The 144179-nt window shown below is 42.7% G+C and overlaps 1 protein-coding gene and 1 long non-coding RNA gene across 3 annotated transcripts in view; both read right to left on the bottom strand.

The window, feature by feature from the left end:
* LOC149524643 (uncharacterized) overlaps positions 1-8021 on the bottom strand; it is a 14538-nt gene extending 6517 nt beyond the window's left edge. Inside the window, exon 1 of the long non-coding RNA XR_016349135.1 lies at positions 1-8021. This exon is cut by the window's left edge and continues 864 nt beyond it. This is a non-coding gene — a long non-coding RNA (uncharacterized LOC149524643).
* Positions 8022-36208: 28187 nt separating this feature from the next.
* SACK1B (scaffolding CK1 anchoring protein B) lies at positions 36209-96727 on the bottom strand. 2 transcript variants are annotated; one of them, XM_075923631.2, is made up of 5 exons: positions 96518-96727; positions 87428-87931; positions 48051-48215; positions 42235-42359; positions 36209-38796 (listed from the first exon to the last, which is right to left on the bottom strand). In XM_075923631.2, the coding sequence occupies exons 2-5, from the start codon at positions 87869-87871 to the stop codon at positions 36381-36383; spliced, it is 3150 nt and encodes a 1049-aa protein (XP_075779746.1). In that variant the 5' UTR covers positions 87872-87931; positions 96518-96727; the 3' UTR covers positions 36209-36380. The 2 variants fall into 2 exon arrangements, with proteins under 2 accessions (XP_075779746.1, XP_089633212.1); XM_089777086.1 differs by lacking the exons at positions 87428-87931; positions 96518-96727 and adding an exon at positions 71918-72053.
* Between the last annotated feature and the right edge of the window lie 47452 nt (positions 96728-144179).

Genomic DNA, 144179 nt, shown 5'->3' with positions numbered 1-144179 from the left:
TGTATATAAAACACTGGCTTTCTACAATGTGTCAGTCAGCCTGGGTTAGTTCCACCTGCTGGTTCAGTAAAGGAAGCTCCCTCGCCTTAAAGATCCAGGACTCTGTTTCACTTTGATTTTTCAAAAAAGGGATCGGGGCCTTGTTTCAGATAAATATGTCTCAGATTTTTTTAAAAAATACATTTTAAAAAACCACAAGTTCTAGACCACAATTCATACTTTGGAGTACAGGTAGTCCCCGAGTTACGCGGATCCGACTTACGTCGGATCTGCAGTTACGAACGGGGATTTTCTTGCCCCAGAGGACTCGAGATGCCAGTTCCGACTTACATACAGATTCAACTTAAGAACAAACCTACAGTCCCTATCTTGTACGTAACCCGGGGACTGCCTGTATTAAAATGGAAATGAAAAAGAAACCAAGTAGTTGCAGATTTTTAGAAATGCAACATACACCCTGGCCCACACAATTAGCCTGGTGGTGCACACTGTACTCACTTGTTTAGGCAATTTGTGGAACTGTGCTTGTGTAGTTCTGAAACTTGGGCTCCAATTTACTTTTCACTGTTTTGTGCATTATTTTGAATTGGGACAATGAAAGTAGCTTGCGTTTATCAGGGGCCAGATTGTTGCACCGAGTCTTTGGCCCACACTGAGGTACTTTTCAGCAGGAGTTTGGCTCGGGAGTCATACTCCCTCTTTGGACATACTAGAGTAAAGCAGGGGCATACAGACTGCACTTTCCCTTTGCAGGGGACAGCTCACTCTCTTATCTACAAGCTGGTGAAGGAGGCATGGTCTGAGCTCATTCCTTCCCCTTTGTAGCAATGTGCAGTTTTGCAAAGATTTAAAATTCAGAAAGAACCACTATGGTCACCTAGTCTGATCTCCTGCATAACACAGGGCATAGAATTGTACCAGGTAGATCCTGCAACAAGCCTGAACATTCTGGGGGAGCTACAACTTAGAAAGAAATCTAGCCAGTCCTGACTAAGCAACAGAGGTTCCATCCTATAGCTATATAAACTGTTCAAACAGTTAATCCACTGAAGGAGCATTTTCTGCACTTTCCTGAATCTGAGGACTGCAGCTGGCTGATACATGGAGGGCTCAAAGTGGTTGTAAAGAAGAATGGAGTTTGGGTCCAATTTTTAAAGGTGTTTAGGTACCAAAAGCATGTAGTGAGATTTGCAAAAGCATCCAGTCACCTCATTCTCCATTATTTCAATGAGTTAGGTAACTAGGTCCTTTTGAAAATCCCACTGTCTCAGGGATGGGCAAACTACGGCCCACGAGAAACACCTGGCCCATCAGACCTTTAACTCCAACCCTCAAGTTCCTGCCATGGAGCAGAGTTGGGGGTTTGCCTCACTTTGGTGCTCCAGCCAATGAACAGGGTCAGGGGCTTGTCCTGCTTTTTACATGTCATGTTTCCTCATGAGTCCTGGAAGCAGGGGCAGCCAGGGGACTCCACGTGGTGTCCCTCTCTCTCAGACACTGACTCTGCAGTTCCCATTGGCTGGGAACCACAACCAATGGGAGCTGCAGGTATGGTGCCTGCAGACAGGGCAACCCACAGAGTTGCCTGGCTACGCCTCTGCATAGGAGTCTGAATGGGGGCATGCCATAGATTTGGGTGCTGCTTGCAGTCAGTACCACCTGAAGCCTGTAGCCCTGAGCCCCTCCACCACATCCCAACCCTTGCCTCAGCCCTGACTCCCCTCCTGCTATCTGAACCCTTCAATCCCAGCCCAGAACTCTCTCCTATAGCCCAAGCTCCTCATATCTGGTTCCATCCAAGACAGCATGTCGGGTGGCCCTCAGACCAAAAAGTTTTCCGACCCCTCCCATTGATGCTTATCTGCATCTTAAGGCACCTAAATACCTTTGTAAATCTGGCCCTTTGTGCGCTTCTCCCACCTACATGAAGATTAGCAGTGCTGACAAGTCTCCTACTTTTGTCCAATTCTTACCAGATGCAGCTGCCAACTTACATTGTTTTTTCCAACATGACGTGCTGCAACTGTATTTGCCACCACACTTTTCATGTAAGCCTCGTACAGAAATGTCATGGCACCTTGCAGCACACAGTGACACAATTACAAACATAAATCATAACAAGGGGACCAGAGCTGTAGTGGCAGGAAAGAAGTTGTCTTTTCAGGGAAGAACTGATATGAGATGAAAGCCTGAGGAGGCAGAGATGCCAAGCCCTGGTCTACGCTAGGGAGTTATTTCTAAATAACAAGCGGAGCATCCATGCTACCAAGCCCATTATTTCAAAATAACAGGCTAGTTGTTTTCAAATCTAAACTCCTGCTGTCCTCTGGGAACAATGCTTATTTTGAAATTGTTATTTTGAAATAGCGTTAGTGTAGAGACTCCAGTAATGCTAATTCAAAATAATTGGTGACCAGAGGCCTCTCACAGCTGAACTTGTGGCTCTGGGCACACCTCTCAACTCTACTGCTCCCCTTCTCCTGCAGAGCTTAAAACAGCAGGCTGCAGGAGAAGGGTGTGTGGCACATAGACAGCTTGGCAAGCCCTGGGCTATATAGTAGGAGCTGACAGAGCCATGGCAGACCCCAACGCTCACTCTGAGCCTCTCACAGCTGCCAGCCATCCTGCAGCACCCTCAACTGCCACAGGCCAGGGATGCAGGAGAGCTCCAGCCTGGAATAGTGTGGAGATCAACCTCATTAAGGTTTGGGGAGAGACCAACCTCCAGCATCTCCACACCAGAAAGCAGAATGCTGACATCTACAGCCAGATGGCTGACAGCCTGGTTAACAAAGGCCACAACCAGGTCTGGATGAAGATAAAAGAGCTCCAGCAGGCCTACAACAAGGCCAGGGAGAAGAGCAGATGCTCTGGGGTGGCACCACACATGTGTTGCTAATACAAACAGTTCAATGACATCCTGGGAAGGGGGCCGGTCACCACCCTCCACCCCCATCATCGAGTCGGGCCAGGACACTCCCAGACTCAGCCTCTACAAGACCAGGGTTGCAGACGAGGATGAGGAGGCGGATAGCCAGGTGACCACGCCCACAATTCAGGACCTGCTCTTCACCCTGGAGCCAGTCTCCCTTCTCAGGAGAACCTAGGGAAGGCACTTCAGATGAGTTCTAGAACCGCCTCTCTACATGTGGAGGAAGTCGGTGGACTGTGAGGGGCTGCACAGTCCTCTCTCAGCCTACTCATCCTGGGATGCACAACAGCCTGTGCCCATGGTTGCACATGGAGCACCAGTCCAGAGCACTAAGACCCAAGATGCTTTCACACGGGAACCCCTCAGTCCTTCTCACAAGGCTCCTGGAGAGGCCCACCTGACTCCGGATTCTGTGGTGGGACACCTTCCCATGACAAGACACCACTAAGGTTTGAAATGCCATGCTGGAACCAGAGATCAGCTGGGAAATCCCCAGCTGATCGTGGTCTCCACGCGGCACTGCTACTTTGAAATGTCGTGGTGGCATTTCAAAGGGACAGTGCCACACGGAGCTCGGTATGGGTTCTGTGTGGTGCTGCCACTTTGAACTACCCTATCTTCCCCCACCCTTTGCTGCCTCTATCTGACAAAGGTAGCAAGAAGTGGGATGAATTGAGTAGTTGACTCGACTGTCCGATAAGCATTTGCTTATTGGATAGTCAACTAGTCCTTAACAGCCTTAAGCTGGAATGTCAGCATGAGATTATGTGCTCCTCCCTCACCTTGGTGGTGGAGCACATGGCCTGTGCATGGCATGAGCCACCAGCCACCTTCCCCCCCCCATGGCTTCCTAGCCTAACCCCCCCAGGGGCACTGGGGTCCCAGAACATGTGGCAGTAGACCCTCTCAGGAACCCTTCTGAGCTACCTGAGACAGGCACCAGTCCCAGCTCCATCCCTGAGGCCTCTTCTTTCCTCTTTCCCCATTCCAGGTTCTTCCCCCAGTCCCTCCCCGTTGTGTATCTCCCAAATGAAGAGTCCTGTTTTTTCAACAAAAAAGACTTTTTTATTTACTGTACAGGAGAGGGGGAGAAGGTGGGAAGGGAAGGCATATGAAGGGAGGGGTGGGGGAGGGAATGCACATAGAGGGAATGCAGGGGCCCCTCGTGGAGAGGCCTTGATCTGCGCATAGAATGTCACTAGTACCCATCTGCTCAAATGCCCTAGCCAGATATTCAGCCTCTGCCCCCCAACCTAGCAGGAAAGTTGCTCCCTTGCTCTCACAGAGGTTGTGGAGCACACAGCAGGCCACTATGAAGGGGATGTTGCACTTGCTGAGGTCTAGGCAAGCTGGAAATTCCTGAAACTCCTTTTGCAGTGGCCGAAGGCACACTCCACCACCATAAGGCACTGCTCAGCCTGTTGTTGAAGTGCTCCTTGGTGGGACCAGACTGCTCCTGTAGGGCTTCATTAGCCAGGTGAGCAAGGGGTAGGCTGCATCGCCCAGGATGCAGATGGGTATGCCCACATCCCTGCCTTTCTGACCAACTGACATTGATATCCGTGAAGCATCTCTTGTGATCCATGAGGGCCTGCAGCACTATGGAGAACTACCCCTTCCTATTGATGTAGTCAGAGGCACGATGGCAGGGGACCAGGATGGAAATGTGAGTGCCATCTATGCCCCCTGTCTCCCATCAACCCGCAGTTGGGGAAGCCCAGGGTGGCAAACTCATCAACAAAGGCACATTTTGGGAAGGTTGGGGGGTAGCAGCTGTGCACTCCAGGATGAGGCTTACTTTTCATCCTGTTCCTCAGATGCTAAGAGAAAGGGGGTGAGGGGAAAGTGATTGCATTCCATGCATGCCTCTCACACCAGGCTGGTGAGCCTGAACTCCTGACTGGTTATCATCCTGCTGAAGCAGATTGCAGGCAGTCTGGATGAACTATGCCATGATGTGCAGCATGAGGCCCATGAGCTTGGCGCTGCTTTGCAGCAGCTCTGGGTCCCTGTTGTGAGTGCTCTGGCATCCCACAAGGGCAACCAGAGCACACTGTTTTGTGTCCCACAAGCGGTGGGGAGGCAGTGAAGGAGTGGCATGTGAGATGTGGCTGTAAAGAGGAGCCCCAAAAAGTGCTCATCACAGCTTGCCTGACCAAGCAGCCACAGGAAGTGTCTACACTCCTGGTACCCTCCCTGGAGTGCTTCTGGGGGATCTAAGTACGAGGCAGGCTCCGATCAGTGTGGACGTCCTATTTAAAAATAATTCTGATTATTTTTGATGCTCCTCAATTGTGTGCTATTTCAATTTTGTTTTTTGGGGAGTTATTTCAGTTTTAGTAATTTCAAAATAATTTCCTAGTGTAGACATGCCCCAAGTCTGTTCTAGACAGCAGAAGCAGCTGAAGAGAAAGTTCTAGAAGGACAATAGAAAGACTGCATGAAGAAGAGAAAGGAAGGAGATTGGTGCATATTGAGAGATATTAGAGGGGCTCGAACAGTATGGTAGTGAAACAGGGTAATATAAATAGATACAGGTTCTATGAAGTGGTCTCTTGGTCTTAAATGTTGCTGTGGTCTAGGTGCCACTGCATGGTAACCACACTAGGTGTGTAGGTTACATTAGTACATGTTAGGTAAGTGCTCATGAAAACGCGTGTGAATCTGCATGTAGGCGTGGGAGTCACTTTCTACAGATTTATTTATATAGGTATCAGGACAAAAATATCATAGCTGCAAAGAGTCTATTGAAGGGCCACTCCTGAAGCCCAGATGCAAATTCACAGAGAAACAACCCCAGAAATGCGCACCTGTCGGGAGAGCCAAAGGCTAATCTGCTTTTCCAACATCTCCTGCAGTCATCTCAGTTCCTAACGTACTGGCTCTTGTCTTTCCTTTGGATCTAACTGGGGCGACCAAGAGGGGGATAGGGCCACTTGGGCAATGCACTTTTCTCAAACACTAGCCCAGGAAATGTAGCATGCAGGAAGATACACTTACCCACACACAGCTGTACACAGCTACTACAGATGATACAATAAACAAACTTGCCTCCAACTTTGGTAGCTGGAATGTGTGGACAATATGTCCTGGACTTGAACCTGTTCATGAACTTACAAACACGGATTCAATACGTAATACAGCAGTCATAGATCAACAGTTACATAAATTGAATGTTGACATTGTTGCTCTCCAGGAGACCAGACTGGAAGATGCTAGATTCGTAAAAGAAACCATCTACACCTTCTTCTGGAAGGGTTTGAGTTCAGAGAAACGCCATCTTTACGGAGTTTGCTTTGCTGTTCAGAACAATCTGATTAACTTTATCAATACACCCATAGCTGAATCAGAACGCGTTATATCCCTAAAGCTCAGCACCAAGTCAGGATATGTTAACATCATAAGTACTTATGCACCCACACTAACATCGTGCACTGAAGACAAGGACGGCTTCAGAAAGTTGTCGATTCCTGTTCATCCGGTGAACAACTGTACATCATTGGTGATTTTAATGCAAGAGTGGGAAGCAATCACCAGTCCTGGCCCATTTGCCTAGGTCATCACGGGATTGGGAAAATGAATGAAAATGGTCAAAGGCTTCTTGAATTCAGTTCTCAGAAACATCTCTCCATCACGAATACTTTTTTCAACTTAAAAGACTGCCACAAGGTCTCATGGCACCACCCCAGATCTGGTCACTGGCATTAACTTAACCTTGTACTGGTCTGCAGAAAACATCTCAACGCCGTTAAATTTACACGTGTGTATCACAGTGGAATTCAAAAAGCATTTTTGATATGGACGACCTGAAAACCTATATATTGGACTAAAGAAAGCACTTGGACCAAACATTACCAAAGTTGCTCCATTGAAACATCTAAATGGACAGGTGATCACAGATAAAAACCAACAGATGTCCTGATGGGTGGAACACTACTCAAGTCTTTACTCCCATCAGCATACAATACATCCTGAACTTGATAACCTCATTCCAACTCTTCCAGAAATGTTAGAGCTAGATGTAGAGCCTATGGTGGAAGAGTTTTCCCGAATACTTGATGCTCTCTCCAGTGGAAAAGCACCAGGTAACAATGGGATTCCAGCTGAAGTCCTGAAGGCTAACAAGGCTGTTCTCATCCCCTTCCTCTATGGCTTACTTACAAAGTGTTGGCGAGTGGGAGAGGTCCCAAACATCATTACTCTCTATAAAAACAAAGGCAATAAGGGGGACTGTAACAACTACAGAGGCATCATTTTGCTAAACATTACGGGTAAAGTATTTGCCCGTGTCATTTTTAATCGCCTGCAAAAACTCATAGATTGAGTCTATCCAGAAACACAGTGTGGCTTCAGGGCTGGCAGATCAACAATGGACATGATTTTTTCTCTTCGACAACTACAAGAAAAATGCAGAGAGCAAGGAAAGCCACTGTTTATAGCATTTCTGGACTTAGCAAAGGTATTCTATACAGTCAGTAGATCAGGACTGTACAAAATATTAACTAAGACTGGACGTCCACCAACTCTACTTAAGTTCATAATATCTTTTCATGAAGCTATGAAAGCATCAGTGTACTATGATGGATCTACATCTGAACCCTTTGTGGTGAAGAGTGGAGTCAAACAGGGATGTGTCCTTGCTCCTACCCTCTTTGGTATATTCTTCTCAGTCCTATTAAATTGTGCATTTCTAAACTCACACAGGGTGTGTCTAGACTACATGCCTCCTTCGACGGAGGCATGGGGTATGTCTACACTACAAAGTTAGTTCGAACTAACTTAGTTCGAATTAGTTAATTCGAACTAAGCTAGTTCGAACTAACGCGTCTAGAACTAAAAACTAGTTCGAACTAGCGTTTTGCTAGTTCGAACTAGCAAGTCCACATTGAGTGGACTCTGAACAGGGCTTAAGGATGGCCGGAAGCAGTGCCGGCAGGGCATAAAAGGAGGACTTAGAGCATGGAGATGCTGTCTCAGGCTAGCCGAGGGCTGCGCTTAAAGGGTCCCGACCCCCACCCCGGACACACAGTTCTAAGGGGTGCCCCGCTTGCAAAGAAGTTCTGGCTTGGAGTGCCCTGAGTGCCCACACTGGGCACATCACACCACTCGGCCATCAGCCCAGCTGCACTTGCCGCAGGCTGCCATCTGGGGAGAGGGAGTAATTGGGGGGCTGCAGGAGAGCTTCCACCCCCAGAAGCCCGCAGAGCCAGCCCAGTCCTCCCCATCGGGGGCTCATACCCCATTCCTCCCTCACCTCCCTCCACTTACCCTTCCTTAGCCCCCCTTCTTATTGATGTACAAAATAAAGATAACGTTTCTTCCAACATTGACTCTGTCTTTATTGAAAAAAAACTGGGGGAGACTGGGAAAAGGAGGTGGGAGAGGGGAAGAGAAAGGCTGGGAGAGGGGAGGGCAACTAACATGATCAGGGGTTGGGAACAGGTCCCAGATGAAGAGAGGCTACAGAGACTGGGACTGTTCAGCTTAGAAAAGAGGAGACGGAGGGGGGACAGGATAGAGGTCTCTAAAAGCAGGGGTTGGGTGGAGAGGGTGCATTCAGAAAAGTTCTTCCTGAGTTCCCATAAAGAAGGACTAGAGGACACCAAAGGAAAGGAATGGGTAGCAGGCTTCAAAGTAGTAAGAGAAAGTTGTTCTTCTTGACAAAGCAAATAGTTAACCTGTGGAACTCCTTGCTGCAGGAGGCTGTGAAGGCTACAACTAGAACAGAGTTTAAAGGGAAGTGAGATCAAGTCATGGAGGTTGGGTCCATGGAGTCCTATTAGCCAGAGGGTAGGAGTGGTGTCCCTGCCCAAAGTTTGTGGAAGGCTGGAGAGGGATGGCACGAGACAAATGGCTTGGTCATTGTCTTCGGTCCATCCCCTCCAGGGTCCCTAGGGTTGGCCTCTGTCGGCAGACAGGCTACTGGGCTAGATGGACCTTTGGTCTGACCCAGTTCGGCCATTGTAAGCTCAGGGCTCAGTGTCGGGGGTCTCAGTGGACCCCCTTGATTTTCATGCACACCTGGTCCTGGGTGGCCAGGCTGGCAGCTCTCCTGCCCTAGACGGCCACTTTCCTGTGCCTAGTGCGGAGATCGTGGACAAGGTCCACGATGTCCGCACTAGCCCAGGAAGGTGCCTGCCTCTTGCGGTCCAGGGCAAGCTCCCGGGAGCCGCCAGCCTGGTCCCGGCAAGAGGGGGTGGGCTGGGGGGCATCGGGTGGGTGGCTCTGTGCCGTGCCAGGTGCAGGGTCTGCTAGCTGGGTGCTGGCAGGCTTGCACCTGGCACGGGCACCGTAGCCAGCCCGTGCCCCTTTAAGGGGTCCGGGGCCGGGAGGGGGGCATAGAGTTTCCCTGGTGTTGGCCAGAGTGGCCACCAGGGAAACCTGGGGAGGGCTAGCCTCCCACTAGTTCGAACTAAAGGGCTACACAGCCCTTAGTTCGAACTAGCTAGTTCGAACTAGGCGTTAGTCCTCGTAAAATGAGGTTTTCCTAGTTCGAACTAAGCGCTCCGCTAGTTCGATTCAAATTCGAACTAGCGGAGCGCTAGTGTAGCACCTATTAAAGTTAGTTCGAACTAACGTCCGTTAGTTCGAACTAACTTTGTAGTGTAGACATACCCATGTAGATTAGCCAGATCGGAAGAGGGAAATGAAGCCGCGATTAAAATAATCGCGGCTTCATTTAAATTTAAATGGCTGCCCCGATCTGCCGATCAGCTGTTTGTCGGCAGATCGGGGGAGTCTGGACGCGATGCCCTGACAAAGAAGCCTTTCTTCATCGACACAGGTAAACCTGGTTTCACGAGGCTTACCTGTGTCGATGAAGAAAGGCTTCTTTGTCGGGGCATCGCGTCCAGACTCCCCCGATCTGCCGACAAACAGCTGATCGGCAGATCGGGGCAGCCATTTAAATTTAAATGAAGCCGCGATTATTTTAATCGCGGCTTCATTTCCCTCTTCCGATCTGGCTAATCTACATGCCTCCGTCGAAGGAGGCATGTAGTCTAGACACACCCACAGTGATGTATTTCTCCACACAAGGTTAGATGGTTCTCTTTACAATCTAACATGACTCAAAGCTAAAACTAAGGTCAAGAAAGTCCTCATTAGAGAACTCCTAATCACAGACGATGTTGCACTTGTCACACATAATGAAGACATGCTACAGGTACTGATGGATTCTCTGTCCAGAGTTAGTAAACTGTTCTCTCTCGACATAAGCGTGAAAAAAACTGTTGTGTTTGCTCAAGATGTATCTCAATCACCCAAGGTCATTCTGAATGACAGTCTTAGAGGTGGTTCAACAATTCTGTTACCTTGGGTCTACTGTCACCTCAAATCTCTCCATGGTCGAAGAACTGAACATCAGAATTAGGAAGGCAGCCACAACATTTGGCAGACTTACGAAATGAGCATGGAATAATTCCAAACTGACATTGAAAACAAAGATACTGATATACCAAGCATGCGTATTAAGTGTCTTGCTTTATGGCTCTACCTGGACTACCTACCCATGCCAAGAAAAAAAAATTGAGCAGTTTCTGCCTTCGCTGCCTTCACAGAATCTTGAATATTAAGTGGCAAGACAAAGTTTCAAATGTAGATGACCTATCAAAAACCGGCATACCCAGTCTTATAGCGATCCTTAACAACAGAAGACTCTGGTGGCTTGGCCATGTGAGGAGAATGAGTGATAAACGCCTTTCCAAAGAAATCCTCTTTGGTGAACTAAAAAGTGGAGCAAGGGCAAGAGGAAGGCCAAAGTTAAGATTCAAGGATATATGTGAAAACACTATGAAAAGGTTTAACATCAATCCAAGCTCTTGGGAATCTAAGTCATCAGATCGCAACACCTGGAGACAATAATTATAACAGGGCACATCATTTTTCGATAGGACCAGTGCAAGACATGCAAAAGAACTCTGCCTCAGAAGGAAAAATTCTGAGATTCATGTAAACGGAAGTAGACTGGCATGTAGCTATTGCAATTGAGTATGCAAATCCAATATTGGATGCATAAGCCATGAAAAAAATTGCCGATCCAGACACAACTCATAGATTGTCACTGCCTCTGCTTACCACTGTCTCTTGAGATATTTGGGCCATATAAATATATAGTGAACATAAACAAGGAGCTGGTTACAAAAAATGGGATGAGGGTGGGAAAAATCATCAAAATCTCTGAGAAGTTTTGTTTTTTAAAAATTACCCATGTTGACTGTTTTGCTGCCAGCATTAGAGTCTTTAACAGATAAAACCTTTATCATAATATAGCTGTCAAAACAATACATATGCCTGTGATGAGCATGTGAGAGAGGGTGAAGAAGGGCAAAAGATGGGGAATGGAGTGAGTGGAGAAGGGGTTTGGGAAGGGCCTTAGGGAAAGGACAGGCAGTGGGTAGAGCAAGGGTACTTGGCTTTCTGGAATTAGAAAGTGGGCAACTCTAAGACCTTACATAGAAAACTTACATAGAAAAATATTGATCAAATCAATAGCGTTCTAGCCCAATATCCTGTCCTGTCCCAGTGGGCAGATGCTTCAGAAGAAAGTGCAAAGACCTTGTACAGTGAACAGTTGTGGAATAACTTGCTCGCAGAGAAAGTTTCTTCTCAGCACCCTCAGAAGTTGGCTTATGCCCTTCCACTTAAGGATTTAGAATAATAGAATCATTGGGTTGGAAGAGATCTCAGAAAGTCGTCAAATCCAACCCACTCCAAAAGTAGGACCAATCCCAAAGAAATCATCCCAGCCAGAGCTTTGTCAAGCTGGGACTTAAAAACCTCTAGGGATGGAGATTCCACCACCTCCCTGTAACCCATTCCAGTGCTTCATCACCCTCCTAGTTAAATAGTTTTTCCTAATATCCAATCTAGACCTCCCCCACTGCAACTTGAGACTATTGCTCTTTGTTCTGTCCTCTGTCACCACTAAGAACAGCCTCTCTCCATTTTCTTTGGAACGTCCCTTCGGGAAGGTAAAGGATGCTTTCAAATCCCCCCCCCCCCTCCACTCTTCCTTTCTGTAGGCTAAATAAGCCCAAATCCCTCAACCACTTCTCTTAAGTCATGTGCTTCAGCTCCCTAATCATTTTCTCTCCAGTGCATCCACACCCTTTCTGTAATGGGAGGCCCAGAATTGGACACAATACTCCAGATGTGGCCTCACTAGTGCCAAATAAAGGGGAATAACTACTTCCCTAGAGCATTGCTGGCAATGCTCCTCCTAATGCACCTCAATATGCCATTAGCCTTCTTGGCGACCAGGGCACACTGTTGACTCATGTCCAACTTCACATCCACTGTAATCCACAATCTTTTTCTGCCAAACTGCTGCTTAGCCAGTCAGTCCCTAAACTAATCTTAATGTCCCATCCTAATTCAGGGTTTAAAATAAATTCTATCTGACATAATCATGGATGTTCTCATTTTGTACTACAAATACTGATTACCATATTAATGCAAAACCTACATACCAGTTGTAATTGCCCTTTCTTACAGGTGACAGTGACTCCTATTTTCTTGTCACTAAACTCCAAAAGGAAGAACTTAAATGCTGCTCACACAGCTATGAGATCCACCAATAAAAATGCAATTCCCATGTTGAGATTAGAAAGAGGCAGTGGCCTCTTATTATATTGCCACAGAACTGTCTGGGAGATATGCCTGACTTTCAGCATATTGCACAACATCTTTATCAGCTTTGGAATATTTTTATTGGAGAAGGGTGAGAGAAGCCTAAAATGATAAGTGATTGCAGACTGGAGAGGCACTTGCAAACTGACTCAAATCCTAAGGCTAAGGAAATACAACTTCAGCATGAAACTAACTGACCAGAATTTTTGAAGTAAGTGAGAATTACACACATAAAAGTATTTTATTATGAGCCATATTGAGGAGTTTACAGGACAGCACAGCTTGGCATCATGTACATAACACAGTGCCCTGAAAATTTCATGAAGAAAAATGAATGTGACATTCTCTCTCAAGAGATGTCATGTAGTCAAACATTTAATGACAGATTTGTTCCACCACAATCTAAATAATAAGTATTTCAACAGCAGAGAGCAACATCCACAACACCACTTTGCCAAAGTGTAGTGGTTTCACACTCATATTGGTATGTCAGTGGATCTGCGCCTTAATGAGTGCTCACATATACAAATATCCAATAGTTATCCTTTTATGGTGTTCCTTGGTCATTTAGAGCCATGTGTACAGGCGATTGTGACCTCTAGAATAGGATCTACTAACATTCTATCTAGACATGATACAATAACGTAGATGCTTGGAACGTACTGAATGTTTCATACATTGATGTGCTCTAAGGAGAACCAGTCTGTACATTATCACGTCAGACATGGATAATCATGTACTCAGATATATATAGTGCATTGTAGGAGCAACTGAATGATGTAGCCACAACTGCAGGACTGCACTCCTTTGTTTAAATTAATCAGCATCATAAAAGGCAAGAGACATAAAGACAATAAGAAGAGGTTTTATAAGTACATTAGGAGCAAGAGAAAGATAAAAGAATAGAATATGTAGGTCCACTACTGTGGAAGAAAGGAAAGCTAACAAAGGGTGACATCCTGAGGTGTTTACTTCTTATTCTGTTTCCCCCTTCACTAAAATGGTAAATTGTGACCAGATACTTATTCCAGTTAATATTAAGAACAAGTGGGGAGGAACACAAGCAATAATAGGGAAAGAACAGATTAAAGAACATTTACATAGGCTAGATATAGTCATAGCATGGCTTGATAAAATAAGCATGGCTTGATAAAATACATCCTCCATGCCTAGTTGAAAATCTTGAACCATTATTAAAAACGTGTAGTCCTATGGCACCTTAGAGATTCAGCTCATGATTATATATTTATTAGTCTCTAAGGTGCCACAGGATTACTCATTGTTCTTACAGACTAACACAGCTCCCCCTCTGAGATCTTGAACCATTAATGCTTATCTTTGTGAACTCCTGGAGGGCAGAGGTAATCTCTACTCCCAAAGAGTTTACATGCTAAATAAACCAGACAGATAAAGGGTGGGAAGAGAAACTTGAAGATAACTTAAAGCTTTTCTCCTCTAGTAAAGCCTATGATGGTATACAGCTGTATCCTCTGAAGCAGGTAAGAATATACTCCTGCTTCTGTAACTTCCAGTCTATTTCATCTGATGAAGTGGGTTTTACCCATGAAAGCATATGCCCTAACAAATCTGTTAGGATATGTCTACACTAGCCCCCTAGTTCAAACTAGGAAGGCTAATGTAGGCATTCGAACTTGCAAATGAAGCCCGGGATTTAAATATCCCGGGCTTTATTTGCATGTTCCCGTCTGGTCGCCATTTTTAAATGCCACTAGTCCGGACTAACTGCTACACGCAGCAGTAAAACAGTAATTCAAACTAAGTCCTTAGTTCGAATTACCTGTTACTCCTCCTGGAATTACCGTTTAACTGCCGCGTGTAGCCGCGGGCAGTTAGTCCAAACTAGTGGCATTTAAAAATGGTGACCCAAAGGGAACATGCAAATAAAGCCTGGGATTTTTAAATCTAGAACTTGGGAGCTAGTGCAGACATACCCTTAGTCTCTAAGGTGCCACAGGACTCCTTGTTGTTTCTTCAGCACATTTACCTTGTTGTCATGGGTATGTGCATACACCTTCAAGGATGAGTAAGACCTAAGAATGTCGCACAAGTATAACTGAGGTCAGGGTTCATGCCTAATATCTTAATGGAAGGTCTGTTCTTTGTTCTGTTCTAATCTTCTATCTCCATGGAGATACATGTTTTCACTGATTTGTCTTCATGCAGGCATGAGACATGAAGGCTAACAAGCTCAGAGAAGTTTTGCACATTGACATTGTTCCAATTAATACAAGCATTTCATGATATTTTGTAAGCTATAGCTTCAAATGAGTCAGCAGGGAGTATCCTTAAATTGTACAGTAATACCTATAAACAAGAGGTCTGATTTCCACATATCCTAGCCAGGGTGTGGTATCACTAAAGTAATTCTAAAGACTAGAACATACTGGTGAGTGTATAATTCTATGAAAAGCTATTCTCAGATGTTTATTTTCTGTCTGAAGGCTTTAGTCAACTGTGTCAACAATATGAACTCATTATTCTTGGTTTTTTCCCCCTCTCAGAGTCAAGTAGTTTTATACTGAAAAGGCCTAAGGTCCTACTTTTCATTTGACATCTTCATAAACATTTTGCTTGGTTCTTTATGGGGGAGATAAAAGATAGTTTAGCTTTGCAAGAGAGTTTTCCTGTTATACTTCAGCACAATTTACACTTATTTAATATTTTATCCTGCACATTTTTAATGTTTCAATGGGCCTTTCCTCAAATATTAAATAAGTGTAATTTGTGCTGACGTATAACAGGAAAAATCTCTTTCAAAGCTAAACCATCTTCTGAAAGGAGATCTGCTCATGGTCCCTGAAAAAGAACAATTGGTTGACTTTACATGAACCTCTATCTCACTTATATAAAAGGAGCTGTATCTAGAAACCTTAATATGGCACTATATAATGATGGTAAAACTTTCCAGGCCTCAAGTGAACCAATGAACAGATCGTGATACATTCTAATATATAGGGGGCCTTATACTTTTATGTGCCAAAATGGAGATGGAGCAGAGGAGATATCTACTGTAATTTACCACAGCAGGTTGACTCCTTGAGGATCACGTCAGCTGAAAAGGGGCACAGTGGAGCAGCTCTTACTACATTTAAAAGGCAGAGCCTCAGTGTCTGGGACCCAATGTGAGCTGGAACTACAGTGTCCTGGCTTGTACCAGGTCCTCCAGTGCTGCTCTGCCTTTTTAGAACTCATTCATAAATTGACCCCTCCTCTTCACAGTGTTTTTTTCCCAAAAAAAAGTTGGCTTATGAACGAGAATACATGGTAGATAGTATCATGAGCTTTTGTGGGCAGAACCCACTTCTTCAGATGATAAATATGGAGAAAGAGGCACAGAGCTACAAATAAAAAGTAGAAAAAGAGGGGAGAGGATGAAGGAAAAAAACCTTTCAATTAAAGTGTCCATGCCAAATGAGGCTAATAGAATGGGCTGTAAGTGCCTGATACTTAGCTTTATAAGTCATTTCAATATGGCATCTCTTTGTTCAAGCCATGAAAGATAGTGTCAATTTTGCATATGAAGGACAATTCCACAGACTCTTTTTAGTTGATTCCTGAAATTACTTTGTAAGGATATGACCACACAGCAAAGTTATTTTGAAATAACAGTTGTTATTTCAAAATAACTTTCCTAGCATCTACACAAGCCAACTGCTATTTCAAAATTAATTTGAAATAGCGGAGGGCTTATTTTGAAATTGGTAAATCTCATTCCACGAAAAATAGTGCCAATTTCGAAATTGCTATTTCAAAATAAGCCCTATGTAGATGCTTATTTCAAAATAGGGGGCCTCCAGCCCTTCCCAGGATGTCCTGCTGGCTGCCCTGGCCATAAGGTAACTTCTGACCTGAGGCCCTGCCAGAGTCAGTTCTGGTTGGCCTTAAATGCAATTCAGTATCCAATCAGTGTGGACATGCTATTTCGAAATAGCAAAAAGCTATTTCAAAATGCATTTTGTGTGTAGATGCATTATTTCGAAATAAGATATTTTGAAATAACTATTTCAAAATTAGATATTTTGAAATAACACGGTAGCGTAGACATACCTTAAGAGAATAGCCACCTTTAAATCCATTAATGAGTGCCCAGACAAACTGAAATGTTCTCCAACAGATTTATGTGCATTACCATTTTGAATATCTGATTTGTGTCCATTAATCCTTTGTTGTAGAGACTGTCCAGGTGGACCAATATACATGGCAGAGGAGCATTGCTGGCACTTGATGGCATAGATCACATTAGTGGATGTGCAGTTGTATGAGCATCTTATGTGGTGGCTTATGTGGCTAAGTTCTGTGATGACATTGCATCTACTGAGGGAATTCTCACTTGACCACTTGTAGCCTAATTACCTGGATGGGACTGGAGTTGAAAATCTGCTCCATTGTCTCTCCTAATCCTTGAAGCTACTAGTTAATTTTACCAGAATCTTTCAGGCTTCAATTTGGTTTCTATTCATATAAAACCCTCATCCCTGTCCATCTGACAAATAGTCATGGAAAATATTTGCCAGGCAGTATTTTAATTATGGATTAATTCTACATCCCCGCAAGATCATTTCTGTCATAACTAGATATTTTAACGGCTAATATGATACAGTGTTTTTAGCATCCGAATGCCTTGCTCATTTTGACAATTACATGTATGTAGCTGGTATGTTGCTTATCTCTGAAAATGGATGCATGATATTGCTGTGATTTTATTCAATAAGCCATTCCCATAGGGTACCTTTAATTCAGAGTACTAAACAGCTCTACAATCTCCTCTTTATTTTAGATGAACATTTTATACAGCTACAACATCACAGCTGGACAACTGGCATTTATTAGGGACTCTACATGGGTGGATTGATTTGTGTGTATCTGTACTCCACATGTTCATGGAAATGCTGGCGAATGGAATGGTTAGCATTAGCAAAATATATCTTTGAAACATGAAATGGTTAGAAATGTCAAGCCCCTAAATTGATAGTCCAGTTGTGGCTAGTAAATCAGCAAAGTATTAAAAAACTTCTCATACCATCTAAGCAAAGGCAGCTTAAATCTAGCAAAATAAGACACCATCTCAAACTAAGCACCTGCAGACATGCATTCTTACATTAATAAAGAAATAAAACCAAGTAATAAATGGCATTTTATACATTGCACCTTAAACTCAAGTTACCATAAATAAATATTGTTTTTCTCTTAGGTTTGCTATATTGAATTTGTAGGTGAAGACAAATCAGCATAAATGACAAGAAGTACCAAGGCAAACCTAGCGTGCTCTCTTGGGCTATGTCTACGGCTATGTCTATGGCTATGTCTCTTGGGCTATGTCTTGGGCTATGTCTATGGCTTTTGGAGGAAGAGGCAATGCAAATGAAGTACAGATTAGTATGTTCTCACGCTTCATTTGCATGATCTCTTCCGGTCCTTTTTTGCACAAGGGGTTTTTGTGAAAAAACAAGCAGTGTGGCCATGTCCGTTTTGCACAAAAAACCCTTTTTGCACAAGATCTTATAAGAATCCTTATAGGATCTTGCGCAAAAAGGACATGGCCACACTGCTTGTTTTTGTGCAAAAATCCCTTGTGCAAAAATGGACTGGAAGAGATTATGCAAATGAAGTGCGAGAAAATGCTAATCCACATTTTATTTGTATTGCCTCTTCTGCCAAAAGTCATAGTCTAGACATAGCCTTAGAGAAGAGAGATCTCCATGTAAGAAGAATATTAAACTAATAGAAAGCACTTTGCTAGATGTGCTAATTAATAAATAGGCTATAATGTCTTCTATCAATGACAGTGATAGAATAGCTGGACTTCATTTTGCACCTGCATACAGAATCAAAATAAAAACTACTGCAGATGGGCAGTGTGACTTCCAATTGGTCTTTGGATGCTTTTTTGGTTTTTTAAATAGGCTGAAAACTTTTCTAAAAATGGTTACCGCAGTGCTATGCATATTAAAAGCTTTAGCTATTCAGTGCTGCACCATCAAATATACAGCTGCTAAAACTCCATGAGAACAGGCTGTGCTGGAATATGGGTCTGATACAGTGAGCAGCAGAATAGAATCAAATAGCAAAGTGTAATAAGTGCAATTCAAGATGTCTACAAAAACTGGTGATTTGGGGGTGCCTCACTATTTAGGCACTCAGCCTAGAATACTTTAAACCAGAGCTGGGCAAACTTTCGGCCTGAGAGTCACATCTGGGTATGAAAGATTTATGGTGGGACATGAATGCTTACAGCAGTCCCTCGATTCTGCTTTCTGGCTAGAGCACTGGACTGGTAGAATGGAACAAGCCCTCGACCTCATACCCCAACCAATATGGGGCAAGCCCCTGATCCCAAACCCCAGACAGAATGCCGGGTGGGCAGAGTGAGGCAAATGCCTGTCCCCAATCCCCAGTCAGAGCATATGAGCAGGGCAATGAGCTCGAGGACTGAATTTAAAGCTCAGATGGGCTGAACACATTTCTGCCCATTACTGCTTTAAAGAGCTTTATTTGCACCATTTACTCTTCCGCCCCTTCTGAAAATCATTTCCTCTTGTGGTGTTTTTCATTGAGTTCCCAAATATTGACATACCCCAAATCACTAGTCAGTTTTGAAAGCATTGGTTACAGTAAGCAAAACTACAACAAGAAAGAAATGTTTCACTGAAGAAAGAAAAGGAGGAGGGGTGAAGGAGGGGAGGAGTTTATGTTATCGAAACAAGTGTTCTTATTTCTTTACTTGGAACCAGCTGCACATTTGCTATATCTCTGTGCACACCTCCTTAGTTAGCATGTGTAATATGCATTATGCTGTCAAGTTTTGCCTTTGACCTAGAATAAGTATTTCAACTGCCTGTTCAGCAGCCACTCCCTGAGTGGAGTAAAACAGAAGGCTGCTTCTAATGTGCAGGGAGGGGAAATGTTCATTTGTTTTATAAGGGAGGCATTTTTGTGCAAACATAATGTTTGCACACCTGCCAGGTGCACAGCCCTGGAGAGCAAATCCTTCATCTACATTGTGGATACAGCATGGGGAATCCTATGCCAATTCACAAGTCTGACTCAAATAGCTTCTCTTGGGGAGTAACACTCTCTCTGGGGATAATTCAGAGTCGATAACCATTTACTTATTGGCCTCTCAACTAAGATAGCCAATGAGGATGTCTTGCACTAGGGCCCATTATATTGCTACTTGTTATTTGGAAGCCTCAATGTTGGAAAATGGACCAACAGCAATTATATATTGTGTAATTTACCATCTGGCTGGCTGAAATGGATGAGACTCAATCCATTCCCAGCTGTGCAGAGGAGTTTATATGCTATACCATCCCTCCAGATGGTACAGCCTGCTGCCCTCCACCACTCCTAAATCAGCTCCATTGGCTGAGCCTCATGTGAAGGCTTGGGGGGACCAGGGCTCTATTTTCTGACTGTGCTCTTTGAGGTGCCATGCTACCTCAGTGATGCTTGGTGGGCACATCCTTATGCTCGCTAAACATTTTTCTATTCATTTTAAAATAAAATAAAGGAAATTGAAGACAAATATCAAATAACTCATTGAATCAGAGCTAAACCATCAAAAGTCAAGTTCGTCAAGGTAACTTTTTAAAAATGCATTTCTATAGCAGTTTTTTATAGCAATACAACATAATTAAATGATCTAACTGAAGGGCAAACTCAAATGCTGTCACACTTCTATTCCATTCACCTAATCATACACTCGCCTCCTCAGCTTAGACTCTTAAAATGCATGTCCTAATGCTACCACTATATATTATCATTACTCATTTTGGAAGAGATCTGTATAGCACACATGCTTACTTCTGACTGGTGAGCCTTTGAAGATAGGCCCAACCTATTCAAGTAAGTCCTGGTGAAAGTTTCATAAGCAGTTCAATCAAGTGTCTAAGTAGGATAATTAAATTTATTTTCACTTTAACTGGAAGCTGTTCTTTGTTTTTATTTTTCTATCTCCTGCACAGACATGAGAAGGTGCCATTTCTGTAGATAAAGATATGGAAAATGAGAAGAAAAATACAAGAGTGCTTACCAGCTATCAGGGAAGAGAATTCAGCTTGCATAAACTATGTGCAAAATGGCCACCTTTACCTGCTGCTGCTTGGCTCTGCAAAATTTAAAGGGCCAAGCTGCAGAAAGGCATGTGCGGGAGAGAGAAAGAAGTCCCTATAAGATGGTTACCATCTACTGGGGAGAGTTAGATGGGGCTAGGTAGTTACAAAAGAAGGTGCTGTGTTTTGCATTTTTCCACTGTAGGCAATAAACAAAAGAGTAGGGTACATCTAGACAGCTCAGCCAAAGTTGAATTAAGCTGTGCAACTTCAGCTACGACAATTGTGTAGTAGCTTAATTCGGCTTTTGGTGCTATCTACACAGCAGGAAGTGGAAGGAAGAACACGCTTCCTTTGACTTCCCTTATTCCTTGTGAAATGAGGGTTACCATGAGTCAGAGTAACAAGTCCTCCAGATCAACATTATTTCAAAATTCTGCACACTATGTTATTTCGGAATAACACCAGTTATTCTAAAATAATGCTGCTGTGGAGATGTACTCTTAGGCTGTGTCTAGAATGGCCAGTTTTTCCGGAAAATCAGCTGCTTTTCCGGAAAAACTTGCCAGCTGTCTACACTGGCCGCTTGAATTTCTGCAAAAGCACTGACTTCCTACTGTGAGAAATCAGTGCTTTTTGCGGAAATACTATGCTGCTCCCATTCGGGCAAAAGTCCCTTTTGCACAAAACTTTTGCACAAAAGGGCCAGTGTAGACAGCTGAGATTTGTTTTCTGCAAAAAAGCCCCGATCGCGAAAATGGCGATCAGGGCTTTTTTGCGGAAAAGCGCATCTAGATTGGCCCGGACGCTTTTCCGCAAAAAGTGCTTTTGTGGAAAAGTGTCTGTGCCAATCTAGACGCTCTTTTCTGAAAATGCTTTTAATGGAAAATCATTCCATGTCTAGATCATGTCTAGACATAGCCTTAGAGTTTAATGTCAAGAGGTACTGCCCTCAACTGCCATTTGAACATGTTCAGGAACTTAGAGTATGTCTACACAACAGGACAAAGTTGAGTTAAGATACGCAACTTCAGCTACATTACTTGCATTGCTGAAGTCGAAGTACCTTAACCCAATTTTTGGCTCTGTCTGCACTGCAGGAAGTTGAAGAAGAACACTCTTCCTTTGACTTCCCTTACTCCTTGTGAAAGCAGGGTTACCGGCACCGACCAGAGTGCCCTTCTCACTTCAACTTATCTGTCTTATCTAGATTGAACCCTGGAAGATTGACAGTGGCAGCTTCGATCTTCCTGTGTAGTGTAGATGTATCCACAGTTATGGCACATAACATTGAGGCAATCTGAGCAATATTTGTGGATTAAACCATGAGTTGGCCTAAAAAATACACTAGAAGAAGCACTTCCGTGAGTACATTTATTGCACGATGGGGATTTCCTTCAGCTGAACCTGCTCATTTGAAATGGAAGATTAATAAAACTTGAAATACCCTGACATGATCTCCTTTCTCAGGGGGCAGCAAAGGAAAGACAAGATTTGTAAGAATAGCATAAGTGACATATATTGATCTCACATTACACAGTAGCTGAAGAGTTTCTGAGCTGCATCGTGGTCTTTGACATAAGGTTTATCAATTTTTCTGTATACTACAAGCAAAACCTTCATGGAACAAACAAGAGCAAGGTTATTTCTGTAGTGCACAGGGACATGAAAAAGCTAAGTAACTGAGCCAGATTCTCTCATTAATCATATCCTTAGATGTTCTCATATGTAGTGGACCAATGAGAGTTTTTCCACTGACCTCAATGAAAGTATTTATTAATGATTAATTATCATTATTATGTTTTATATCACAATAGTACCAAGAGAACTCAACAAAGATTGGGACTCCATGATGTACTGTACAAATACAGACAAAGGTCTCTGCCCCAAACAGTTTACAGTCTGAATAGATGGTGGGGCACAAAGAGGATTCATGGATCAGATTTAAAAATAATATTTGACTGCCAGAACCTGCAGATAGGGTTCTAGTGGTATTTTCAATAGCACCTAGGCACCTAACTCTTATTGAATCAATGGGCTAGGCAAGAGGCATTTGAAAACCTCCCTAAGCACCTATTTGTAGCTTTAGGAAATAAAATACCTTCTTGTTTCACAGGAAGTCTGTGGCAGAACTGGGAACTGAACCCAAATCTCCTGAGTGCCAGTCCTTAATGAAAATATTATTCCTCCTGAGGAGCAGAGTTAGGCTTTGCTGTGTGTAACTCAGGATGAAATTTATCTCTAAACTATTTCAATTCGCATCAGTGCAGCAGCTGGCAGCTCTAATATTAGCTGAAACCAGTGAATATGTTGTTAATTGCACTTCATGGGAAGTAGAATCAAGGTCCTTCAGAGAATATTGCTTTTACTTCAGTATTCAGCCATAATTATCTCCATCGTGAAAGGCAATGTGCATCAGCATCATGAAAAAACACAGTGACTTGAAAGACAACATAATCAGGTTCCTATTTTCTATAGCTATGTCTATGATAATTGCCTGTATCATAATCACATCAAAAACATATAATTAATTTGCTTTTAATGTTACATTTTATACAATTGATTGCTTGAGGGATTAAACTTCAAAGCAAACTTCACACACTGAAGTTAGCTGAAAAAGGGATATATGAAAACCCTGAACTGTTTAATCATGGGTGTTTAATCCCAGGACATTGCTAGGTCTTTCATAAGCAGAAGGTCTCGTACATATTGTAAATTATGTTTGTATCTTGTAACAGCTTAAGGATCAGTAACAGCCTGTAAATCTCAAACATTTACATCTCATTGCTAATCACTGCATAGAGTTGTTTGTTGTAGTTTCCTGAAAACTGCCATTATGTTAAAATACCAATATGAGTATGCAAAAAGTGGTGCTGGTCATAGTGGCTATGTCTATACTCCATCCCTCTTGCACAAAAGCCAATGGAAATGAAGCATGGATTAGCATATTGCCAGACTTAATTTGCATAATTAATTAGGGACTGTTTTTGCACAAGAGGCTTTTGCGCAAAAAGGAGCCATCTACACAGCTCCTTTTTGCGCAAAACCCTCCTCTTGTGCAAGAGCCGTTCTTCCTCATTTTTTCAGGTAGAATGGCTCTTGTGCAAGAGGGGGTTTTGAGAAAAAAGAAGCTGTGTAGATGGCTCCTTTTTGCGCAAAAGCCTGTAGTCCAAAAACGGCCCCTAATTAATTGTGCAGATGAAGCACGGCAATATGTTATCCACGCTTCATTTGCATAGGCTTTTGTGCAAGAGGGATGCAGTGTAGATGTAGCCAGAGTCAATAGAGTTATCTTGTCTGAGTTACAACTGAAGTAGTGCCCGAGCATAGAAATGTGTTGTTGTAGAGCATTTCTTTAGGAACTGCAAAACTAAACTCTTGGTCATAATCTACCCTGGTTGTGTGTGCAGACCTTCCACTGGACAGGGAAACGTCATAGATAAAAATTGTTAAAGAATCCACAGAGCTCTAAGCAAGTATAAGGCTATTAATTAACCTAGCTGTCAAGACCAAAGTTTTCAGAAATTACATTCTAGCCACGAAAAACTCTACTCCAGTTTCACAAGGATATTAATCTCTCTTCTTCCTGAAAATGTGCAGTTACTCTAAAAAGTAACTCATCAAGGTAGTAATTTGTATTTCTTTCTGTGACTTTCAGTAACAAACTGCATTTACAAGAAGCTGTTTATCTGCTATAAGAGATATTGTCCTTTGACTCTGAAAATCAAGCTGTGTTCTTTCGGGCTCATGATAGCTAAGATTTTGGAACTGGAATTGTCCAACTATTTTGCTTGAGTATTCATCAGACTGAAGAAGGTTCATCTCAATCAAAGCTCCATTTGGTCTTCCATGCAGGCCAGGAGCAGATTGAACTGTTAAGGGGCTAACATACTTACAAAGCTTTCTGGGTGTAACTGTACTTAAGGTTTATACAGATTGGTGCTCTGCATCAGTGAAGTTAACTCACAAGCACCTTATATTTTAAAGAATTGGGAGTTTCTGTTTTCTCAGAATAATCTCTTTTGTAAACATCTAAGCTTAGAGGGTGTTTCCTTTAAAATAAAAATAAACAAACCAACATTCATGACAAAATATCTATACTTTGAAATAATGTCATCTGTAATCTTATTTAGCTGTATCAAACTGCTACAAATTTGGTCTCTTGCTCAAAGCAAATTAAAAATGATACTTTGGTTGCCATAGGCAACTGTAGAAACTAATATTTTTCTCCTCTGATTTTTCCCCTTTAATTAAGAGATCTACAGAAGACTGTTAAATTAGACACTCTGACCCATATATTTTCCTCAAATTATACTCTCAATATTTCAAAGGGATTTGTGGTTTTCAGCACTCTATTGAGAAGGGAAAAGTATTTAATTATTCAGGAAAAGAGTGACATATGTTTTACAGGCCACTTAAACCCCTGAAGCTCTAAAGTAGATGAGGTTTGTTGTATCTTTTGTGCATCATATAATTTTTGAATCTAAGTGTGGTAGTAGAGGTAATGAATGGCATTACCATTTAAAATTCAAAAGAATAGATTTTATTAATTAATAGATGGCAGTTCAATCTTGGGGAAGAAATCATAGTGAGACTGGAGATCTATTTTGAGAAAGTGTAATCTTTGTCTCCTATCCTAATTAAGCTATTTGTTAAATATTTATTACTCATACTTTTAACTAAAATCAAACACATCAATGATGCAACTCTGTATTTACATCAGAAAATAATGTGGGCCAAGAGTTGTCTTTATGACCAAAATATTACATGTAACTAGCTTCTAGAGGGAAGCAAAATATAAAGTAAGCTCCATACATTTTTGATTTTGGCTCTAATCTTTCTTGTGATTGTGTGACCTGGAAAATGTAAATCAGCTGACTAGACTGGATTATACTACTAAAGACCAACTTAATTTACTACTAATCTCTCAAGATCATTAGATCTAAATTGTTAAAACAATTGTGTGTAGTGGTACAAACTTTGTTTGTTTTAAATGAGTTAGAAGATGGCTGTAAGCAGTCTATAAGTGGTATAGCTTATAATCAGCCTATAATTCCCCCCGCTCCCATTTTTTTCCTCTTTTCCCTCTTCCCTCCCTTCTTCCTTCATTTATTTGCTTCTGGACATCCAACACTTCGGTCATCTGACGAAGTGGGCTTTGCCCACAAAAGCTCATGATACCTGCTACATGTTTTGTTAGTCTTTAAAGTGCTACCAGACTATTGGTTGTTTTTTAAGTTTTTCCTGTTATAGACTAACTCGGCTATCCCTCTGAAGCTTTTGGTATAGTAAAGTAATTTACAATATGTGGCTTTCCAAGGGTGGGTAAAAGAAGTGTGTGAAACAGGAGAGAGGGTAGCAGGGAAAGCAATGACAGGAATGTGTAAGATACAGCACTCCCTTTTACCTTATCTTTTACTCTGCTGTTTATTGCTTTTTCTGTTACAGTATCACCTTCTGCTCTCTTCTCGTCTGTGAAATTACATACAGGGAAAGAAGGGCCTAGGCAAAGCAGAAAGTCTGTCAGTAATCCCACACAGACTTTATATTTCATTGCTTGAAGTGGTGTTATTGCTCTGAATCTGTACATTGTGGGTGAAAATACTTTACCATCATGGAGTTAAAAAAATAGGTCACGCTGTAGTATCCATAGCACTTCATTTAGCATCCATACTTCTGTCATATAAAGTTTAATCTGTCCCAACAAACTGAACAGAATATTTCTCTGGATCCAAGATTTGTTACTTTGGTCCTGCCTGGTGACCTCATGTTTTCAAAGGACAATGACAGAGATACTGTGGACAGGTGGTATGGAACCTGGGACCTCTGCAGCCTACAACATGAGCCTCTGTCTACTGCATGAGCTAAAAGCCAGCTGGCTGTCAGCTAGGGAGTCATTATTCTCTCTGTAAGTCGTCACAATGTCACTAGATCAGATAGAACACTGCCCCCAGTAGGTGTGTGGGTTAAAATTGCTCCATTCCAAATCACTTGACTGAATTTTACTCAGAATTTTCTGTCCCTAGAAAAATCATGCTTAATTTTCTGATGAGAACTGGAGACATCAGTGCAAAGTGTCCAGTAATTTTAACTCACTGAAACAGAATAGGAAAAAATAGAATTTGTATTTTTGTTTAATATATTGTTCAGTGACTGCATTCAATTGTTGTTGCATGAAAAATTCTAGTTTATCCATATTCATATATACCAAAATTAGCATTAATGGGCTGGATCCTTAGCTCTTATAAATCACTCTAGTTTTATTAGCATTAGTGAAGCCACCTTGAATTACACTAGCTGAAAACTAGCCCTTGTCAGGTGCATGTATTGACCTTGGGAAAGGACAATGAAGAATGATTAATGAAAACAGGGCCTGTTTCTGATACGCTTAAAACAGGTTGTTGTATAAAAATTGCAAAGATTACCCAATATTGTTACTGAATATTCAACATGTAAAGGCAGCTGCCACAGTGTGGTACCTCTGACTGCACTACTCTTGAAAGGAAAATAATTGGGTATTTCAAATACAGAGTATGGTAAGTGTCAATGATTTTTTGAGTCTTTTATGGAAACATTGTTATATACATGTACAGAAGTCCACATTTTCAAAATGGACTTGTGATTTTGGAGGGTCCATTTTGATTCTCCTTAAAAGGGCCTGATTTTCAGAGGGACAGATTTCAGCAATTTCTGAAAATCTGGTTCCAGTTTGGGCAGTCAAAAATGTAGGCAACCCCTTTCACTGGTAATCTTTCACTGACAGAAGACTTAAGGATGGGAGTCAGGAGACCTTAGTTAGATCCTCAGCTTTACTATTAGCTCACGATGAGATCCTGGGTGAGTGATGTAAAACTTCTTATCTTCAATTCCCACATTTGCCAAATGGAAGTAAAGATGCATATTCATCTATGCAGAGTTCCCAGAGATCCAGCAGATTTTATCCTATGTATTATTATTTTAACAGTGCATATTGGCACATTACACTTTTTGCTGATAAATAATATCTTGATGCTTAGTCTCAAACAAAACCATCATTTTGATCATGAATTAAATCTCAATATTTGTTTAGTTATATAGGCAAGTCTTGTTCTTTAAGTCAGTTGAGACTTTAATAGGATTAATTATAATTTACACTAATTTTCGAGAGCCTAAATACATGTTAGGCATTTTAGAGAAAAGTTAAAAATGGTCCCTGCCCTAAAGTACTTATGTCAAGTCTAAATTTAGATTGTTAAGTGAGAGAAATGTACAAAAGGGGGGGGGGGAGAAGAACTGGGTCCATGGAATATAATCCTCACATCAGGTAGTTTTTCAGGGCAGGACTAAGCTATGGCTACATCTACATTGGCATGATCTTGCGCAAATACTCTTTAACGCAAGAGTTCTTGCATTAAAGTATTTGCACAAGAGAGCGTCTACACTGGCATGTGCCTTTGCGCAAGAGATGTGCTTTTGCGCAAGAGCATCCCTGCCAGTGTATATGCTCTCTTGCGCAAGAAAGCTCTGATGGCCATTTTAGCCATCAGGCTTTCTTGCGCAAGAAATTCATGTTGCCTATCTACACTGGCCTCTTGCGCAAGAACAGTTGTGCAAGAGGGCTTATTCCTGAGCGGGAGCATCACAATTCTTGCACAATAAGCACTGATTTCACACATTAGAACGTCAGTGTTCTTACGCAAGAACTTGCAGACAGTGTAGACAGGCAGCATGTTTTAGCACAAAAGCAGTCGCTTTTGCGCAAAATCAGGCCAATGTACACACAGCCTATGGGTGCAACTACAAAGCACCTTAAACTCAAAATAAGATATTTTGAATCTATTTTGAAATAGCTTATTTTGAAATTTGGTGCGTCTATACAGCACCAAATTTGAAATAATGTGCCATTTCGAGACATCCCTTAGCCCTTGTTTCACGAGCGTTACCAGGATGCTGAAAAAGTGCGCCTGTTATTTCAAAAAATATTTTGAAATAACGAGAGGCTTGTGTAGATGCAGGGTACCTCTGGTATCCCGAAATAGCCATACAGTGTAGATGTACCCTATGAGAATCATTTAACTGATATTATGCAATTCCAGGTATGCAAGTAATGTAGCTGCAGTCAACATAACTTTGGTCAACTTATTGCAGTGTTTACACCATGCTGAGTCAATGGAAAAAAACTCTCCTGTTGACTTCCTCTGTGCCTCTTGTTCTGGTGGAGTACTGGAGTCGACAGGAGAGTGATCTGCGTTAAATTCTGTGGTGGATTGATCACTGCAGCAGCCATCTCCTAGTCTTGGAGAAAAGTCCTTAGTTACAGCATGAGAACACCTTACTGAGCAAGTTAAACCTTTATGCTAATTTATTTATATTTCTCTATGTGTGTTATTTTATGTATATATATTTATCTAAGCATGTGCATAGCACATGTGCATGTACATACACAAAACACACATTTTGTAACCAAATAACCGTCCAATCTTATTCCAATAATTTTTGTCCTCTCTTTTCCTTTCCTCGCCTTTTGTTCATTTCCTTATTAGGTCTAAATGTAGACTGTATGTTAAGACTTCTTTCCTGTACTCATTTCTTCAAAGTACCAAGCATTTAGTGGGATATTCAGAATCAGTTTTCATGAGATATTAAATTGGAAGTCTACGCTTATTCAGAGAGGGGTGTGTGAAGACCCCTTTGTCTTTTAAGCAATCTGATAGAAGTGAGTTTTTAGGAAGCATTTACATGGTGAGAGGTTAGATGCTGGGCAAACAGATTTTTAAAGGGCCTATTCCACACATATTGTCATCCTGAAATAGGCCCAGTGGTGACTGTGTTAGAAGGAAGCAAAGAAGATATTAATTAGCATTAATGAAGCAGAGTTAACATGAAAGAAAACAAATCTGAAGATGTTTATAGAAACAGTGACAAAAGACCTTGAAATTAAGCACAGAAAACTGACACAATTGATCAGATGCTGGTTACCTTATTATTTCCTTTATTGGTCCATATATTTTACTATTGATACAAGAAAATTATTTAAGTTTTCAACCCAGTCAAGGGATAGACTGCTGATCCTGTGGGAGGCATCATGGAAATCAGTGTAGCTATATGAGGGCAAAATATGCATTAAATTGCAGGGCTGGAGATAAAATTATCAACATTTGTTGCTTTTTTTATCAGTACACTTTTTAAAATTAAAAAATATTAATGAAAGTATTTAAAACTAGAAATACTAATATTGCCATGAAATCAATGTAAATAAAGATGTTAGAAAAAACAAAGCTTTAAAAGAAACATTTTATTTGGTAAAAAATAATAAAAGTAATAAATTATTCATGACAAATTTTGCTTTGCATTGTACATATATAGTATATGCATGGCATAACTACCGTTTCATTTAATAATTTCCACTGAGAAACCAGAGTTTACATAATGAGTAACACAGTGTAAAATTGAATCCAGAATAGGAACAGGCATACTAATCTGGCATGTCCAAAACCAAGCTTAATGGAATTTCTGGTGCTTTCAAAACCTTAGTAATTTCTGTTTACTCCTTTGCAGTCAAGCATACCAATTCTGAGGCTTATGCATGTATATAATATCCTATCTATTTTCATTGCATCATGTAATGTACAAACATCAGAAGCAATAGCTACCATTTACATGAGATTTACATGGGATTAAGTGACAATAAAATCCAGATCTGGCTATCCCCTGGGTGTGTGATAGCTAGACATTGTTCCATGAAAACAAAAATACCATATATTTAGATCAGCGTTTTTTTGGAATATGTTATTTGATGCCCAAGTAGTATGATGAGTCTTAGACTATGACAAAGGCAAGCACTTAAGCATATGCTTAACTTTATATTTTAACTTTATGCTAGGATTACTCAGGGTTTAAAGATAAGCACCTGGTTAAATGAATTTTTAAACTGGGTCCTAAGAGCTGGTTACAAATACCGTTAAAATAAGTGGAAAACAATTCGTTTTTTGAGCTCTTTGGTAGAACAGGCAAGAACAGGCATTGTGAAACAGATACATAAATGCACTATGTTCATAGACAAATATCCAGTGTTTTGCATCCACAATAACATCAGTAAAGGAAGAAAATGTTGCTAGTGGTGTCCTACCACTACTGTAATAAGAGACTCCCACAGGAAATATCATCCTTGGCCTGTTACACCCTGCATACTCTACTTTAAAGAAAGATTGTCAGGTGAGCAGTCCCCCCCCACCTCCATTTTCTCAACCATGCTCATGTAGAGAGGCAACACCAAATGACAATAAATTTTTATTACGTGTATTTTACTGGAAATTTTTATATGTTCTTCTTGAAAAATATACTGACATTACCCATAGAATATGACTGCATTCAGTGAGGGTATGTCCACACTGTAATTGTGTTCTTCTGCACGAATTTCGAAAGAAGAGTGGGGTTTTTCCAGCATTGGTAATCCTCATTCTACAAGGAAGAAGCCTTTTTGTGAAAGAGCTCTTTTGAAAAAAGGTGTGTATGGATGGAGAAGAGGGAATTCTTTTGGAAGAAGAAGAAAGAGGAAAAAGCACAGGTGTCCTGTGGCCATTCCGTCCATAGCAAGAACAGCTTATATGTGAGAGAGCGTCCATTCAGTCTGGATGCTCTCTTTCGAAAAAGCAGATTGCTTTTTTGATGCATTTTTGCAGTCTGGACACTCTCTTTCGGAAGATATCTTCTAAAAAAAGCTTCTTCCAAAAAAAGCCTGTAGTCTAGATATAGCCTGAGTGTAATATCATAGAATCATAGAATAATAGGACTGGAAGGGACCTCGAGAGGTCATCGAGTCCAGCCCCCCGCCCTCAAGGCAGGACCAAGCTCCGTCTACACCATCCTTGACAGATGTCTATCTAACCTGTTCTTAAATATCTCCAGAGAGGGAGATTTCACCACCTCCCTTGGCAATTTATTCCAATATTTGACCACCCTGACAGTTAGGAATTTCTTCCTAATGTCCAATCTAAAACTCCCCTGCTGCACTTTAAGCCCATTACTCCTTGTCCTGTCCTCAGAAACCAAGAAGAACAAATTTTCTCCTTCCTCCTTGTGACACCCTTTTAGATATTTGAAAACCGCTATCATGTCCCCCTTAATCTTCTTTTTTCAAAACTAAACAAGCCCAGTTCATGAAGCCTGGCTTCATAGGTCATGTTCTCTAAACCTTTAATCATTCTTGTCGCTCTTCTCTGTACCCTTTCCAATTTCTCCACATCTTTCTTGAAATATGGCGCCCAGAACTGGACACATTACTCCAGCTGAGGCCTAACTAGTGCAGAGTAGAGCGGCAGAATGACTTCACGAGTTTTGCTTACAACACACCTGTTGATATAACCTAGAATCATATTTGCTTTTTTTGCAACAGCATCACACTGTTGACTCATATTCAACTTGTGGTCCACTATGACCCCTAGATCCTTTTCCGCCATGCTCCTTCCTAGACAGTCGCTTCCCATCTTGTATGTATGGAACTGATTGTTCCTTCCTAAGTGGAGCACTTTGCATTTCTCTTTATTAAACCTCATCGGCTACGTCTACACTGGCCCCTATTCCGGAAGGGGCATGTTAATTTCAGCTATCGTAATAGGGAAATGCACGGGGGATTTAAATATCCCCCGTGGCATTTAAATAAAAATGTCCGCTGCTTTTTTCCGGCTTTTAGAAAAGCCGGAAAAGAGCGTCTACACTGGCCCCGATCCTCCGGAAAAAAAGCCCTTTTCCGGAGGTTCTTATTCCTACTTTGAAGTAGGACATTTTTATTTAAATGCTGCGGGGGATATTTAAATCCCCCGCGCATTTCCCTATTACGATAGCTGAAATTAACATGCCCCTTCCGGAAAAGGGGCCAGTGTAGATGTAGCCATCCTGTTTACCTCTGACCATTTCTCTAACTTGCTAAGGTCATTTTGAATTATGTCCCTATCCTCCAAAGAAGTCGCAACCCCACCCAGTTTCGTATCATCTGCAAACTTAATAAGTGTACTCTCTATCCCAATATCTACATCATTGATGAAGATATTGAACAGTATGGGTCCCAAAACAGACCCTTGAGGAACTCCACTTGTTATCCCTTTCCAGCAGGATTTAGAACCGTTAACAACAACTCTCTGACTACGGTTATCCAGCCAATTATGCACCCACCTTATCGTGGCCCTACCTAAGTTATATTTGCCTAGTTTATCAATAAGAATATCATGCGAGATCGTATCAAATGCCTTACTAAAGTCTAGGTATATGACATCCACCGCTTCTCCCTTATCCACAAGGCTCGTTACCCTATCAAAGAAAGCTATCAGATTAGTTTGGCATGACTTGTTCTTCACAAACCCATGCTGGCTATTCCCTATCACTTTATTACCTTCCAAGTGTTTGCATATGATTTCCTTAATTACCTGCTCCATTATCTTCCCTGGGACAGACGTTAAACTGACCAGTCTGTAGTTTCCTGGGTTGTTCTTATTCCCCTTTTTATAGATGGGCACAATATTTGCCCTTTTCCAGTCTTCTGGAATCTCCCCTGTCTGCCATGATTTTTCAAAAATCATAGCTAAAGGCTCAGATACTTCCTCTATCAGCTCCTTGAGTATCCTGGGATGCATTTCATCAGGACCTGGTGACTTGCTGACATCTAACTTTCCTAAGTGATTTTTAACTTGTTCTTTGTGTATCCTATCTTCTAAACTTACCCTCTCTCTGCTTGTATTCACTACGTTAGGCACACCTCCAGACTTCTCGGTGAAGGCCGAAACAAAGAAGTCATTGAGCATCTCTGCCATTTCCAAGTTTCCTGTTACTGCTTCTCCCTCCTCACTAAGCAGTGGGCCTACCCTGTCCTTGGTCTTCCTCTTGCTTTTAATGTATTTATAAAAGGTCTTCTTGTTTCCCTTTATGCTTGTAGCTAGTTTGATCTCATTTTGTGCCTTTGCCTTTCTAATCTTGCCCCTGCATTCCCGTAGGAAGCGGGGAGAGACAGTAAGTCTTCATAGAGAGTTCAGAGGTTTCTTCCCAAGGGATTTTCAAGCAATTATTTTAGGCTAGATTCCATCCCTTGATACACTTGGGTAAAATTTTCAAAGGTGCCTTAGGCCCAGAATCTCAAACATTTTTAGGCAACAAATGGAAATTAGGTGCTTTAATACTTTGGGAGAGTAGGTCCCATTTTCAGAAGTGGCTTACATACATTTGATTTTCAATAAGATTGAGTTAAGGCTTGTTTTAAATGTATTTAGGCATTATTCTGATTGTGTTGGAACATCTAACCAATTTACAAATCTAAATCTTACTTTAAAATGGGACTGAGGCTCTCTAGGCCAAATCCAATTCTACTGTGAAGCCTTTTTGAAGCTAATTGAGGACTACCAACAAGCTCTCATGTTGATGGAAATCTCACATTTGAGATGTAAAACCAATGTACAGGAAAATTATAAACATCTTAGGCCTGCTAAATCAAGTCACCTTTCTACTGAGGATTGTACTTTTCCCTCTTGATTTAGCAATCTATCTTTGTCAGAAGAAATAGTAATTTTCCATGAAATGTTACAAACTATGTATCATAAGCTTTACTACAAAAATGTACACACAAACCTACATGCCATTTTTAACACCTGCCATGGAAGTAGGGATGTTAAATTTCGATTCATTGGCTAATTGAATAGTTGGTGCAATTTGCACCGACTATTTGATTAGCCGATAACAACTGCCATTCTCATTTCAACAATCAATTTGGGTACTGACTTTAAAAATAAATGTTTGTGAACAAATTAATATTAAATTAATTGTCAGTGACATACTGAAATAGTGCTGTAACCACATTGGCATAGGATACTAGAGAGATGAGGTTTCCCAGACCCAAAGAAGAGCTTAAATCTTCTGAATAGGTTCAATTTTATATAAGCTCAAAATCTTGTCTCTATCACCAACAGAAGTTGGTGCAATAAAAGATTTTCTTCATCAACTGTTGTTTCTCTCATACTTTTCTTATATTTGCTATGCACACTAGTGAGGTCCTGATTATCTTACTGCTTGATACAAGTAACTCTTATTATCTTCAGTGGAAATTACTCGTCTTAGTTAAATAAAATGGCTGTGCCCTGATCCAATGTCCATTGAAGTCTCTGGCAGAACACTCTAATTTTGCAAAGAGATTATCCTGATTAGACAAATACTTAAATTATGACTGATTCAAATGAAAACAGTTCAAGAATGTTTCCATACTTAAAAAAATATATTTGAATGCAAGCTGTTAAAGCATGGCCCTTTGGCCCATATGTAACAAAGAAGAAATTAGAAACTGGAGTTTATAAACAAATTAGGTAAAATCACATTCCATTAATGTCAATTGGTATGTTGCCACTAACTCCAATTGAAGCAAGATTTCCTGCAGAATAGCTAAAAGGAACTCTCTTGTTGTTTGCATTACTTTAGTCTTTGGATATACCTGACGTTTTTAGTGAAATAAGTGTCTACAAGTTTTCTTAACTGGATATTTGCATTAAAATTGTAAATATATCTGCTAACATTTAAAACTAAGTACTGTATGGGGAGCTTACAAACTTACCTGGGAAACGACAATCCACACTAATTTTGTTCCTTGCTGCTCCAAATTTAAAAATTTGTGAAAACACATGTTTTTAAGGATACATTATGGAATATTGGCCTGTATGATAACAAGTTAACTGTATACTGCAGGTTTAACTGCAATTGCAGCCTACTTTCAATAAATCTTGATGCAGCAATAGTTTTTAAATGTTACCCTACACAGTTACAATCATTTCACATTGTAAACAAGTACACCACACCCTGGTTTGAGGGTTACTTTGAGGATTGTTGTGTCAAATACTTTACAAAGATATGTATTTATATACAATATTCAATACTGTAAGTGAGAGTCTCTATTTGTTACCCTCAGAGTTCAATCTAGTCTACAGGGACAATCCATAATATATTAAGCTATGTCTAGACTGCAGAGCTTTTCCAAAGGTATCCCGGAAAAGCTCTGCTGCATCCAAGGAATGTGTCAGCTTTTTTGAAACAGTTTCCAAAAAAGTGGACATGGTCTTTTGGCATCCCTGTATTCCTCTCGGTGAGAGGAATAAGGCATGTTCTGAAAGAGGAGTTTTTTCCAAAATTTGGCTCCTTGTAGATGAGCCGAATTTCAGAAAAGCCCGTCAGAAGAAAAGCAGAAAAAGATACTCAAATTGTGATTTGCAATTTGCGTAACTTTTTCTGACTTTTTTCTGCAGTGTAGACATAGCCTCAAAGTCTGTAAGAGACTTTCAAAAATTAGTTTACACGACTAAATAACATATAAAAATTACCATTTGCTTTTATCACTTTCAAGAGTATATGAATGCTGAAAACACAAAGCAGACCACTTATCCCAGTATTAGTCTATTTTTAAACAGATTTTTAAAACATTATTAATTTTATTTTGAAAAGCATCCTCCCTCTTTTTACTTATAACATACTTTCTGCATGACGGAAGTATCTCAAATTAATCTTACCATATAAACATTATAAACATCTCACATAATACATCTTTTAGATACAGAACTCGTGTAATGACTGAAGTATAACTACTCTATGTTTATTACATAAAAGCATATACATAAATTCCAAAGTTTTAATCCCTGCAAAAACCCTTCTAAATTTTACAGGCCTGCCCAACAAGTTAAATATTTAAGCCTTGCTCTCTTTGCTATTTTTTTTTTTTACACAGTCCTCAGACAATATAGGTTTTATTTATTTTTATATAGTAAATTTCCAAACTTTTGCATAAATCCTCGAAGCTTGTTGTCATTTGGCTGTAATGGATGGTATATGGTTGAGTTGTAATGAACCATCTGATTGCCCCTTGCATAGTTATTCCCTAAGGTTTTGCTTTTTGTTTCTGGGAGAGGCATACTGTTCTTTAGTGCATTTTTTGATGATTCACCACCAGAGCTTTCCACTTTTAAGAATGGTTCAAAGCGACTATAAACACGTCTTTCATTCAAATGAGATCTTAAGAACTCCTCTTTGTGCTTTGAGTTTCCAGGTTGGGATGTCATTGTGCTTGCTCTTTGTGGACAACTAGAAACAGGTGCAGTTTCATGAGTAGCATTAATTATAGCTTCTTTCACTTCTTGATACTGGATCTGTTCAGTATTAAATCTTGGAGTGGATGCATCTCCTATAGTTTCTAAGAATGTTTCTCTGGGGCATAAAGTTTGACACTTATTACTGCTTTCATCAAATGCTGGTTTTGGAGACTTAGGTGGCTTGGGAGACTTAGGTGGCTTGGGAGACTTTGGTGGCTTGGGAGACTTTGGTGGCTTGGGAGACTTTGGGGGGCTCAGAGTGACATCCTCTTTACTTTTATGCAAGCTGCCTTGTGAATTGGACGATGTGTTCCTCTTTCTTCTTGGAGAAGTATCATCCTTAGTTTCAGATATTTTAGGCTTTTGGTTCTCTTCCCCTTCCGAAATCAAGGTGTCAGAACTGCTACACAGTCTATAAAATGCAGGAGCTTTGTTTTTTGACAAGTTTTCCTTCTTCTCTGGCATGAGATTCAGAAGTGACCTCAGTTTCTGGGATCCTTTTTTCAGAAAACTTGGAGAATTCTTATTTTCTTTTTTTGAAGTACATTCTTTGCTAGGTTCCTCTCTGCTATCTTCAGCTAGAGCAGCTACAGAGCTTTCCTTTGTGGCAATGGGCCCATTTGATTCTCCTGTGAGATTTGTATCCTCATGTTCTAAGTGGTTGGTAACACTATGAAAGCTTTTAGGGATTTTTATTGTATCCTCTGGGGGCTTTAGGTTTTCTGGCCGCTTAATTCTATGTCTAGTCAATGTGCTGTACACATAGCTGGATGTCTCTTTGTTGACATCATGATTCAAAGTGGACTTGGAGTTGTCAAATATAGGGAAACTTCGCCTTTTTAGTATATTTTCATTTTGCTGGTTCTTAACATTTTCTGCCTGTCGTTTTACAAAGAAGGCTGTGTTTATGTAGATAGATGAGTCTCTTGTGGCAACTGGATATAAATTAGATTTTTTGTTTTCTGCAACCTGCATTCCAGGCTTTTCCAGTTTCTCTGAGTCTGGTGGGACATTATTGCTGACCTCTGTTGATTCTTTGTCAATAACAATTTTCACCACTGGGATGTGATTGGGTGTTCCTTTAGGTGTTTCACTTCCCTCTGAACCAACAATAGTTGAATTTGAAGAACTTGCACAGCTGCTTACTTCCTGCTGTTCTGGCAAAGTTGGCTTAAACACTAATGATGACCTCAGGCGAGAATGAGAATAAAGGGCATGAGCTTTAATATTTTCAGTGGTGTCATAGCCCTCAAACCTGTCACTGATTGCTGATCCATTGCAATTTGTAGCAGCATCCGATTGATCATTTAAGTATGACTCAATCCGCCAGTTACGTAGAAAGGATTTTGTAGTGTGTTCAAGGGTCGGCATCCTCTGTTGGAGATGACGGATATGACTATCTGTTCCATTAAAAGACCTCCTCACAATTGAATTTCTTTCTGCAATATTTATCTTTGGCTGTGTAAACCGATCAGCAAAACTTTGCTGGGGTGTATTGCAGTTGTTTGTATAGCCTCCCTTTAATGAAGATACAATACTAATGCTATCCGATGGCATCTTCCAAGTATTTGATGGATTATTAGCCCGATTAACAGCTCTGTTTAGCAAAAAGTAAGGAGTCCTTTCTGGGTTTTCGCCAGCATAACTATGTCTTTTCCAGTGCTCATTTTTGTCACTGGGTTGATACTGCTGAATTTTATTTTGCCTGTTAAAACCTGGATGAAAAGGTAGTTTGTTGTAGGTTTGATTTCTCAAACCATATTTATCTATTTCATTTACTGCATATCTTCCTCTATTTTTCAAGTAAATGGGATCTAGTTTGTGAATCTTGTCTTGTCTACCAAAAAGATTTCGTTGGCTAGAAACTGACGCCAAAGAAGACTGTGAATGCTGATATGTACCATTCTCCCAGAGGCTCCTGTGACTATTTACCCTAATTAATTCTGGGGCAAATGAACTAGGAACAGAGGAACGGGCATACAGTGTCCTAAACTCTTCATCAAAGGATTCAACCAGTTGTCCTGTGATAATTTGAACCATGCTGAGATTGTTTTTTTCAAATGACCACATAAAGCTGAAAGCAGAACAAATCACAATTAGCAATACTCTAAAACTTTTGTACAAATGCTTCATACCCCCCCCCCCCCACTCTTATTATGAAGGTCTCCACCCAATTTCTGATTTAGGAGGCACATTTTCTCATGCATAAATACTTATTCTTGCAATTAACTGAGGGCACAATTTATGGCACTTAGGTATGGAGAGTCTGACTCAAGTCCATTTGACTTCAGTGAGAGACTTACCATTGATTTCAGCGGGAACTGCATGAAGCACCTAACTATCTAATTGTACTTACAAATACTATGCATTTCAAATTGTTTCATTGCAAGAGTTGGATAGTTAGGAGTATGCGTGCAAATAATTTCGCTAGCAATTAATAGCGTAGGTAAAACTGTAGGTACAATTATTTTGGGATGCAAAATTAGCCCTGAAATTCATTGGTCACATACAAAAATTAAGACAATTGTATGCACTTTTTAATCAAGAAAAGTAATTTGTGCTGTGATATGAAAATAGTAAATTAGGAGTATATATGCAAAAGCCTTTCCATAGTTTTGAATAAACTAAGAGATTGTTTAAAGAAACATTTAGCTTGCTGCAAGCTCAGATGTGAATATATTCTGAACTAGTCTGCTGTGGACTGTTATCCCTGCTGCTACACATTAGAAGTTTTTTAATGCACATCAGTGTAGCCCACTTTAAAAGACGACTAGATCAAAGCAAGTTAAACTTTGAATGTGATTTAGCAGGACACAGGCAGACAGTTAGCATCAGGTAAATCACACCCCAGCTTGCCAATAACTAATTATTGCTGATGAGAAGCTCTAATTAATCCTCAAAAATATGAACACTGTAATTGTTAAGTAAACTCTTTCAGTGAACCCTAAGATTTGGGTCATGAAATCTTTTCATAACACACATAATATTTTGATATTGGAAATCTAGCTCTCCTGTAGTGTGTTCAAAATGACAGAAGGATGTGCCAAACAGCATCTGCAAAAAATGCAACTCCCTCCCACTATAACTATTGTGTCATGTGGCTGTATTAATGCCAATGGAATTAAAAAGTGCTACTCCAGATGGAATCCTATGTCACTGCAAAATTCATTACCCGGCAGATTTCTTTACTTCCCCACACTAATATAACTTTTAACAGGAAGCAAAGGGAAGCCACAGTGCAGACAGGTTGGTGCAGGCTCCCGGAGCAGCTGGTAGAGATATGAATCACTGCTAGAAAGATGCATAGAGCAGTTTTACGTATGTGAGAGAGAATTGTGTGAGAGAATGAGAGACACTGTCCTTCTTGTTCACCTTTGCAACATGCTCATTATGGAGGGGCTGGGCTTTGGTGTGTTTCTGAGGAGGTAGGAGTGGGCAGGCTCTGTCCTGTCAGACAGAGGACAATGGAGTAGCTAGCCTGCTCAGTGAAATGTTCTCACTGTCTTTGTGGAATTCCCAAGTGCAAAAGTTTTAAGTCTCCTTTACACTACCAGAGTAGTATAAAGAACAGCATTGGCCTTTTAAATGCTTATGGAGTTTTAATGAATAGAACCAGTGTACATTTTTGAACTGAAAAAGAAATTCCTATCAAAATGTGCTCCCTGAACTGATTGCTACTGACCCTTTTTGGAGATGGTAAGTAGCCAATACAATATATGAGTTTGATTCCCTGGCTGTCACTTGCTCTTCAGTTGCCTGTGTAACATTGAGCATATGGCTGCGTATATTTCTTGACTAATAACCATAAATAAAGGGTCAAACCTAGCCATATTATTTCCTTCAATGATTTCCTTCAATGCTCCCCACTCCCAATGTCTATTCCCTGTATTGTAACTTAAATACACTATTGAAATAATTGAAGCCAGAGTAATTATATGTTATTTTGACAAATAAAATACACAGAATCTTGTTAAATTTTAAAATATTGAGTGCAGAATTGTTACGTTTTTGGCACAGAATTTCCCCAGGAGTAAAATGTGACACCATGATGTCTTTATTAAAACCAATATTATGTAGATTACATTTGTAACAGATATATGTTTATCTTATGATCCCACGTTTGGTCTTCCTTGTGTTAAAATAATAAACAAAAACTTAAAATAAAGGTATTAAGCAATATGTTAGTGTCTGTTTGTCATGATTGTTCAGTTAATTTGAAAGTCTCTTATTTGTTCAATTAGTTTTGTATTTTTCAGGAAAGATACAAGAAAATGAAAATATAATATAATTACATTAAAAGGTTAACTTAGTGAGCCACATAAAACAGGTTCTATTTCTCATTCATTTTCAATGAAGTTAATAAATGAGCACTTTGTACTTTTGGTTTAAAAAGTCTTTAATTTTAACTAATTTTTAGAAGACAAATTCAAACATAATAATCTTTGTTGCCACAATAGTTACCAACATTTTTTTTAATGGAAGCTTAATTTCAGCAGAAATGGATGATTTAGGCCCCAAAGTGCCAGGTCTTGAAGACTGCTATTTTCCAAAATGCTTTTCTTTGAAACATAGTAATTTTCAAAGTCACATACACACAGACACTATCATCTGAAAGGTATTATCTGCGAAAGATGTCAGATCAGTCAGATTCCCCCTGCACCTTCTTATATCCATTCACTTATGAACCTGTCACTTCTCTCACCACCTTTTACTCATCACATTTGAATTTGATTAGCTGAGTATTACAAAGCATAGAAAACCAGATTGTCAGCTGGTGTACACAGGTAGAACTCTATCAGTCACCAGCTGAGGCTCTAGCCCCATACTGTATTTGAGAGGCTCAGAGAGAGAAATGTTGCAAGAAAAGCAAATAAAAATGTCCAATAAGATGTAAGACAAAGTTAGCCATCCTCTTTTTATCTTACCTTATTTTTACAGTCCTTTTCCAGTTCCTCGTTATGTAAGTTATGCCAATTTATGCTCCTTTGCACATATTCACTTATTTTTATATTGTTAAGTAGGTATAAGTTGGTCTAAGGGAATCTAACCAAGTATAACAGAGTCCAATTTACCTTACCTTATACATCATCATCTCTGAATTTGGACCACAGTGTAGAACACAAAACAGGAAAGAATAAATTAACGATGCATGTATCTGGAGAACTATTACAGATAGAAGTTTAACAGCAGAGCTTATGAAATATACCTTTGTGGCATTTTCTAACATGAATATTAAGATTAATTTAATGGTATGGCAAAATACTGAGTTTCTCATTCCGTTTTTACTTATCTCTTTGAACAAAAGCCAAATTGAGTCAAAATTTGGTCCTATACTATGTTAATTATCCACAAAACTTCTATGTCAGACTTATTAAATGATATGCAATATAAATAATACCAAAGTTAACATACAGTAAACTGACAATGTTCAGAAATAGCAAAATTACTTAGAGACATATTCTGATTACCATCAAGAAAACGTTCTGTTCGCAGCCTTGTATATTGAACTTACCTGTAAGTACCATACATGACTTTTTTACAGTCAACCAGAAGAAATTTCTGTTCCATTTTTCCATAGAATTTTGCCCCTGTCTTGGAATAATAATCTTGTCCTTTTACTGTCCGCACCCTCATATTCTGAAAAAGATTACAGAAGAACTTTAAAATGAGCAAAATGACTTTTGAAATCTATATTTAAGATTCTAAGGCCTGGTACTACAATTTTAAGTATCTGGAAAGTGGTGGGGGGAGGAAGAAAAGATGATTACTGCACAGGGAAACCCCATGCATCATGGATAGTAAGTCCTGACCTAACTTCTCACCTGGGAGCCCTTTCTAGACTTTAAAAGGGTTAACTGTACTTTTATGTCTCTGAGGGTTTGTCTACACTACCACCCTAGTTCGAACTAGGGTGGTAATGTAGGCATACCGCACTTGCAAATGAAGCCCGGGATTTGAATTTCCCGGGCTTCATTTGCATAAGCCGGCCGGCGCCATTTTTAAATGCCGGCTTGTTTGAACCCCGTGCCGCGCGGCTACACGCGGCACGGGCTAGATAGTTCGAACTAGCAAGCCATTCCGCACTATCTGTACACCTCGTTCCACGTTCCATTTAAAAATGGTGCCGGCCGGCTTATGCAAATGAGTCCTCCGGGGCAAGAAAATCCCCGTTCGTAACTCGGGGACTACCTGTACATTCTAGAGTGAGAAGAACATTTCACTTTAAAAACAAACACTACAGGATTCATCTCCTAAGCTGCCACTACATTTACAATTTCCTACATCTTAAACTTGCCAAAATCTTGTATCTTGTAAGAGTTCCTTTAGGTAATATATATTTACCAAATCATACAAATTACAGTAAAGTGTGATTATTTTAATACATTGAAGAACATTTCTGGGAAAACAGAAGTTCACTAAAAATTTTAGAAAAATACCCTAGAGTATTTTTACTCTTTATTCTTTTAAACTATCTCAAGAAATCAGACAGTTCAAGGAGCCTAATGCAGGGGTGTACAATAAGTGGCCCACAGGCCAGACACAGTTCGCCAGGGTTAGTCTCTGGTGGGCCGCTGGTGCTTTATTGACCTGCATGTCTGCAGTTATGGCTTCTTGCAGCTCCTATTGGTCGTAGATTGCCATTGCCGCACCACTTGTTGCAGCTACCATTGGCCAGGAATGGCAATATGCAGCCAATGGGAGCTGCAAGTGGACATACCTGTAGATGCACAGGTAAGTAAAGCACCATCGACCAGTTACCGGCTTATTGCATACCCCTGACCTAATAGCATCTGAAATCATAGAATCATAGAACACTAGAACTGGAAGAGACCTTGAGAGGTCATTGAGTCCAGTCCCCTGCCCTCATGGCAGGACCCAGTACCGTCTAGACCATCCCTGGTAGATGTCTATCTAACCTGCTCTTAAATATCTCCAGAGATAGAGACTCTACAATCAAAACTAGAGGCAACTGCTACCCACAATCAAAATTAGAGACAACTGCTAATGGACAAAGGTATGCTAAATTACCAATTGCTGCTGCTGGCAAGTTATTCCACACTGTGGCTCATTAGCTTGTGTGATACTGCATTATTAAAATATAGCTATGCACAATTGCAACAAATCTTATACAAAGTATGTCAGGTAAGATATAAGAAGTTACAATCTATCAAATATGAGTATTCCGTTTTATATGCATATAGCATTTTTGTGTCTGAAGTTATGAATACTGACTATATACCTGTATTTCAAATGTATGTGCTCATGGGAATACATCCACATGGTAGTTTGCATCTGGTCTAGGCAGCACATTGTGAATGGACTAATCAAGTTGATGGTCCATAAAAAAGTCACTTAGCTTGCACAATACATGATGGAAGAAGCCTGTTTCTGCACAAAGAGCCTTCATAGCAATATTTTAGTCAAAGAATGGGTAATAGTTGCTCCAATGAACCATCAAATAATGCATGGGCATGTGACCCTGTACTCCATTTTATGCCTATAGTTTCTCACAAACACTGAGAACAGTGTTTATACCTTCTCTACATGGAAGAAGGTATAAAAACCCTGAAACCATCTCCATTTTGTCACTTTCCTGCTCTGATTTTTGGACTATGGACTTACACTAACAGAAACATTTCAACCAATGGTCTGAGGACCTTCTAATCGCCTGGAAGTTACCCAAGACTTAGCAAGATAATGGTTTATTCCATCCCAGGTACAAACATGATTCAATAACTTTGCAATGAGTGTATTTAATTGTTTTCCTTGACCATTATAACTCTCTGCTTCTTCTCTTCCCTTCAAAAAACCTGAAAACGAAAGGACTGGCAGGATCTGAATTATATATTGAACTGGTTAAATAGATGATCTCTTTGGATTAAAAGAACCCTTTGATTAAATTGGCTTTAAAAACAACTCATCATTAAGTCTAGTGGTTGGGGGCTCAAACAATTGTTGTGATGTCTAAGGAGACCACATTTCGGACTTATTGTTAATCAGTGTGCTGAGACAAAAGTTTACTTTTTGTTATTGATTTGGTATATTTATGGAAGAATAACAACTGGTGTGGGGTGGATCTGCCTCATTTCCCAGCGATTTGTCTTGAAACTATTACTCTTAGCTATGACCTACTAAGGCATGGTGACAGCTTGCTGTGTATGTGCATTTATCTGCCCACTGAAAGAACGGCTAGAAATCTAGTATAGTAATTGTCATTCTGTAATGAGCACCTGCATAGCACTTTCATCTTCAAAGATCTTTATTAACATTAATTAATCCTCACAATCCTTAACATTAATTAAGCCCCGCTTCTGCTGCTGGCTGCCCTGCTGCTGCCCCATCTGGCCAGGGATCCCTGGGGATGGTGCTCACCCATGCCACTGGACCACAGATTTTGCTGGACAACAAAGAATCTGAGATTTCGGAGGTTCAACCTGTACACTAATTGTTTCATAACAAGCAGCACTGAGCTAAGGTATAGGACACTTTCAAAAGTGCTTTTTCCTTCTCACGGTGTTTTTTTCTTTTACTGTATTAAATGTTTACTGTCAGCAGAGTTATTATAACCATGTTGGTGTGAGGACATTAGACAGACAAGGTTGGTGAAGTAATATCTTTTATGGTATCAACTTCTACTTGTCAATGGGAGAAGTTTTGAAGCTACAAAGAGCTTGAAGTACTAAATAATATTGTCATACTATCATGCTTTTTCACTCAAGACAACTTAGTGGGGCTAAAAAGAAGACTTGGACCTGTAGAAAAGAAGCAAAGGTTTGGGAACTTGAACTTTTTTTTTCTGTCAGGCAGGAAAACACTCTAAGTGAGTTTATTTAGTAACAGTGAATTGACAGTGTATTTTCCTTATACCCTTAGTTCTATTATCTCATCCCCTCCATTCATTACTTTGTACTGATTGTTTCCTCCTTACTGAAAAAACAAAATTAATGAAATAATGGAACTGTAAAGATTAATGCCAGTCATTACCCTGACCAGTTCGACTATTCAGTGTATCCTTTCCCAAACATCACCTGGTAATTTTAATCTTTATTAGACTATGATTTTTCTGGCCAAAAATTGTCTTCTTATATTTCTCTAGGACCTGAAGGCATTTTGAATAATACTATATTATAAATGCTAATAAATAAGAAAATAAATTATAACTTCAGTTCTTAAATATGACTGAATAACTCTAAATTCAATGGAATGTGTGCTCACCTATCTAAGTGAATAGTTTGACATCCTATTTTTATCAGCAGCAAGTCTCCAAGGTGATAGAAAAATATAATGAAAAGAATTTTTCCAAAAAATGTTTCATTTCAGTAGATTATATTTGTGGGGTCTATTTTCATCATACTTTATTTGCTCCCAAGGTGTTTACAAATTATAAAATGTATGTTTAATATTTTACCTAAATAATTTTTTTAAAAGAAAAAATCTGCATTTCAAACATTTTTTATTATTAATCATATTATTGTGGACCTTCTGTAATATCAAGGTATGTGATCTGTGCAATGGCTTTTGAATTAGTTTCTGTTCTGCTATTATGGCCTGGTCTAATGTCCTTTAAAATGAATGGAGAGATTCTTAATGACTTCATGGGACAATAGATCAGATCCTTACTTCTTAGTTTGTAAACAGATGTAATCCCCAGTGAAATTAAGGAGATCTGTGTGCTCCTATCTGATGGCAAAAGTAATACTATATTTTACAAGCACAGCAAAGCATCTATTGAAATATAGCATTGACAAAATATAGTGGATCAGATTCAGCTCTCAAGTTCACATATGCAACTTTCATTGTGGGCATCTGAGGACAGATTTTGCTTAAAGGAAATAAACATAATTCTTTATCATGCAGTATAACAGAAATGTCATCATTTTCTCATCCTTCCATTTCAGTGAAAACATAAAGGGTGTATCAGGAGATAAATATTCCCTGGCAAATTTGTTTTCTCAACAAGCAGCAGCAAGTCTGTTTCTTATTTCTTACATGAGAAGTAAATACAAGTGTTTGCAAACTACGAAGTCTATCACATACCCCACCTTTTATCTAATAAAGCATGATGGTCTGACATCAGCTGAACAAGTTGAATCACTTCTCAGGAATTATAAAACATGTTCAAGCTGTTTAATTTATTTATTATTTTATAATAAGAACTATGTACTTAAATTTAAAAGGAGACAGATTCCAGAGATGCAGTACAGTAATATTAAGTGCTTTATTCTTGGATATTCTGGTTCAATTTTTATTATTCATCTTATTACTTACTTATTACCTGTCAATCACTCAGGAAAAAAAGAAGGCTACACTTGATTCTAGTAAGTTTTTTAAATAATTTGCCTCGACAGTTTTCATTAGATAGATAGCCCTCATCAGCTGAAGGGTCCACACTAGTGTGAACAGAACACATCCATCCCCTGTTGTCCATTCCCAGCTTCTGGCAGACAGGGACTAGAGATACCTTATCTCTGTTCCTCGATAGCCATTGATGGACCTATTCTGCATAAATCTATCTAAATCTTTTTAAAATTCTGTTTAAAAGTCTTGGTCTTCATAGAATCCTCTAGCGAGGAGTTCCACAGGTTGACTGTCCACTGTGTAAAAAAATATTTCCTTTCATTTGTTTGTTTTGCTGCCTATTAATTTCATTTGGTGACCCCTAGTTCTTATTTTATGAGAAGGAGTAAATAACACTTCCTTATTTACTTTCTCCACACCAGTCATAATTTTATAGACCCTATCGTACCCCTCCTCAGTCATCTCTTTTCCAAGCTGAAAAGTCTGAATCTTATTAATATCTCCTCATATGGCAGCTAAAATATTTAGATTCTATCCCTCTACATATGTTTCTTAATGTAGAAAGACAAATATTTCATAAATAAAAGTGAATATAATCATACTGAATATTCACAAGGACAAATATACGGTAAAGCAGTTTATAGGAAAACACTGACAAAACGGAATCCAGTGTCTTTTGGCATAATTTTAAAATAAAATCCAATGAAAGGAAATAACTGTTTGTTTCTTTAAAAAAAGGAAGGCCAATATTTTGGTTTTGTCAGCAATTTGTATTTTCTTTATGCTTATATTTTGCAGGCTAATTTACAAACAAACACAAAAAAACAGATTAAGTCCTCCCAACCTATAATATTCAAAAAAGAATAGCATTATTCATAAAATAAATTACATATTTTATTACATAAAATAAATCATTATTAGCTGTTTCCTTTCCTTTCTAAAAAAAAAAAAAAACTATCGTTGAAGAGTACTACATAAGAGTTAGGTATTGTAGAAAATATGAATTTTACTGTAAAACATGAGCCTTACCCTTAATCTCTGAACTTGAACTCCCTGTTTTTCTGTCATTTTAAGAAAGTGACTGAAGTTGAACTCATCAAGCAGAATATACACAGCAATCCCTCTGGTAGATGCCTCTACAATTTCTCTGAAGATATCAACATCTGTAAACATATCCATAACTATGGCAATGACCTGTTTAAAATAAAAAGGAGAAACTACTATAGTAATTTTGTAAGTGTATAAGATCAAAATGCATGTATTTCTAAGCTCAAAATACATAATATTTTGCATAGTGTACAGTATATAATGAATCAGTATTCTTTAAATGGCAAAAAGGTGTACATTTTTCCCCATCTAAGATAGTTAACATGGAATCGTTTTAAGACAATTTGATCTTATATTTTAAGAAAGTACACTAGTGGTTTACATGCTTATGTTTTATTAGCCGAGTACCACTTGTATGACACGTTTACATATATCAAAGTTTGCCAAAATCTGATCCAATGGTTGTCCAGAAAAACATACCAAAACAAAGAACAGTGAAACCATTACTGTAGTTTGGCTATAGAAAGAGAGAAGTAGGCATTGTTACTGTACAAGGCTCTCAGTCTTCATTTGAAATACTGTTTTCATTTTTGACCACCTGATATAGGACATATGCCCCCACCCAGAAGTGTGGGAGGCAAAAAGAACAATTCCAGCTTTCATCAGATGGGCCTATCCAGCACTTTTAGCAGATGAAACATCCACATAAGTCAGTCAGGGTTTGGTTCAGTAAGAATTGAGAAAGAAATGCTGAATAGAGACCCTTGTTAGGCTTAGCTTACCAAAAACAAACAGATACATCTGAATAAGAAAATAAAATACCTATCTTTGCTCTACTTTGCGCTGGTTAGGCCTCAGTTGGAGTATTGTGACCAGTTCTGGGCACCGCATTTCAAGAAAGATGTGGAAAAATTGGAGAGGGTCCAGAGAAGAGCAACAAGAATGATTAAAGGTCTAGAGAACATGACCTATAAGGGAAGATTGAAGGAATTGGGTTTGTTTAGTTTAGAAAAGAGGAGATTGACGGGAGACATGATAGCAGTTTACAGATATCTAAACGGGTGTCATAAGGAGGAGGGAGAAAACTTGTTTATCTTGGCCTCTGGGGATAGAACAAGAAGCAATGGGCTTAAACTGCAGCAAGGAAGTTTTAGGTTGGACATTAGGAAAAAGTTCCTAACTGTCAGGGTAGTCAAACACTGGAATAAATTGCTCAAGGCTGTTGTGGAATCTCCATCTCTGGAGTTATTTAAGAGTAGGTTAGATAAATGTCTATCAGGGATGGTCTAGACAGTATTTGGTCCTGCCATGAGGGCAGGGGACTGGACTCGATGACCTCTCGAGGTCTCTTCCAGTCCTAGTATTCTATGATTCTATGATCTTTTTGAAAGAAACTTAAAAAACAACAAATAGTCCGGGTGGGAAGCTGGCTGGTAAGTCTCCTGGCCAGAATCTGCCTCTGGCACCCCAGCTCTTCCCTTTCCCAAACCTCTGCCCCCCACTCATCATACCCTCTGCCCGCTTCCTGCACCCATACATCCTCCCAGATATAGAACCCCAATCCCCTGCCCCAGATCACAATGCCCTCCTACTCTAGGTCACAACCCAAACTCCTGCACCCCAGACCTCTCCCCTGGGAGGCAAGCTCCTAATACTTTTTAAAAGTAGAGGCATAGCAATTGGGATTGGGCGTGAGCCAGGAATCAGCTAATCCCCTGCCTCCCCTGTCCCCCACAGAGATAGTACTGAGGGGAACCGGCTTTTAACCCAGCTCCTCCCAGCACCGGCTCCTGCTTCCCCCACCCCCACTTGCTGCCTCTGACAGAAGCAGCAAGCGGGTGAGGAGGAAGTGACTAGTTGAGGCATTAGTCCACTATGCAATAAGCTTTTGCTTATCAGATAATCGTCTAGTTGCTTACATCCCTATTATAGACGGTGATCAAGACTCCTTCCTAAGATAAACTGATTGAATTCCTTGAATCTGTCACTATAAATCATCTTTCTAATCCTTTAATCATTTTCATGCCTCTTTGGTTTATCAAAATCCACCTAGGACCATATTAGCCTTTTTGACCACAGGTTGACTGGGAGCTGATGTTTGATTAATTATCTGCCACAACCCCTAAATTTTTTTCAGAATCACTGCTATTCTGGACAGAGTATTCCATCCTCTAAGTATGGCCTATTTTCTTTGGTCCTATATGTATACATTTACATTTGGTTGTTAAATTTGAATACATTAAAATGCATATTGTTTGCTTACCAAGTAAACTACATTTCTTTATCCCAGTGATCTCACCTCTTAGTGATTTACCACTCCTCCAGTTTTTGTGTTATCTGCAAACTATCAGAGACGATTTTGGATTTTTTTCTTTTTGCAGGTCACTGATAAAAATGTTAGCTACAATAGGATCAGGAATCAATCCCTGAGCCACTCCACAAGAAACACACCTGCTTGATGATGATTCCCTGCTTACAATTGTATTCTGAGATCATTACATAATTTTTTTTCTGGTTTCAAATCTATTAACATCCCTTGCACTTTTGGTTCTTTGCACGCATGTGTCCTGTTTGCACTGCACAGTGGAAGACAGCACTGATTTGAGAAAGTGGAGAAAAGAGGTGCAGTTTTGTTATTTAATTAGAGGTCAAGTCTTGACATAAACACAGAGGATTAACATTTAATTACATATGTTAATTTGTTTAAAGCTCTAGTTGATAGCATTAGCAGCTGTACTTATATTCTGCATCAGCTTCAAAATATTGCATTTATGTTGTGTTTAAAATTGTTTATAAAAGCTGTGACAGACAGGGTATGTCTACACTACCACCCTAGTTCGAACTAGGGTGGTTAATGTAGGCAACCGGAGTTGCAATTGAAGCCCGCGATTTGAATTTCCCGGGCTTCATTTGCATATTGCCGGGCGCCGCCATTTTTAAATGTCTGCTAGTTCGGACTCTGTGCCCAAGGCTACACGCAGCACGAACTAGGTAGTTCAGATTAGGCTTCCTATTCCCAACTACCGGTACACCTCATTCCACGAGGAGTAACGGTAATTCGGAATAGGAAGCCTAATCCGAACTACCTAGTTCATGCCGTGTGTAGCCGCAGGCAATATGCAATATGCAAAGGAAGCCCGTGAAATTCAAATCCTGGGCTTCATTTGCAACTCCGGTTGCTTACATTAACCACCCTAGTTCGAACTAGGGTGGTAGTGTAGACATACCCACACAGACTAGTTGGCGACCATAGTCAGATCCCATTGGGGTCCATGAGGTGGGTGGGCATGAGCCTACCCACATTTAAAGGACCCTCTCCTAACCTATAGGGAGTATCCACGGAGCTCTAAACACCAACTAACTCCAGGGGGACAAAGAAAGAAAAAACAGGGATGGGTGTGAAGGTCAAAGGGCTAACACAAGGTAACTGGATGGGAAAGCGTCTCATTGCCCCTCAAAGGCATTAAGAGAGCCAGCGGATGCCGTCCAGTGGAACTCTGCCCAGGTACATGAACGGACGCAGGAACAGAAGTACGGCAGGTCTCTCCCTCAGCCAACCTCTACTCCATGGTCTTATAAATGGATGCTTTGGTCATAGCCTGGAGGAGATTGACAAAGAGGTTCTGCAACTTGTGGGGCCACATATGGAGTGTGCAACAATTAATATAGAAGGTAGATATGCTGGCCTCTGGGTAAACAGTTTTCCGTTCTTTGAGTAACCAGGGCAAGGGCTGCTACAGCAGGATAAGGAAGATCCTGGGGCCTATTAAGAGCTTGCCAGAAGCAGCAGCCCATTAAGAACCTGCTGGGGCTAATTTGAGAGGCTTCCATTCAGGGAGTAGGGTTGCCAGGTGTCCGGTTTTCGCCTGGACAGTCTGGTATTTGTGGCTCTGTCTGGTAAAAAAAACCCAGAAAATAATAAATATGTAAAATGCGAGGAGCGTGTGGGATAGGGTTGCCAGGTGTCCGGTATTGAATTGGACAGTTTGTTATTTTCGCCTTCTGTCTGGTAAAAAAATTCAGAAAATACCGGACACCTAAAATGTCTGGTACTTTCTGATTTTTTCCTGTCCAGGAGGTGAAAATCTTGGGCTGTCCAGCTCATTACGGAGGAAGCCTGGCAACCCTAGTGCTTACTGGGTTCTGCAGGGGAGCTGTGCAGCCTGGCGCAGGGAAGCAAGATGGCGTGTGGCTGTTGGCAGCCTGTTAGGGACAAAAAGCCTCATCATGCATTTCTTAAAGGGGCCACACTGTGGGTTTTTTTGGTTTTGTTTGGGTTTTGTTTGTTTGTTTGTTTTTTTGCTTAATACTCTCGGGGTACTTATTTTTTTTTGTTCAGTATTTTTTCTGAAACCACCTGGCAACCCTAGAGGGGATTTAAAGGCAGAGTGATTCCCCCCCCCCTTTCTTTTGCTCAACAACTTTGGCCCTATCCCCCATTTTATTTTTGCTCAACCCATTTTTTCCCCCGCAATGTTTGGGATTTTTTGTGAAAGTATCTGGCAACCCTCTCAGGGAGGGCCAAGGACTGGGACTGAAACTGAAGAACTGTGTTGTGGAAAAGTGAAAGAACATGGTCAGGTACTGGGAAGAGTTGGTTGGGGAAGTGGCTCAGGGAAAACCTGCTGCCATTAGGGGTCCCTGGGCTGGAACCTAAAGCAGAGGGTGGGCCTGGGTTCCCACCAACCCTCCTTGCACCACTACAGAGGCCACCCTTGAAGGGGGAGTTTGGGACTACAGAGGATTCACCCAAAACTTGTTTGACCTATGATGCAGATGGCTCAGCAGGCTGTGACCTCGCCTGCAGTAAACGGTGAGTGGCCATAGAGAGCCAATAAGGCAAATATTTGTATAGAAATGAAGAACCCCGAGGCAAGGCAGGAGCCCTGCCACAAATCTCGTCTGCAGAATCTGTGCTAATAGTAGTGAAGCAAGTGGCAAGAAGTCTCAAAACAGTGAGCTCTAGCAAATCATGACATTTTCTGTTGCACAAATGCTGTACAGAATAATGTTATTTTGTGTTAACTGATACATATACTGCTGTAAAGAACTTCTCCATAATCTGAGTAGTACTTAAAAGTATACTGCAGTGTTTACCTATAAACGGTCATTGTAACTTCTGATAAACTTTATAATCCTTGAAAAGAGAAGTCTCTTCTAAAACAAAGAGTTATATTCATTTTGTAAGATGTTCAAAGGTTATTCAAATTTAACAACTGATACTGAATGATTTAAATGGTACTTTCCAGCCAAACACAGCCAGAAGCTTATTACTCCACCTGAAATCTTTACACACTTTTCAAAATTGTTATCACACAACAATAAAAGGTGACCTTGAAGTGAAACAACTAAGCATTTTTCACTGTCAGGGGAGGAAGGCAGTTGGCTGGGTAAGCAAAATTGCTTAAATAAGATAATGTAACTGCTCTCATGGACTCAGACATTTATTGCTATCATTTATGTAGTTCCTCAGTTAGTACTCAAATTAAGAAGCTTGTAATTGTTATAGATTAGGTATACAAATTTACCCACTCCCACACATTTGCTACTGTCTTCTGTATTTTTAATTGGTGTATTGGTTTTCAATAGGTAAGGTCAAAATGACTCTCAGTTAAATCATTATCGACTTATAATTCCACTGAAGTCAATAGTCTCATAATTGTTCCCATTTAAATTAATACTATCATTGACTTTACAGAAGGTATTATCAGACTCATGTATTATAATCTATATTTACACAAGTGAAAGAAACAAAGTGGAATTAGGCTCACAGTACATGAGTTAAACGTCACATTACTTTAAAAAATTACATACATTGAAACAAGTTTGGAATGATAATGAAAAACATTTTCACTGAATAGTGCTTTGGTTTTAGGAAATGAAATACATCATTGTAAAGCAAACTTCTGGTCACTGAATACATTTAAAACTGAGGTCTGTTCTACACAACACATCAACCTAACTTCATAAGTGTCTACACTATAATGTTGCTTCTGCTTATGTATGTCACCCACTACACCAACCTACTAACGTGGGGGGGGGCATTAATTTTTGCAGGGGGTCCACATTATAAATTCTGATAGATGGTTGTAAGCCAGCTCCATACCCGGAAGGGTGGGGCCTCAGGCAGAAGAGGCAGGCATCAGGTAGAAAGATGAGGTTTACTCTAGGCCCACATGCCCCTAGAGAGGGGAGGAAGCTACCAGACGCTTTGAACAGCAATTGACTTCGTGCAATCCCCCAGACCTAGGTCTCGATTACTCTGGGGGTGGGGGAGCAGTAGGGTGGGCTGCAGACAGTATCAAATGGCTTGGGTGGACCAGATTTGGCCCAAGAGCCATATCTTGCCCATCTCTGTACTGCACCTCCACAAGAGATGTAGTGCAAACATTGATATAGTTAGGACAATGCAGTGTGTGTCCCCCCCCCCCCCAGGGTTGATAGCGCAAGCTGTCATTCCCACATGGGGCTAACTGTTGGAGTCCGCCTGCACCACTGGACAGAAACTCTCAGTATGATAAAAGTACCAGAATATATTAATAAATGATTCACAGCTCTCTCCATTAAAAACCAAAATGTATTTCTTTGGTAATGATTTGAATATGGGAAATAATAAAAATAATATACACTTCCATTTAAAAATGAGGAATCCTGTGTCACCGTAAGGACTAACAGATTCATTAGAGGATCAAACTTGTGAGAAAAACCCACTTTGGAATAAATTGGAATGGAAGTTACAGAAGTAGGGGAATATATAAAGAAGTAGCTTGTGTTAATGAAGCTAATCAAGTCAGGGTGGAAGTAGGTCACCAAATACTGTGTGCAATATATTATAGCAATAACCCATGCCAGTGTGTATATGCGCGCTATCGGGTACTGCATGGGTGCCTATTAGACTGTGCATTTTGAGGTAATGCCTATTAATGCCAAGCCTGGAGTGCCTTATTGCTAGAAATTGCCCTTGGGCAAGGGGAAGGGGCTCTGATCCATGCTCCTGGATCTAGGGCAATGTCCTTCCTATGAACTGATGAGGCACAGGTCTTACAGAAAGAATGTGATTATGCAATTAAAGAATATCCTAATGCACAAGTGGCAAGAGGGCCAAATTAAGGTTGCATAGGCAATAGTAAATATATTTCCTAAATTTTGAGTGCTTGACTGTGCAAGCTAAATAAAATTATCTCAATGTAGTAGGATGTTTATGTATTTTTTTAGGAAAAAATAAAAAACAAATGTATTATGTCCAATTATAACAGCCTCCCCTGCCCACCCCCCATCCATTCTGAATCCTCAGCAAGGTCTGAACCTTAGCTTTTGGCACCACAGCAAAATGCTGCTGTTGGAGGTACAGGACTACCCACACAAATGTACAGCACAGATAGGCTGCTATTCCAGAGGGAACATGGGCCACTGGGACCATGTGCTCAGTGTGGAGGATGGTCAAGAAAAGTCTGGCACGAGTATCTTTGCCCCCAGGAGTCAAGGAAACTCCTATCCCACGTGGCAGTTTCAGAAGGGTAGATGGGATGCTGAGGTCCTATGCTAGTGTAAGGGGACTGTTAGCCCCTTACTAAGGGTGTGTCTAGACTACCTAGTTTTGTCGACAAAAGTCCACTTTTGTCGACAAAACAATACCAGTGTCTACACTACCGCGGAGTTCTGTCGACATAACGTCGACAGAACTCCGCGGTTTTGTCGACCCTGGTATACCTCATTTTACGAGGCATAACACTTTCTGTCGACAGAACTCTGTCGACAGAAGGTGTTATTGCCTGTAACACTGCGTCCAGACTACGGAGTTCTGTCGACAAAGCGGCTTGCTTTGTTGACAGAACTCCATGTGTCTGGACGCAAATTGTCGACGGAAGTTTAGTCGACAGTATCTGTCGACAAAACTTCCGTCGACAAAACGCGGTAGTCTAGACGTACCCTATAACTCTGTGGGAGTTTTTGGTTCACCAGCTCCCAGTATCAAAAGAGGAAGGGTCCATGAGACTGACAGACGCCAGAGACAATGGAAAGCATCCAACACTCCAGCTTGGCCTGATTGACAGGTTGGACAGGCCAGTGAGGAAAGTAAGAGGCCAGGTCCCGTCCTACCTGTGAGCTGTGAATTTTCTGGGTCTCTGGGAGAAGAGAGAGCCCAAGGAGTGCAAGCTGTGTGGAGAGGCAGTCCTGCAGCAACAGAGCAAGGCACACACAGCCCAAGGAGTGCAAGCTGTGTGGAGAGGCAGTCCTGCAGCAACAGAGCAAGGCACACACAGCCCAAGGAGTGAAAGCTGTGTGGAGAGGCAGTCCTGCAGCAACAGAGCCAGGCACACACAGCCCAAGGAGCGCAGGCCCTGTGTTGAGGAGCAGACTGGCAGTGATCAGAGAGCCAAAGGGGACAGAGAAACAACACAAGGAGCTGGAGACTGGCAAAGCAGCACAGCCTGCAGCTGGATGTGGTGAGCTGCTGGGACCAGCAAAGTGGGGGGAGAGGCTCTGGGCAGAGACACACCACCAGCCAAGAGGCCCTGCAGGCCAGACTGGGAGAGGGGTCCTGCCACCTAGAGCCTGAGGCCATGTGGTCACTGCCAGAGCAAGTGTGTCCAGCCTGCAGCCCCCCTGCAGCACAGCCAGGAACTATAAGGGACCTATAAGGAACACTGTGAACTGTCCTTACACTCTGCAGACTGCTGTTCAGATGATCCCATGCTACAGAGCAGGGCTGTGTGTTCTCATTTAACCATTCTCATTTTTTTCTTATTCTTTTCTCTTTAACCAGTTGAAGTTTAATACATTGTATTTGCTTTGAACTTTATGAAATGATCACTGGGCCAAGAAAGCATGCAGTGTGAAGAGAGCACTCCAGAGTGGGGAGACCCTATCCCCTGCCCCAAGTGACTACAAGGTTGGGGATTAAGCCCCAGGAAACCTGGGCCTTGTTGGGGTTTCGAGGACTCTGATACTCAGGAGAATGGAAGGGGAGCCCTCAGGATCAGGGACGCCATGGAGTAAAGGAAGTGGGAGCGGGGACTCAGATCCTTTTGCTGGTCCATTTCACCGGGGTAGCTTAGAAGCCAGGAAAGTTTCCCACAATAGCGGGACCATTCCCCCACTTACACTAGGTTCAGGTGATGAAGTTAGAAGGAAGCTCAGACCCTCACCACAAGTGCTACAGTAGATCACCATAGCTCCTAGATATTCTTAAAGCAGCATATGCATTTGCTACTGTTTTAGTGACAGCAGAAGTTTCAGTTTCTTAGAATGTTTTGATTCAGTTGCTGTTTTGGCAGGTTGCAAAAGTTTTCCTACAAACAACTAAAACTGAGTAGCACCGTGGTCCCCAACATGGTGCCCGCAGGCGCCATGGTGCCCGCGTGGGCATTTGCATGCGCCCGCCAGGTGCTCGGGGCGGGCCTGGCCCCGGCCACATGGCGCGGCGCTTGCGGGGAGTGTCGGCCCCGGGCGCGCGGTGCTTGTGGGGGAGGGGGGAGCGGTGGCCCCGGGCGCGTGGCTATGGGGGGGCCCCAGCCCCGGGCACGTGGTGCTTGCGGGGGGGGAGGGGAAGTGCCGGCCCTGGGCGCGTGGCGCTTGCGAGGAGGGGAGGGGGGGAAGCGCCAGCCCCGGGTGCGCGGCGCTTGCGGGGGGGAGGGGAGGAAGCGCCAGGCCCGGCCCCAGGCGCGTGGCGCTTGGGGGGGGAGCGGAGGCCCCGGGTGCGTGGCTATGGGGGGGCCCCCCGGCCCTAAGCATACAGCTATGGGAGAGGCCGCCCCCGGGCATGCGGCTATGGGGGGCCACCCCCAGGCACGCAAGTGTCCCCACCCCCTGGCGGGCGAACGGCCACGCCCCCTGGCGGGCGAACGGCCACGCCCCCTGGTGCCCGACAACCTCAAAAGGTTGGGGACCACTGGAGTAGCAGATTGTTACCAGCTCCCACTAAAATATATTAATGTTGTTAAAAGTATACCAAAATATATAGGGTGCCCAAGTCAGTGTTTTGAGAACCTTACATTTTATTTTAAATTTGTATTTTTATACATAAAAAATTGTATTTTAATTTACAAGCTGTTCAAGTGAATATTTAAGTATATACACACTATACTTTTTGATAATTTCTTCAAAGAATTAACAACAATTACAGCATGCTATGCACCAATCTCTTACCAAATTTCAATTTTGAAGCTGCTATGGTATTAGAGAAACTAACAAACAAGCAATCCTAAAAGCTGAAACAAAAGTTCATAGGGATTGGATTTTTAGTCCATTATATGCTTTTTGGCTAAAAAGATTGAACCTCTTGGCATTTGTTCCTTCTTCTCTTCAGTACACACCTCTTGTTGATCAGTTAGCATTTAGATTAAAATTAGCAGGTGTTTCTCTCTTACAATTCTCTTTTTGAACAACTTGTCATTAACCTTTCAGATTTCAGTTTGGTATTTTAGTTAAAATTACATATTCCCTGTTAATGTTATTTTTCAAAAGCTGATTTCAGTGAAAGATATATTATTAAAATAAAAAAAGAATTTTACTGTATTACTATAATATAGGTCCCAGTCCTGGAAATATTTATGCATCTGTTCAACTTTACTCCTGTGAGTTGTCCCTATTGATTTCAAACTGGGAAGTTAAGCATGTATGTGTTCTCAGAGTGGGGTTATTTCAACTTGAAATGGAATGTCTAACTTTCAGCATATTAATGGGAACACTGAAGTCAACATGGCTTTTAGCTCTTGTACTTGAAGATAGTCATGTGCTTATGTACCTTGCTGAACTAATATCATAGTTCTAAATTTTTGCAACACTTTGGAGGGCAGGATTAGAATTCAAAATAATCCTCACAAATTGAAGAATTGGTCAGAAATCAAGTCACTGAAATTCCATAAAGGCAAATGTAAAGTATTAGGGAGGTGCAGCCAGGCAGCCCACCCCTTTCTCAAACAATCTTGCTTGCCCTCTGAGACGTCTGTCTGTATACAGAGCAGAGAAGGAACAATAAGAAGATCAGCATAGCCATTAAGCTTTGATCTGCTTTGACCAGGATATGCAAGCTTCTGACTCTGAGTAACGATTAAGGAAATAAGCTAAGCTCGAGGCTGCAAGAAGTGTCGGCTGGCACCTATGTTGATTCGAACACACAGTCCCAGGAAGAGGAATTTCCCACTGAGAAAACAATGTCCAGTACTTCAAAATTTAATCATCTCAATTCTCTCTTACAAGTGTAAATTAAGTTCACAACTTCCTTGTAAGAATTGGTCTCACAGCAGACAGACCAGCATCAATTGGCATTACAGATAAGAAAGAGAAAATACGTGACCCACTGGGTATATAAGTTGGGCCCAGCACACACTCACTTTGAGTGTCAAACTACCATTTACCTGCTGGTCGGGTTAGGTGTTTGACCTCCCGAGGTCCACGGGGACGCCCACCTCGTATTTTCGTCTTTCCGAGGAATTGAGGGACCGATCCTGGCCTGACACGCTGGGACCGAGTGACGCAGAAAGGGGTAAAAATTGTACCTGTATGTGTCCTTTTGTTTTAGTGCATGCATAGAATAGAGCTCTTTAAAGATTAAGCTGTCATTTGGTACCATTATTTTCTATTTCCTATCTTTATTTTCCTTGTAACCATTTTTTTAAGATCTATCTATCTATCTATCTATCTATCTATCTATCTATCTATCTATCTATCTATCTATCTATCTATCTATCTATCTATCTATCTATCTATTTGCCAGCAGTTAAGAAATAGAACAATAGCCATTGCAACCACATGATTTATAAGCTTCCTCAAATAAACCTGTAACTGTTTAAGCTTTAACCTGACTCCTTCAATTGCTGTAATAGAACCAAGCACAATTTAAAAGAACTTCAGCCGGTCATAAAGGGACAGATACAGGGAGAGCCTGGGTGTTTGGATTTGTGTCACACCCAGGTGGCAAAATTCAGTTGGGGCGCTTCTCAGTCTCCCCGAGGCTGCCCGCTGCGAAGGAATTATGAAATTCTAGCAGCTGAAATCTGAAGCGTAATAAGCTCTCCCTGTACACTTATTGGGGCGCCTTTCAGCCTCTTCCAGGCTGCCCACTGCAAGGGACCCCCGGTCTCAGCAGTTAAAGTCTTAGGCGTATAGTACACACATAGTATAGGAAGAGCTTGGGCGTTTGGATTTGTGTCACACCCAGGTGGCAAAATTCAGTTGGGGCGCTTCTCAGTCTCCCCGAGGCTGCCCGCTGCGAAGGAATTATGAAATTCTAGCAGCTGAAATCTGAAGCGTAATAAGCTCTCCCTGTACACTTATTGGGGCGCCTTTCAGCCTCTTCCAGGCTGCCCACTGCAAGGGACCCCGGTCTCAGCAGTTAAAGTCCTAGGCGTATAGTACACACACACACACCACACACTGCCCTGACCGTCGGCTGACAGGAGGAAAAATCAAATGCACAACTAATAAATGGGCTATGTGGTGGAATTGCTGAAATTGATCTGGTGGTTATAGTTGATCATAAATTGAATCTAAGTCAATAAAGTGATGCATTTGCAGAAAATAATGCAATCTGGTATGCATTAACAGGGGGGCCTTACTTAAGACATAGGAGGCAACTGTCCTATTCAACTTAACAATGGGGAGGTCTCAAGTGGACCAATCTGGTCACCAGTCTTTATGAAAGATGTGGACAAATTGCAGAGAGAGCTCAAAGGAGAGCAATAAAGTAATAAAATATTGGAAAACCTGACCTATGAGTAAATGTTACACAAAATTGGCTAGTCAGTCTTTTTAAAAAAATATGGGGAAACCTAGTCAGTCTTCAAATACATTAAGGGCTGTTATAATGGGGATGGTGATCAATTGTTTTCCCATGTCAACTGAAAGATATAAAGGATATTTGGGTTGGATATTATGAAAAAAAATTCTAATTGTAAGAGTAATTAAACTCTGGTATAAGGTTCCAAAGGAGAATGTGGAATCTCCATCACCCCCTCCAGGTCTTGCCCCCACTCTACACCTTCTCCCCAACCTCTGCCCCTTCTCCACCAAAGCCCTCCCTCTTCCCCATCTCCTCCCCCAGATATCTCCCATTCCCCAGCCCTCCTACTCCATCCTCAGTTTGAATCATCTGATCTGTGGCAGTCCGAAAACACTAGGAAGGGATGGTAAGTGTGGAGCCTCTGTCCTGTAAGAGGCATAGGCGGTAGGGGAGGGATGGGAGGTTGGTGCCTGTGGGTGCTCCATGCCCACTAATTTTTCCCTGTCAGCGCTCCAGCCCCTAAGCTCCAACAGCGTCTATGCCTATGCTAAGAGCAACCTGATTTTATGGCATGAAGTCCTCTGCATCTTTTAAAATTCATATTTTCCCTTTTCCATATTGCATCAATGCTCATCCTGTGCTAAAGTGGCCAGTTTTGACCCTCTCCATGTGGCTTTTAGAAAATGAGTGCAATATGACACCTGTAGCAGCTCTTGCTTATACACAGTCCATAAAATTTCCCAACTGTTGATTTTTAAGCTAAATGTAGATCTTACTTTCTGCATGCTTTAATGTACAGAAGACAGCGGTAAAGCACTCAACTCTTTTTAATGGATTAGCTGTTTTACCTCTTTTTATATCTGCTTTGCACATTTTACAACAAAATTTAAGCACTTAAATACAGCAGTACTTTAAAGTTTAGAATTCAAAGAATTTGTAACACCACTGCAATTGGGAAACTTCTTTTCTCCAGTATAAATCCATGTTTTATCTTTAAGGAAAATTGAGATTTTTATATAACGTTCTTCTAGTTAAAGAAATGCTTGTGCTTATAGCAGAGATAAAAGAACAACAGGGAGGAACTAATAGGGGACGTAGAGGTGGGTGACAACCTGGGAAGCAGTGATCATGAGATGGTAGATTTCAGGATCCTGACCAAAGGAAGGAAAGAGAGTAGTAAAATACACACCTTGGACTTCAAAAAAGCAGATTTTGACTCCCTCAGAGATCTGATGGAAAGAATCCCCTGGGATGTTAACATGAAGGGGAAAGGAGTCCAGGACAGCTGGCAGTATTTTAAAGAAGCCTTATTGAAGGCACAGAAAGAAACCATCCCGACGCGTAGCAAGAGAGGCAAACATGGTAGGAGACCGGATTGGCTTACAGGGGAAATCCTTGGTGAACTTAAGCACAAAAAGGAAGCTTACAGAAAGTGGAAACTTGGACAAATGACTAGGGAGGACTTTAAATGTATAGTTCGAGAATGCCGGGGGGTTATCAGGAAGGCGAAAGCGCAAATGGAGTTACGACTGGCTAAGGATGTGAAGGATAACAAGAAAGGTTTCTACAGGCATGTCAACAAGAAGAAGGTGATCAGAGAGGGTGTGCAGTCCCTAATGGATGAAGGAGGTAACCTAGTGACAGAGGATGTGGGGAAAGCTGAAGTACTCAATGCTTTCTTTGCCTCTGTATTCACGGACAAGGTCGGCTCCTGGACTTCTGTGTTAAGTGACGCAAGATGGGAAGAAGATGGACAGCCCTTGATGGGTAAAGAACAGGTTAGGAACTATTTAGAAAAGCTAAACGTACACAAATCCATGGGTCCGGACTTAATGCACCCGAGGGTACTGAGGGAGTTGGCAAATGTCATTGAGGAGCCTTTGGCCATTATCTTTGAAAAGTCGTGGAGATCGGGAGAAATCCCGGATAATTGGAAAAAGGCAAATGTAGTGCCCATCTTCAAAAAAGGGAAGAAGGACGATCCAGGGAACTATAGGCCGGTCAGTCTTACCTCGGTTCCCGGAAAAATCATGGAAGGGATCCTAAAGGAATCCATTTTGAGACACTTGGATGAGAGGAAAGTGATCAGGAATAGTCAGCATGGATTCACAAAGGGCAAGTCATGCCTAACCAATCTGATTAGCTTCTATGATGAGGTAACTGGCTCGGTGGACATGGGAAAGTCAGTGGATGTTATATACCTTGACTTTAGCAAGGCTTTTGATACGGTCTCCCACAATATTCTTGCCAGCAAGTTAAGGGAATGTGGATTGGATAAATGGACGGTAAGATGGATAGAAAGATGGCTAGAAGGCCGGGCCCAGTGGGTAGTGATCAACGGTTCGATGTCAGGATGGCGGTCGGTTTCTAGTGGAGTGCCCCAAGGTTTGGTTCTAGGACCGGTTTTGTTCAATATCTTTATTAATGACCTGGATGAGGGGATAGATTGCACCCTCAGCAAGTTTGCAGATGACACTAAGCTGGGGGGAGAGGTAGATACGCTTAAGGGCAGAGATAGGATCCAGAGTGACTTAGACAAATTGGAGGATTGGGCCACTAGAAATCTCATGAGATTCAACAAAGACAAGTGTAGAGTCCTGCACTTGGGACGGAAGAATCCCAAGCATAGTTACAGGCTGGGGACCAACCAGTTAAGTTGTAGTTCTGCAGAAAAGGACCTGGGGGTTACAGTGGATGAGAAGCTAGATATGAGTCAACAGTGTGCCCTTGTAGCCAAGAAGGCTAATGGCATATTAGGATGCATTAAGAGGAGCATTGCCAGCAGATCCAGAGATGTCATTATTCCCCTTTATTCGGCTTTGGTGAGGCCACATCTGGAATATTGTGTCCGGTTCTGGGCCCCCCACTACAAAAAGGATGCGGAAGCATTGGAGAGGGTCCAGCGGAGGGCAACCAAAATGATTAGGGGGCTGGAGCATATGACCTACGAGGAGAGGCTGAGGGACTTGGGTGTGTTTAGTCTGCAGAAGCGAAGAGTGAGGGGGGATTTGATAGCAGCCTTCAACTTCCTGAAGGGAGGTTCCAAAGAGGATGGAGAGAGGCTGTTCTCAGTAGTGACAGATGGCAGAACAAGGAGCAATGGTCTCAAGTTGTGGTGGGAGAGGTCCAGATTGGATATTAGGAAAAACTATTTTACTAGAAGGGTAGTGAAGCATTGGAATGGGTTACCTAGGGAAGTAGTGGAGTCTCCATCCCTAGAGGTATTTAAGTCTCGGCTTGACAAAGCCCTGGCCGGGTTGATTTAGATGGGATTGGTCCTGCCTAGAGCGGGGGGCTGGACTTGACGACCTTCTGGGGTCTCTTCCAGTTCTATGATTCTATGATAAGGGGATGGTTGGATGAAATAACATGATCTTGGTAACTAATTGACCATTCATTATCAGTTGGAAATAGGTCAATGGAGGGATGATAGGAGTTGCTATAGGGAACTTTCTGGGTGTCTGGCTGGTGAGTCTTGCCCACATGCTCAGGGTTTAGCTGATCGCCATATTTGGGGTCGGGAAGGAATTTTCCTCCAGGGTAGATTGGCAGAGGCCCTGGAGGTTTTTCGCCTTCCTCTGTAGCATTGGGCACAGATCACAGCTGAAGGACTCTCTGCATGTTGGGTCCTTCAAAGTATTTGAATGCTTCAATATCTTTGATATAGGTGACAGGATTATTCTAAGAGGGGTGGTTGAGATTCTGTGGCCTGCACTGTGCAGGGGGTCAGACTAGATGATCATAATGGTCCCTTCTGACCTTAAAGTCTATGAATCTATGAAACCCCAAAAGTCATTTGCTTTCATATGATATACTGTATTTATTTTATTAGATATTTTTCTCCATCTCTCCCTAACCCCTCCTCCCCCCGCAAAAAAACCCCACCTTTCTCCTTGCAGAATATTTGTGTACTTGGTTTTCAGTCTTCCCTTTTATTGATCAGTTTTTTTCTTTCCATCTCCTTTGTTACCTCTTATAACATCTCTCCTAAACAGAATGGCAATCCGATTACATTTGAGTTTGATGCTTAAGTGGGTTTAAAAATAGAAAAATGAATTCTCCCATGCTGACATTAAGGATCATAAGCAAAAGAGTTAGTAGTTATCACTACTACTTATAGTTAGTATTAAAATTACCTAGTTCACTTAACAAAAGCTACAACTGCTTTTTAAAAATAGCCTCCCTTTATATTATGCATTAAGGCACAATCCTTCTTATACTTAGTAGCTGATCTTTTACTTACTATTGTGGACCCTACCCAACTATGATGTCACTAAGTTCAACCCTTGTGGATACACCTATAGTTCTGTTCCATTGAACTAACTTGCAGCTTGAATATCAGTTTAAATCAAAAGCACTTTCATTTACAGGGTTTGAAATTATTGCACTGTAACTGTGTGTTAGTTACAAGTCAATGGACTTTAAAACTATTTTGCAGCATAAACAATCTGATGTGCTGCTGGTTTCCTCAATTTTTGTTCAAACTTTATTCAGGCAAAATTCCAACTGGCTTCATATATACCTAAAAAAATTACAATTTATAGTTTTCCAGTTCAGTTAAGAAATCAATGTGACTGATCAGGGCAGCCAATTACTGGTGTCATCATGGTAATCACAGAAATGTAGGATTGGAAGCTCCCATCAGCTATGAATGGCGAACTGTAGCCACTAAGAGCTGTGAGCGACCATGCCTGTGGACACTAAGGTAAACAAACCATCTGGTGGCTCACCAGCAGCCAACCCAGATGAACTGCATCCAGACTGTAGGTTCCTCAACCTAAATTTCCCTTGCGGCAATTTAAGCCCACTACTTCTTATCCCGCCCTTACTGAATAAGGAGAGCAATTTGCTGCCCTCCTCTGGATAAATTGTCAAGTAAGTAAAAGTTGTTACAATGTACCCCTTCAGTTTTCTTTGCTCCAACAAACTATTTTTTCAATCCTAAAACTCTCATTGACAGCAAAGGCTACTCACTCAGACTTTCCACTTAGTAAGATGTTACTGTATAGTGTAGCTGTACACTGCTAAATAAAAGTTTTGTGGCACCGCCACTGTGTGCTATCTTTATTCTTAACTTCCCCTCACAGACAGGTTGTGCCGCTTTGAAGTATTCCCTTCTTCTCATAGAGGCAGCAAGGCAGGGGGGAGCGACTAGTCGACTATCCTGTGAATTATCCTATAAGCATTTGCTTGTCGGGATGTAAAGGACTAGTTTGTAGTCCTTGTTGTAGGGATGTAAAGGACTAGTTTGTAGTCCTTGTTGTAGGGATGTAAAGGACTAGTTTGTAGTCCTTGTTGTGGGGATGTAAAGGACTAGTTTGACTATCTATCTGATAAGCATTTGCTTATCGGATAGTCAAACTAGTCCTTTACATCCTTACAACATACCAGTGTGACTACAGCTGCTACATTTGTCTGTACCCTACAAACTGCTGCCAATATAGATAAGGCCTAGATAAAGTGTACCCGCAGGGTTAATAAAAAAATCCTAATATGTAAATTAGATACACATATTAGTATATTTAGTTGCAAATCAAGAGGTTTTAATGGTGATGCCAACCAATGAGAATTAACCTGCCTTTAGGAAAATAAGTAACAATTAAAGATGCAACACAAGTTTTGTACTGGCTAATTTAAATCATGATTAAAATTGGTGAATTAAATCAATCCATCCTGTCTGAAATACATATGTATAACTGAGATGTCATGCACAAATGATTCAAGAGTCTTCATAAGTCTTTAAGTATATTTTTTTCTTTAAGACTGGAGCTAAAATAAAGTTTAATCCCACAATTGTTCAGCACCAAATGAGAAAAAGAAAAACCATCTAGCTATCAGGTCAATAAGCAGCATTTTAAGAGATAGCAAATGGAATTCAAAAAGGCATCAAAGGTGAAAGGAAGAGAAGGGTATTTTAAAAGGTAATAGCTAAAATTTCATTTAATTTATAGAATTCAGATTTTGTAAATAACCTTTTGTAAATAAATTTTAACAGAAAGATTAACAAAAAAAATCAATTTTAAAGCCTATTGAAGGACTTTGTGGGAAAAGATGGTCATTTCTTTCCAAAGACTCAGCTTCTGTAGTTTGCTCTGTGTTGCTTGGGATGGGAGGTCAAAGGAGGAAAAGTTAAAAAAAAAAAAAAAAAAAAAAAAAGAACAATGTGAATCAGCTTAAGAAATTTATGAATGCATTTCTTATTTTATCAGGTTTTTTCCATCTTCTGATCTTACTGGGCCTTTTGGTCTTAGTGTGAGCTGAATTTTGAGCATTCATGCCTATCACACAGAAAGTAGCACAGCATGACAATGATCCTTATAACACTACTGTGTTTTTTATGTTCACTAGGCATGGAATTTCATTGATGTCTTTCAGCAACTCACAAGAGTAAGGTGCACAAGATTGTTTCATCATTTGCTGCTTGCTTCTTCAGTTATGCAAACTAGTAATGTTCCTTAGCCTGCCTATATTTTCGTAATGGTCCCACCTTTAAAAACTATGAATCTATGTGGTCTAAAAATAAATACATAGGCTGTTACTACACTGGCACGATCTCATGCAAAAGTGGCCGCTCTTACGCAAAAACTTGCTGCCTGTCTACACTGGCCACGTGTTCTTGCACAAGTAAACTGATGTTCTAATGTAATGTAATCAGGGCTTCTTGCGCCAGAACTCTGACACGCCCGCTCAGGAATAAGCCCTTTTGCGCAACTGTTCTTCTGCAAGAGGCCAGTGTAGACAGGCAACATGAATTTATTGCGCAAGAAAGCCCTATGGTTAAAATGGCCATCAGAGCTTTCTTGCGAAAGAGAGCGTCTACACTGGCATGGATGCTCTTGCGCAAAAGCACATGCCAGTGTAGACACTCTCTTCTGGAAGAGTTTTTGCGTGAGAACGCGCCAGTGTAGACATAGCCATATGGGACTGGCAATATGTATACATTGTAACTTTTTGCCCATCCATGCCCTAGACTATAGGAAAATGAGGCCAGATTTTTAAGTGAATCTACAGAGGTTTAGATTCTACTCCTGGTTCAGCTACAGAATAAAACCCTGAACTGTGTTAAAAAAATTTAACTTCACAAATAAATAGTTTCTCCTTTTCCACTGTCTCCCCCCCCCCCCCCCCCCCCCCGCCCATCCCAATTATTCAGGCTAAAGTTTCAAGACAAATAGTATTCATTTCTGGTACCTATTAAGGTAAGTATTGTCCTCAGCCATAGGAAGACAAAATATTATTGTTGGAAAGGGATTGTTTTTACAAGATGATTAACTCCTACTTCCTGTCTCCTTTGATTGAAGAGACTCATTCATATGTTCTAAGTTAGGTTATTAGTGAGCCTAAGCCACTGAATTCATCTTACTCAGAACACCAGACCCTGACTGTTCATAGGTTTCAGCTACTGTGATTGTATTCAGCTTACTTTGCATCCTTTATATTAGCTGCATAAGAAGTAGCAGATTAAAATTAGCCTTATCAATTTATACAGCTCTGAATGGGACTGGCACTAGTTATATAGAAGACCTACTTCTTGAGCCTCCTCTTGAGGGTTTTTTGCTCTCCCATACACTTCCTATACTTGATACTGATAGGTTCTGCCATCGCACCTGAAATCAACAGATAACCAAGCTTTTACTGTGCCAACTCTGAAGGTGTGGAAATTGCTCCCTCCTGAAATTGGCTTATTTAACCTCAGTCCACTTTTTAAAAACACACACAAACTTACTTTTTCAAAGATTTTTTTAATTACTACCATTGTTGTTTTGTTGTATAGCTTGTTTTTGTTTGTTTAACCACCCTACTTATAATTTTGATAAGGGTGGGGTATTTTTAAGGTAATGAGAAATTGTTGCTAGATGTGCTATAACACTTTTCTTGGTGCTGATGTGCTTTATAAATGGAAATGATCATTAACTTTAGGTACATACATGGTATCAGTTAACATAAAAGCCAAAGGTCATACTGTGCTTCAGTACCCCATCTATAAAACAGGGAAGACAACGCTTCCATATCTCACAGGATGTTGTGAGCATAAATACCTTAAAACATTGTGATATGCTCAGCTTCTAAATCTAAGACTGCATTGGGAGGGCCAACTGCTTAGAATACTGAAATAACTAAAGTTTACCATGCTAGATGGGTTTGCCTGGCATGATATATTTTTAATTTGTCTTTTGCAACCACCGATAATATAAATATTATTAGAAGAAATTCATTCCTAATGTAATCCACTGAAGGCACCGTACTTCTAAGACTAGGGATGTTAAATATCAATTAATTGAATAGTTGTGAATTCTTATCTGTTATTCAACCATTCAGGAAGGGGTTGTTCTGCGAGGGGAGCCAGTTGAAAAAACAGCTTCCCTCACGGACCAACTGCCTGTTGCCCCATGCTGCTACCTCTGATACAAAGGCAACAGCGAGGGCTGGCAGCAGTCCCTGATCACGTGGGGGATCTGATCTCCTGGACCCAGCGCGAACCAGAACTGAGCCCGACTGCCTGCCCATCCGGCTGCTAATATACTTTAAATGCAGAGTCGCTTCAGGAGTAGGTCTCGGACCCCACACAAACTGGGACTGACCCAGGCTGCTGGCCAGCCTGCAAAAAAATTTACTGACTGGGGGGGGTGGGGAGGCAGATAAATATGTATACTCTGTAGTATTAACCTATAAGCTTTTGCTTATCAGTTAATTGGTTAACCAACTACACTATTGTATCCCTAAAACCTTAAAAAAAGTCTTATGTAGGAAATCAGAATAGATTATCATATTGGTCCTTTTATTAATCTTAATCTGACCTAATTTCACCCTTTGGAAATGACTAAGTAAAGACAAATAAGGAGGGCATTGGACAGCTATAACTATCTATCAATAATTTAGGGATGTAAATATTAAAGATGGGACTATTTTGCTTTTGAAACAGAGCAAAAAAAAAGACTTCACCTGTTATCTAATAATGACATCTTTCTTGTCCAACAGTCTGATATTGCTGTTTATATGCAGTCAATGCACTACTGATGTCAGTAGGAATTACACACAATAATCCAGCAGGATTGTGTGCTTGTGTTCAAAATTTAACATTTTTGAAAACAGGAAATAGCTTATGCAAAACAAAAACACCTAACCTAACATGTATTTTATAGTGTGTAAAACTTAATATGTAGTAATTATATTACCTTAAAATGATTATTCCACGTCACATTAATAGACCTTCTACATCTTTACATGTTGCAACTAAGCATATGCAATGTGGCAGCTGCTTATGGTAGCCTTTTATAATTAAATCCCAGAGGATGCACATACATAAATCTTAAATAACTTGTTTACACCAATAGAATTTAATTATTTAATAGCACTATTTTCACTGAGTAGATTTTGTCTGTTGGGATAGTTCATCTTCATATGATTAAATAAGCAGATTCTGTTTTCTTTCATTGCTGAAGACCAGCGATCTTGGCTTCATTCATAAGTAAACAATTTGTACACAATTAGAACAATCAAAACTATTTTCCTTATGCTGCAATTTCTACCAACTTCACACTTTTTCCTTCAAACCAGTGACCATGTAGATCATACATTCTGGTGGGAAAACAAGACTAAATCTGTATTACAATGTATAAACTCCTACCATCCGACAACAGTACAGTACTACAAAATTTAGAGTCAATGGGAATTTCCCCTGCATAAAGGGCTGCAGCTGCAGGCAATTTTGTATGTACCAGTTACACTAACCTCTTCACTGTTCTGGCATCCCTCTTAATGCAAGCACAGAAGTGAGTGTGGACAATTTCCAGACTTCCTTAGATCAGTGGTTCTCAACTATTGGTATGAGTATCACTCGAGAGAATTCTGGGGGATACATCAACACAACTGATATTTGAAGAAAACTGAATTTTGTTTTAAGTTTTACAGTGCTTTATTATTTTTGTACTTTTTACACCCAAAAATGTCATCACCTGCCCAGGTACGATTAAGTTGTTTAAACAAATGTGTTGCAATGGTAGAAAACAAATTGTGTGTCTGAAAACTGTAAGTACTAGGGGTACTTATAATTTTTTTTTAAAAAAGAAGGGGGTACTTTTTAAAAAAAAAAAGGGGGGGGGTACTTTATAAAAAAAGGTTGAGAAACACTGCCTTAGATAAATGTACGGTATATGGCACAATGGTTCTAAGCACTTTTCAATACAATTTGGCAGAAAGGCATTACAAAATATTTTGTAAAAATCCCAATAACCCCAAATCAAACATTTTCTGACTGGTTTCAGTTTTTCTTACAAACCTAAATTCAGCACAATTCCATCAAAAAGTTTGAGGAAGTTTTCAGATCTTTTGAGCTAACTCAAGCTGAATTTTGAAATATAACTAGGCCAAGTTCTTGGCAAATCCCATTCTTCTCTTCTGGCTTCTCATACAAACCACATGAAAACATGGAACTGTGACTAATTTTTACTTTGATTTTTCAAATGTGAAACTCAAAGTGAAAAATCAGGTTGAACGCATATGATTTGAAGCAGACTATCACCGCTGAAATGTCTTTAAACCAGGGCTAGGTTGTTACTTATACTTTTAGTCATCATAACTTTTAGAAAAATGCATTTTTACACTATGTTATTTCTAAACTCTGCATTTCGCATTTGGCATATTATATTCCTATTTGGGTATCATATACATGCAGTTACCTGTTACATAACAAAGATGCTCTGGCACTTAAACTGCTTTGTGTCAGTTCCCGCAATACACGAGGTTCGAAGGGATGCCGGAAAGAATGGGACTGATTTTATTTTGACGATGACTCTGGCGCCTAATCACATGCGTGATCGCCAGATAATCATCAGAATGAAAAACAAACAAACCATCAAACAATATAAAACAATTCCCTGAGGCTTTTCTAAATCATAATAATTCCCAATAACTGCCCAGGGATTAGAAACACTTGAATTCACACTGGTATTGTTCATAAGTCTAACTATTTACACTATATTACACAAAGAACAGTTAAGAACTTTAACAACCACTATTAAAATAACTAACACAATAACTCTTAAACTACTGTTACTTGATAGGCAATGAGGGGAACTCAAAAATCAATCGGGATAGGGATAATCGCGGGGGAGAGGGGTTATACCGATTCTGAAGACAGCAGGAACACGAGTACCAGTCACATGCTCACAAACTGTCTCCACTCAGGTCGACCAACTCGAGGTACGCTCAAACAGACTCGAGAGCGGGGGGTACAAGGCAACTGGGTGATCAGGCCAGGCGTTGACACGATGCGATCCCCAGTGTGAGAGGGTTCGGCTGCCTGTTTTAGTGCCTGTGGACGTATCACCCCATAGGTTGGTTTTTGCCGCAGTGGGTGGAGTGAGCAGGCCTGACCACAAGTCAGATCATTGGCTGATCTTTCACTGCAGTGGATGGAGCGAGCAGGGGACGATCAGTAATTTACATGCCCTTATATGGGAAGTGCTCCGCCTCACAGACAGAGCCCCCTATACCAGCCTTAGATGTATGACAGGCTATGGCTCTCCTGTGACGGGCAGCCATTGTTGTTGTTCTGAATCGGACACTTTGCTAGAAATACTGATGATTTTTGAAAGTTTTTACTTTTTACCTTTTGTTTTAAAAACGAATCACATCCTAACTATAAAGCAATGACCTCAGATATTTTTATGTCACAGAACAGCATTACTAGCTTTCATATCAATTATACTATATGCCTATACTTGATTAAAGTCGTTTCATAAGGAGTGTCAAGAATCCAATCTTTTTGTAACCATTTTGTAAATTCTATCCACTTCCTTGTATTGTGAGTGACAATTACTAAAACAATTTGCTATCCTTAAAATAAAATTATATTACTATTCATAAAATGAACTATTCAAATAAGGCCATCAAACATTCCAGGACAGCCCAATTTATTTATTTAAGTGTGCTGGGTCAGTTCCTTAAGACCATGTAATTGGACATAGCTGCAATGAAGACAGCAGATTTTTTGCAAATAAAAGTCAAAATACAAGTAAGGCTCTGGTGCTCAAAACATTTTCAGTAATACAATTAATATAACAAAAATTATGGCTTTTTGCATGTACACACTTTTAGCTTCATCAACTTTGATAATTATTTCTAATTTACAGCAACGTGAGAGAAGAATCAATATTAGTAACTCCAGAAGTTCATCTACATCCTTTTACAATAGAGAACACTAAACTAATAAAAAATTAAGACATTTCACTGTCCCCCAAATAACTCCACTCCCAAATCCCTATCTACATGGACAAATCAATCCTCACTAGGATCCTGAGGAAACAGATGGGCCTTGATTTGTTACATACTGATTTGTTCAAAGTGCAAATTTAGACTGAAATAGAATCCAAATCCATGGCTTTGGTTCAGGTCGTTTATTGTTTGTATGTTTTTAACATTTTTTTGGAATCAGAATATTTTCTCGTCTCCCTTAATGTGACCTTCCTTTTCTCAAGGCTATTAAAATAAGAAACTGTCATTTTGAGATTGGGATTGAGGTTTCTAAAATGAAACTATATTTTTACAACATTTTTGTGTTTATATTTATACTGTTAGCATGGGTATGAGAGGGCATGTGTGTATAAGTAAATGTGTAGTGAATTGCAAAATGAGAGAAAAAATATTCAGCCTAGTTTCAAAGATTTAACTTATCCATCTCATGTAGGCACAAAGAATATGGAACAATTTGTCTGCAGAAAAGTTTGCAATTTTTCCACTTCTCTCTCCACATTTGGATGTAATCAACTCAAGATGCTCCCTCATTTTCCAAACAAGCAATACATATATACAGCAGCATAATTTAAGAGAAAGATTATTTCAATGATATTTAAACTCAGCTCCCTAATGATACATGCTTACACTCTCAGGTCCCGATCCTGCCAAGACTTATGCATGAGAAGTCAATGGGATTTTTCATATGCATACAGTTAAGTATATGTGTAACTCCTGGAAGCATAGGGCCTTAGTTTATCTTCAGAATGTATTTTGTGGGCAGAATTATTATTTTTATGTTTAAGCCAACTAGTAATATCCCACTAGCTATTATTATGTATGTATAAATGCAGTTGAGCTGCAGACTCTTTCAATTTGCAAGAGACACATAATAGCTATTGATGCCATTAGATAAAAAGTTGAACAATCATTTCAATAAATCACTTGACATTTCAGATTGATGGTGTTGCAGCACCAAGATATCAAATAAATTGAGGATGGCTAAATAAATAAATAAATGTTAAAGGGTGATTTGATTGCAGTCTATAAAAACCTATATGGGGAACAAATATCATTCCTACCCATCCTGGCTAATAACCATTGATGGAGCTAACCTGTATGAAACTATCTAGCTCTTTTTTGAACCTTGTTAAAGTTACGGCCTTCACAACATCCTCTGGCAAGGAGTTCCACAGGCTGACTGTGCGCTGAGTGAAGAAAAACTTTCCTTTTTTTTGTTTTAAACCTGCTGCCTATTAATTTCATTTGGTGACTCCTACTTCTTATATTATGGGAATAAGTAAATAACTTTTCCTTATTCACTTTTTCTATACCAGTCATGATTTTATAGACCTCAATCATGACCCCCCTTAATCTCCTCTTTTCTAAGCTAAAAAGTCCAAGCCTTTTTAACCTTTCTTCATATGGGACCCATTCCAACCCCCTAATCATTTTTGTTGCCCTTTTCTGAACCTGCTCTCATGCCAATATATCTTTTTTGATATGAGGCAACCACATCTGTATGCAGAATTCAATATGTGGGCATACCATGGTTTTATACAGAGGCAATAAGATATTTTTGGTCATATTCTCAATCCCTTTTTTAATTACTCCTAAAATTCTACTGGCTTATTTGACTGCTGCTGCACACTGAGTGGATATTTTCAGAGAATTATACACAATGACTCCAAGATCTTTCTCTTGAGTAGCTGTAGCCAAATTAGTCCCCATCATATTGTATGTTTGGTTGGGATTATTTTTTCCAATGTGCATTATTTTACATTTATCAATGTTAAATTTCATTTGCCATTTTGTTGTCCAATCACTTAGCTTGGTGAGATCTTTTTGAAGTTCTTCACAGTCTTCTTTAAAAGTCTGTTACCAAAAAAGGAGAAGAAGGTTCTCTCCCAGACATGCTATTTGTCAGTTTCCAGTGGAATTAAACCATCTTGGCATCTACCGGACAGACAAAAGGAGCAAGAGTTCTTGCAATGTGACAAAGATGGGTCCTTCAAAAGAGGAGGCTGATGTCTCTGGGCACTTAATAAGGGAGCCACAACTCTTTATTAATACTCAGAGTGTTCCAGGAGAAAGGTGGACACTTCAGGGCAGATGTTTGTGAGTTTAGGGTTTGGGTTTTTTTTTTTTAAAATCTGGACTAGGGTCATTCTGCAAATAATAACCCAGGCATATGGAGCTCACAGCAGGGCCATTATTTTGCAGGAAGGCTACCAGGGTCATGATGCTGAATCAAGGCTGAACAGCACACTGACACTCAGGAAACTGTATCTTTGTCTGCTGGTTGTTAGTGCAGTGAGCCACAGAAGCAAAGCATGTACAGCTCCTAGGGTTACAGGGCAGGTGGTGACACAACCTCTCAAAAGGTAGTAATACAAAATTTTGCCTGAAAGCTACAGGCATGACTGGTAAGATTTTAAATATCCATAAATCATTTTACAGGAGAACAAGTGATCGCTGGAATGATGGATGTAACTTGTAATACACTTGTTTCAAAACAGCTGACTCCACAGAGCACTTGGAGAAAATTAATACTTGCTGAAACATTTTCACAGGGCTGAATTCTGCCTTCACTTACACCCCTTCAATTGCACTGGATGTCAGTAGCAGTTTTAAGGGAGGACAGGATATGGGCTCACACAGTTCCATCAAGTTTCTGCCCAGGGCCCTAACAGTGGTGGAGTGTTCTGCTACTGAGTCTGTGGGCAATCCTACCACAACAAGCTTACTCACACACCGGCAGCAGAACCAGACCAGAGTCTGGTTCTCCTGGGCTACTTCCTACCCTAGTCTGAAATGTAAGGTCCTACAGCCCAAAGGTACTCTATCTTCTCAGGATACTCAGCCACTAGCAGTCATTACAGCTCCTCAGTGCATTCATCTGATGGCAGTTCCCACAGTTTCTCTAGGAATTGGTCTATCTCCTTCAGCCACAGGGTGCAGCTCCACTCAAGGCCTAGTTTGGGCTCCTGTTAAGAACTCAACTCCCTGGAAGAAATGAGTCTGTTCCCGATGTTTCAGCCCCAACTGAGCACTGAGGCTTTCATCTGATGGCAGTCCCCACAGTTCCTCTGGTACTATACTTCTTGTCCCACCCTGGACCTTCTGGTGAGATGGCAATGTACATTTAGTTCTGCCCACCAGGGGGAGTGTAGTGGTGCTTCATTCTCCTGCTCAGAGGGAAGCCATCTTGCCCCATAACATACCCTAAGAAAATTCAAATGTAGGTGTGGACTTTTTCAAAAGTCAACCTGTAGTCCACAGAATCCTACCACAGAAGTCTTCAACCTAAAACTGACTGAACAAAAGTCTACTGTAAATGTTGTATATGCTTGGCACAACATTTGATGCAGTGTAAGTGTGCTAAAATGTGGGCCTCTAAGATAACATACAGCATTTGACATGTAAGTAGGGATATTGACATACTTTTGACTGATCAGAAAAACAAATGACTGGTCAAAATAATAGTTACTTTTTGCACACCACTTAGATCAGTGGTGGGCAACCTGTGGCCCAATGGGTTGTGTGTGTGTCCCAGACATTTTGTTTACTGTTGCCCATGCATAGGGTTACCAGATTCTGCTAGTTTTTATCCCTGTAGGGTTTTTTCCTACCGGTATTACAAAAACGATATTCATGAAAAGCAAGGGCACATGAAGTGAGGTGAGCGCTGATCACACACAACATCATGAAATCTGTATGCTCCCTCTACATCAAAGTGCTGCTATGGTTTGATCAGCAGGCCCTGCAAATTCTAGGCATGCAAGCAGTTATCAAAACTACCCTATCCCAGGAGACCATCTTGATTATAACAATCTTGTGGTTCACTGAGATGGAGGACCACTCATGTGGTCTACTGACTAGCCTAGTTTGTTACTCACTGCTTTAAACACAGTTTGAAGACCCTCTTAGATGTCTGCACATCACAGGTTGAAAACTACTCCATTAGGTAGAATGGTTTTCAACTCCCATGCAGTTTCTAACGGAAGAGGAGGTAGGAGCCTCACTGAAGGGGAAATGGAGAACAGTTTTCTCCACATTTTTATCTTCCCTTGATTCATCAGTAATTACATAATATGTAACAAAAGTGTGTATGGAAAACCATATTGCTATTCTATAGCTGTCCATGAAAAGAACATTTCCCACAAAAGCTATAGAGATTGGGTGTGCTCTAGTACAGAAAGCTTTTCCAAACACGCCATGTCCATGATCTTATAGCAATGATACACTTGGGCTACGTCTACACTGGCCCCTTTTTCGGAAGGGACATGGTAATTTTTGAGATCGTAATAGGGAAATCCGTGGGGGATTTAAAAATCCCCCGCGGCATTTAAATAAAAATGTCCGCCGCTTTTTTCCGGCTTTTAGAAAAGCCGGAAAAGAGCGTCTACACTGGCCAGATCCTCCGGAAAAAAGCCCTTTTCCGGAGGATCTTTTATTCCTACTTCAAAGTAGGAATAAGAGATCCTCCGGAAAAGGGCTTTTTTCTGGAGGATCGGGGCCAGTGTAGATGCTCTTTTCCGGCTTTCCTAAAAGCCGGAAAAAAGCGGCGGACATTTTTATTTAAACGCCGCGGGGGATATTTAAATCCCCTGCGGAGTTCCCTATTACGACCTGTAAAATTAGCATGCCCCTTTCAGAAAAGGGGCCAATGTAGACGTAGCCCTGGACAATTGTTGCAGTGTTACAGGAAGTAGTCTCATTCACTGTGGATAGGAAATGGGCAGCTAGAACATACCTCAAAAGTCTTCTATTATAGATTTTTAAAATGGTGTTTGGTAAACATCGAAAGCATGGAGCTATTGTTCATTTTTATGAGCATGTGGCTTTGGAATAGATCAGAAAATATATGAATGGTAGCAGTGAAAATCAGATGCCACTTTGTAGAGAAACTTAGGGTGGTAGAAACAGCACCTTGATCTTGTTAAAAAGAACTCTGCATGCAGGATCTATTATCAGGGCACGGAGCTCCCCTACTGTTCTCAGTGAGGTGATGGCTGTTAAAAAAGCCATTTTTGCTGACAGGTGTAACAACAAACAGGTGACTAAAGATTCACAAGATCAGATAGTTCTAAGTTGAAACCCTAGCATCAAGTCAGGTCTCTGGTAGGCCGAAAATCTTTCTAAAACTTTAGAGAACTTGAAGATCAAATGGTTAGAGAATACAGTGCTAGCAGGAACCCAAGACTGAAACACCAAAACTGCAGCCAGCTGCAATTTTCTAGAGCTGAACTCCAAACCTGACTTGTGAAGCCCTTGTGAATGGTTTCCTACCATTAAGAAGAACTTTCTGGACTGCTTCCAAACACAGTGGCTGTGTCTACATTGGAACCCCTTTCCGGAAAAGGGATGCTAATGAGACACTTCGGAATTGCAAATGCCGTGGGGGATTTAAATATCCCCCGCGGCATTTGCATGAACATGGCTGCCACTTTTTTCCAGCTCGGGGTTTTGCCGGAGAAAAGCGCCAGTCTAGACGGGATCTTGCGGAAAATAAACCCTTTTCTGGAAGATCCCTTATTCCTACTTTCGGGAAAAGGGCTTATTTCAAGTAGGAATAAGGGATCTTCCGCAAAAGGGCTTATTTTCCGCAAGATCCCGTCTAGACTGGCGCTTTTCTCCGGCAAAACCCCGAGCTGGAAAAAAGCGGTAGCCATGTTCATGCAAATGCCGCGGGGGATATTTAAATCCCCCGCGACATTTGCAATTCCGAAGTGTCTCATTAGCATCCCTTTTCCGGAAAGGGGTGCCAATGTAGACACAGCCAGTGCATCTTTGGGTTTAGACACAGGAATCAAGATGTAAGCTTTTAACAATCACTTCTCTCATAACCCAGCACTGGTTTAAATTAAAAGTAAAACAAGTTTATTTAATAAAAAATGAGTCTCAAAAGAGATTTTATGAGAGTTCATGTACAAGAGAAAAAGAAAAAGTGGATACAAGAAAAAGTAAAATAGAGACTGAGTGTTGGGTGCAACATGCATCCATGATTCTGTGATATTACAGAAGGGTTTCCTAATGTACAACTTGCACAAGTATAAGAACTCCAGCTGATTTCCCAGGCTGGTGTAGTAGTGAATATCATTTTACTATGATCTTGTTTTCATCTTGAAAATGATCTTGAGAACTGGCAGTACTGGAGGATAGGCATAGAGAAGCCTCTCATCACAAGTAATGAAAAACACATTCAAGATGGATCCCATGGCTGAGATCCACCATTAAACAGAATAAGGAACATTTCCTGTTTAAGCATGAACATAGAAGGCACATTCAAAGGATTCTTCTCTCTACCTCCTGAAGGAACAAATATGGCACCAGCCAGTCACCTAAATAAGAGTATAACTGAATACTCTTGCATGTGTGTCCAGCTATCACTGTCATACATCTCGTGAAAAAGCTTGGGGTAGATGACAGGCCAAAGGGTAGAAATGTGAACTGAAAATGGTTTTCATCCCCTATGAACCTTAGAAATTTCTTCTGGGCAGAGTGGATTGCAGGCGGAGGGCAGAGCATACTCATCTCCTAGATTCAGCAAAGACACAACAGTTGCAAGGGAAACATCAGAACTGTAGCTTCTCGATGACTTATTAAGTTTCAACAGTCCAAAATGGACCTGAGATGCCTTCTCATTTTGGAAAAACAACGAATAGTCTAGCAGCACTTTATAGACTAACAAAACATGTAGATGGTATCATGAGCTTTTGTGGGTACAACCCACTTCCGAAGAGTTTCATCTGAAGAAGTGGGTTGTACCCACAAAAGCTCATGATATCATCTATGTGTTTTGTTAGTCTTTAAGGTGCTGCAAGACTATTCCTTGTTTTTCCAGTTAAAGACTAACTTGGCTACCCCTCTGAAGCTCTCATTTAGGGTAATGGAAAGTAGGAAGAGTAGATCCCTCAACCCCAATTCTTCTAGGTTTCCCAAAGAACGTAAAGGCTGCACTTCTTAGGTTAGTGCAGATTGACAAGATGGGCCCCTCGGAAGGGGTGTGGAAGGTAGAAACCAAAGGGTAAATTCCCAATTCCACTTCTCTCTGCACCCATGTGTTTGAGGTGATAGATTGAAACACACTTGGAAACATGATCATCTGTTCCCAAAGGGCAGTGAGTTAGATTCTCAGTGAGAATGGCATACTGCCCATACCTTTTCTCAACAGGGGAACGAAACTGACTGCTTGGAGGTGTGCAGCTGTTTGGCAGAGGCTGCCTAGGCAGATGGCGAAGCCTCCTCCTTTTCAGTTTATGCTTCTGTCTGTACTGCGTGCCTGTTTAGGCATGTAATAAAGCTGCTTCGAAAGAAACTGACAAAATAGTATTCATATATCTAGACACAAGGATTTAAGTGCTTCCTTAGAATCTTTTAATGAACGCAATGCTTCATCCATCTTTAAGGAAATAAGCCACAACCCTCAAAGATTTTCAATGGTCTATTGTACCTCAGACCTCTAGAACCACAATGACCAGTGCTTCTTACTGCTGTTGCCATGATTCTGGCAGCTGAATCTGCAATGTGGACCTTGCAATCACTGTGAAAGACTGGAAGACATCCTAAGAGTGTCCTATGACAACTTGAGAGTCCTCTGACAACTTGACCCTAATTTGGCCAATTCACTCCAACTGGAATAATCAGAATGGGCCAAAAGAGCTTGATTATTTGCTATGTGAGACTCTAGCCTCATATTTGAATACATCTTTCTACCAAAAGGGGCATTTTTTGTGCCTTTGTGAGTCACTTTCACTCTGCTTTGATGGTGTCTTTCAATTACTAGCAGCATTATCACGGAGCATTAGTGGGGAGAGCAACTTTCCTTCATGTAGCCAGGTGTAAAGTGCTTGAAGTTTGTGAGGATTTTTCTCCATAAGCTCCTCCATAGAAGACTACTTCTATACCAGGGTCTCATGTGCTGAAGAGGATGAGATATTCAGAAGAAACAGAAGAAAACCCTACTAAGAGTGCCATTGCATTATTGATGCTGAGTCCTGCTTGAAGCACAGACTCTGACACTGTATGGAAGATTTAGGATATTATGTATACCAATATTGTAAAATTGCAAGGAATCTGGATATGCCACATAAGACGTCCACAGAAAAGTCATGATTTGCCAAATATGATGATCTTATTTATATGTTTGTATAAATTTGTATGGTAAGTTATAGATATGTATAGGACATCTGTATTTCCAAATCTGTGCTATGTTTCTCGGTGACACCCCCCAGAAATATTCGCATCAGAATTAGGCCTGCTTGATGAACCATCAAAAAACATCAATTGAACAATGAACACACTGAAAGAAACAAGGACTACACCTTATGACTCAGTAAGACAGGCAGGGGCATGCCTATTGATAGAATTCTAAGGCTTCTATGCTATGCTTTGGGCAGCTTACTTGGAACAAAGGAAATAAAGCCTGAATAGCAAAAAAAAAAAAAAAAAAAAACCTATAAAAGGCAATTACCTCTTCTCCATTTAGTCTTCTTTCCTGCTTCTTAATTCTGGGGGAACTTTGCTACTAACTTAAATGACTGAAAGTCCCATTCAACCTGTGTATGTATTGCAGAGGGACTTTCAAGTCAGGAGATTCACCAATGCTGCTAAGAACCTGATAGACAGACTTTGAAGTCTTTCTGTTTTACCATTTAGTGCAACTCTCTTCTTTTCTTTCTTCATAGTAAATCTTTAGCTTTAGATGCCAAAGGATTGGCTGGCAGCATGATATTTCATGTAAGAACTGAACTCATATTGAACTGTTAACATGGCTGATCCTTTTGGATCAGAAAAACATTTTGTATATGTGATCAGAGTTTTAAAATAACTTCTCACAGTACTGGACCGAGGTACTGACTGGAAACAAGAGAACTGGAATGCAGCTGGTATCGCAAGAAATCAGAACCATGATCTATCATGGGTCTGCATTTTCAGAGATAACATCAGGGCCATTCCGAGGGTGGAGCAGGATCTGGGATAACCTCCACAGTGCCCTAGGAAGAGGGTCTGGAACATCCCCATTCTGCAGGCCCCATCCCTACTCTATCCCTTTCCCAAGCCATGTCCCTGCTTCACCCCCTCCCCCAAGCAATACGATCCAGGGGAATTATGGGAAGGCCTTGTATAGCAGCACGTGTTGCACCCCCGACTCACCACATGGGTAGCAGGAGCCAGAGCAGCCCACTTTGCCCCACTGTATTGACCTCTCCTGGCTCGATGCCCCCTGCTTCTGCATGGCATTGGGAAGCAGAGTGCCCGGGCCCCAGGGCCACCACGTGAAGCCGAGTTCAGTGGGCCAGGAAGGCGGAGTGGTGGGACAGAGCAGGCTGTGGGAGCTCCAGTTCACACTGCTCATATATTGAGGGCAGGTGAGGAGGGGGGGGGGGTTGGCCCCTGCTATCATGCCACGCCAAGCCCCCATAATCACCCATGTTCCACTCATTCATAGGACAACTGGGGAAGCTGCTGTGGGGTCCCCAAAAGTGCTGGGCCTAGAACAGCCGACCTGATTTATCCTATGGACACGACAGTTCTGGATAACAATAGGGAGGCTTCCTAGTAATCCGTGCTGTGTACTGCTATTGAGTGACTGCTATTGGTTTTAGAGCCAGCATCAAGATTACAGGAAGCAATACCAGATCTGATGTTATTGCCACTGCAGCAGGACATAGAATGGAAATCAACAGGTGATGGACCTGAGAAAATAGTTTAGATAGACTATATAGGCTAAAAGGTGTTAAAATAATCCATTGTTAACCCAGTTTAACAGTGTTAAAAAATCTTTGGCCATGACAAATACACCATTAAAAGTGCTTTTAACCATTTAATTAAAGATAAAGAACAGAAGAAAATAAACAGCTAATACTTTCCATTTCATATTTGCTCCATTTTCCTTTAGATGGAAAATTCCCCTTGTTTGAGAGTTTCTTCCACAGTATTAAAGATAACTGTCATCCCAGATGGGGTTTGAGATTCAGCTGGAACCATCAGGGGTGGCAAGGTCATTTGGGTCCCACAGTTTCTGAGCCGTTCTGGTCAGGACACCTCTCAGGAACACAATGATAAAGGTCTAGAGTTCCAGAAAGTAGTGGGGGTGGAGGTAAGGATGGCAGCAATGATTGTGAATTTTATTCCAGTAGCTTCTGTCTGTTCTTTTAAACTTTCTCCACAAAATCTCTCTTTTTAAGGACCCTAAAAGGGAGTGATGGATGGAACAGCCCCTCCACCAGTTAGGCCTAATATTCAACACACCAATTTTAGCTCATTAACATCCAGTTCCACATTTACTGTTTTTAATTAGCATAATTTCAACATAATCCTTGATTTATATTAACTTGGCCTTTTTGTTTAGACTAATTCAGGTTTTCTTTCTTCCTTTCATACCCTTTTCCCATTAACATTTGTTGTTAGAGGTTATTGTAACCCATTATGATTTTTTTTACAATTGAACTCACAATTCAGGCAAATGTGGGGTTTTCATTGTCTCAACAGGCCTAGCAAGGCACTGTCAAGACCAAACAACTGGTCAAGTTCAGCAAATCCTTTATACTGGCATAAGACTCTGGGAGTAGTACCAAAATGCCTTTCTCTGAGCAAAGGCAATAGCTCCTGCATATGCTTCAAAGAAGCAGCTATCCTCACTAATCCCAGTATGGGAACTGGAGACATTACCTCTAGATTGGTCGAGCCATTATGATGCCACACCAGGCAGTGGTGGCCTAAAAGTAGCATTTTACCTTTATGCCAAATTGGCTGGCATCTTCTGCAGCTGTGGAATTCTGCACTGAAGACTTTAATGAAGCCATTCTCTTCTTTGGCTCTCTGGAGGGTGAGTGCGCTCTGGTGAGGGGGATATACTCCTCTGTCTGCAGGCAAGGCCGGGAGAGCACTCCTACATAGCAAGGGACTCCCTATAATCAACTGAGGTGATACTGATGCCAGGCCAACAGTGGCCTCCACAAGATTATATTGGAGACAGTGCTCTCCTGTTTTGTGGTTCTTGTCTCGAAGCGCCTGAAAAATCAGACACCTATACATGATCTAACCCTCACTTAAGCTTTTCAGGCAGTCATAGTCACTCATAAGCACTATCTCTACAAAAACTATATCTGTCCTACTCCATCCTCTATTTCTTTTCAGAGGATGTGCAAAACCATGGGTTACTTCAAGGTGGCTTTGTACTTTTTCTTACCATGGCTATTTCACCATCCTGAATTAAACTTAATTTTTACATGTAATGCATTTTGCTGTATTAATCTTTTTATTATTATTCACAATGATCTAGGAAAGTGAACAGGTAACTGGTTAACTAATTACACAGTAAGCATCATCCTTACTGGGTGATACTTACTGGAAATCAGTTAATCAATGCCCGGGAGCAATCCCCCGCCTGTGGCCTGCCATGGGCAAAGGGCTGCTCCAGGCCATGGCTCACTGCAGCGTGGGCCAGGGCTGGAAGAGTCAGGAGCCCTGCAGGGCTGGCAGCCCCACAGCCAGAACCTAACAGCCCTGTGGGCTGGGATCCCCATCAACAGATTCCCACTTAATCAATTAAACCTAGCAGTTAACCAGTTAACTGATTAAATGGGATTTTACATTTCTACAATGGTCTAAGTTATTATGTAAAACATTATTGGAAAGATTATTTTCTCACACCTTTTATGGGTATTGTTTTTCCCCAAGCATAGTTTAGACTTACGTCTGACATTCTTCCTCTGGTAGGACTGATTCATCATTAGTCAGTGATTACATTTATAAAACATGCCTCAGTAAAGAAAGCAGTTTACAAAATTAATATACATAATCACTAACCTTGAGAAAAGAGGTAAACAAAGAATATTTCCCTGTAAATCTCCCAACATTTTAATAGAATCTCGATTATTTGCTGTATCAATCACTGCCTCTAGTCTCAAGCTAGTTTATTTTACACACCTAAGATCTGCTTTATTTCTCTTAAACTGAAGACAAAATTCTCATTGACTTTAGAGGGGGGTAAAAGAAGATGAGAAACATTTGGGGCCTCATCACCAAATTATAAATTAAGTTCTTTTTCCCGAGGACTGTTTCTTTTGACCACACCGCATTATACAACAAGTAACACATTTTAATGAAAAAGTCTCAGTTTACTTTGCTTGATATGGTACCTAGTCCTTTCTGGAGTTCTAATATTACAAACTGGACTTAAAACATTTGGATTGCAGCCGGGGCAGATGACTGTTTTGCGGGACCCCGGGCAGCATAACTCCGCGGGGCCCCCCCTTTGCCACGGCGCATGCGCCGTGACGCCATGCACATGTGTGGTGGCGCCACGGCGCTTGCGCGGGGCTTTTTTAAGCGTGTGGCGTTCACCCTGCCCTATATCCGCCCCTGATTGCAGCTGATTTTAAGTATCTCCGCTACAGTCCAACTTTCTTTAAGCATAACTGTGCTAAAATAATATACCTGCAGATACAATTTTTCTCATAAGACCCAGACTCACAACATTTCCCCCTTCAAGACTGAATGTTAACTGCTTGAAAAACCTAGCCCATCTGATCAAAAGGCTTGACAGTTTTAATGCTGCTATTAAACTTTGTTTTTTCCCTTGTTTGAAACTACACTGATCAATCAATTGCCACGAACTAGAAATCATTGTATTAACATAGAAATCGTTGAAATAAAGTATTAGATACCTACAGTACCACACAGATCTTTCCTTAAAAGCAGGTAAGAGCCACATCCAATCTTTCCTATGTCACAATACACACAGGAGTATTCACTCAAAATTTTGAGCATTCATCCTCTGCATAGGTCAGAATCAATGCAAGAAGCATGAACTGCAGGTGGGAAAGAAACACATAGAAAAGACATGTCCCCAGGCCTTAACAGGGAAGTCAGTATGCCTGTCTGGTCATCCAAGTCCACTCCATAAGGAGAAGTCAGTACTGGCAGCATGGTTAATTGTGGTATTGATTGATCTTCCTAGGAAGTGACTTTTCTCACCATTCCCTTATCAACACACTTCCTCTTTATGGTTCCAATTCAGCAAAGCATTTCAGCATGTGATTCAACCTGCAACTGTTCAGCAGAGCTTAAAGTTGAGCTTAAAGTTGAGCACACACTCATGTGCCCTTGGTAGGCTAACCATGGCTATACAAACTGCATATGGAACTTAGAGGGAGGAGCACAGGTTGCTGGAGAGAAGGGGTTGGAGGAAGCAGCACAAAGAAAATTTGTGTTTCCATGGCTTGAATTCTAGCTGCAGTCGTATCATGTCTGTAAATAGTTCTCTTTGGTAAGTGGTTTACTGAACAGGGATGGACTGCTGAATCTGAGACGACAATCTTCCAATGTCCTTCCATGCCACATAGATGAACATTAGGGTTGTAAAAAAAATAATTAAAAAAAAAGTTAAAAAATAATAACCGTGTAACTGATTAAAATTCCATCAGTTACACTGTAAAACACTCACCGCCCCATGAGCCCAGGGGAGTTTTACTGTTAACAAGAACTGGTAAGATGATGCTTATCAGTTAACTGGTTAAACTCTTACATTCCTAGTGAGTATAGAGTCTTATGTCATGCCTTTTCCTTGGATAGATGTGTATTTGCTTATACAGCTTTCTGTTACAAGTAGCTCTGACACATTCCTCAAACATCGCAGACTAAAATTAGTAGAACATTTGCTAATTGACAAGAACAGGACTGACAGACAACTTCACATGCATGCACAAGCACCAAATCCCATCAAAACAACAAATTGGATAAATTCTGGAGATAGATTGAATAATACCAGGTAGGGATCTAGTCCAATGTTCCAAATCTGTTGTTATAACATTCACATGAAAGATTCAGTATATATTCAACATAAGGAAACCCAAAGTCAAAGCAATGGACCTGTCAATAGTCTATGCCAGCGGTTCTCAAACTTCATTGCACTGTGATTCCCTTCTGACAACAAAAATTACTACATAACCTCAGGACGGGGGTCTAAGATTGAGTCTGCCTGAACACTACCACTTGGTGTAAGGGGGTCAAAGCTGAAGCCCAAGGATTCTGCCCTGGGTCGGTGGGTTTGGGGGCGTGTAAATTTAGCACTGTGTCATGAGTCTTGGGCTTCAAAATTTACTAGGCACAGGGCCAACACCAGTCTTGGCAACCTCATTAAAATGGGGTTGCAACACACTTTGGAGTGCCAATTCAGTTTGAGAACCTTGGTCTATGCATTTCTTATGTTCTTATCAAAGGCCTCAATTTAATAATTCTTTGCTGTTTTCTTTTTATCCACTTTTTAATCAGATTATTTCACTTTTTCAGTCAGATTACTTTTCCCACTAACAGAATATAGCAATAATCTGATATTTTATTCAGCCTCTTTGTTCATTCTTTGAATATAAATAATGTTTAAACTGTTTACCTTTCTTGCTTCTCTTATCATCTTCCTAATAGTTTCCTTTATTGTGTAAGGCTGTACTCGTGGAGGATGAAAAAGTAGATCAATATTTGTACCCCCAGAAATTCCAGGCATCAGATAGGGCCAGCCCAAGTCAAGGTTTGGAGCTTCTACATCAGATTCAATAGGCCAATAAGTTCCAGAGGAAGAGGTATCATCAACAGCATTGTCGGAGGAATAAACTGTGTTTTGAGGAAGTTTCTGAACAGTATTCAAAATATAATTAACTTCTTCTTCTGCTAGAAATTCTGAGCATCTCTCTTTGGAAAGAAATTCTTGGTAGGCTTCTAAACCTCCTTCAATTAAAGCATCAATAGCTACACGATACCATTCCTTGTAATGAGGTTCAATGTAGTTGTCTGATCTGCATTCATCATGTAAAGATGAAAGCATAGATGAGGTTTCCATTTTCACCAGTTTTCAGTGACAAACCTTTTAAATTTCCATTCATGCAGGGATGAGATGTATCTGAGAGGAAATTGAAAGAAAATGGTTACTGATTTTGGCAATTTTAACAATAATAACCTTCATTAATTAAGCTTCACAAACCCAAGCCAAGTGGATGTTGTCCTCCTCTTTTGCAGTTGATGAAACTGAGGTGCCTGTGAGGTAAGTTATTTGCTGAGGTTCATATGTGACAGGGCTAGCAATACATTCCAGATATCCTCATCCCTAGTCTTGCAGTACAACCAGAATGTTCTGCATGTAGAGAATGAATCTGTAAATTTCCCCAATTGTTTCAATACTCTATATTTGTTGAACCATTGTTAGAACAGTGTTAAAACTCCTGCCCTCTCTCCTACTTTTTTATGCTCCAGTCTCTCTTATTCCTCTTTTACACACATCTTCTTGGGCGTCTCTGAAACCACAGCCTCTGATGTCCTTATCTTCAGCTACCTTTGTATTCCCCATGCTGATTTAATCCTCTTACTTTATGAAACCAAAGTCAACCAACTTCACTGTCATGAGTTATGAGAAGGTCTATTCCAGAAAAGAGTTTTCTCCTCTCTCATTTTGATCAGACTATGATTCAGCCATCTGATTTCTAGTTCTACCCTGCTTACCCCTTGGAGCGGCTGCTTTTATCTTAGGGTATGTCTAGACTACATCCCCCTGCCAACAGAGGCATGTAAAATAGGCTACCCGACATAGTCAATGGAGCGGGGATTTAAATATCTCCGGCTTCATTAAAATAAAAATGCCCACCGCACTGTGCCAGCTCAGCTGATCGTCGGCACAGCGCATGAGTCAAGACGCAGATCCGTCAACAAGGCTTCTTTTGTCGACTGATCCACGTCTTGACTCACGCGTTGTGCTGACGATCAGCTGAGCTGGCACAGCGTGGTGGCCATTTTTATTTTAATGAAGCCGGGGATATTTAAAGCCCCGCTCCATTGACTATGTCTAGTAGCCTATTTTACATACCTCTGTCGGCAGAGCATGTAGTCAAGACATATCCTTACTGTTTATATTAAAAAAAGCCTAATAAATTGGGATATTTCATCTGTTCTTTTTTCAATTAAACTGTAAGTGGATTTGCTGCTGCCATCAAGGAAGACTCAAAGGGTACGTCTACACTGAATGACTATTTCGGGATACCAGAGGAATCCCGATATAGCTACCCCACGTCTACACAAGCCACCCACTATTTCAAAATATTTTTCAAAATAATGGGCATGTTATTTCACCATCCCGGTAAGCCTTGTTGCATGAGGAATAAGGAATGGCTCAAAATAGCATGTTATTTTGAAATTTGGTGCTATTTTGGTGCTATATAGTGCTATTTTGAATTAGATTTGAAATAAATTACACAATTTGTGAAGTGCAAATTGCATATCTTATTTCAAGTTCAGGGTGCTGTATATTCGCAACCAAAGTGAATAAGTACACAAAGAATAGAGAGCCAAGTTTTCCTCTCATTTACAGACATACAACTGCACTGAATGTCTACAATGCACTTACAACCTTTGGCCTATGGAGGTAAGCAATAGCTTGGAAACCCACAAAAACAGCAAGTGCTCAGATAGAACAGAAAGCAGAAACATGGCATAACCTTCCTAATCCCAATGGGAACCACACAATATGACTCAGAGAAAGATAACCTAAGGATAGGAGGAATTCAGAGAACAGTTCTTGAGTATGAAGTAACTTAGGACAAAGACAAATACCTAACGTTTTCCTAGATAATTAATATGAAACCCCCAGTTGGAAGCCCATTTTGCAGTAATATATTATTTATATAAATGATAAACATAGATTATGCTGAATTTAGTTACTGAGCATATAATATTATATGAAGATCTTCCTAATGTTTTTGCAAAAAGTATGATATGCATTTACTTAAGCAATCTATGCAGGAACAAGCCTAAGTAATAGGAAAATGCAATTGAAAATGGCTTACAAATACCACTTGAATGAAGCCTAATAAAATTAAATTAAAAGCTTCCTATTGCAAATTGTACTAATTTGATTGTAAAATAAAATTTGGTGTTCAGATATTTTATTTCACTTCTGGATAGTAATCCAAGTAATATTTGCATCCGCAGATTGGCTAGTTTTACAATTGAATTCGTTTTAAGAGAGCAGCTAGATAAATGAGGATGAAATAGGGGTGAAAATTAAACCAAGACTGCTGATGAGGAGATTTTTAATAAGCTTCAGATTTATCAATGGAAAAGGCCAATCCAAGTCTGGCTTCAGCCAGACACATGAAGGATTTAATCTAAAACCTGTCTGTGAGGCAGCATGAGCAGAGATCACCAAAAATATTATACTCTCAAGCTTGGGGGAAAAGGTTGGTTTTTGCTGCTACTGTAGTGGTGGATTTCAGTTATTAGTAAAGAAGACTTAGTTCATGTCTACCAAGAATTATGATGTGTTAGAGTGGGGGCACAGCAAAATAAGATCAAATCTAATATGGTCAATTTCTTACCACCTGATTTTGCAAAGTCAAAAGTCCATATCCTTGCTGTGGGAAAGAACTGAATATAGTCCAAAGCAGCACATCCCAATTAGGGAGCCTACTGTTGACTCAGAGAGCTTTGCATTCTGGTCTATGCTCACGGTGATCACTGTGACCAAAACACTGCAGCATGGTTAGGGGAGCTCATGCTGCCAACGTCCCATAAAGCAGTCATCTAGTCCCTCCTTCCTTGTGTGAGAAAAAGGGGAGTGAGTCAGTGTGCTTGCACCTTTGGGTGCACTGGTCACCCGCACAGATGCCATAGCAGTGCAAGCATAGAGCCCGGTTTGCAGTAAGCCTTTGTGATGGTGATGTGTGCCATGGTGCACCTAATGGTGCATTACTTGGCTTTCCCTTGCCCTAAGGCACCAAAATACCCACCTGAAACCTACCATGACTGTGGAGCAGTGTTCCCTCTAAGGTGCGTGCCTGCACAGCTGCACACAAAAAATTCTAACCCTGCCCACCTTCTTCCCAGAACCACACAGCAGCACTCACCTTCCTGCTGCATCTGGAAGGCGAGTAGCATGGCTACGCCCAGGGCCTGGGCTGTGTGACTGGTGGTGCAGAGACAGGGCTGCATTAGGGGGTGGTTGCTTTGGTAGCCAAAGCTGCATTGGGGGACAACTGCTTCTGCTGCGGGTCAAAGCTAAGGCTGAATGGTGGGCATGGCAGGCAGCTGCCGCCACCAGGGACCAAGGGGTTATGTCACCAAGGATTGGAGCAGTAGGTTGGTGGATGGATGGTTGCCACCGAGGGTCATTAACATTAATTCTCCTGGCTCAAAAATTGTAAACCGCCACATTATCTTTTATTTGACACACTTAATTTTAAAATAATGACCATGTGATGATCATATAAAGAATAAGAAAAGGAATCCTAAAGCTCTTTCCTGGGGAAAGTGTTAGGGAGCCAGTTATGTTTTTCTGATCATCTGGGTCGAACTGTATCATTGCAGCACAGATTAGAACAGCTAGTACCACATAATTATCAATGCAAACTGCAAACCCATGTGCAATCCACTCCTCTTGTCTATTCTCTCATTCCTCGAATACGGCTCTTACACCAAGGCCATACACGGGTATGACAAAAAAGACAGTTACAAAATCTAAAAGCATCCCCATAGAAATGGACTTCTCAGGTGACCAAAAACCAGCTACTTTCTGGGCTCCACTTTGTAAAAAAGATGGCAACTTGTAAAAAAAAGAATCTGACCCTATGAATTAATATCAAGTTTACCCAGATGTTGATGCGGGATCTGAGACAACAGAATTTCTGCCCTGGAATTGAGATGTCAACCTCTTCTCTGTAGAGTGTCCTTGTGTAGAGAAACCATTTAATCCTGCCCCAAAAGTAGGCAGCATATTCTCCAAGGCAACTTCTGTGGATGGAGTTCCTATGCAGTCCACAGGAACTCCATCCACAGAAGTTGCCTTGGAGAATTTAAGATTTGCTTTGATTTAAGATGCCTCTGCCAATAGAAACCTTTAACAAGGACAAACAGTGATGATAACAAAAGAAGTGGAGCTGGAGCACTGAGTTACAATTTGCCTGTCTCATCAAGAATGAATCTGGTTTCTTGTTTTGAAGTGATACAAGAAAGCCCTATAATTTAGAAATGGGACAATGGAAGTTCCAGACTCAGATATGGATAATCAAGCACGTGAAACACTTTGTAAAAGCTTAAAATGTGGGATGTGAGAAGTCAGTTAAAAAAACCTCAACACAAAATTCATTTAGAGAAGAATTTTTATTAAACCCCCCAAAATACAAGTACAAAACTGCTTTCAATTATTAACAAAATAGCTTTGTAACATGTCAGTAAAGCTGAAACAAAGGGAAAATAGAACATGTCCTTTTTTTAAAAAAAGAAAAGATGATTTTTAGGGAGGAAAGGGAAGCATTCTAGAATGTACAGAGTGGAATTATAGCAACACCTTAGCTGGAACTTGGGAAACAACAAATTATATAAGAGATTACAGATTTTTAAAAAATATATCCATCTAGGAATTGGAGAGAACAAAAATGAACTTCATTTTGATACTTTAACACCCTTTTCTTTAGTTCTGTAGTTTAAAAACCATTTTATTTTGTTTTGTCAAATTCCAAGATGTTAGCCTTTAATGTGGATTAATCCCTGTAGTTTTAGAGACAATGGTTTTGCTGGTCTACACATGTAATTTGAAGTCTGAATCACCCCTATATCATAACATCTCTGAAGAAATTGCATCCTGTTAGACCCATTGTAATGAATAACTTTTTTGAAACCAGTTTATTAAGAATTGGGATTATCTTGATTGTATCAGGATACCAAAAATACAATTATATCTATATCAGTGGCCTGTCACTTTCTTGAGATGTCAAGTTTTCTTGAAGATAATGTTTATGTTCTATTAAAGGAGTGAGAGACTCACAATTTTGATTTACCTTTTCAAGGGCTTGCCTCTTCAGAAGCTGGTGCTGTTTTGATAGAACTCCTCTAATGATTCTATTCAAAACCTTTCAGATCCAACAGATATTTTGCATACTTCCCCAAACAGCAAACTGACTTCCAAATCATTACAAACTCAAGAAAAACAACATGATTTCAGGAGTTTGTTCTTTTACAGTTAAGTTCTCAAAAGCAATATTCAACAATACAGTATTCAATATTTTATCGTCTGACACAAAAAATATGGTTTAACGGGCATTTATACATAAGGCTGATCAGGGAATAAAAATAGTCTAGAATGCAAGTTTTGAACACTGAATGTTTGTTATGCATTTGTCAGTGATCTGATGATAGAAACATATTTGTTTATAAAATACATGACAATTTGTGAACAAAAAAATTGAGAATGGTGAAATTTGTTTGCATATCATTCAGAACACAAAAAGGAAATATAACTGAATGCCACGTGAAAGACTGAACAAGCTCTTAAAATGAACGCAATTTTAGGATATATCTGGTACAGTCAGCAATTTAAAGGGTGCAGTCCACAAGGATGTATACGGAACAATCAGCAAATGTCAAATAGATAAATAAAAAAGCAGAGGAAATCTGTCAGTTTTTGATCTTACACCATTCTCCCGCCTCCACCTTCCGCCACTGTCCTACATCTACTTTATGAAAAATTGTAACAGAATTTAAGGAGGCACAAAAATTCCCATTTGTCACCAAATCAAGGTAATAAATATTATAATGGAATATTAGAAGGTTTTGTGGAGCCTCGTGCTGACCATTTCTTTCTTGTCAGGTTTTGAGAGGCTCAGTCCTTCAGCTAAATCACAAAGTTGGTGCTGGACTAGGAGACGTCCTTGGAGGAGGGGATCGACTCCAGCATCGTGAACAGCTCCTGGCTCTCAGGGATCACCAGCTTGCTAGTCTCATGGAACGAGGTGTACCAGTAGTTCGTAATAGGAAGCCTAATCCGAACTACCTAGTTCGTGCCGCGTGTAGCCGCGGGCACGGAGTCCAAACTAGTGGACATTTAAAAATGGCAGCGCCCGGCAATATGCAAATGAAGCCCGGGAAATTCAAATCCTGGGCTTCATTTGCAACTCCGGTTGCCTACATTAACCACCCTACTTCGAAATAGGGTGGTAGTGTAGACATACCCTTACTGACATGGCTAAGAATTTGCAGAATCAAGCCCACAGTCTCAGGTTTCAGTAATCTGCCTAAGCCTACCTTACTTTGTATATGTCAAATGCAACTTGATTAATCAGGTTGTGTGTACATGCTTCTAAAATTGGCTGTGAGAAAACTGTCAATCACTTTCTGAGGTGTACCCTCAATTGTCAATTCCAGTGCTTTCCCTATGTTTAACTGAGTGCACATGACAGCCACTCTATTAGCCATCTTATATGTGTAGCTACAGGGATTGGATAATTAATGTTGGTCAAACAAGACTTTCCTATAAAGAGCTGAAATGTGCTTCACTGAATAAAGAGAAGATTTGCATTTCAGAGCATGTTCTCCAGCTGAGCCAGGTGATACAGTATGTAAACTGCCTGCATCCTGCATGGACTTGTTCATTTTTGCTTACGCTAACAACATCTCCTCGCCCTCTCCAATGGAGGGAAGCAGAAGTGGGTGTCTTTGTGGAAATGGACTTGCAACATCTTCACCTCCACAAAGATGAATGATGGATGACATAGAATATTCAAAATAAATAAGGAGTCCTGTTCCATATTCAGGAGCCTACACATTGGACATAACTCTAGGTAATGACCTACCTCTGGTATAGATCAATGAGATAATACACAAACATCATGCATCTCTAACCTCCATCATATATGACAATACACTTTTAAACTAATTATTCCTATTATCAAAATTATTTACAATACACAAGAGCCTCACTCGGCCCATTCTTAAAAGAATAGGGCTACGTCTAGACTGGCATGATTTTCCAGAAATGCTTTTAACAGAAAAGTTTTCCGTTAAAAGCATTTTCGGAACAGAGTGTCTAGTTTGGCATGGACGCTTTTCTGCACAAGCACTTTTTGCAGAAAAGCGTCCGTGCCAATCTAGACGTGCTTTTCCACAAAAAAGCCCAAATCGCCATTTTCGCGATCGGGGCTTTTTTGCAGAAAACAAATCTGGGCTGTCTACACTGGCCCTTTTGCACAAAAGTTTTGCGCAAAAGGACTTTTGCCCGAACGGGAGCAGCATAGTATTTCTGCAAGAACACTGACAATCTTACATGAGATCGTCAGTGCTTTTGTGTAAATTCAAGCAGCCAGTGTAGACAGCTGGCAAGTTTTTCCAGAAAAGTGGCTGATTTTCTGGAAAAACTGGCCAGTCTAGACACAGCCTAGACGTTTTATCACATTGCATTCCCTGTGGATGTAGTACCTTTCCTACTGGAGGATCCAATGTGCTCTATTACAGTCAGAGGAAAAGCAGAATTTAGAGAGAGAAGAGTTTAACAGCATGTCTTTTGGGACAAAAAATTACATTTTGTTGACACAAATATGAGAACTACCAAATGTGAATTGATCTTTAGAAGACTAAACTTGTGGTAGGTATGGACAGAGTTGGAAAAGTTTCTATAAAATAAATAGGAGAAAGACCCAATCACAAGCAATTGTGTGTGTGCTCGTTATGTTCAAAGAATAAGCCACTATTTACGTCAAATGGGAAGCAAAGAAATAGTAAAAGCTAGTCTGAGTTCTATTTGCATCCTAGCCTCCAAGAAGTTTCCCCCACAGTAAGCCTGTGGGGGAGGCAAATACTCAGGTCAGTAGAGTAGATGTGACCATGCAGCCCTTAAGAACATTGCCTTCAGTGGCCTGAGTCAGCTGCAGGCACATTTCCTGCTGAGTGAACTCCCTGGAAGTGGATTTGATGAGCTTCCTTGAGAGGACCAAAACTAGTGTAGGGTTAGAAGTAGTGTGCCAGGCCAGTAGGCTCCACATCACATTGCTCACATAGTAAACCAGCTCTTAGCCAGTGGGGTGAGGTCACAGGCTCAGACCAGGCCAGCATCAGGTGGTAGCTTTGGCCCTCAAAACCAAGTTTAGACCTCAGGAGGCCTGGCCTCTGTTTAGCAGAGACAAAGCCCGGCAGCTCCTAAGCACATTTATCCCAACCAGTCTGCAGCCCAGAGCGAAAGAGGAACTTTTCCAGTGGAAAAAGCTCGCAGCTCCTCAGCCTCTGCCATAGCTCTGCCCACAACCCCCAGACCTCCTCCGCCTGCCCTCACTGCCCCGCCCCAGAGTTCCCCCTTCACGCCCCCCCCCCCCCCCCCCGCGATCCGCGATCCGCGATCCCCGCGCTGCTCCTTCTCTCAGCCCCGCCCCGCCCCAGCTTCTTGGCCGCTGCACGCCAGGGGGGGTCTCTCTTCAGCGTGAAGGGTTCGCGCCGCTGTCCCGCTCCTTTGCTCCCCAGCGCCCGCCGCCACACCCACGCCGCTTTCACTGCCGAGCGGCGTCGGGGGCCGCCGGGCGAGGCTAGCCGAGCCGGGCCGGGCCATGAACCAGGGTCCCGCCTCCCCTCAGCGCCGGAGCTCGACTCCCCGGGGCCGGGCGGCGAGCGGAGAGCCGGGGCAGGGAGCGCGCTCTGCTGCCCCCAGCCAGTGCTAAGGGCGAGGAAAGACCCCACTTACGGTGCCGATCCCACGCGAGTGGAAATAGCCCCAACCGCTCCGGGGGGATTTTTATCCCGGCCCGCCGAGCCGGAGTCCCGTCGGAGCGCGGCGAAGTGCAGCCGGCAGCAGGTACTTCCCGGCGCTCGCAGGAGCGCGCTGGGTGGGGAGCCAAGTTAGGACATGCCGGTAGAGTCACACCAAACCCTTCGCAGCCTCAGCAGGTGTGGGAGCCGCCAAGCCCAGCCCTGCCCTGCCCAGGGCAAAAGTACTAGGCTGGGCGCCTGGCACCGGTGTAACGATGAAAGCTGAAACCCTCCTTTTTTTGCACCTAGTTGCGGTTTCTGCCATTCACACACGAAATTCTGGGCTACTGCTCAGGCCTTGCTACCTGGTCCAGGGTTGCTAATTCTGAGGGACAGGGTTCTGTGGCCCAAAACACTCCCACTTGGCTAATGGCCACAGCTGCTCTTTGTGTTTTGCCTTTTGGGTCTAACATTAGGCGGGATGGGGTCTTGTGGTCCAGGGGTTGCAAATTACCAGGGATAGGATGCCATGGTCAAAAACACTCACCATTCACTCCTTGTACTGCATCTTCCCCCACCCCCTACAGTTTGAGGCCAGGCTCCCCCATGCACTAATCTGCCGGTGGAGCGGAAGGAAGGTTGGGCTTGGAGCAGAGAGGCAGCGAGGAGCCTCCAGCTGCTGGTGGCAGGCGGAGTTGGAGCACGTGAGCTGAGGGATGACCAGGGGAGCAGAATGGGATTACATTGGCACCTCCCTAGCATGGTGCCCAGGGGCAACTGACCCCTCCAGCCCCCTTGCTACGCCACTGCTCCCCCCCCCCCCCAGCAGATCTATCATCTTATGCATGTGCAAGAGCTGTGAGAGCCATCCCATGCATCTGCAGTTAGTGCCTGTGGTGCCTGCTTCTGGGTGGTCTCTCAATGCTGCCACATTCACCTCCAAAGAAGGGGCTTCCCAAAGCAGGCATCAGAACCACTGTGCCCTCCCGGTTTAAGAAAAGAATAAACAGGAGGATTGGAAATTAGCCCACCCAGTCTCATGTCCCCTAGGCAGGGAATGAGCCAACTCCATTAGGCCCTAGCTGGGGTATCATGTCCCGTTCTGGGTGTCACATTTCAGGAAATGTGGAGAAACTGAAGAAAGTCCAGAGAAGATCAACACAAATGTTGAAAGGTCCAGAGAATATGAAATATGAGGCAAGGATGAAGAAGTTCGCCTTGTTTACCTTGGAAAAGAGAAGACCGAAAAGGGACATGAGAACAGCTTTCAAGTATCTAAAAGAGTATCAAAAAGAAGAGGAAGAAAAATTGTTCTGCTTGGCCTCTGAGGTTAGGATGAGAAGCAATGGGCTTAAATTGCAGCAAGGGAAGTGTAGGTTGGACATTAGGAAAAACTTCCTGCCTGTCAGGGTGATTAAACACTGGAATAAATTGCCTAGGGAGATTGTGGAATCTCCATCACTGGAGATATTTAAGACCAGGTTAGACAGACACCTGTCAGCGATGAATTAGGGCAACTCAACTTTGGAAGTCCCAGGGGCCACACTGATACTTACAGAACATGCTGAGAGCCTCAGCTAATTTGTGGTTGAATATGCAAGCAAATATATACAAATAGCTTCTCTCACATGGACAGGCATGAATGCAAAGATTAAGGCAAGACTTCATAACACACAGACCCCATTTAAGTCAGTTCTGCTGATATTAATAAAATGCAACATTTCCCTGATTTCTACCCACGTGACAGCACTTTTCATGAGTAATGACAGTCCAAGAACTTAAATACTAAAATGCATCTCAGCAGAAGATCATTTCACTGACTATTTTTGGTTTTGGCTCCCACTTGACGGCCACGTGTTGATCCCCACAGAAACCCAAACTACACCGCAGGGTGCAAACAAACTGGCCGTGGACAGCATATGGCCCATGGGCCATGTGTTGCGCAGCCTTGGATGCTTGGTCCTGCTGTGAGGGCAGGGGACTGGACTTGATGACCTCTTGAGGTCCCTTCCAGCTCTAGTGTTTCATGATTCTATACTGCCCGCGTGGGCTTAGATGGGGGCTGGTGCCCCCAAAAAGGAACTGATCTCGAGCCGCTCCATACCTCTGTGAGCCAGCCTGTGCCTGCCTTGGAACTGAACCGGAGCCAGTGCTCCCTAGAGAGGCCCTGTAGTCTCCTGAGCACCAATGAAATGTTGGTGCTAGGGCCCTCCCTCAAGTGGATCCCTTGCACTGGGAGTCATGTCAGGCCCTGTTTACTACCACACTGTGAAGTGCCAGGGGTGGTGACTCTAGGCCAGTGTTGCAGCACGAGGGGAGTGAATTGGCTATGTTAGGCCACAGAAGATTGGGCCTAGGGCGGTTATGCTAAGACAAACCGAGAAGAGTCCAGCAAAGGGTTCTGGGTAGTCTCTGAACAAAATTTGAGACATGAGTTGAGCAAGGGCATGAGATAAGCGAACAGCTGCTTTTTTGTACTTGCTGAGCTGAACAGCTTGCTTAAGAAACTGATAAGAAAACTCCCTGTCTCCTCGTTGCCTGGTACTTGCTTTCTGTCTTAATAAGAAAGTTGCTAATGTATCAAGGCCACCTTGTATAGTTGGCAAGGTATGCACCCATGCTAGAAGTTTCTAACTAACAAAGGGGGGGTGGGTTGCTTAAGTAAATAGTCTATGACACGACGGAACTGTCTATATAACCCCACTTGTTATAGAAATCGGGGGCTGGTTCTTGGTAGAGACGGGCTGCTCTCTATTGTCGTGTGCACTCTTCAATAAAGAGCTTTGTGATTAGACCTTTCTGGTGTTGCCTGTCTCTTTGCGGTCAGACAACGAACTGAAGCCGTCTGGGTTAGAAGTCCCCGACAGCTAGTTCCAAAGCATTCCTTCCACAGGCCTCAGCACGCCTGGGTGCAGGGCTGAGTGGATGGGGAGAAGTGGGGGCAGGGGGTGGCTGCCGGGTATCAGTCTCTGCCCTTCGCTGCTGTTAGTTGGGCTGCACTGCGGACCGACGGGCAGCTCCCAGGATTGTCTCCTTTGAACAGGGGTGGCTTAATCACAGCACGAGCTAGACTGGGCATGATTGCCCCCCCCCCCACACACAGTTGTTCCTCACATTAATCAGATTGCAGCGAGTCAGGTTACGCTGGTCTGTGCTGCAGTCACATCTTTGCTACCCATGAAGACAGCCACTGAACCATTGGAAACTGAGCTTCGCGTCCAGCCTGGTATGTGACCTCAAGCATGTCACAGCCCCCCTGTGCCTCAGTTTCCCCAGCTGTAAAATGGGAACAATGTTGGCCTTGCTAAAGCCCTCTGGGAATGTCTACACTACCACCCTAGTTCGAACTAGGGTGGTAATGTAGTCAACCGGCGTTGCACATGAAGCCCGGGATTTGAATTTCCCGGGCTTCATTTGCATGTTGCCGGGCGCCGCCATTTTTAAATGTCCGCTAGTTCGGACTCCGTGCCCCGCGGCTACATGCGGCGTGAACTAGGTAGTTCGGAACGAGGAGTAATAGGAAGCCTAGTCGGAACTCCCTAGTTTGTGCCGCGTGTAGCCGTGGGGCACGGAGTCCAAACTAGCAGACATTTAAAAATGGCGGCGCCCGGTAACTTGCAAATGAAGCCCGGGAAATTCAAATCCCGGGCTTCATTTGCAACTCCGGTTGACTACATTACCACCCTAGTTCGAACTAGGGTGGTAGTGTAGACATACCCTTAGAGTGTTACCAATGGGCGGAGCAAGGGCTGGCAAGGACAAGCCTTGCTTTGGTCACACAGGCTTGGCACCATTCCAGTGGGCGGATGGTGCCATCAGTTGCTTGATAACCCTGTGTGTCCAGATGAAATCAAGTGAGGTGGTCCAGTGACAGACAGGTGAGTGGCTGAAAGTCAGTGGGTAGGGAACCAGGCGGCAGGTCACTGGCAAGTTCAGCATACGGGGAAAGGGCTCCCCACACCTCCGCTCCCAGCACTTTTGGGAGGCATTCACAAATGACAAAGCTCTTCCCCCCCAGCCACGCCCTCACTTTACTCCCGGTCTTTAACAGATGATGTCCCTTGCCTGGGCTGGGCACTGCTCGGGGGTGGACCCAGCTCTCCTAGCCCAGAATCACAGCAGTGCCCAAAATGTGTGGTTGGGGGGCTCAAGCACCCAGACTCAACATCCCCCACCCTGCTGTTCTTTCCCCAAAGCCCCCTCCACATACACACACACACACACTCCCCCCCCCAAAAAATGCTCCTGAGCTACCTCTTCCTCCCAAGATCCATCCGCCACTTGTGCTCTCCCCCTGCCAGTGCCTGCCCTTACATGCCTCTGCCCCCCCCCTTAGCTCCATGCACCATGCCCCTTGGCCCTGGCCTGCCTGACCAGGGGCTACCACTGAAGCCTGGCAGGTTTTCTACCAGCTGATGCCAGAGCCAGGCACCCCCAGCACCTCCCACAACCAAATCCCCCTCCCTCAGAGACAGGCAAACCCAGAGTCCTCTGTCCCCACCAACCAAATCCCCTTCCTTCAGAGAGAAGCAACCCCCGAGCCCTCCACTAAATCTCCCTCCTTCAGAGCTAAGCAACCCAGCTCCCCCTACCCCAACCAAATCTCCCTTTGCTATGCCTCTGCTGCAGAGATATTAACAGAGCATTGAACATGAAATGATCTTAGCAATATGTTCTCATTAATTATATTAAAGAAATCCATTCCACCTTGGTTTAATAGAGAGAACTCTGATAGGGTTGCCAGGTGTCCGGTATTCTACTGAACAGTTGGGTTTTTGGGCCCTCTGTCCGGTAAAAAAAAAATCCAGAAAATACCAGATGTGTGCAATGTCCGATATTTTCTGGTTCTCCGGCTGGGCACCAGACGGAAGCCTGGCAAGGGTTAGGGGAGTGGCTGGGAGACAGGGTGCGATTGACACTGGGAGCCTCTGGTTGAGTCTGATGCTTTGGGGAGGGGGAGAAGCCCTGTCCCTGCTCCTCAGCGTGTTGTAGAGCCACAGCCGGACTCACTCACGCTTTGCCAGGACTATGTGCGGGACTGACAGCACCCCAGGATCTGCATGTTCCCGGGTCATTTCCCCACCCCCACACACACACTTTCCCCAACCCTTCCTGACCAGCTCCGCTCCCCCCCCCAACCCCCTCCCGGCCACCCCTACTTTCTACTGACCAGTTCTCCTCCTCCTGATCTCCTCCAGCCAGCCGTGCTGCTCCTGCCCCCACCCCGGGACAGTTGCGCTGCCCTGCCCCCCCCCCCCCCCCCAAGTGTGTCCGGTATTTTTTCTAAACCTACCTGGTAAGCCTATTGACCAATAAGAATCTGGTGTTGCAGGCCCCCATAGTGCAATCTATATTTGCTTCTCCATTGTCAGTATAGCTTTTATTTTGATGAGTTTTTCACACAGATACAGGAATGTGGACTTGAGCATCCAGAAGTTCTGCAGCCATTGCTCATCAGCCCAAACTCCATTGTTGCAAAAGATTTTTGCCTAAACAGGATGTAAGATGACACAATATAATACACATAGTGAATATTTGTTAGTCGGCTTCTACACACAAGCAACGACTGTGAACATGGGACACTAGGGGCTGGATTCACAGCTAAGATAAATGCAGCAAAAGGTAATCCTCATTGCTGGATCAAATGCAAAGTAACTGTTGAAAACAGGACAGGAAATCAGTTATACTGGAAGTCACATGACCCAACAAAATACACTTGTGCTATTAAAAGAAAAAGAAAAAAGGTAGAATTAAAAACTCCTAATTACAAATTAAAGTACAAAAATCATAGCAAGTGCTAAAATAGAAACACAGATGGAATTCCTAAAACAAACAACAACTACTTAAAATTTTTGGATGAGCATTAGCTATTAAAATAAAAATAAACAGCACATGCATTGCAAATAATACAGATAAATGACAATGTGTTCAGAGTAATAGAAATAACATTTTTAAAGTTGCAAAACTATAATTCAAATGGTTTACAAGAAGCGAGTGCAATTCAGGGAATCACATCAGCAGATAAAAACCAAATTGGAAACCGTTATGTGACTTCACATAGACATATAGTGATAAGAGACTCTTAAATTCTCAAAATGTGTGACACAAAGTTTGAGGGAATATAGGTAAATTATTTCACTGCGCCAAGTCTCCTGTAGCAGTAAAGTAGCACTAGAGACAGAAGGGAGGGTGTTTGGCATTAGTACCGGGTTTACAATGGTGCCAATGGCACTGTGGCACCAGGCCCACCCACACAGCTGGGTCTGGCCCCTCGCCTCCTATCAGGGCTGGCTATTGTGGACGGGGGGGTCCAGGTGTGGGAGAGTAGCTCTCTAGAGGGCATTGGATGTAGGAGGTCAGATACAACTCATGCCAAAGTTTGTTGCCAGGGGCCAACTGTGGTTATATAATTGCTGAGTAGCCAGTAACCAAGCTGCTCATTCCAATTTGGGGATTGCTATGTAACTCAAAGAAACAGGCATGGCTTATCTCATTAGCAAGCTTAGGCTGCTGCCTTTCTTAGCTCCCTGCCTAAAATGTTTGCTTTTGCAGTCTAGGTGCATATCTTTTAGAGAGGACAGGCACTGACTCAGACTTATGGATCACAGTGCTATTCTAGTGATTTTCCAGGCATCTAGAACTTAAGTGCTGTGCTACTCAGTATCACAATATTTAAGTTCCTTAGTGAAACACAAAGGTAGATTTACAATCTAGATGTGTTTAACACATACATAGCTGGTGGCAGCTGGGTTACAAGTAAGTTGAATGCATATTTATGAAAAAAAGACTTCAATTTTTCTTTTACATTATTTTGCTAAGCCTTTGGCCTCATTGTGTTTGTAGCACAACTTATAAGAAGGCCTTTCTTTGGTTTTAAGGCTGACATCATTTTAACAAGAATATATTATTGGCAATCTTGCTTACCTTGAAGTGCAAGTTTTTCTTCCAAGCTTGTAACGCCCTGTATTAAATACAGGACATATGCTGAGCCACAACGTTGCCACATCTTCTAAGCTAAATAAGGTTTAGCTTAAAATTTGTAAAAAAATATGAGAAGTGGTAACGATACTAACTTTATTTTTATCCAAATTAACATAAGATAGGATCCCAAAAGAAGTGACTAAGACCCAGTAAGCTTTGAGTATGCAGTTTTGTTGCTGCTTGCGTTGGTCCCGGGATATTAGAGAGACAAGGTGGGTGAAGTAATACATTTATTACTGACTTGCCTGTATGCGACTGACTTGTCTCTTCTTGCCAACAGATTTTGGTTTTACACACAGCTCTTTTATCAGATCTTGGACTATTACTAATAGCCATAGGCCCATTTGAACCAACATTATCTTCCTTCTTATACAACATTTTCTATCATATGATAAGCAAGCATTCTATCTTCTTCACTTCACATTTTCTATGGACAGTCTTTCTGTAGAAATATAGTATTAAGAGATGGTGTTTCAAAAAGTTCCTACATTTACTTGTTTCCCCTGCCTATGTAACACCTAAATTGCTTGGACTTCCCTTTCATTATACTTCTGAATATTACTGAGATTTCACTTTAAGAGATGTTTATCACCAACAAACATACAGCATAGCCACCAGCAGTTCTGGGGAAGGAAGGAGGCTGGCATTAACTTTTCTTGATCAAGTGATTTACATAAGAAAAATAAGAGGCCAGGTTCCTTATGCCACAGGCTTATTAATAAAGTATCAGTTAAAAATAAGTTTGGAATAATTAGATTTGTATCAGAAAATGGTGATTTTACTCTACACATACAACAATTACTTCTACAGCTGCTCTCCGAGTTACGAACAAGTTACAGACCAACACTTGGTCCGTAACTTGAACTGTTCGTAACTCGGACCCCGCTGAGTTACATGTGACTGCGCTGTTCGTAAGTGCGGGTCGCGTTTGTAACTCAGGGACCGCCTTTACGACCGCTCCATGGGAGCTTTGGTCATAAGTGCAAATGGCCGTAATTCGACCGTTTGCAACTCATGGAGGCTGTATTGATAACTCCAGTTTTCAGATAGGCAAAGTAATAAAAATGCTGTTTGGGAAGTTAGAGTTTGATTTAAAATATTTTATATATTTTAACAGGTGACTGACAGGTTTTTTTAATTGTTATAAACCTTTACCTTTTGCATCTCAATGTGTCTCAGTAAATTATTTTTGCCTCTCCCAGAGTCACCCACGAATGAAGTGTTAATAAAATGAGATTGACACATTGTATATTTCAATTTTAAGGTTGAAGTTAAATGCTTCCACATTTAGAGTATCTTTTTCATATATATTTGTACAATTCCAAGTACAGTGGGATCCCTGAGCCAATACTGGGGTTCTTAAGTGCTATTGTAGTACATAATAATGAAACTAAAATCAGCTTCCATCTCCACTTCCACTGTCTAGTACTGAACAGTTCAGTCACAGATTAGTAAAAGGGATCTTTGAAATTAGATCATGAATATCATAAGCTGTATAAATACCTCATTTGTCTTGATCTTCAAACATTAAGAAAAAGCATGCAATTCAATATTGACTTGTAAATATTGTAAATTACAAAGAATTTGTCAAGAGTAAAGAGTATTTAGTAAACTGTCTTTCTCTTCTTCAGTTGAAAAAGGCCAGCTCTCATATGGAAAGCTTTGAATAGTATTGATACAAATATTGTACCTTTTATGAAGAAGGAGGGAGAAAAGTTGATGCAGAAGAATAAAAATCAATATGGAGAACAAGAATCATGTTTTCAATACATGCTATTACAGAAAAGAATTATTGTAGACTACCTTCTCAGGGCACCTTGCTGAACACCAGTCACGTTAAAATGTATCTGGACAAGGATAACATTAAAGAAGGATTTCATATAGAATTAGTAGTAGACACCCAATATGGAAACATTTTTGGAGCAAATGTACAAACAATTATATTTGTGGTCCTGTTGATCTTTTTGTTAAGACTGTCATTAAGAGTCACCACTATAATACAAAGTTGAATGCCTGGAACTTGGTTTTTAACCAGCACTTAGGCACCCTTATTTTCAGTTCTCTTACCAGTATACATAAAGAAAGAAACAAAAAAGAAAAAAAAACAATGAATTAAATCAGTGATTTTGTGCTTAAATAACAAAGCATCTGTCCCAGTATGTACAAGCAAATGGATTCCTGGATTGTCCGCTTCTATCTACCAATAATGTCTAAAAATGGATGCCAGTCATCACCAGTAACATCACCAGTAAAGTCACTATTGTACCCACCATCCATCACACCAAATGATTACACTGACAGTATAGCTACTGTACTGTTTGGTATAATAAAAATAAAGTATAATAATTATTAGGAACCCCAGTCAGGAAATATGCATGCCTTAATGATCTTGCATCTGGTTACCACTAGTTTATGACAAAGTTTCTCTTCATTGGCATTGCCTTTTATCTTTTGTGTTATCCTCCCTATACTATCTGTGTCTTTCTTGGTGAATTTCACCTCCTTCACCTCACATTCCCATAACCTCTAAGGAAGTGATTCTGCATGCAGAGGGATGAAATCTGATTCACCATTGTGATTTAGGTTTGTAGCTAATAAACTTTAGTAACAGGGACCAGCGTCCTGGGTAGCGTACAAATAAAGAAATTAATTAGTAAGATACAGTATTCTGCATCATGTGTTTGTGAAACAATTTATCCTAAGCTCAAATAGCAACAGTTGGATCCAGATTTTGAATATCACAAGGAACAAGTGTGTTTGATATGGGGAATTGGTTCAACCCATTATAACTGAGAATGTCTCCCCAGCTCCTGTTGACCAAACAGCCTCCATCTCCTCAAAATTCAATTATTGTGCAGCTGATGCAAAATGGCTGTAGGTCTTCATTGCTGGTTAATTTGAATTTAAGGCCATCATCCTAAATCCTGTATTTTGCCCTCTGCAGACAGATGCTTACACCCACATATTGACTTCACTGGGATACTTCACAAGCAACACGATCCTGGCTAGTCAATCTTTTTGAAAGCTTTGGACCTATATTACTTACATTCCTGAAGTGCTGATAATTTAGCAGAAAGATGAATAATGTTAATCATTTTATTGGTAGGCAAAAACAGCATTAAAGATGAAATCTGGGAAGGAAAGTAAACAAACTACAACTGTTTGTCGAGGAACCTTGGCCACAAAGAATCAACTGTCAGGCCCGTCCCCACATCCACATCTATCATTGGGTTGTTAATAGCTTACTCTAAAGGTAAGACAGACTGACCAAGAGTGGTCAACTAAAGGGATTTTATTAACAGGAAAAGGGAGATAAACAAGATACAACAGGTAAGTATTAGCTGTACAACTGATAGACATACAGATCTAGACCCCACTGTTACAAAGGAATATAGGAAACAATACACTGAACTGAACTGTGACACAAGATAGACCCAAAAAGACAGGAAGGTGGCTAGATAGAAAGCCACCAACACTGTACCATGTCTTGCAGCTTTCTTTCTTGCTCTTGCAACACAGCTCTGGATGGTCAGGAGGGGTCAGAACCAGCAATCAGGAACAGCAGCAGCTGGAATGGTGGCAGTTTCCAACCACCACAGGCAATGACGCCTTGATTTATCCTACCCTCCCCTGCATCATGGCTGCAAGTAAGCAGATAAGGAGCAGTGGATAGCCACCCACTCCTTGCATGCAAGTGACCCTATTCCATCCAGCTACCCTAGGCGTGAGACTGCTGTACCTACTCTAAGAGACAGCAGCAACACTCAACAGCAACACTGAGTGGCACAGTCTCTTAGGGTATGTCTAGACTACATGCCTGTGGCGACAGAGGCATGTAGATTAGGCTACCCAGCATAGGAAAATGAAGCAGCAATTTAAATAATTGCCGCTTCATTTAAATGGCTGCCATGCTGAGCTGATCAGCTGTTTGTCAGCTCAGCGCGGTAGTCTGGACGCTCCATGGTCGACATCAAAGGCATTTGTTGACCTCCCAGGTATGCCTCCTGGGATGAGGTTTACCTGGGAGGTCGACAAATGACTGATGTCGACCTCAGAGCGTCCAGACTACCACGCTGAGCTGACAAACAGCTGATCGGCTCATAATGGCAGCCATTTAAATTTAAATGAAGGGGCAATTATTTAAATTGCCGCTTCATTTTCCTATGTCAGGTAGCCTAATCTACATGCCTCTGTCACCAGAGGCATGTAGTCTAGACGCACCCTTAGAGTGGGTACACCAGTCTCACGCCTAGGATAGCTGGATGGAATAGGGTCACTTGCATGGGTAGCCCTATAAAATCTGTAGTTGTCGGGCAGATTTTGATGTAACCAGTGTAGCCCCTGTCCATGTGATTTCAGTCACTGGGCAGATTATATCCAAATGACTGCTAGGGTTTCCCACCACCAGGGGGAAAGGAGGGGCCAGAAGAGACACCAAGATGGATTCCCAGTTGTTGTTTTATTATCCAAAGTGGCGTATGTGACCAGAATGGCAGCTGCTAACATACACTGTTGTAACTTTGAAGATGAACCCCATGCAAATCTGGAAGTGTATCTGGTAGGGTAGGGATGTTAATTAGCAAATTAATGCGCTAGTTGAGTAGTGGATGGAATTTCCATTGACTGCTTGACTAGTCAATAAGCACTTCCATGTTCCGTCTTTGACATGTGCAAGAGCCCCAGTGGGGCCTCTTGTGCATTTCAAAGTTGGAACGCCATGGAGAGCCCAGGGCCAGTAGGAAGTCCAACTGACTCTGGGCTCCATGCGGGTGCTTCCTCTCTGAAAGTGTACAAGAATCCCAAGTGGGGACTCTTGTACACGTCAAAGCTGGCACACTGAGTGGAGCCCAGCTGACGCTGGCTTCATGCAGTCCTGCTGCTTTGAAATGCCAAAAGGAGCCTGACACCGGGCTCCCCACAGCATGCAAAGCAGCAGCACTGAATGGAGTAGCTGACCCCAGGCTTTGTACAGTGCTGCTGCTTTTAAGTACTTCCCTCTTCTCCCCCATCCCTTTGCTGCCTCTCTGATAAAGGCAGCAAGGGGTGGGGAGCAACTAGTTTACTATTCTGTTAACTGTCCAATAAGCATTTGTTTATCAGAAGGTCGACTAGTCCCTTTACATCCCTATGATAAGGCAGCTTTGGTGTCTATAGGAAACAACTCTTGGCATAAAGTTCATCCTTATCTTGGTGCACAGCCTACCAAAGGGATGGGGAGGAGATGGATTATGCTCTTCCAAACTTGGGACTTCCTGGGGCCAGTTTGGCTCGCAGCATTGGTTACAAAGACCTGGAAACTTCCCTAACTTAATGCCCTATTCCGCAAGACTTCTTCTGAGTCTTGTGGGGCATAGGCTGGTCTTCCCCACAACCACTTTCAGTGATACAAACCCAAGTTTTCTAGTCAGTAAATGTACATTTTTCATTTTGTAATTTAAATTTGGGACTGGAGCAAAGGTTTTGAGGTGCTCTGGCTGTCAATACTAACTTGCAGTAGTACAAGCAAAAAGAACATCTTTCAGAACCTATGAGATGAAACAGGTTTTTTTTAAGTGATCAAGTCCTATACAAAGACCTGCAGCATCAAAAATATTTTAATCTCTAATGATATCAGAAGTGTTTTTGACCTGAATGCAGTTGCTAGAAACAGCAGAATGACTACAACTTCATGAAGGGAGGTTCCAAAGAGGATGGAGAGAGGCTGTTCTCAGTAGTGACAGATGGCAGAACAAGGAGCAATGGTCTGAAGTTACAGTGTGGGAGCGCTAAGTTGGATATTAGGAAAAACTATTTCATTAGGAGGGTGGTGAAGTACTAGAATGGGTTACCTAGGGAGGTGATGCAATTTCCATCCCTAAAGGTTTTTAAGTCCCAGCTTGACAAAGCCCTGGCTGGGATGATTTAGTTGGGGTTGGTCCTGCTTTGGGCAGGGGGCTGGACTCAATGACCTCCTGATGTCTCTTCCAGCCCTAGGATTCTATGGCAGTTTCATGTACAGATTTTTCCTTGCACATCCAAGCAGTACATCCTCAAGCTTTGGCCCAGTACCCCTGCAGAAATTCTATGTTCTACTGTAATGGTCCTCTTTTGGAGAGCTTTGCCTAGTGGTCATGGCCGAAACTCCTGACAGCCAAGGTGGGTTGTGCAGAGGGAAACCATGGCCCTTTGTGCTATTTCCTTCTTGGCTGGAAGAGGTTGTCCTAGGCCAGTGGTTCTCAAACTTTTAGGCCCATATCCAGCCCAGCTCAATACAGACTGTCTGCAGACCACCAGATGGTAATGGAAACTTGCCATTAGTTACATAATTATGCCTGAGCCATTTTCCTAGTGCTGTAGCCAGAGAGAACTGTTTAGTTTAACCAGTAAGAAAGGAACTATGAATCAAAATTTTTAAAGAAAATAAGCGCTTAAACTTTTTCATGTTAGTTTACCAAACTTCATTTTAAATAAAGTAAAATATTATTTTATGTCCAACACAAAAGGTTTCAATTGTCTTTGTTTATGACAGGGGTGGAAAACCTCTTTTGACCCTGAGGGCCACTGACCCATAGAAAAATTAGTTGAGGACCACACAAATGAGAAGCAAAAAATACCCCTCCAAAAACAACCAACCTTCACTGATGTGACCCCCAACTGAGACACCTCGTTCCCTTGGCATTCCAGGCCCATGGGGGAGGGGAGAGGAGTATGGAAGACTGAGGTTCAGGGCTTTCCATAGGCCAGATTAACTCTTCTGGCATCCTGGGCCTAGTGGGTTTTGTGGACCCCCCAGGTGGGGCCAAAAATGAGGGGTTCAGTGTGCGGGAAAGGGCTGCCAGTGAGTGGGATATGGATGGCAGTTCAGGATCTGGGTGGGAGGTAGGGTTCAGGAGCAGGCTTCGCCTGCCCAGCTTCCTATGTTTTCAAATAGCACCAAGAGCAAGGGTACAGGAACAAGGGAGGGTGCAGGGACAGGCTGGGGGTAGGGTGTCTGGCCGGGGGTAGGATGCAGGAGCAGAGTGGAGGTGCAGGGTCTCAGTGGGGGGTATGTGTAAGGGATGTGGGGGTGCAAGGTCTGGGTATGAGGGGAAAGGGGGCACTTACCTGGCTTTGCACCCCCTCTACTTGCTTGCACCATGTCCCAAGCACGGCCATCCACTGCTCCCATTGGCTTCTTCCCTGAAAGCTGCATCACACAGTACTTTCTCTTTCCACTCCACTACATCAAGAAGCTGGTACTCCAACTGCCGCAGATCCCAGTTTCATAACCACTGTGCTAAGCCTTATCTTCACTACTAAGTTTTGTTGGAAGAAATTACCTTTTGGCAACAAAACAATTAGCACGTATATTCTGCAGTGCTGGAAAAACAGCCAGTTTGAGACAAAAAACTTCCACCACTCTAAGAGACTCTCTCTCCCTCTCTATTATCTATAAAAAGCCAGTGTAGACACTGCTTTTGTTTCTGTCAACAGAACTGGATTCTGCCAGAACCTCACAATGCCTTCCCTGATCAGTGTTTTGATCTCTGCTGCACTGCAGGTATGCACAGGGGATGTGAAAGTTAACTAGGGGGGCTCAAGCAACTCCCTGCCTGGGGCTGCTCCAACATCTCAGAGCTCACTCCCAGGTAGGTGGTGCTCCCAGTCCAGACACAGCTGAAGCATCCTTAGTTGCTTAGTGAATCTCTCCTCATTCAACATTCTAAGAAGTATTTGACAGCTCAGTGGTCTGCTCTAGGAATACAGTGGCAGGCAGACTGCTGCTTCGGGGAAGGGGACAGACTGCTAAAGTACTTTGGCACACCCCAGTCCTGATGCTAATCCTAGGAGGTAAGGAGGCTGTGGGAAAATTCTGAGGAATCCCAAATTGTGATCAGCTCTACCTTCCCATAACACTGCACTGTGGGATATATACTGTAGAAAAGCTCTCACACTACTGGGAAAGATAGTGCTAGCCTAAGAGGCTCACTGAAGCCTGCATACACCATTTTTCTCTTTACTCAAGGCAGGAGCCACAGCCTACTGATGCATACTCATCACAGGCTAGTTCATAAGTTTGGGGTAAACTCCCCTCCCTAATCTCCCTTCTTGGGAGCAGGTTCTTTGTGACATTGTGGGAGGCTTGGGGGGAAAACAGGCCTACCCACTACTCCAGGGTCTAGCCCAGGGACCCTAAGGCAGCAACAACAGACTAGGTTACTGCCACTCTCAATCTTGCTTCATGGGACATTCTCCCAAACGATCCCTCTCCCTAACTTTCCTTTGGTAGCTGCTCATCAGTCCCTAACTCACACAGTACTTCCTGTCCTTCACTGTTTTCCTTCCCTCTTCCTTGCCTGGGAGGAGACCTGTTAAAGCAATACCACAAGCCTTAATTGGCTGCAGGTGTTTAATTAGCCTGTGGCTTCAGCAAGCTCTAATTGACCCCAGGTGCTTGCCTGATTATGTTTCCCTTAGGCGTGGCCTTTTTTTTAAACTCAGGAAAAAGAAAGCTGTTCATGCAAGTTCCAGCATATCTTCCCTTCATTAATGTACAGCAGACAGCTGGTCTGAGTGTGTTAGGATATCCATAATGCATTACTCACACTGTCCATGATTGTGCCCCCAATATGGACATGATCTGTTGACAGAGCAAGCGAGAAAACCCTCTGACAATTTGTTTAATTGTTTTGGGGTGTTGCCATAAGTTTTGTCAACAAAATTTGGTAATGTAGACAAGGCCTTAGCCCTTACCAGTTAACAAGAACTGGTAAGCATCACCACTTTAGGGTGATACTTACCAGTTAGCCTTTCATATCTTTAATTTGTACACCTGATTGTAACCGCCACCAGGCGGATCTGATTAGAATAATTAAGAACTCCATTTGCATAAATTGATTCTTATTGCCTTGAAGTTATTTAAGTGCAAAAATTCCATTTCTCTTCTATCCTGTTCTAAAGTTGAAAGTGAATTTATTCTTCTGCCCCCCCCCTTTAATCTTAATGTTTCCACTAGCACCATGCATGAAATAGTTTAATCACTTTTGACTTATCTGACTGATCAATTCTATTAGTTGCACTTAAATGTTTAATCTTACCAGTGTCAGGCTAAAGACTCAAATCAAAGGAATGTGCTTGAAGACAAAAAAGAATTTGAATATTTTAAAACTACTTTTCCTAAACACAGGACCATTCTGCCAGCTCCCAAGAGCCTGGTCCAGTGCGGAGTTCAGGGACCTAATTCAGGTTTGAGAGGATGCCTCCAACATCCATGATCTCCGCACTAAATGGGGGAACACAACCATTTACAGGCGAATGGCTGCCAGCCTGGCCACCAAAGGCCACATGCGAACCCAGGAGCAGGTTCACATAAAAATAAAGGAGCTGCGGCAGGCGTATGCTAGGGGCACAGGGGGTAGCTCCCAACCAGGGGTAGACCCAAACCCCTGACCCTATTTTAAGGCTGTGGACCGCAACCTGGGGGGCAGGATGGTCCGTGCCCTCCAGGTGGTCATTGACCCTGGGGCAGAGCTTGCTGCTTCCTGCTACTCCAGCCCCTGCTGCCTCCACAGCTACTGCTCCTCCTCCCACTCATTCTCCCCATCCCGCTTCTTCCTCCCCACCTTCCCCACTTCCCTAGGAATGCCAGCGTCCGTGGTGCTGGGAGACAGTTGGGCCAACGAGACCCCCAACCCTGAGCCCTGAGCTTCTCCTCCCCATCCTCTCCCTCCCAACTCCCTCCTCCCAGGTTTCCCCCTCCCTTCCCCTCTCCCACCTTCTTTCCCCAGTCTCACCTCAGTTTCATTCCCCCCCATCCCAATTTTGTTCAATAAAGAGGCTTTGTTGTAATGAACATGTGTCTTTTAGTGTACAGCAGGAAGGGGGGTTAGGGAGGACGTGAGGAAGGAATGAGGCACAAGCCACCAGTGGGGCACACCAGGGAGACTGTTACTGTCTGCAGAACGTGCTGCCAGGCTCACAGCAACACATCCAGGAGAAGCACCAGAGTGCCCAGGGGTGGCTCCAGGTCCATGCTGCAGAATGCTCTGGTGTCCTGAGTGAGGGCAACCAGAGCACGGAGAGAAAAAAATGCTTTGCTGTCCCTCAGCGAAGTAGGCAAGCAAGCAGGGAAACCTCAGAACTGGCTGTCCGGGGGCGCCCCTTAAGCACAGGTCTCAGATAACCTCAGGAAGCAGCCACACAAGGTAACTCCTGACCTGATGCCCTGCCAGAACCGGTTCCTGCCAACCTGAAATACAATTCAGCATCCTATCAGTGTGGACACGCTATTTCAAAATAGCAAAATGATATTTTGAAATGCATTTTGTGTCTAGATGTGTTATTTTGAAATACGCTGTAGTGTAGATATGCCCTATGGTACCACAGGACTACTCATTTTTAAAGTTACAGACTAACACAGCCACCCCTCTGAGACTTTTACCCCAGAAAGGGATGAAGTAGTGGGTGAATAGGTGTAGATTATTTGTCCTTTGCTAATTAGCTTCCTCTTCTGACTGGGACAAGGGAGGAAGCAAGGTATAGGCTCTTCTCCACCTTTCTGCATGCCCCCTTTTGGTTTAAAGGTGGGGCAGCCCCTATACATGAATTTGGCATAATTTAAAGAAGCTGTGGTACTCTTCATTCACCCAGTAGCTCAGTTCCTTCTTTTACTACTATCTCTAGGAGTAATTAATATAACCTTGGTAATGATAGCAATCGACTTACAGAATCCTCTTTTGTGGAGTCCTGCAGGGGTTACTTTTACCATTGCCACAGTTCAGTGTGTAGGTGAAGCCACTCACAGAACTGGTAAGGAAGCAGTCTAGGTTATCATCCAATGTCTATGTTGATTCACCTCAAAAAAGATATTTTGACCTTGGAAAGGGTTCAGAAACGGTCAACTAAAATGATCAGGGGTTTGGAAAAGGTTCCATATGAGGAGAGGCTGAAGCGACTGGGACTTTTCAGTTTGGAAAACAGGAGACTGAGGGGAGATATGATAGAGGTATATAAAATCATGAGTGGTGTGGAGAGGGTGAATAAAGAAAAGTTATTCATTAGTTCCCATAATATAAGGACTAGAAGACACCAAATGAAATTAATGGGTAGCAGGTTTAAAACTAATAAGCGAAAATTCTTCTTCACACAGTGCATAGTCAATCTGTGGAACTCCTTGCCAGAGGAGGCTGTGAAGGCTAGAACTATAACAGAGTTTAAAGAGAAGGTAGATAAATTCATGGAGGTTAGGTCCATAAAAGGCTATTAGCCAGAGGGTAGGAATGGTGTACCTGGCCTTTGTTTGTCAGAGGCTGGAGATGGATGGCACGAGACAAATCACTTGATCATTGTCTTCGGTCCACCCCCTCTGGGACACCTGGTGCTGGCCACTGTCGGCGGACAGGCTACTGGGCTAGATGGACCTTTAGTCTGACTCAGTACGGTCATTCTTATGTTCTTATGTACAGGAGCTGAAGATTTCTCCTAATGACTCCTTATTAGCCCTGTTTTAGAGTCTAACTGAGACTTCAGCAGGATCGATTTGATTGAAATCATGATTTAAATCATCATTTAAATAATTAGTCAGGAAGACTCGATTTAATAATGGTTTTCTACATAATAGTGCATTCCTGTTGATTGTCATAACCTTAATACATATTCTTCATAACTCAAAGATAGATGTAGGTTTCACTTTTAGAAATACACACTGTACATTTTTAAACAGTGATTTATTTTGAAAATGAATGATGGATTGATTATTCATTCACAAAAGGTAATTGAAGCAGATATTCATGAAGTCATTGGAAGGTGAATTATCTCCAAATCTACAGGTTAATCATTAATATTTGGAGGATTTTCTTGCCATGCTGTATTAGGAGAACATCACCGGATACATAAATTGTTTTCTTTAACCGAAACAACGTTATATAGTTTGCATTTTTTCTTGAGGAGCAAACATATAATATTGTAACAAAACAAGCATATGAAATTTTAAATTTAATTAAACAAGTTTTTTTAATCAAGTTTGTTTTTGTTAAAATTGTTTTTAACTAAAATAGTTAGTGAAATATATTTTTAAACAAACATTAAATTTACTGTCAACCAGGTCAACATGAGAAATTTAAAATATTGGTTTCCATTCACTGAACTATTTGAAACTTTGCATTTTTAGAAGGAGGTAAGGGTTTGACTCCGAGTACACAAATATGCAGCGGGACAATAGGGTTTAGGTCTGTTATCTCTCACTTCTATATTAATTATATATGATTCATTTATTTTAAAATATTTTTGCTATTATCAAACATTTTAGTTCTGGAGACACAAATCCACAGTTTGGGAATTGCAAAACTAAGCATCTCTGATGGTATCTTCCAGACTGAGCAGTACTTTGAAGTAGGAATAAGAGCCTCCGGAAAAGGGCACTTTTTCCGGAGGATCGGGGCCAGTGTAGACGCTCTTTTCCGGCTTTTTAAAAGCCGGAAAAAAGCGGCGGAAATTTTTATTTAAATGCCGCGGGGGATATTTAAATCCACCGCGGATTTCCCTATGACGACTGGTGAAATTTACATGCCCCTTCCGGAAAAGGGGCCAGTGTAGACATAGCCGGTAAGTTTAGAAGATAGGATACACAAAGAAAAAGTTAAAAATCACTTAGGAAAGTTAGATGTCAGCAAGTCACAAGGTCCTGATGAAATGCATCCCAGGATACTCAAGGAGCTGATAGAGGAGGTATCTGAGCCTTTAGCTATGATCTTTGAAAAATCATGGCAGACAGGGGAGATTCCAGAAGACTGGAAAAGGGCAAATATTGTGCCCATCTATAAAAAGGGGAATAAGAACAACCCAGGAAACTACAGACCGGTCAGTTTAATGTCTGTCCCAAGGAAGATAATGGAGCAGGTAATTAAGGAAATCATATGCAAACACTTGGAAGGTAATAAAGTGATAGGGAATAGCCAGCATGGGTTTGTGAAGAACAAGTCATGCTAAACTAAGCTGATAGCTTTCTTTGATAGGATAACAAGCCTTGTGGATAAGGGAGAAGCGGTGGATGTCATATACCAATACTTTAGTAAGGCATTTGATACGGTCTCGCATGATATTCTTATTGATAAACTAGACAAATATAACTTAGATAGGGCCACGATAAGGTGGGTGCATAATTGGCTGGATAACCGTAGTCAGAGAGTTGTTTTTAACGGTGCTAAATCCTGCTGGAAAGGGATAACAAGTGGAGTTCCGCAAGGGTCTGTTTTGGGACCCGTATTGTTCAATATCTTCATCAATGATGTAGATATTGGGATAGAGAGTACGCTTATTAAGTTTGCAGATGATACCAAACTGGGTGGGGTTGCAACTTCTTTGGAGGATAGGGACAGAATTCAAAATGACCATAGAAAGTTAGAGAAATGGTCAGAGGTAAACAGGATGAGGTTTAATAAAGAGAAATGCAAAGTGCTCCACTTAGGAAGGAACAATCAGTTCCATACATACAAGATGGGAAGCGTCTGTCTAGGAAGGAGCATGGCGGAAAGGGATCTAGGGGTCATAGTGGACCACAAGTTGAATATGAGTCAACAGTGTGATGCTGTTGCAAAAAAAGCAAATATGATTCTAGGTTGTATCAACAGGTGTGTTGTAAGCAAAACTCGTGAAGTCATTCTGCCGCTCTACTCTGCGTCTTCAGTGTGCTTTGGCTTAGTTGATAATTATTTGGTGCTTCTTAGTCTCCGGCCCCTCCTCTGACCATCTGGGTATACAGTGGCCTTCACACTTATTTCTCCTAAAACATTCTCTTTCCCATTCACACAAACAACACATAATGTAGCAAAGTAGTATAGAACAAAGGGTACTTCTAGCCACTTTTATAAAGTTACAGAGTCTTTCCACATTAACATCAACATCAATTTTTTCTGTTACAAGGCTTTGCCTAATACTAACATCACTATGCATTATAATATTCCATCCCTTCACTTTAACATTAGAACATGCTAGCATCAAACAGAGCTGGAGCTAAGTTAACAAAAACTGCTTTGTGCTTGTCTGAGGTCTACATCTTGAAGTCTTTTAAAATGTAATGAAAACCTTATATTATAACATACATTCATTATAACTAACTTATTACCTAGAAGATTACAAGGCTACACCAGGGAGTGCCAGATTAGAGAGATTCAGCCTACACCTTGAACCATTCTTTTTCCTGGTTCAGACATGTTTCTAAATTCCAAACAGTTTATGATTCTTACTGTACCGGTCAGCTGTCTGAAATGGGGCATTGCTAACTGGTATCCTAAAAGGTAAACAGTCACTCACAGTAGGGATGTGAAAGTGAAACCGTGTACACGGTTAACTGATGAGCCTGGGCTCATTGGTTAATGTACACGCAGTTTTACTCCCAACACCCTCCACACTGATGCCTGTATCAGAGGCAGTAGCACAGAGAGTGGGGGCAGACGATAATTTCATATTTGGGTTTTTGGTTGTTTTTCAAGGTAAAAGATGGAAACAACTATTATTATGGGCTACTGTAACAACTCCCCAATTAGAAATCAGGAGGGCTTGGCACCTAAACCTTAAGCACCACAACACCAAATTTTACTGCTTGAGCTACAGGACTAACTATATTAGCTGGTAGCAGCACAAAGCTTTATCCCTCTAAGTAGGGGTGCTGAGGCAAAAAGCTGGTTCTAGGAAGAATGGTAGATCAGAGCAGCCAAATCAGGCTCTCTCTTCACTTTCCAGGGGATCTTGAGTGCTCCTGCACACAGGATTAAATGTGTAGAAACACCCTTGTGCTGAATTCGGGAGGTGGTTAGAAGGAGCCCAGAAATCTCTCATCCTCTTCTCCCTTACACTACTGTTTTTGTAGTTTGTTGTATGCTGCTTCAGTTGTGACAGACTGAGCAGAGCTCTAAAGAGTCATCACATTGAGTTATTATTTTGACAGACTGCAAAAATGTTCTTGGAGAATGCAAGAAAGAAAAGGGAAATAATGATTCTCAAATCTTTCTCTCTCTGCAAGAAATGAATAGAATTGTATTGTGACAAAGAAAAGACATTTCTATTACCAGATAGCTTTCACTTGCCAAATTACAAAGTTTTGATGCCAGCTTTAGAGATGTAACAACATAATCATAATCGGACATGATTATGCAAATGAAGCACGAGATTATTAAATCTGCACTTCATTTGCATTTTCGATTGCCTTCATTTACATTTCTCTTTCGAAAGTAGAATGTAGTCTAGGTGCAGCCTAAGTGAAAATATTAGGTAACCAGAATATAGTGGTTATTGTAACCCAGCTTCCCCCCATTCCTTTTGTCGTCAATTCCTCCGTGATTTTTTTTATATTCATCTTGTTGGCCTCAGAAGTGTATCTAACTTTGTTTACTGTGAAATAATAACATCACAAGCTTCATAGCCATATGAATCACTGAGCCGTTGTCTACACTAGGAAATATTTCAAAATAATGCCTTATTTCGAAATAATAAGCAGAACGTCCACACTACAGAGCCTGTTATTTTGAAATAAGGGGCTGGTTATTTGGAAATAATAACTCCTGCTTTTCATGAGTAATAACGCTTATTTCAAAATAGTTATTTTGACATAGCGGGAGAGTGAACATTCTGCTGCTGCTACCTCAAAATAACTACTCCCCAGAATCATTCAAAGTAATTACTCCTCAGTGCTTCCTGGGGCTCTAAGTCAAGGTAGCACGTTCACACTAGGGGCACATCTACACTGTGGAGCTATTTTGGGACACCAGAAGTATCCCATAATAACTATTCCGTGTCTATTGAAGCAGCCCATTATTTCCAAATAGATTTTGAAATAGTAGGTGGCTTATTCTGACATCCTGGTAACCCTCATTCCATGAGGGTTAAGAGGAATTTCGTAATAGAGAGTTATTTTGAAATCTGGCAGTGTATAGACAGTGCTAAATTACGAAATAATTTAATTTGAAATACACTCAAAATAAGTTATGCGGTTTGCACAGCACAAATTGTGCAGCTTATTTCGAGCTAAGGGTGCTATGTAGACACACCCTAAGGGAGCCTGTATCGGACTAATTTCGAGGCTTCCCTGTAGAGTGGATACACTATTGCAAAATAGTTATTTTGGGAGTTATTAGTTCAAAATAAGTTATTTTGAAACAGTTTCCTAGTGAAGACATGCCCTGAGTTATAATGTCAGTTAATCTTGGTCTAGGAGATTTTAATTCCCCACACACTCTGGGCTGAGAGACAGAAACTGATCCAAGTTCAATCACACACTGTGATGGACCAGGCCAGTCTGGGCACAGCTGAGGGTGTCCGCTCAGGGTGAACTGCTCAAATTCGGGGCTTCTTACAGCCCCCAGACTGGTGACCTTTCCAAACAGGCCACAAACCAGTCCCACAGAGTGCTTTGGCAGCCTGCCTGAAGCCTCACGAGCAAAACCCCTCTGACACCCCAACAATATCTGTGCCCCAGATGGCCCCGGGCCTCATACACAGGTAGGGGGTCTTAGAACCCAATCCTACCTACTCTGAAAAAGTTCTGTCCAGTTCTAAGAAACCAGCCACAGATCCCAAGTCAATTTACCCTCCAGATCTTACCCACTAATCACGCTGAGCCAGTCCTTTAGCATCTAACATCTGAAGGTTTATTGCTACCAGAAAGAAAAGCATGAGAGTAAGGTTGTTAAAGGATAATACTTTACATGCATCGAATCTCCCAGTTCTCAATGCAGGCTCTAGAAGAGATGTTATAGCTGCTGGCTTAGAAGTCCTTAGTTGCATATCCTAGGTTAGGAGGGGTCCACAGTTCTTTCTGGCTCTTCAATCCCTGCACTGCTGCCTCTGGGATGAAGTGCTGAGCTGAGCACCAAGATGGAGCACCAAGATGCAGCCACATGGCATATTTATACTTCCTTCCTGGTCTCTTCCTGGCTGCAGCAGGTCACCTGGCCAGCGGCCTATCACTGTGTTCCCTGCTGGTAGCCCTTAGGTGTCAGTCACCATTCCCGAGGTGTGTCCTTGGCCCATTGAGTGCCATTGTCCCACAGGGCCTCGCTAGCTTAGCATGTCCATAGGCCGGTCTCTGCCCAATGCTCAAGCACATTCAGAGAGACTTCCAGTCTCCATACAGATTACAGATTCCTAACTATACACACAGACATTATATAGATATATGAAGAGCAGATATAAAATCAGAAGAAAGTAAGCTTTTGTTTGACCCCTCACATGGCCCCCTTTGTACCACTTTTGGGGTGAACACCCCTCCATGGGTGCAGCAGTGACCCAGCTGCTCCCCTCACAATCCAATAACGTGACACACACATACACATAAAAGTAGCAGCTTTAACAAATAACGTAGCAATTGCATAAATAAAGAGTGAAGCAGAAAAGGGGAAAGGTTTTTCTATCTTTTGGCATGCCAATAACACCAATATAACTACTACTCACGTTGGTTTTTCTGAGAAGTAGAACTTGGCGGTAGGCTACAGAAGAGTCTGAGTCACTAATTTTAATTTTAAAAAGAGTGAAATCAGGAGTTTTGACAAAATAGTGGATCTTTATGTGCCAAGAATTTCTTATGCTGTAAAAATGAACAATTTATAAAAGCTTTGTAGGGCACTATGCCCTAATCTACACTACGAAGTTATTTTGAAATAACCCCACCCTTATTTTGAAATAACAAGTGGCGCCTCCTCACTACCAAACCTGTTAACAGGCTGGTTATTTCAAAATCTGTACTCCTGCTTTCCTGGTGGAATAAGCTTATTTCAAAATAGTTATTTTAGTATTTATTATTTTGAAATAAATTCCTAGTATAGACATGTCCTTAGATGAGTTGGACACACTACCACAGCACCTCCTGCTGGTCGGGAATTAACTCTGTTCATCATCAGGGCACCTTCTGTGTGTAGTGCTTTGTCTATCATCACTCCATTCTGCTGTCTCCACAGTGTCGCTGGGAGCTCCCTGTGACCATGGGGTCCACTTCATAAAGCTGCCCTTCGGCAGCGTTCACCGTTCCGTTCTCTTCCTTTCTAAGCAGTCTTCAATCCATGAACCTATCTCAGTGGTGAACTGCACCCCCAAAGTCTAGCCCCTCAGCTCAGGGGCAAGCTGCAGTCTGTATTAGGGATGTTAAATATCAGTTAATTGAATAGTCAAGTAACCTCATGAATTCTTATCTGTTAGTCGACTAGTCTATAGTCCCTGGGGGTAGGGTGAGCAGCAGCACAGGGTGCCAGGTGGGAGTTAGTCCACAAGGGGAACCAGTTTAAAAACCAGATCCTCTTGTGGACCAGCTGCTTGTTGCCCTGTGCTGCTGCCTCTGATAATGAGGCAGCAGTGTGAGGTGGCAGCAGCCCCTGTCTGCAGGGGGGAAGGGTCTGAGCTCCTAGACCCAGCACAAACTGGAACTGAGCAGGGCTGCCTGCCCACCCATCTCCTAATACACTGTGCAGAGTCACAGTGGGGGGAGGTCCCACACCTGGCATGAGCTGGAACTCAGCCAGACTTCTGGGCAGCCTGCTAAAAAATTTACTGGTTGGGGGAGGGGAAGAGAAATTCATGTAGTCTATAGCATTAACCTATAAGCTTTTGCTTATTGGTTAATCTGTTAGTTGACTACACTATTACATCCCTAGTCTGTACAGGCCATGTTCCAGTGCGACAAGGTGCAGTGCAAGGAGGAATGGGGGAACCCAGTCCTGTTCGTTTCTCTGGATCCCAACCCAGGGTGGCAGCCTTATTTTGCCCTCCTTCACTCCCCTTGACTACTTGGCTACGTCTAGACTGGCATGATTTTCCGCAAATGCTTTTAACAGAAAAGTTTTCTGTTAAAAGCATTTGGGGGAAAGAGCATCTAGATTGGCACAGACACTTTTCTGCAAAAGCACTTTTTGTGGAAAAGCATCCGTGCCAATCTAGATGCGCTTTTGAGCAAAAAAGCCCCGATCGCCATTTTTGCGATTGGGGCTTTTTTGCGCAAAACAGATCTGAGCTGTCTACACTGGCGCTTTTGCGCAAAAGGACTTTTGCCCGAACAGGAGCAGCATAGTATTTCCGCAAGAAGCACTGATTTCTTACATGAGATCGTCAGTGTTCTTGCGGAAATTCAAGTGGCCAGTGTAGACAGCTGGCAAGTTTTTCCACAAAAGCAGCTGCTTTTGTGGAAAAACTTGCCAGTCTAGACACAGCCCTTGTGTTTCCTGGGCCACTTCCACCTAGCCCGTGCACCTTCTCAGCCCTTGTATCAAGGCCCAGCCTGGCAAGTGTCAGGCTAGAACTTCTCTCACTCTGCTTCCCAGAGCCTGCCAAACACTGGTGTGTCCCAGGTGCGTCTCCTTTCCTGGTTAAGTGCTCAGCTGAGCTCCTCTTACCCCTGCAGTCTTTTTATAGGGTCGACCCTGGCCCTGACTGACTTTTTTTCTAGCTATACCCTGATTCACTTGGTTTGCATAGGTTCCCTCCAGCCTGCTTTTAACCCTTCTGTATACACCTCTTATACAATCACCTTTAAGTAAATGAATTGCCTCAATGTGATGGGGTGGACCAGGCCCCAAAGCCTCCTGCTGGAGGCCTGTGGCCCACCACACCCTGCTCAGTAAACCATAGAAAAGTCTTTCAGTAAAGATAGAGTGGTGCAAAGGAAGTGACCAATCAGGGACCAGCATGCCAGTTAAAAGGAAGCTGCTGAGCCAGAATGAGGCAGTTCCTCTTTGGAACTCAAGAGGCTCAGAATCAGCTGGAGAGCTGGGTTGTAGGAAGGCTGTCATAACAGAGAGTGCAGGCACATGCATATGGCCAAGGGGAGCAGCTTGTGTGAAGTGAGTGATGCCCATTATACTCAGTCAATTCATTCATTAAGCAATGAGATGCATACTAGTGCTCTATGTCAAAGCCATTATTGTAATAACTTTATTAGACACTCTGTATTTTAGTATCAGACGGGTAGCCGTGTTAGTCTGAATCTGCATAAACAACGAGAAGTTCTGTGACAATTTATCAACTAACAGATTTATTAGAGCATAAGCTTTCGTGGGCAAAGATCCACTTCATCATGCACCTGACAAAGTACATCTTTCCCCACAAAAGCTTACTCTCTAATAAATATGTTAGTCTGTAAGGTGCCACAGGACTTCTTGTTGTTTCTGTATTTTAGATATTTAGCTAATGAACATAATCAGAGTAAATGTTAAAATTTTAAGAAATAATTTGACTTCAAAGAAATAAAAATGCTAGGCTATTTTAGTGCCTATATAATCCAGGTTAGGACATTTGCATACTACAGATTAAAAAATTCTCTTTTGTAATGTTTTGCATGCAAGCAGTAACATTACGTTCATAGCTAGGTGAGCAAAGTACGCTGATAAAGTATTTTTCGGTTGATAATACTGTGTTTTGTTGATTTAGTTTTAATGCCAACTGTTCCATTTGGAATTTTACAACGACATGTTAAATATCTCCCTGGTTGACCTGTGCCAGTCTCAAACTATCTGAACTCAGAAGAGATTCAGAATCTTGTTAGTCTGCTGAAGCTGACACATGAGTGAGTGGGAATGAACTGTAGCATAGCAACCCACAGTAGCTATTGTAAAGTTCTTTTTTATTTTATTTTTTATTTTAAACCAATGCCTTATACACAATTTTTCCCTCTCCTACCTATATTCTACAACCCCACTCAAATTAAACTATATACAGCCATTTTAGAAATAATAATCAGCTATCTCCTCCTTTCCAACCTTCTATTCAGAAACAAGAACACAGAGACAGCAAAGACTTTCAGGCTCCCAAAACCTCTGCCAAATCCTGGATTTCCCAGGTAACTTTCACTTCGGTTTCAGATGTTACATAGGAAAATGAGCATTCTGATAGACCTTTACATAGCTATGATTGCAGGCAATACTGCTGTGCTCATACAACTAGACTTTTGTGCAGATTTGACATAGCTGAGTCCAGGTATTTCTTACTCACCTGCATAATCTTGCTGGAGTAGATGATGCAATATTTCAATGGGTTGTTCCTTTCCAGCAGAATTGAGAGTGGTGCTAAGTTAGGATTTGAGGACCATAATACCCCCCTTTTTTTCTCTCTCTCTTCAACATTTAGGCTGTGTCTAAACTACATCCCTCTTTTGACAGAGGGATGTAAATTAGACACTTCAAAATTGCAAATGAAGCAGGGTTTTAAATATCTGGTGCTTCATTTGCATAATCACGTAATGGCGCTCTTTCGAAAAAGTGCCATTTCGAAAGTAAAACCAAGGTCATTTGAGGAGTACAGGATCTTTCAAAAAAGCCTGCCAATTTTGACAGAACCACATCTAGACCACGGTGCTGTTATCCCCAGAACATTTGCATTGTAATTTCTTAATGTGGTCATCCCAGACAAAAGACCTCAAATATGCTGCTCCCTATATTGGATAATTTGTAAAAAGCCTAGTTATGTGGTGACTGGATAGGTAGTGAAAGAACAAAGTTCCCTTCATTGACCATTTTGACTATGTTGTTCACATCACCAATGACAAAGAAGACAAGTATCATGTGACAATGTTGGTTATTTTGTTTTACCTCTCAAAGTCCTGAGTATTGACCTGTAATATCCAAGACCTGAAACTGCAGAAGAAACTACTGCAAACGTACATAGCACTAGAGTCACTGTATGCTCATTTCCACTCTCCCAGATATTCATCTTGGTTGTTACTAATTAAGCCAACGCAGAGCCATCTACTCAAGTGATGGATTTAAGGGCAGCAAGGATGGCAAATGCTATTTGTCTTCCCTTACCTGCTGTGCAAATAAAAGTGTTGCTCTTTTCCAGGAGCACCTGCAAATCTTTGATCTTGAAAACAAATCTTGAGAACTGGGGAATGAGCATCTGACTTTCTGGCTCTACCTTTCTCCAACACTGTCCCACCTCTCTTCACTCTGCCCTGCTCCCCTCTCCATAGGCAGTCCAACGGCACTTGTGAAAATCCATGCCTAACTAGTAAACAGCAAAGGCAGCTGAACTCAGGGCTTTGGCAGACAAAGAGCAGGTTCACCCAGGCTACGTCTACACTGGCAGCTTCTTGTGCACAAGAAGTTTTCCACAAGAGAGTGTCTACACTGCCATGTGCTTTTGCGCAAGAGCATCCATGACAGTGTAGATGCTCTCTTCCGCAAGAAAGTTCTGATGGCCATTTTAACCATAGGGGCTTCTTGCACAAGAAATTCATGTTGATTGTCTACACTGGCCTCTTCTGGAAGAGCTCTTGTGCAAGAGAGCTTATTCCTCATGGGAAGAGGAATAACTCTTCCAGAAGAAGCCCTGTTTTACAATGCTGCACTGTAAATTTACTTCTGGAAGAACGCTCGTGCAGTGTAGACAGCCAGCAAGTTTTTACGGAAGAACAGTCATTATTCCACAAGAAGCTGCCAGTGCAGATGTAGCCCTAGGGTATATCTACACTACAGAGTTTTTTTGGGAAAATGGCTGTTTTTCCGAAAAAACTTCAATTATATCTACACTGCAATCGTGTTCTTTTGAAAGAAAATTGAAAGAACAGAGGGGTTTTTTCCTACATTGTAAACATCTTTCTACGAGGAAGAGCTCTTTCGGAAAAAGGCATGTGGACAGGGAAGAGGGAGTTCTTTCGGAAAAGAGGAAAAAGCACAGGTGCCCTGGTGGCAATACCGTCCATAGTAATCGCATTCAGTGTGGACTACCCATTCAGTGTGGACTCTATGGCTACGTCTACACTGGCCCCTTTTCCGGAAGAGGCATGTAAATTTCACCAGTCGTAGGGAAATCCGCGGGGGATTTAAATATCCCCCGCGGCATTTAAATAAAAATGTCCGCTGCTTTTTTCCGGCTTTTAAAAAAGCCGGAAAAGAGCGTCTACACTGGCCGCGATCCTCCGGAAAAAGCGCCCTTTTCCGGAGGCTCTTATTCCTCCTTTGAAGTAGGAATAAGACCCTCCGGAAAAGGGCAGTTTTTCCGGAGGATCGGGGCCAGTGTAGACGCTCTTTTCCGGCTTTTTTAAAAGCCGGAAAAAAGCGGCGGACATTTTTATTTAAATGCCGCGGGGGATATTTAAATCCCCCGCGGATTTCCCTACGACGACTGGTGAAATTTACATGCCCCTTCCGGAAAAGGGGCCAGTGTAGATGTAGCCATTCTGTCGAAAAAGCAAATTACTTTTTAGAGGCAGTTTGGCACTGTGGATGCCCTCTTTTGGAAGAAGCTTTTTCAGAAGATCTCTTCCAGAAAAGCTTCTTCTGAAAGAAGCCTGCAGTCTAGACATAGCTCCAGTGTGCTAGCTGCTTGACGGCAGTAATAGAGGCACAATGGAATCTTTCTGTGTTATGACTATTGTAGTCTGATTTAAAGCTCTCAAATATTCTCTTCTTCCTCACTACAGAGATACAGAGATAGATTTCTAGAGAACTTGTAGAAGTGGATCTCTAAGTTTTTCATAAGCTGATACTGAGGAGTGATTATTTAAAGCATTTCCATGCTGCGCATTAAATGAGCAGAGATTCCTGAAAAAATGATAATGTGTGCATATGCATTTGAAGACTGAAATATAATGAATACATATACTGGGTCAGAGGTAAGAATGACTGATTTACAATGGCAAATTTCACCCTGGTGCAGAGATCAAACCTGGAAACTACTATTTGCAAAAATGACAGATTTACAAAATTAAGAGCAACTGATAAATGTTCTTTACAATGGAAATGCATAGATAACTGTACCATAGGAGTCACTATCTGTTCTATACACACGTGTGCATTTCTGTATATCTACAGAGATACCCACACCCATATGTGCATATGGGAGTGAGCGTCTCTGTAAACACCCATCTACAGTGTCGCTTTATATATTCCCATATTTCAACTAGCATTTTACCACAATGCTACATTTGGATGCTACCCATTGCCATTCTTGAGCTATGATTTGATTACAAAATGAAGTAAAATAAAACTAAAGGGGGAGGGGTGAAGCATTGAACAGTAACTTTATAAAAACAAATGCACCCCTAAATGAACAGACAAAAAATGGTCTCCCAAGGGCTGCTACCTCAAGTTGCTTATTTTATCATGCCCCCAATCTCTCAGGGTATGTCTACACTACGAAGTTAATTCGAACTAACAGCTGTTAGTTCGAATTAACTTTAATAGCGTCTATACATACAAACCACTAGTTCGAATTTAATTCAAACTAGTGGAGCGCTTAATTCGAACTAGGTAAACCTCATTCTACGAGGACTAATGCCTAGTTCGAATTAAGTAGTTCGAATTAAGGGCTGTGTAGCCACTTAATTTGAACTAGTTGGAGGCTAGCCCTTCCCAGCTTGCCCTGGTGGCCACGCTGGGCCAAACCAGGGAAACTCTTCTGCCCCCCTCCCAGCCCTGGAGCCATGGTCTGGCTACGGTGCTCATACCAGTTGTAAGCCTGCCAGCACCCAACCAGCAGGCCCTGCAACTGGCACAAGATGAGCCAGCCACCCGCTGCCACCCAGCCCTCCGCCTCTTCCCAGGACCAGGCTGGCGGCTCCCAGGAGCCTGCCCAGGACCACAAGAGGCGGGCGCCCATCTGGTCTAGTGCGGAGATCATGGACCTCATCGAGGTTTGGGGGGAGGCTTCCAATGTCCACGATCTCCACACTAGCCGCAGGAACACGGCCATCTACAGCTTCATGGCTGACAGCCTGGCCACCAGAGGCCACATGCGGACCCGGGAGCAGGTCCACTGCAAAATTAAGGACCTGCAATAGGCCTACTCGAGGGCCTCCCAGCCAGGGGCCAACCCGGAGGCATGCCCTCACTTTGAGGCCCTGGACCGCATCCTGGGGGTTCATGCAGTCCATGCGCCCTGGGTGGTGATCAACACCGGGGCAGAGGGACCCGTCCCTTACACACAGGAGGAGGAGGAGGACGCTGAGAGCCAGGAGCCTGCAGGGAGCCTGCCCAGGACCCAGGACCCCCGAGACACCCCAGAGAGCACATCGGCTGTGTCTTCCGAGGCCGGGGAGGGCTCCACATGTGAGTGCCATCATGCTCCCCTAATGTGAATGGGGGACATGGGGGGAGAGGGAGCCCAGGGACTGTGCGCCTGGGCCTTGCCCACAATGGAGCAGCAGCTGGGTGTCATGCAGGGGCCCTGGCCCATTCCCCACACACCGACCTCGCCTTGCAGAGGGGGCCTGGGTTTCACCCACAGTGTCCCTAGGGAGAACTGACCACTGCTCTTGTTTCACCACAGCCGCAGCACCTGGGACTGCAGGGCGCACCAGAAACCTGGAGGATTACCAGCGGCGGCAGCTGCGGCTACTGGAGCAGCAGCTCTGCATCCAGGAGCACTGGGTCTGGGAGGACCTGCGGCTGCGGCAGCGGATCTTGGAGGTGCTGGAGGAGCAGAGTCGTGCCTCAGAGGTCACCTCCAGACCCTGGTGGACAGGTTCCTGCCTCCTCCTGCTCCAGCCCCTGCGGCCACCCCAACTCTCGCTCCTCCTCCCACCCCTGCTCCCCTTCCCACTTCCTCCACACCCCCCGTCCCTCCTGCCCCACCCTCCACACTCACTCCCCCCCGATGCACCCTCAGTGCTGCAAGATGGGAGAGCCAGGAGGACCCCAACCCTGAGCTTTCCCTTCCCTTCCCTTCCTCCCCTTCCACCCCCTTCCAGCACCCTCCTCCCAGGTTTCGCCCTCCCCTCTCCCACCCTCACTCCTCCCTTCCCCACCCCAGTTATGGACAATAACGAGATTTTTGTTGGCAAAACAGGTGTGTTTATTTTACATTAGGAAGGGGAGTTAGGGAGGCAAAAGGAGAAGGAGGGGAGGGTGGAAGAAGGCCCCAGTGGGGAATGCAGGGAGAATTCAGTCCTCCTCCCCCACCTGGAAGCTCTCCTGCAGGGCTTCCCGGATCCGGACAGCCCCCCGCTGGGCCTCTCAGACAGCACATACTGGCCAGCCATGTAGTCAGCCTCAGCCATCCAGGCTGGCAGGAAAGCCTCCCCCTTCTGCTCACACAAATTGTGCAACACACAATATGCTGCCACTATGGGAGGGATATTGTGCTCGGCGAGGTCAAGGCGGGTGAGGAGGCATCAAAATCAGGTTTTCAGGCATCTGAAGGCCCCCTTGACCACAATGCAGGCCCTGGTGAGCCTGGCATTGAAGGCCTGCTGGGAGGGGTTGAGGTGCCCCATGTACAGCTTCATCAGCCAGGGCTGTAGCGGGTAAGCCACATCCCCCACCAGGCAGACGGGCATGTCCACGTCCCCGACCCCGATATGGTGGTCGGGGAAGAAGGTCCCGGCCTGCAACCTGTGGCACACGGAGTAGTTCCGGAACACCCTGGTGTCGTGTGCCTTGCCGGACCAACCCACATTAATGTCCGTGAACTGGCCCCGGTGGTCAGACATGGCCTGCAGGAGGATGGAGAAGTACCCCTTGTGGTTGATGTACTGGGAGGCCTGGTGTTCCAGGGCATGGATGGGGATGTGCGTCCCGTCAATGGCCCCTCCACAGTTGGGGAAGCTGAGGGCACCAAACCCCCGGATGACCGCGTCTGGCTTGGCGAGGCGGACCACCCTGCGGAGCAGCACCCGGTTGATGGCCTTGACCACCTGCAGAGAGACACAGCAAACCACGAATCACTGGGGTGCCCGGGTGGCTGGGAGTGCTCGTTCCCTGGCAGTGCCCCGCGCCCCACTCCCGGAAGCAACCCCCGTGGGTGGTGTGTAGTACATCCGGGACAGATTGAACCCTCCTATGCGGGGCACTTTCGCCTCCTCTCCCCTCGCGTTTTCCCTGGAGCGGCCCATACCCTCCTTGCAGCCTCCCTCCCCCCCGGCCCAGTGGCCGTACCTGCATGAGCACTGCTCCGACGGTGGATCTCCCCACACCGAACTGGTTCCCAACAGATTGGTAGCTGTCTGGTGTGGAGAGCTTCCACAGGGCGATGGACACACACTTCTGGAGAGGGATGGCGGGCCTCATGCGAGTGTCCCGTTGCCACAGAGCAGGGGTGAGCCACTCGCAGAGCTCCAGGAAGGTGTACTTCTTCATCCTGAAGTTCTGGGTCCACTGTTGGTCTCCCCAGCGCTCCAGGATGATGGGGTCCCACCAGTCGCTGCTGGTGTCCAGATGCCAGATGCGGCGGGGCACACTGGCATCTAGGCACTCCTGCCACTCCTCCATGACCCCCGGGGAGGCGAGGGAGAGAGGTAGTGGGCTGTCGTGCACCAGATGGTGCAAGGCAGCCTCCACCCATTGCTGGCAGGTTTGCAGCAGCAAGTCCAAAAACTGGAGCAGCATGCCCAGGGCGAGCTCTGGTTCCATGGTGCCAACTGCGGCAGCGGTCCCAATGGAAAGCACCAACACAGGCAGGCGGAGAGAAAAACGCTTTGCTGTCCCTCGGCGAGGTAGGCAAGCAAGTGGAAAAGCTGAGAACCAGCTGTCCAGGGGGGTCCCTTTAAGCACGAGCCTCAGATAGCCTCAGACAGCAGCCACACAGAACAACTACTGACCCGATGCCCTGCTGGAACCAGTTTCAGCTGCCCTTAAATGCGGCCCAGCGTCCAATCAGTGTGGGTCTAGATGCGTTAATTCAAATTAGCTCTTAAGTTTGAATTAACTATTAAGTTAGTTCAAATTAGTGCTGTAGTGTAGACATACCCTCACATAATGACATCTTTAGTTGTTGAATTACACTTGGAACAGTGAATTTTAATTTAATTAATTTAATTTAATTTAATTTAAATTTTACCTTTAATACAATCTTACCGGTGAGGAAAAACCACTATAACTGGCAACAAATTGCCTACCAGTTAAAGAAAGATTTCTATGAGCCTGCGGTGGTCTCCTTCTTGTAACTACTTAGGATATGTCAACAGTGCAATAAAACACCCAGGGTATGTCTACACTACCCTCCTAATTCGAACTAGGAGGGTAATGTAGGCATACCGCACTTGCAAATGAAGCCCAAGATTTGAATTTCCCGGGCTTCATTTGCATAAGCGGGGTGCCGCCATTTTTAAATCCCCGCTCGTTCGAACCCCGTGCCGCGCGACTACACGGGGCACGAACTAGGTAGTTCGAACTAGGCACAGAACTCTATTAATGCTTTATTATATTAAGCACCATTATATATACATTGCTTTTGTGCAAAATATTTTACTCAGTCCTACCATAATATATAATGGCCTGGCTTGTTTTCTATTGCTAACATGCAATTATTTCTAAAACTGTTACACATGAAGCTGTTCAGAAACACTAGCTCATGAACTAAGTGTCCTTTTAACTATCTGGCAGAATTTTTTTATCTTTTAGGAACAATTGCAGACTTGGTTGTTTCTTCCCTAAATAACTGCATAAATGGTCCATAAATAAAAGATGGTTCAATGTGTCCATGAACAGACAGTGCTGTCTTCTTTCTAGTAGGTAATCAAACTCAGTTGATCCAGACTTTTGTGATTTAATTGTGACAGCATCTCTTGTCTATAACAGCTAGAGTGACACAAAACAATAGACTAGAAAACAGTCATCTTCTCTTCATGCTGATTTGGCAGTCTCTAAGCAATAATCAACCTCCAAACATTACAATACATGAACATTCAAGCTTATATTTTGGTCTTTTAGATTTGCTCAAGTACATAACAAGGGAGCCAGTTACATTTTAGCTGCATTTTCAAATATTTTTGGCTTATCATGGTTTAAATATTAGTCAGAAATTACTTCTTGTATGCTATTGTTAGTTCTGAAATTAAGGACCTGTTTTCATGATGTATGTCTTAACTCTTTGAGAACCAGACATGGTTTTTCAAAACTTCTATCATTAGCTTAAATGCATAGGGGAAATCATAACTTATTATATAAAGACAATTTTAACTTTGTCTCACGTTCATTAACTCAGAATTATGATGATATGTTGACCCTTGCAGAATGCTAAATTGAGCAAAACTCAAACTTCTAAAAACCAGGAAATGCCGTTATGGTTAACCATGTAATCCAGTGGTTCTCAAACTTTTTGGTGTACAGCCCACCCACTCAGGCTATGTCTACGCTGCACGCTTATTTCAAAATAACTTAAGTTATTTCAAAATAACAGTGTGCACATCTAGACAGCAAGCCCATTATTTTGAAATCATTTAAAATAATGGGCTTCTTACTCCAACTTCTGTTACCCTTATTTAATGAGAGTAAGGGAAGTCAACAGAAGAGTGTTCTTCCTTAGACTTCCTTCTGTGTAGACGACACCTAAAACTGAGTTAAGGTACTTGGACTTCAACTACGTAATTAAGATAGCTGAAGTTGTGAATATTAACTTGACTTTAGCCCGCAGTGTAGTCATACCCTCAATGCATATCTTTCTGTGGAATATCAGCCAATCACCCATGATGACAAAATGGGTGGGGGTGGAGGTGTGGGTGAGAGATTAGGTGCAGGAGCAGTCTAAGACAATGGGAGCAGAATGGAAAGCTTCCAGTTGAGATGCCTCCCCTTCCAGAATTCCATCTTAATCAAAAGGTCAAAAAGGACAGGGGAAGGTCACCTGCACTCTGTTCCCTGGTGGTGGTAGTAACCTGTGGGAATTATTTGCATATACTTAGATGCAGTCAATATATTAGGTGTACTTACCAGTGGTTTTTGTGTGTGTGTGTGTGTGTGTGTGTGTGTGTGTGACTATGCCTCAAGCCAGCATACTGCCAGTTATTTTCCCTGCATAATTTAAATGAATTGCATTCCCTTCAAGCGTACCAGCACTTCTTTTCCTTGGGCAACTGGGCTCCCAATGGAAAAAAGCACTGGTACTTACTATATAGTGGAGGCAGTAACTGGTCTCGTTTAGGGTAAAGGTATGTTTGTGACAGGAGAACACAGATATAGAACAGAGCTGTGCTTATGAATCCTGTCAGGCATGTGAGTACAGGGAAAGGCTGCATGTATATTGCCAGGATTAAGCATGTATACAATTCTGCACAGAAATGATTCCCTGTATAAATGGCAGGTTAGCAGAGGTGTGTTTGCAAGCTCTGTGGATTACTTTGAGGTGTGTGACAGAGCTCTAACTATGATATGAGGACATCTGCGTTTTGCATCCTCTCATGCAGGGGTGGGTAACCTAAGGCCCAGGTGCCAGACGGCAGAGTAAAGGTTTGTGTGTTCATGGGAGGAATGTCAGAGTTTAACTGATGCTTATCAGTTTAAACTCAGACGGCTCCCAGGAAAGTGATTTTCCTGTGGCAGGGCAGTGGAGCCTCCTCCCCGGGGCCCTGGTGGGCAATGGCTGCTGGCTCTGCTCCTGAGGAGGAGGCTTTACTGCAGACACCGCAGTACAAAGCTAAGCTTTATAGGGCAGAGCCCACAGCGCATGTAACTGCTAAGATTTTTAGCAGTTACATAGTTACTGTATTAAACCATTTTTAATATCCCCAATTCATGGGATGTATGGGGGTACTCCTGAATGAGGGCGGAGCTAAAGTTGCATGGGAAACCTTGACTCTGCATTTCTTGGTTTTCAGAAGTTTGTGTTGTGCGCAATTCAGTGTTCTGCAAAGGGAGGTCTTACCTCCACACGACCGTAGGTTTGCATTAATGTATTTTTTGCCATTATATTTCCTAGGTTTTTTTAAAGAAAAAAAGATATATTGTTAGCAGTACTTAAGGGTCATTTAATCAGTTGTACATATTGTGTCCCATAACAAATATACTGATCAAGTCCGCCCACAGCACCCCATCAACCATGTTTTGGCACACCATCTCAGCTATGACCCTGACGTATTCAATGCAATGTCTCCATAGGCATCCGGTAGTCTAGGCAGGGGAAGGCTTTGCCTTCCCAAACCGCCAGGTACTGCAACTCCCACACTCCACATCCCCAGAACACCTGCTATAGGCATTCTGGGGGTGGAGTGTTAGTGCTCCCAGTGCCCACTCTCCCTGTGCTCCTAGCCGAGGAGGCTGAAACTCTGATGCCTCCTCCCTCCCCAGTGCTCTAAGAGCCACACTGCATGGCCTCCTCCTCCCTCTATATTCCAGGGAGGCAGGAGAACCATGCCGCATGAATGTGCTGTCCCACCTCTTTTCCCCTCCCCAGTGCTCTGGGGAGGCTGGGGCGCGTTGCCCAATCTTCTCCCCTCCCTGGGGGTGGGGTGTGCTCGGCATGCTGGCCCACCTCCTCCCAGGGGGTACGCTCAGCACATGGCTCTGTACCCACCCCATGGGAAGCGGGGCCTCAGCAGAGAGGCAGGTCTGTAGATGGGTCTGGGGGCCTGCCTCCCCTATCTCCAGCTGCACCAACTGCCCTCTGTTAACATGGATCCACACCTATCCACAGAACTCATCTCCCTAAAGTCTTCATTCCCCGACATTTCTAGTGCCATTACTTCCTCCGCCCTCCTGTACCCTGACTCGCATACAGTGTCTGGAGAAAAGGACAATTGTGTTATAGTAGCATAGTGTTCCTAGTTGTGTTTCAGAATGTTTGGGGGGAGGAATTTGTGACCTGGGTGAGAGATCCCAGACAGCAATTCTGTTTTTTAAAATACTGACAGTTTTTGACAGAAAGCTCCTCTAACCCCTGTCCACCTGACGTACCCATTTCTGAGAAACACTGTGGGATCAAAGCTTGTAATGCTTCTATGCCATACAGAATGCATTTTGTAGGCAGTCATGAACCCTCCAATTTCCTGATGCATATTCTACCTACCCTGCATTAGTAGCTTTCATGCCATGTTGGTGCTCACTTGCAAACCTATGAGAGTGTAGGGTGACTGAGGTGCACTGGAAGAGCTAGGGGTGCAGTGTGGTTGTGCAGCTCTGGCAGAACTCCAAGAGGTAGGGTGATTGAGGTGCACTGAGAAAGCTGGGTAGGGTCCCATACTTCACTCGTCAGAGCACCCAGCCTCATTCTCTTACCATCTGTCCTTACGACCTTCTTCTCCTTGCAGCAGCACTAAGCCAACCTGTTCCCTCCTATTATCTCTCCCCTCCATGGAAGCATTCACTTGTTTAAATTTTTTTCCCAAAATTCTCAGTGAATCCCCGAAAGAGTTAGGAGTTGCTATATAGCATATTAAGCAAAACTTGATATAGTGAGACCATTTTGACCTACATCATGCCAATAGTAGTTTGGTACTACTATTGGGCAAATATATATAATATTTTTAAAACATCAAGCTCGTCTTAGCATTATTGTGGTGATGAACTTTAGACCTTTCCAGATGCTTTATCCTTACCTTTTTTTCTGTAGCTAAGCCAGTTTCATCAGCCCCTTTGTCATTGTAAGCCTGGACTGAAATGACAAACTCATGCATAGCAGTGGTAGATCTTAACCATAGCACTTAGGTGGATCTTAACCTGTTTATCTACAAAGGGGTCCCATTCATTCAAAAGTCCCAGACCACATTTGAACCACTTGCCAAAGCACCATCCCGGAATCCCTTTCTGGATTCTATCACCAGAAGGCTATGACAAAAATCAACTCTCCTATAACCTTCTCTCATTCCTAGCTTGGAAAGTTGCACTTCATGTCTGCTTTTTCACTCCCGAAATCAAATAGGGAATCAGCGATCAGAGAGCCTCATCAATGGGTAAGGAGTCCTTACCCATTGTATAAAATGTATAAAAATGTATAAAAAGTCATGGTCCATTGTCTATGTAAAAAAACAGAATTGGGGACCAGACAATGATTGGAAGAAGGAGCATAGGGATATAAAGAGATAGGGCATAGCACGTGTTATCAGACATGGTAGCACAAAGGGCTGGTTCTGATACAAAACATGAATGTCAAATCACGTTGGGTTGATGTTATATTTAATAATATGTTAATAGACTATAAAGTTAATTCACTTTAACTTTTATATGTCTGCCATAATACATTTGCAGAAATGATACAAGGTTATCCTCCTCCAAAGTTATTTATGTGGATAAAATTAAATCATACACACAGGCTACGTCTAGACTGGCATGATTTTCCGGAAATGCTTTTAATGGAAAAGTTTTCTGTTAAAAGCATTTTCGGAAAAGAGCATCTAGATTGGCACTAGATTAGCCCATTTTCACGATCAGGGGGTTTTTGCGCAAAACATATCTCAGCTGTCTACACTGGCCCTTTTGCGCAAAAGTTTTGCGCAAAAGAGACTTTTGCCCGAACGGGAGCAGCATAGTATTTCCGCAAAAAGCACTGATTTCTTACAGTAGGAAGTCAGTGCTTTTGCAGAAATTCAAGCGGCCAGTGTAGACAGATGGCAAGTTTTTCCGGAAAAGCGGCTGATTTTCTGGAAAAACTGACCAGTCTAGACACAGCCACAGGGTATATCTACACTGCAAAATGGTGAAAAACAAGACTTGAGATCTACTTCAACTGTTCAGTAGGTGAAACAAAGCTCAAATAACTTTTATTTGATAGTATTACCACTACAGCCACATTTACACAGTTACCAGAATGCATCTAATCAGGAGCCAGATTCTGATACTTGCATCTCTTCTGCTCTCCAAAAGGTCCTATTGATTCTGTTGGGAGAATTCATGGAGGCAAGTACATGACCAGGGATGACTGAATATGATCTGTACTGAACTGTGTGCATAACTACTCAACTAAACAACCCTATTCTGTCATTTACACTCATAACTGATTGTGCCCATAAAATAAAAATTTGACGTAGGCAGTGATATTTTGAGACTTAATATGAACATGTTAAATGTAGGGTCAAAGCCTTGGCCTTGGCTTTGGTAGAACAAAGAGCAGGAAACGTGCCCTTTGGTGGCAGATTAGGATTCTCTCTAACAGACACAAGGAGCACATCATGGCACCCTGGTCAGTTATGATCAGGGGAATGGATTTGTGCTATCTCCTACTATTCTGCTCTCCTCAGTTGTGATCTGATAAAGGATTAAGATTTTTTTAAATTTTTTTGTGAGCAAAGACCCACATCTGAGACAGCATGGTGTGAATAGCCCACTGTTACTTATCCTTAAACAAAATATATATATTTTAAAAATCAGCAATTAGATATGCACAACTCTATATTAAAAAAGTGGATAAGGCCAGCTCTGATCTCACTCTACACAGCTCTAAAACTAGTGTAAGTTCAGAACCAGGCTTGAAGGTTCTCTAGCGAGAGAGGAATTATTAGATCATCTTATCCAGCTGATCTTCACCCTACTGTATATTTCTTAATCTCTTGACAAGTCTGGTTTTAAATGTTTCAAGAAATTACTCTTCTGCAGCTTGCCTTGGGAGATTATTACACAGCACAATGCATCTCAAGCTCAGGCACTCAGGCATTAATCAGCCTAAACTTCCACTTTCTTCATTACATCCCATTAATTCTACTTCTACCTCCTTTTATTATACTGTATAATTCTTCTGGCTCCTTGTTATCTATGCCCCTTGAATATATTAAGGCCATTATGCTCCCTTTTTCAGCCTTATGCTTTAATATTTCTTTGTAAAGTAACCCCTCTGTTTCCCTACAATTTTTGGTGTTCTCTGAGGGTATGTCTACACTACAGCGTTATTTCAAAATATCTTATTTCGAAATAGTTAATTCGAAATAAGTTATTTCAAAATAAGCATCTACACACAAAATGCATTTCTAAATAGCATGTCCACACTGATTGGACACTGAATCGTATTTAAGTGCAGCTGAAACCGGTTCCAGCAGGGAATCTGGTCAGGAGTTACTTTATATGGCTGCTGCCTGAGGCTATCTGAGGCTTGTGCTTAAAGGGACCCCCTTGGACAGCTGGTTCTCAGCTTTTCCTGCTTGCTTACCTACCTCGCTGAGGGACAGCAAAGCATTTTTCTCTCAGTCTGATTTGGTTGCCCTGACTCGGGACACCACAGCACTCAGCACCATGGAGCTGGAACTGCCCCTGAGCACTCTGGTGCTCATTTTGGATGTGTTTCTGCAAGTCTAGCTGTGCTTTCTGCAGGCTGCCTCGCAGCATCTGCTGCAGCCCGACCCCCACATCATCCTCCAGACCCTTCTGGGGGATGGGGAGGAGCAGCTGCAGCTCCCAGACACCGCGTGCCCCGCTGCATTTGGCGTCTGGACACCAGCAGCGACTGGTGGGAACACATCGTCCTGGAGTGCTGGCGAGAACAACAATGGACCCAGAACTTTAGGATGAAGAAGGACACCTTCCTTGAGCTCTGTTAGTGGCTCGCCTCTGCTCTGCACTGACGGGACGTGCACATGAAGCCCGCCATTCCCCTCCACAAGCGTGTGGCCATCACTCTCTGGAAGCTCTCCACGCCGGACAGCTACCGATCCATGGCGAACCAGTTCGCCGTGGGGAGATCCATCATCAGCGCAGTGCTCATGCAGGTACGTCAGTCTCCAGCTACTGTGCCTGAGGGGCGGGGGAAAGGAGATGATGGGCCGCCCCTGGGAAAAGGGGGGGAGGTGGTGCAAGTCCCCTCTATGGGAGGATTTGGTCTGTCCCACCCACACTATGGGCTGCCTGTAGTGGCCAGGATTAAGGGGGGCGGGGGAGAGGATTGCTCCTGGGGTGTGGAGGCACGGGGCAGTGGCAAGCAAGGAGCAATCTCAGCCACCCTGATACTCCAATGACTCTCGTTGGTTTTGTGTGTCTCTCTGCAGGTGGTCAAGGCCATCAACAGACTGCTTCTCCGCAGAGTCATCCTCCTCACCGATGCGGACGCAGTGATCGAGGGGTTTGGCTCTCGGCTTCCCTAACTGCGGGGGGGGGGGCAATCGATGGGACACACATCCCCATCTGTGTCCTAGACTACCAGGCCTCCCGCTACATCAACTGGATGGGATACTTCTTGGTCATCCTGCAGGCTGTGTCTGGCCACCGGGGCTAGTTCGTGGACATCAACATGGGCTGGTCCGGCAAAGCACATGACGCGCAGGGTTACCGCAACTCCTCCATGTGACAAAGGCTGCATTCTGGGACTTCTTCCCCGACTGCCACATCAGGGTCGGAGACATGGACATGCCTGTGTGCCTGGTGGGGAATGCGGCCTATCCCCTAGAGCCCTGGCTGATGAAGCCCTACATGGGACACCTCAACCCCTCCCAAAAGACCTTTAATACAAAACTCAGCAGGGCCTGCATCATGGTGGAGGGGGCGTTCGGCTGGTTGAAGGCCTGATTTAGATGCCTCCTCACCCACCTGGACCTCTCAGAGCGGAATATTCTGCATATGGTGGCAGCGTGTTGTGTGCAGCAGTTTGTGTGAGAGGAAGAGGAAGGCTTTCCTGCTGGGTTGGATGGCAGAAGCCGACCACTTGGCTGGCCTGTATGCATAGCCCTGCACGGCTGCCAGCCGGGAGGCCTATCAGGGGGCTGTCCGTATTTGGGAGGCATTGGGGGAAAGCTTCTACCTGGAAGAGGAGTGAAGTCTTCCTGGTGTGCCCCACTGGGGGCTTGTGCCTCATTTCATCCTCACATCCTTTCACTGACCCCTCTCTAGCCCCCTTCCCATTAAATAAAGACACATGTGTTGACAAAAACAAACTCTGTTTATTGAACAAAACTGGGATGCGGGGGGGGGATGTGAGAGGGGAGGTGAGACGGTGGAAGAGGGGAGAGGGAAACCTGGGAGGAGGGAGCCAGAAGGGGGAGGTGAGGGGAGGAAGGGGGAGGAGAAGCTCAGGGTTAGGGGTCTTGCTGGTCCATCTGTCTCCCAGCACTGCGGGCGTGGGGGCCTCGGCATTCCCGGAGGGGAGCAGGTATGGAGGGTGGGGCAAGTAGGGTATGTCTACATTGCCACCCTAGTTCAAATTAGGGTGGCTAATGTAGGCAATCGAAGTTGCAAATGAAGCCCGGGATTTAAATATCCCGGGCTTCATTTGCATCTTTCCGGGCGCCTCCATTTTTAAATCCCCGTTAGTGCGGACTCCGTGCCCACGGCTGCACGCGGCACAGAGTAGGTAGTTCGAATTAGGCTTTCTAATTTGAACTACCGTTACTCCTTGTGGAACGAGGTGTAACGGTAGTTCGAATTAGAAAGCCTAATTCGAACTACCTACTCTGTGCCGCATGTAGCCGCGGGCACGGAGTCCACACTAACGGAGATTTAAAAAAGGCGGCGCCCGGCAAGATGAAAATGAAGCCCAGGATATTTAAATCCCGGGCTTCAATTGCAACTTCGATTGCCTACATTAGCCACCCTAGTTCGAACTAGGGTGGCAGTGTAGACATACCCGTAGAGAGGGGGGAGGAAGAAGCAGGAGGGGGAGGAGGATTAGTAGCTGGGGTGGCAGCTGGGGCTGGAGTGGCAGGAAGCAGCAATCTCTGCACCATGGTCTGCAGGTGGTTGGAGATGGCATGGCCCTGGGCAAGCAGCTCCCACCAGCTCTCCTGCTGCAGCTGCAGGTCTTCATGCACCCAGTGGTTGAGGATGCGGTGCTGGCCTCGCAGGATCCCCAGGTGCTGCCACTGGTACTCCTAGTTATGGGTCAGGCTGCTGGCCTGGGTGCATGAGGCTGTCCTGGGCAAGGTGGTGCACCCTGCACTTGCAGCTGCTACAGCTGTGGAGAAACAAGAGAAGTGGTCAGTTCTCTCTGGTGACACATTAGGTGAAGCGCAGCCCCCCTCTGCACGGCGAGGATGGCAGGTCTCCGCACCATCAGAGCCAATGTGCTTGCACACAGGCCATGTTTGTCATGTCCTGCTATCCCTGGGAATGTGAGCTGGCCCTGGACTGCATCTATTCCCCTGTGCTGTATCTAGTGTGGGGGTGAGGAGGGAGGAGAGATGTGACCTGCCTCTGCATAGAGGGGCTCATGGAGGGAGGGCATCGTTCAATGTCCCTCCCTGGGGTCAGGAGCATGTCATGTGCCTTCATACATACATGTGTGTGGGTAACAGGTGGGGCCCCTGTGTGGCAACCAGCTGGGGCCACATACCCAGGGATGGCACGGCACATGCACAGGTTGCTGGTGCTCCGTGGTCAGCAAGATCCACACGCGTGGTCTCTGGTCTCCCTCCATCCTTCTCCCCTCGATCCCACATAAGGGGACAGTGATGGCACTCACATGTTGAGGCCTCCCCGGCATCGGATGACACTGGCGACAGGCTTGCTGGGATGGCTGGGGGGTCCTGGGTGCATGGCATGCTCCCTCCAGGCTCCTGCGACTCCTGGCTGTCCTCCTCTTCCTCCTCCTCCTCCATGTCATGGTCAGGGCCCTGTGCCCCAAGGTCGATGACCACCTGGGGGGGCACAGACTGTCTGACCCCCCAGGATGTGGTTCAGGGCATCATAATAGGGGCAGAGGTCTGGGTCAGCCCCTGATTGGGAGCTGCCCCCTGAGGCCCTGGCATAGGCCTGCCACAGCTCTTTTATTTTCATGTGTCCCTGCTCCTGGATGCACATGTGGCCTTTGGTGGCCAGGCTGTCAACCATCCCCCTGCAGACGGCCGTGTTCCTGCATCTAGTGCAGAGATTGTGGACATTGGAGGCTTCCCCACAAACCTCAATGAGGTCCACGATCTCTGCACTAGACCAGGAAGGCACCCGCCTTTTGTGGCCACTGGTAGGCTCCTGGGAGCTGCCAGCCTGCTCCTGGGGAGAGGTGGAGGGCTGAGTGCCACTGGGTTGCTGGCTCATGCTGGGCCAGGTGCTCAGACTTCTGGCTCCTTGCTGGCAGAATTGCAGCTGGCACAGGCACTGTGGCCAGAGTCTACCCCTTTAAGGGCTCCAGGGCTGGGGGGGGGGGGGAGAGGGGCAGAGCAGAAGAGCTTTCCTGGTTTTGCCCAGAGTGGCCAGCAGGACACCCTGGGAAGGGATGGAGGCCCCCTATTTCGAAATAAACGTCTACACAGCGCTTATTTCGATTTAGCTATTTCGAATTTGGCGTTATTCCTTGTGAAATGAGGTTTACCACATTTGAAATAAGCGCTCCGCTATTTTGATTTAATTTCAAAATAGCGATTTGGCTGTGTAGATGTAACCCATGCACTTAATAGGGAGCTATCCCTTTAAGAGACCCCTGTGGCAGGAGGTAGGAGTGAGTTGAGTCTTACTGTTGAAGGGCAGATTTAGCCTCCACCCAGAAGCTTCTGGATGTGGGTCCAATAGTTGGGGTCACGAGCAAGCAGGCAGGGCCGATCCTTTGCTAAGGCCTGTGAGAGCTGGAGGAAGCTGAGCCAGGAGCAGAGAACTGGCTGCTGCTCCTCACTCTGCAGCACTTAGCAGCAGGTAGTGGTGGTGGTAACCTTCTACTGGGGATCACTGGCAATGCTACTTAGAGCTAGGAGAACCTGGAGGGAAAAGAACTTCTGTGGCAATTGTTTGCTTTAAATGCTGTTTGGATTTTTGTCAGACTGTTCTAGTTCACTTTCTCAGTCCATGTGATTTTTCCAGCTCCTCTGTAAATGTAGCAATGGGGAAGGAGTCATTTCTATTTTGTTGTTCTCAGGTTTTTTGTATTTTTTTGTAATAGGGTTTCTTTAAGTCTGTTCATCTGTGAGCTAACTGACTAGTTAAATCAGTGAGCTGCCTGCCTAGCAGTGACCATAGCAGAGGAAGAATCTGCCTGGACTCCAGCCGAGGATTCCCTACAAGCAAGTAGAGAGAGAGAGAGACTTCAGACTCAGCACATGGTGCAGAGTTGATATCAGAGGCACAAACTGAGACTTTGGTGAACTAAATCTAAGCTCTTGGAACCTCTTGGTCTTTTCCTGCTATGTTTGTGTGGACTGAACTGTTCACAGTTCACTTTTAGTTTTCTCTTTACTATGTTTAGTGTAATTATAGACATTATTTGTGGATTGTAAAATAGTTGTGTTCTGTTGTAAGAATTAGAATATTTGTTTCTTCATAACACTTTATAAAGTTATTTAATTTAAATTCATTGTTAGTTTCTTTTGGAACTTGAATGTAGGGAGGCTAACACTGGGCAATCCTTGCTGAAATTCCTAACAGACTAAACTCTGGGTCTCCAGTACTGCAGTGGAAGTGGGGGTTTCTTTAGACACTGGAGAAGGGCAGTGATGTCTGGCCCACTCAAGGTTACATATACACTAGGGGTGTGTCTACACTACATGCCTCCGTCGACAGAGGCATGTAGATTAGCCAGATCGGAAGAGGGAAATGAAGCCACGAGGCATACCTGTGTCGATCAAGAAAGGCTTCTTTGTCGGCGCATCGCGTCCAGACTGCCCCGATCTGCCGACAAACAGCTGATCGGCAGATCGGGGCAGCCATTTAAATTTAAATGAAGCCGCGATTATTTTAATCGTGGCTTCATTTCCCTCTTCCGATCAGGCTAATCTACATGCCTCCGTCAACGGAGGCATGTAGTCTAGACACACCCTAGGGGTATGTCTACACTACAAAGTTAATTCGAACTAACGGATGTTAGTTCGAATTAATTTGATAGGCGCTACACTAGCGCTCCGCTAGTTCGAACTTAATTCGAACTAGCGGAGCGCTTAGTTCGAACTAGGTAAACCTCATTCTACGAGGACTAAGCCTAGTTCGAACTTACTAATTCTAATTGACTGAATGAATTGGTGGGTCCCGCTCTCCTCCCGCCCCCCCCCCCTTTTTTTTTTGCTTGACAAACCTAGGGGTTCCTTGAAATTCTGAAAAGGGTTCCTCGGCCAAATAAAATTGGGAAACACTGGTCTAGAAACTCTAGATGGTGCTTGGTCCTGCCATGAGGACAGGGGGCTGGGCTTGATGACCTCTCAAGTTCCCTTCTAGTTCTAGGATTCTCTATGACTACTTAACTGAACTACTCTGTTCTGTCAT

This window comes from Pelodiscus sinensis, chromosome 3, assembly GCF_052426305.1.
Source record: "Pelodiscus sinensis isolate ZL-2025 chromosome 3, ASM5242630v1, whole genome shotgun sequence".
NCBI lineage: Eukaryota > Metazoa > Chordata > Testudines > Trionychidae > Pelodiscus > Pelodiscus sinensis.
Note: the sequence above shows the minus strand (reverse complement) of the source record. Positions and strands in the feature narration are given on the sequence as shown.

What these genes read in the sequence shown, in the direction of transcription:
- SACK1B (XM_075923631.2), bottom strand. Translation starts at nt 87,871, where the DNA reads ATGGAAACCTCATCTATGCTTTCATCTTTACATGATGAATGCAGATCA. An exon ending in TTCAAGTTCAGAGATTAAGG is followed by an intron (nt 42,360 to 48,050) that starts GTAAGGCTCATG and finishes AATCTTTTTCAG; the next exon opens with AATATGAGGGTGCGGACAGT. An exon ending in GTCATGTATGGTACTTACAG is followed by an intron (nt 38,797 to 42,234) that starts GTAAGTTCAATA and finishes TTCTGCTTTCAG; the next exon opens with CTTTATGTGGTCATTTGAAA.